General features: G+C 43.8%; 2 protein-coding genes, 10 non-coding genes and 3 pseudogenes across 13 annotated transcripts; 3 read left to right on the top strand and 12 right to left on the bottom strand.

Moving 5' to 3' along the window:
* Window positions 1-8,167: 8,167 nt before the first annotated feature.
* LOC148668092 (5S ribosomal RNA) lies at window positions 8,168-8,286 on the bottom strand. The gene has a single exon (XR_015938745.1). It is a non-coding gene; the product is annotated as a 5S ribosomal RNA (ribosomal RNA).
* Window positions 8,287-8,820: 534 nt separating this feature from the next.
* Window positions 8,821-8,939, bottom strand: LOC148668093 (5S ribosomal RNA). Its single transcript, XR_015939100.1, has one exon. It is a non-coding gene; the product is annotated as a 5S ribosomal RNA (ribosomal RNA).
* A 537-nt stretch (window positions 8,940-9,476) lies between these two features.
* Window positions 9,477-9,595, bottom strand: LOC148668094 (5S ribosomal RNA). Its single transcript, XR_015937232.1, has one exon. It is a non-coding gene; the product is annotated as a 5S ribosomal RNA (ribosomal RNA).
* A 537-nt stretch (window positions 9,596-10,132) lies between these two features.
* On the bottom strand, window positions 10,133-10,251 carry LOC148668095 (5S ribosomal RNA). The gene has a single exon (XR_015937512.1). It is a non-coding gene; the product is annotated as a 5S ribosomal RNA (ribosomal RNA).
* A 24,845-nt stretch (window positions 10,252-35,096) lies between these two features.
* Window positions 35,097-44,896, top strand: LOC148668096 (uncharacterized). 2 transcript variants are annotated; one of them, XM_088632461.1, is made up of 2 exons: window positions 35,097-35,723; window positions 42,700-44,896. In XM_088632461.1, exons 1-2 carry the CDS (start codon window positions 35,336-35,338, stop codon window positions 44,034-44,036), a joined length of 1,725 nt encoding a protein of 574 aa, XP_088488587.1. In that variant the 5' UTR covers window positions 35,097-35,335; the 3' UTR covers window positions 44,037-44,896. The 2 variants fall into 2 exon arrangements, with proteins under 2 accessions (XP_088488587.1, XP_088488588.1); XM_088632462.1 differs by lacking the exon at window positions 35,097-35,723 and having other exon boundaries at window positions 42,791-42,929; window positions 43,057-44,896.
* An 8,020-nt stretch (window positions 44,897-52,916) lies between these two features.
* Window positions 52,917-52,974, bottom strand: LOC148668097 (U7 small nuclear RNA). Its single transcript, XR_015938909.1, has one exon. It is a non-coding gene; the product is annotated as a U7 small nuclear RNA (small nuclear RNA).
* A 6,884-nt stretch (window positions 52,975-59,858) lies between these two features.
* On the bottom strand, window positions 59,859-59,931 carry trnaf-gaa (transfer RNA phenylalanine (anticodon GAA)). The gene has a single exon. It is a non-coding gene; the product is annotated as a tRNA-Phe (tRNA).
* Window positions 59,932-73,390: 13,459 nt separating this feature from the next.
* On the bottom strand, window positions 73,391-73,509 carry LOC148668099 (5S ribosomal RNA). Its single transcript, XR_015938746.1, has one exon. It is a non-coding gene; the product is annotated as a 5S ribosomal RNA (ribosomal RNA).
* A 534-nt stretch (window positions 73,510-74,043) lies between these two features.
* Window positions 74,044-74,162, bottom strand: LOC148668100 (5S ribosomal RNA; annotated as a pseudogene).
* Window positions 74,163-74,699: 537 nt separating this feature from the next.
* LOC148668101 (5S ribosomal RNA) lies at window positions 74,700-74,817 on the bottom strand (annotated as a pseudogene).
* A 1,504-nt stretch (window positions 74,818-76,321) lies between these two features.
* LOC148668102 (U1 spliceosomal RNA) lies at window positions 76,322-76,486 on the top strand. Its single transcript, XR_015938617.1, has one exon. It is a non-coding gene; the product is annotated as a U1 spliceosomal RNA (small nuclear RNA).
* A 199-nt stretch (window positions 76,487-76,685) lies between these two features.
* Window positions 76,686-76,804, bottom strand: LOC148668103 (5S ribosomal RNA; annotated as a pseudogene).
* Window positions 76,805-79,136: 2,332 nt separating this feature from the next.
* Window positions 79,137-79,307, bottom strand: LOC148668104 (U1 spliceosomal RNA). The gene has a single exon (XR_015937353.1). It is a non-coding gene; the product is annotated as a U1 spliceosomal RNA (small nuclear RNA).
* Window positions 79,308-88,860: 9,553 nt separating this feature from the next.
* Window positions 88,861-88,932, top strand: trnat-cgu (transfer RNA threonine (anticodon CGU)). The gene has a single exon. It is a non-coding gene; the product is annotated as a tRNA-Thr (tRNA).
* A 4,263-nt stretch (window positions 88,933-93,195) lies between these two features.
* LOC148668106 (uncharacterized) lies at window positions 93,196-96,270 on the bottom strand. The gene is made up of 7 exons (XM_088632483.1): window positions 95,241-96,270; window positions 94,883-95,017; window positions 94,630-94,764; window positions 94,315-94,380; window positions 93,751-93,842; window positions 93,503-93,629; window positions 93,196-93,408 (listed from the first exon to the last, which is right to left on the bottom strand). Exons 1-7 carry the CDS (start codon window positions 96,201-96,203, stop codon window positions 93,211-93,213), a joined length of 1,716 nt encoding a protein of 571 aa, XP_088488609.1. The 5' UTR covers window positions 96,204-96,270; the 3' UTR covers window positions 93,196-93,210.
* Window positions 96,271-128,125: the final 31,855 nt, after the last annotated feature.

Here is a 128,125-nt window from a genome sequence, read left to right on the forward strand (position 1 = left end):
GAGTAAGCCTGTCTCTCAATAATAATAATACAGTGTGGGATCTCCTGTCCCAGCCTGAGGAACAGTGAGCCTGTCTCTCAATAATAATACAGTATGTGATCTCCTGTCCCAGCCTGGGGAACAGTGAGCCAGACTCTCAATAATATTAATAATAATAATAATAATACAGTGTGATTAACTGTCCCAGCCTGAGATACAGACAGTGAGCCTGTCTCTAAATAATAATATAGTGTGTGACCACCTTCTGTGGTCTGTTTCAAATCCGCCCGCGATGAGACACCGAGGAGAAATGAAGAGCCCCAGTCGTGCTAGAAAATCACCCGGGAAAGTGACTTTCAATGTAGGAAAAAAAAGTCGTTAGTAACAGACATAATATGTTTGTTTTGTTTTTTTAATCGCTGCGATGTGTGACTAAGCTCATACGACTAAGAGTTGCTCTCTTTGTCTAGATCTGGTAACCTGCTCGTCGCTGGTGGGCCAGATCGTGTCCCCCGTCTCTACACTGGGGCATTAAGACCCACACAGACCGCAGGGTGAGTGCCCCCTGCTGGCCCCACTGAGAGGTCGTATCCCACCTCCTCCGCTCTCTGAGAAAAGCAGTATCTTCAGGCCCTGACATCCCACCCCTGCCACTCTCTGCGTAAATAAGTATTGTCAGGCCCTGACATCCCACCCCTGCCACTCCCTGCGTAAAGAAGTGTCGTATGGCTCTGACATCACACCCCCACCACTCTCTGCGGAAAGCACTGTCGTATAGCCCTGACACCCAACCCTCCACTCTCTGCATTAAGCACTGTCGTATAGCCCTGACACCCACCCCTCCACTCTTTGAATAAAGCAGTGTCGTCAGGGCCTGACATCCCACTCCCACCACTCTCTGTGTAAAGTAGTGTCATATGGCCCTGACACCAATCCCTCCACTCTCTGCATAAAGCAGTGTTTTATGGCCCTGAAACCCTCCCCTCCACTCTCTACATGAAGCAGTGTTGTCAAGCCCTGACATCACACCCCCACCACTCTCTGTGTAAAGCACTGCTGTATGGCCCTGACATCACACCCCCACCACTCTCTGCGGAAAGCACTGTCATATAGCCCTGACACCCACCCCTCCATTTTTTGCATAAAGCAGTGTCGTCAAGCCCTGCCACTCTCTGCGTAAAGAAGTGTCGTATGGCCCTGACATCCCATCCCCACCACTAACTGTGTAAAGTAGTATCGTCAGGCCCTGACATCCCACCCCTGCCACTCCCTGCTTAAAGAAATGTCGTATAGCCCTGACATCCCACCCCTCCACTCTCTGCATAAAGCAGTGTCGTCAAGCCCTGACATCCCACCCCCACCACTCTCTGTGTAAAGCAGTGTCATATGGCCCTGACATCCTAGCCCCGCCACTCTCTGTGTAAAGCAGTGTCATATGGCCCTGACATCCCACCCCCACCACTCTCTGTGTAAAGCACTGTCCTATGGCCCTGACATCACACCCCCACCACTCTCTGCGGAAAGCACTGTCGTATAGCCTTGACACCCACCTCTCCACTCTCTGTGTAAAGCAGTGTCATCTAGCCCTGACATCCCACCCCCTCCACTCTATGAATAAAGAAGTGTCGTATGGCCCTGACACCCACCCCTCCATTCTCTGCATAAAGCAGTGTCGTCAGGCCCTGACATCCCACCCCTCCACTCTCTGCGTAATGCGGTATCGTCAGGCCTTGATATCCAACCCCCGCCACTCTCTGCGTAAAGCAGACATGTTACAGACATTTACAACAAAGACATATTATAAAATATTGACATATACTGTAGGCGGCTGGAGCATTATTGGGAGACAGACTCACTGTTCCTCAGGCTGTGACAGGAGATCACATACTGGGCTGCCAGATCAACTCTAGTTCCCTCCTCCCTCTCCCAGTAGGATTGGGAGCCGTTGTGATTCTGGCAGGTGTGGGAACTCTGGGATTAGATTTCTGAATTTCGGGAAGAATGTTTCTCTAATCCCAGAGTATCTGTCACAGTGCAGTAGGAAGTGCACCTCTGTCTCTATTTCTCCCCGCTGGCAGTGGGAGCACAGCCTGTCCTCTCTGGGCAGCCAGGTCTGCCTGTGTCGCCCAGTTTCTATGGCCAAGTTGTGGTCACTGAGCCTGTACTTCGTCAGGGTCTGTTTCTGTTTGTTATTTTTTATTTTGGTCAAATATTCAGCTAGTGTGTATTGTCTGTTTAAGGTTCTGTAGCATTCCAGTTTATGTTGTATTTGTGTGTGTGTGTCCCAATGTGTGAGATATTGCTGTTTGATCTGTGCTGTGATGTGGTTGAGTCTGGGTAGTCAGTGCTGTCCTGAGGCTGGTTAGTGTCGGTGTCACTCACTGCGAGTGTGATCTCAGCAGAGTCTCTGTACTCTTGGGACACTTGACTCACCTGTCTCTCTCTTTCTCTCCCTGTGCTGTCCCTCTCCTGCCCCCTCTCTCCCTCCTCGGACTCCAGCTGGAGGAGGTCCAATCACCACCTCCTGTGAGACAGAAGAAAAAGAAGGTGGGTAATGCTCTGATCCTCTCTTTACTCCTGTCCAGTGTCCAGTCAGTGTGTCTGTATGAACCCCTCTCTCTCTCAGTGTAGTGTTCATGTACTGGAGTGTCCAGTCAGTGTGTCTGTATGAACCTCTCTCTCTCTCAGTGCAGTGTTCATGTACTGGAGTGTCCAGTCAGTGTGTGTGTATGAACCCCTCTCTCTCTCAGTGCAGTGTTCATGTCCTGGAGTGTCCAGTCAGTGTGTCTGTATCAACCCTTTTCTCCCAGTGCAGTGTTCATGTACTGGAGTGTCCAGTCCGACTCTTAATGTGACTCTCCTGTCTCTGCTTCAGAAGCGCTGGTGCGTCTTTTTAAACTCTCTGAGCTGCGTGTCGGTGGAGACAGATGATCAGGACGAGCCGATGGAGGCGGCGGAGACCGTGGGTCAGGAGAGGAAGAGCGAGGGAGAGGAGGAGCAGGCTGCCGGGAAGGACAAGAAGAGGAAGAGGAGGTGCAGGAGAGCAGACAGGGGGGCGCCGCCCGGTCGTGTCTGTGATTCAAGGAGGAGTCTCCTCTTGCTGTTGATGTCATGGTGACGTCTGTGTCTGTGTCCCTCACACCTGCAATAACAATATTCTTTCCAGGTTCCTTTCCTGGTTCTGTGCCTGCTAAGATCTGGACTGGACTGGACTGAATTGGACTGGACCGGAGCTGAGGGACCCAGACGACTGGACAGGAGCTGAGGGACACCAGACTGTGCTGGACCGAAGCTGAGGGACCCCAGTCTGGACTGAAGCTGAGGGACCCCAGACTGTGCTGGACCGAAGCTGAGGGACCCCAGTCTATGCTGGACCGAAGCTGAGGGACCCCAGACTGTGCTGGACCGAAGCTGAGGGACCCCAGACTGGACCGAAGCTGAGGGACCCCAGTCTGTGCTGGACTGAAGCTGAGGGACCCCAGACTGTGCTGGACCGATGCTGAGGGACCCCAGACTGCACTGGACTGAAGCTGAGGGGCCCCAGACTGGACTGAAGCTGAGGGGCCCCAGACTGGTCTGGACTGAAGCTGAGGGACCCCAGACTGGACTGATGACCTTTTGTTAAGCATCAATAAACATTTTTTTAAAAAATCCCCCCCCCCTAAGGTTGCTGCTGGGAGAGGTGTGAGTGGGGCCAGCAGGGGGCGCTCTCACCCTGCAGTATGTGTGGGTCCTGATGCCCCAGTATAGTGACGGGGGACACTGGACTGTAAACAGGCGCCGTCCTTAGGATGAGACGTAAAACCGAGGTCCTGACTCTCTGTGCTCGTTAACAATCCCGGGGTGTTTCTGGAGAAGAGTAGGGGTGTTATCCCAGTGTCCTGGCCTGATTCCCCCCCTGGTCTTGACCCATCATGGCCTCCGTATCACCCCCCTCTCTGAACTGGCTCCATCCCTCTGCTCTCCTCCCCACTGAGAGCTGCTGTGTGCTGAGCGGACTGGAGCATCATCCAGGTAGGGGCTGCACACTGGGGGGGCTGGAGGGGATCCCCCTGACCTGGGATGAGCTCTGAGTGGAGAGTCCAGACTTATTAATTATTATTATTATTCGTGCTGCACTGGGCTTCAGTCCTGGCAGTGAGAGGGGGACTCTGTGATCAGTACAGATACTTATGACTGTCTAATAATACACGATACATGGGAAAACAGGGTAGCGCTGTAGTCCCTTCGAAACGTTTTGAACTGCCTGAAGAAGTTTTCACAACCCGGACTCGTGAAGGTACAGGTCTTCTCCCTTCGTCCGGAGTAAGGTGAGAGGTCACCCCCTTGGGGCGCAGTATCCCCGATGCACCCCCCCACCACCACCCAAAACGACACACACTTCTGTGACGATTGGGAGACCCAGGTTCGACCAGCCCCTGCGGTGGAGGAAACGACCCGCTGGAGAGAACACGCAGACTCCACACAGAAGGGTCACCTCGGCATTTATTCCAACAGCAAAACAACACCAGAGAGAAACGGTCTCCGAAAGATAAGCGCACACCGGGAAAAACACGACGGGGTCATTACAAATGGGAATAGGAGTTCTTTTTTTCTTTTCCGGACGTTGTATCGTGTCCTGGTGATTTCTCCCGTTTCGAACGGAGTTTAATGTCGCGTTTCTACTTTATTAGAGAGAGGCACTGAACTTTGGGGAACGTGACATCCACCCAGTATTACTAGTAGGTTGATAAATATAAATGTTCTTTTTCCCCCCGTATGATACCTCGCGAAATATAACGATGGCCAACTCCTTAAGTCGAAATTTAAACCCTTCTCACGCTACAAGACAGTCCGTCAACATCGCCGCGGCCCGAAGCGCGACCTTCGGTATGATGTTGGCCGAAGGGGGTGGGGTAAGTACGTCACAGCCGGGGGAAGCCCCTATCACGTGAGAGGGGTGCGGCGGGCGACGAGCCCTCGGGGGCGAAGAGAAGTTGATTTGCGTGGGGTGTGGAAACACTACACGACCGGGCAAGCGAGCCGTTTTTTTTTTTTGTTTTGTTTTTTCCAGAACATCAGAACAACCGCAGAGATGACCATCGATCCACCTCTGGACGTTTCCTTTTTTGTCCTCTTTGGCCCCCAAAATAAAAAAAAACTGGGATCCATCGTGGCGTTGCCAAATTAAAACGTCAACCACTTTTCGGGCTTTCGTACTGTCCATGATGAAACCGTCATGGTTGTGTAAGCATACGTTACGTCACAGACAGGAGGCGCTCGGACATGAGGAGTGTTGTTACGTTTTTGAAATGGCACGTCAGACAAGATCTCTGACAAGATCTCCGAAAAACCCAAACCTGTAAGATTCAATTTCAATTCAGTTTTTTTATATAGCGCCTTTCACAACAAGAATGCCCCAAGGCCCCGAACAAAGGAGTTGTTCCACACCCCCGCCACCCTCTGTGTACAGTAGAGCCCCCTGTACTGACTGGAGGAGCTCACCCAGCTGTGTCTGGAGAGAAGCCGGGGTATCGGCTTCAACCACAGGGCTGGGCGGCTTGTTCCTCACCCCCACCCCCTTCTGTGTACAGAAGAGCCTCCTGTCCTGACTCCAGTAGGAAATGTCACCTGGAGGCAACACACCGGCTTCTTTTAACAGATCACCTCGGGAATCGGGAACAACGGAGCTGTGTGCGGCCGTCTGTACGGAGGAGTTCAGCGCGGGGGGGCTCCGGGCTCGGGTCTGGACCCGGGGGGACTGTCTGTGTGGAGTCTGCATGTTCTCCCTGTGTTCTCCGGGTCCAAAGACAGGCTTTTGGGCTAATTGGCTTCTGGGAAAACTGGCCCTGGTGTGTGTGTGTCCTGTGATGGAGTGCTGTCCTGTCCAGGGTGTGTGAGTGAGTGTGTGTTTGTTTGTCATGTGATGGACTGGTTCCTGTCCAGGGTGTGGCTTCTGGGAAAACTGGCCCTGGTGTGTGTGTGTCCTGTGATGGAGTGCTGTCCTGTCCAGGGTGTGTGAGTGAGTGTGTGTTTGTCATGTGATGGACTGGTTCCTGTCCTGGGTGTGAGTGAGTGTGTGTGTCTGAGTGTCCTGTGAGGGACTGGTGTACTATCCAGGTTGTGTGTGTGTGTCCTGTGAAGGACTGGTGTCCTGTTCAGGGTGTGTGAGTGTGTGTGTGTGTGTCCTGTGAGTGACTGGTGTCCTGTCCAGGGTGTGTGAGTGTGTGTGTGTCCTGTGATGGACTGGTGTCCTATCTAGGGTGTGTGTATGTCCTGTGATGGACTGGTGTCCTGTCCAGGGTGTGTGAGTGAGTGTGTGTGTGTCCTGTGATGGACTGGTGTCCTGTCCAGGGTGTGTGAGTGTGTGTGTCTGTGTGTCCTGTGATGGACAGATGGTACCAAGCCTGGACACCCATGAGACACTGGCTTCCTCAGAAGACTCTCACGGAGGGCACACTGTCCCTAACCCGGGTCCAGAAGAAACTACAGCGATCTATAATTCCTGCGCCTCGGAAGGGTTTATGACGTCTATGTCCGGCGCCCGCGCCCGTGGACCGGCGGTTTGGCGTCGCGCTCCGCAGCTCGAGCTTCGGTGCGAGGCAGGGCGGGAGGGAGTCGATGTGGCCTCGGCGCCATCTTTGCTGGTGAGTCAATTGTGACCGTTGCGGTACAATAAACCATCAATAAACCTTTTCCCACCCCGTCCAGTATTTCTATCGCGGCCCACGTCCCTTACAATCGACAAACTATAAATAAAACAGTAGCCCTTCGCAACATTACACGCCATTTTTTTATTTTAAACGTCCGCAAGTGAATTTTATTTGAGGTCCCTCAGAATTGTGACAGAAATGTCAGTGAACCACAATAAAAAACGAAACTTTTTTTTAAAGGCGGTTAATGGATTTTCTGAGTAACCGTGTAGCGACTAACGTAAGGAAAAAAAGTTGTCTTTCCCTACGAAGACGTTTTGGTACAGGACTTTCTTTAAATATCAGTTGTGCATAGCGTTTTACAAAAAGTTGATGATGGTCTTGGAGATAATTGCAAAGGAAAATTGAGATAACTACCAAAACTTTACGTGTGAAACGACAGGACAGAACTTTGAACCCACAAAGAAACAAAGGTATGAAATATTGCCTCGTCATGGGGGGTTGATAATTGTAGTAAGTGTTCCTAATTTTCGTAAAGAAATGTATATTATGGGAGACACACGTGAGATTTAGTGTATATACGTTTCATATTGTGCATATATACGGGGTTAAAAAGTGGAATGAGTATGATTATAAACTCGTGTGTCCTATAATCAGATAATTTTTGAACAAGCTTTGATTCGACAGGTGAAAAACAACATCAGATCCTTTTTTTTTATATATTCACACGTCTGAATATCAGCTTCTCCCCTCTGGCCAACATTTCAGGGCTCCCAGGTGTAGATCCCAAATTGAAATATTAATTTGTTACCCAGTTAAACAGTTAATAGAAGTGAGTGACCAGGGTAAATAAAGGTGGGTCAGTGTAAACTGTTTATTCTGGACCAGACTTCATCATGTGTGATATGTCATGACTTCTTATATTAAGTTTTATCTTTATATTTAGTTCTACATGTGTAATAGATGCGATGTGTGTCCATAAAAAGGTTTCTCCAGGGGAAAATCAAGTTGGTTTTAAAACCGTGTTTCCTTTTTAGGGTACGTTTGCATTCCAAGTGTGGGGTTTTTGCCTTTTTATCATATTTTGGATGTGAATCCGTGGTATTTTTGCTGAGACAAGTTGCCTTTCTTATACGCGGAGGGATCTGCTCGTGAGATGTCCGCTTGGTCCATTTCTGAGCTCAGTATAAGGTGTAGAAAGCATGACTGTCATCATAACCCAGGTGTGGAATAATGTTGTGACTATTGCTTCAGCAAAAACATGCTGATTGCATGTTTCTAGATGGGTATAACAGAGATCTCAACTACTGAGGGGCCTTATTAATAAAGTCTCCACAGCCGAAGCGCTGTGTCTCTTTTCAGCTGGCGATAAACCTTTCCTCGATCCTGTGCGGACTTGTAAAACTGTTGCTGATCAGAATAAAAAACGCTCACGCTAATACACAAGCACCCGTGTCTCGCCAAAGCTGACAAATAAACAGACGGACAAGCCGCACTGCACGTGTGAACAGGGGAATGAGCGAGCGAGCGGGGATAGGGCGTCTCCTGCGCTTAAAAGCTTACAGCACCTGGTATTCCCAGGCGGTCTCCCATCCAAGTACTAACCAGGCCCATCCCTGTTTAGCTTCCGAGATCAGACGAGATCAGGTGTGCTCAAGGGGGTGTGGCCGTAAGCGAGAGCAAGGCTCGCTGGCACCCTTCTTATTGAGAGGACAACTCCGTCACCTCTTTTACAACGCTGCTTTTTTTGCCTTGCGTTTTTCTCTTCCCACGTTCTCTCTCTTCACTGCCTTCGTCCCCGCTCTATTTCACTTCAGCCTTTCACTCTTGCTTCCTTCCAATGAGGGCGGAGCTGCGGGAGAAAGGGCGCTATAGAGGATCGCTGTGGAGAGCTGCTGCTGTGCCTTGACATCTGAGCTCTGTGGAAAACGATCTCAATACAATTCTGAAAAACGCGACTCTCCGAACGCCAGCCGAACAAGTCTCCACAGCCGAAGCGCTGTGTCTCTTTTCAGCTGGCGATAAACCTTTCCTCGATCCTTTGCAGACTTGTTAAACTGTTCATGATCAGAATAAAAAACGCTCACGCTAATACACAAGCACCCGTGTCTCGCCAAAGCTGACAAATAAACAGACGGACAAGCCGCACTGCACGTGTGAACAGGGGAATGAGCGAGCGAGCGGGGATAGGGCGCCTCCTGCGCTTAAAAGCTTACAGCACCTGGTATTCCCAGGCGGTCTCCCATCCAAGTACTAACCAGGCCCATCCCTGTTTAGCTTCCGAGATCAGATGAGATCAGGCGTGCTCAAGGGGGTGTGGCCGTAAGCGAGAGCAAGGCTCGCTGGCACCCTTCTTATTGAGAGGACAGCTCCGTCACCTCTTTTACGACGCTGCTTTTTTTCCCTTGCGTTTTTCTCTTCTTCCCACGTTCTCTCTCTTCACTGCCTTCGTCCCCGCTCTATTTCACTTCAGCCTTTCACTCTTGCTTCCTTCCAATGAGGACGGAGCTGCGGGAGAAAGGGCGCTATAGAGGATCGCTGTGGAGAGCTGCTGCTGTGCTTTGACATCTGAGCTCTGTGGAAAACGATCTCAATACAATTCTGAAAAACGCGACTCTCCGAACGCCAGCTGAACAAGTCTCCACAGCGGAAGAGCTGTGTCTCTTTTCAGCTGGCGATAAACCTTTCCTCGATCCTTTGCGGACTTGTAAAACTGTTCCTGATCAGAATAAAAAACGCTCACGCTAATACACAAGCACCCGTGTCTCGCCAAAGCTGACAAATAAACAGACGGACAAGCCGCACTGCACGTGTGAACAGGGGAATGAGCGAGCGAGCGGGGATAGGGCGCCTCCTGCGCTTAAAGGCTTACAGCACCTGGTATTCCCAGGCGGTCTCCCATCCAAGTACTAACCAGGCCCATCCCTGTTTAGCTTCCGAGATCAGACGAGATCAGGCGTGCCCAAGGGGGTGTGGCCGTAAGCGAGAGCAAGGCTCGCTGGCACCCTTCTTATTGAGAGGACAGCTCCGTCACCTCTTTTACGACGCTGCTTTTTTTCCCTTGCGTTTTTCTCTTCTTCCCACGTTCTCTCTCTTCACTGCCTTCGTCCCCGCTCTATTTCACTTCAGCCTTTCACTCTTGCTTCCTTCCAATGAGGACGGAGCTGCGGGAGAAAGGGCGCTATAGAGGATCGCTGTGGAGAGCTGCTGCTGTGCTTTGACATCTGAGCTCTGTGGAAAACGATCTCAATACAATTCTGAAAAACGCGACTCTCCGAACGCCAGCCGATCAAGTCTCCACAGCCGAAGCGCTGTGTCTCTTTTCAGCTGGCGATAAACCTTTCCTCGATCCTTTGCGGACTTGTTAAACTGTTCATGATCAGAATAAAAAACGCTCACGCTAATACACAAGCACCCGTGTCTCGCCAAAGCTGACAAATAAACAGACGGACAAGCCGCACTGCACGTGTGAACAGGGGAATGAGCGAGCGAGCGGGGATAGGGCGCCTCCTGCGCTTAAAAGCTTACAGCACCTGGTATTCCCAGGCGGTCTCCCATCCAAGTACTAACCAGGCCCATCCCTGTTTAGCTTCCGAGATCAGACGAGATCAGGCGTGCTCAAGGGGGTGTGGCCGTAAGCGAGAGCAAGGCTCGCTGGCACCCTTCTTATTGAGAGGACAGCTCCGTCACCTCTTTTACGACGCTGCTTTTTTTCCCTTGCGTTTTTCTCTTCTTCCCACGTTCTCTCTCTTCACTGCCTTCGTCCCCGCTCTATTTCACTTCAGCCTTTCACTCTTGCTTCCTTCCAATGAGGACGGAGCTGCGGGAGAAAGGGCGCTATAGAGGATCGCTGTGGAGAGCTGCTGCTGTGCTTTGACACCTGAGCTCTGTGGAAAACGATCTCAATACAATTCTGAAAAACGCGACTCCCAGAACGCCAGCTGAACAAGTCTTGAAGTGGAAATCTAATAAGTAAATTGATTCTTAAAATGTAGAGAGCTTTGCAAAAAGTATATTGGTGCTTTAAGTTAATATATTTCAAGGATGTAAATGCTGTGCTACAGTACGTGCAGAATTTTAGAAAACAGTGCATCAACAAAGTACACTGTTTAGGTTACTTTAGAAGACAATGTACCAAAACAATATATGCTGTCTGGGTCATTAGAATTAGCTGAAAGTAACTGATTAGCTTTGAATAACAAATCTTATTGCTTCTTCTTTCGCTTTTTGATGTAATCTGTTTTCTCTTAGGGAAAGGGGAACTTTTAGAAGGGACAAAGTGCTGAACTTTTTTACAGCGCAACGTCTTATAAAAACCCTGTACTGCTTGTAACAAATTGAGTCTCTGGTTGCACTTTGTGAAGTGGCAGCAGGGCTTGCAATATTGAAATAAAGACCTTACTCAGGTGAGAACTTTCTCTTGTGGCTTCCTTGATAGTTCCATGACAATTTGAGGGCTCGTCCGGGATCAGAAACCTAAACGCGAACGGCTGCTGAAACTCCATCCGTCCCTGACAATTTTAGCAAAATTGGACGAACCTCGGAGGATAAATTGTTTATCCTTCCAGAGACGCGTCTGGAGAATTGGCAGCTGTCTGACGCCAGTAAGTGATCCTTAAAAATTAATAGTTTGAGAAGCGAGCCACAGGGGTGTTCTCACGCGGGTTTGATGAGTCTGGGACTCATATAAAGAACTTATCTTAACACAGACGTGTGGTTTTTGCTCTGCGGAGTAGTTGATGTGATAAGGTTCTAAGTAAGGCACCGATCGGTAAAAATGGGAAATTAAAATTCAAAGATGAAAATGGGACCGAGCAGTCCAGCAAAAGTATATGTACGACAAATTCAGAGAAACAATTATAGCCTGGGTTAGAGTAAAAAAAATGTTTTATGTTCATGAACTATAAAGCTAGGGTAATAGGTGTACGGGAACTTGCACATAATTTATATATGATAATTAGGGGCCCATAACTATATAGGATCTTTGTAAGTGAATCAGAATGGACAGAGGAAAGTTGAATTAGGAAAAAGAAGTTTCCTGAAGAAGGGGAAACTTAGAAGAGAAGGAGAAGAAAGGAAAGAAAGTGAATTGGAATACTTACGTAATGGAAAGAGGAATCACAGAAATAATGGGAAGCTTCAAAAAAGACTAGTCTTGAAACTAAAGAACAGCAAGCTGCAGCTAAAGTCATGGCCATGCCTTCTAAAAAGAAAAAGTCTCCACCGAAACTAGAAAGCGGTCCGGAGCCAAAGCCTTTTCACTTGTTCGTGAAATGCCAATGTGCACTTTTACAGGTCCAGAAGGAACTCCAGCATATGTACATTGACGTTGGTCTCCTAGTGAATTATTTGTATTAGTTAAGTCTTTTCCTAAATTGCCTGATGACCGTAAAGAATTTCGAAGAAAGCCAAGCCTTGTTCTTGATTGTCTTAAGCCTAATTACAGTGACATAACCTTGTTGCTAGATCATATTGTTCCTAAAGGTTTACAACGTCCTCTAAAAAGGAGGAGGCAGATTGGCGGATACGTGACCCAAATGATGAAGAAGTATCCATCTAAATTAATCCACACGGACATGGAGAGGAAAAGTTAGGCGTCCGCTTCTAAAAAGAGGTAAGGACTCCTCTTTTCTAAAAAGTCCCTTGTCCTCTCCATGTTGCTGTGGTGCTGAAGCAAGTACAACAGAAAAATGAGTTAATGGTGTATGTGTTTTTAGATGCCTGTTTTGTGAAGGTGGGGTAGAAAAGGAGGGATTGCTGAAGGAATAGCGTCTCGCCCTGCCCGTGCGAAACAATCCAGGTGTTGCATCCTGGTACACGACTGCAATACGGCTGAAGGTAGTAACTAGAACTGTACTCGCAGAAGAGCCGAAAATGGTAACTCGATTCAACTGTGTGTTTAAAGCCAGGATTTGGAACCTGGTCCGTGTTCCCGAATTGTGATAGTTCGTCAGTTTGTCTCGACTGGGGGGGTTCCGCGGGGCGCGTGGGAGACGTGAAAATGGTTTGGTGTGAAGAAAAAAAAAAGTTTGATTAATCCAAAGTGAAACTTAAAAGAAATATGTCAGACGGAATTTAGGCTGAACAGGAATGTAGAAAAGTGTATGAACATTTGGATAAAAATAAACAATATTTAGAGGAATATTTGAGAATTCAACAGAATGTTATAGATGAGACGCAAAAATCTCTGATGGAAAAGCTAAAAGCAATGGCTGAACGAAACGAAGTTATATATGCAGAAAAAGAAACAGCAAAAGAAGAAATAGAATGCCTTAAGAGAGAATCTGGGAGAAGGGTGGGAATTAGTGTGGAGATTTTTGAAAGAGCATTACCCACCGAAAACTGATTAGAGAAAAGTAACAGCATGTCAGCAGAAGGAAGTGAGGATGTTTCAGATTTTACAGAAAGGTTTATAGCTTTATGGATAGTATACTCGGGGTTAGCCGATGAGAAGGAAGTGAATGAAGATACTTCCACAGTAATAAAACAAATTTACTTGAGTGGGTTAAAACCTGATGTTGCCAAGAATGTACAACTATGCTTTCCTGATATTACGGACAGCGGAGACAGATTTGATTTAATAACTCGCGAAGCATGCATGCAGAAGTGCGAGCGCTGCAAACGGGAGGTAAAAAGACTCCCAAGGAGGAGAAAAGGGAGCCGCCAGTTTGTCGAAATTATTGTGCGACTTTAATGTTATACCGAGATATAAAACCCCAAAGACAAAACTACTAATAAGCTGGTGTGCAGTTACTAAAAAAAAGGTGTTTTTTGGAGAAATTGTAAGAAAGAGGCTTGATTTCACAATTAAAGAACATGTCAGAAGCTGAAACGAGAGCCGTGCTTGAACTAACAGTTTTAATCTAGTAAACCCCTCTGTAGCCTTCCTAAATTTATCTCAGGATTTAAATAAAAGTGAAATAATCTTAACTGTAACCAGAAACTGGGGGACACAGGAGCACAGCTGTCCTGTTTTTAAACTAAAACAGCATAAAGATGTGATATAAAGTTTTCTAACGGGTAACAGGAGGCTACAGGAGAAGGGGTGCAAGGGTTGTGTTTAAAGCAAATATAAGCTGTCACAGTCTGCTTGGGAAAAGATGTACAGTTTCAACTACTGATGTGGGTGGGGGACACCCCAGACCTATTTTAGGCCCAAACTGCAGCATTTTATAAGGAATTACTGCATGAAATAGCATTTATGTAAACTAACTCAATAGTTATGTGATATTGTGATTGTTTTACCTAATTAGGGAATCCATAAGGCCGGGCTTCTCCAAGTATTGGATCTAAAGAGGAAAAAAAGGAGTATAAAACCAACTACATGATAAAGCCAGGGTGAATGCCTTCTCAGAACGAGCTTATCCAGTGACGTATTGGTTTAAGGGGGGTAGTGCAGTCTAAAGACAAAATTGCCTTGACCCCTGCAGCAGAAACCGTTTTTGATGTTTTGAAACAAGCTTTCTTGCAGACACTGGCCCTGGACTGTATTCCCTCAGACGGATCATCTGTATGTAATCTGTCTGTAAGTGAAAGAAATGGGTTGTGAGCCGTTGTGCTGGTGCAGGAGCATGGAGATAGGCATCGTCTGGTAGGTTATTATTATTCAGGACCCCTTGATGCGGTGGCCAAGGGGCCGTGTTTATGTGTTGTGCAGGCTACCTGCCTGGCTGTATAAACTGTGAATAATCTGGTGTAGAACTAGCAGACCGAATGAAACTATTTAATTGAAACTTGTAAATATGCTAAATGGAAAATTGTAGCAATTTATATAGACTGTATATATACATTTGGTGTATGCCACAATTTTGGATGGCAGTGAAGGAATAGGGATTTCCCCAACATGGCAGGGACTCCAGTCAAGAATGCTGGGTTTGTCTCTGAACTGTTAGAAGCTTTGCAGCTACTGACTGAAGTAGCTCTGGTAAAGTTTAAATCACATAATAAAGAAATGTTTCCAGTAACTCGAGGGAACAACTTTGCAGATGTAGCTGTCAGGTGCACAGTCCTGGTACAACAGGAGTCTGAGACCCCTGTGAGACCTCTGTTGGTGAAAAGGGGACAGCTACAGGATATTCAGGCTGAGGCCTTTAAAGCAGAGAAAAGGACATGGTTAGAAAAGAGTGTGGTGCTGCCAGCACACTGGATGCTCTGCATGCCCTCACATCCTAATGCCCTTTGTAGCTCGACTAATGCACTCTGTCGGACACCTGGGTGTGAGTCAAATGGTGTGCCGGTTACCCAAACCTGGGTGGGGACCGTGTTCGAAGCAGTAGCCACTTATGTGGTATCTCAATGTGATGCTTATCAAAGGAACTCAACTACAGTTCAGGTGCAGGTGCTACAGCTCAAAAGGCCTGCTCCTGAGAAACCTTTCATGCAGTAGCAAATGTTTACAACCTTGGCTCTTATAATCTGTTTTCCCAGTGGGTTGCTGTCACTGCCTCTGTGTCTACCAAACACTTGATGATGGAGATAAGCCCTTGGTGGGCACTGCCCTACCGCATGTATTATGATCAAGAGACAGGCTGTGGCTGGATTATTCGGGGTGAGATGGACTGAGATCACCCTCAGTCTGCTGGAACAGTGGAATGAAGGAACAGAAAAGATTGACTAGACATCAGACTGATGGAACGCCATGGGATGCGGGCTGGATCAAACAGAACTGTGTCATAGAGCCTGTTTGATATCATCACAGGCCAATCAACGAAACTTCCTGGAGGGATGAATTTGGCTAATGGATTGTTGAATTTGCTAATTCTCTATTGTAGTATTGTAGGTTGTTAATTGAAGTGGTGCACGGGGCTGGTGAACAGGTGCTGGACGCTTGGAGACCTCCAGTAGAGGGAAGACACGATCTGATACCTGGCGAGTGGGTGTGGGTGAGGAAGATATACCCTGCCAGATGTTGCAACCCTGCTGGGAAGGACCATATCAAGTGCAACTGACTACCGACTCTGCCATCTGAGTGACAGGATGAGATCACTGGATCTACGCATTGTGCTGACACCGAACCACTGCACCAGAGACTGAGTGAACATTATTATATTGTCACTGTTTCTGTGTTTGTTGAGCTTCCTGAGGGGGGGTGACACTGTACCTGTTAAGTGTAAGGAGCTTTACTTTGATAAATGGGGATATGGAATCAATACTTTATCAGTCAGCCACAAATAATAATCAGAGCTCCTGTTGGGATTGTATTGCTATAAAAGATGCTCATGGGAGTAATCCCCTTTGATAGAGGTGATTATTTAGGTTTATTGGCATGGGTAAATAGCCCTGCTTTTAGTCTGAGTGTAACTCAGATGTATTAGAATGGAAATAACTGTATGCTCCTCGCTATAATCACAGTTTTAGGCCATTCTCTATTAGGGTGATAGACAGCTGTTTAGGTGAGCAAAGACTAAACAGTACTTGTATTCTAGACAATTATTAGCAAATTAATGACTTAGCAAAGCACATCTATGATGAAGAAAAATATATATCATAATTATAATCCAGATGATTGGGGCATTGGTGCATGGCTACAGTCTGTGCTAGGAACCTGGAGAGGGTCTCTGGTTCAATACATATTTGTGTGTCTGGTATTATTCGTTATAATCATACTGTTAATATCCTGCTTGAAAAACATGTGGACTAAAGCTGCTGCTTCTGTGCTAATTGTACGCCCTGAAGGGATCATGAAGGTCAAAAAATGATTTCATGGGAAAGGTTCTCTTATCTAGAGGCAGAACCTGATGGGTAGAACAATATAGTTTTAAGGGGGGGTTACCCTTGGGAGTGATTCCCCTAGATGCACATTATTATTATGATTTGTTTGTTCATAATAAGATGTTTTGCAGGAACGGGCCAATGAGAAATTTTACAACTTCAGCTAGAATTGTTCTGCAAAATGGCACAGCTGAGGCAGTGGAACAATGTGTAGATTTTTCTAAGAGTTATTACTCTTCTGGTGAAAGACTTCAGGAAAAAGAAGTGGTGTTCACTCAGGTGGAGGGGGCCGTACCACGGCTGCTGACCACTGCGACTGCTGTGAAAGTCACGGAAAGGGTGCCCTGAATTCATGCTTCCCACTGTAAAAAGGTCACAAACGAACTGAGCAAAGCGCAGGAGTGATGTCTCCACAGGGATAGATGGGGATCACATGCTTGGGACTGATGTGCCCAGCCTTTTTCCTTTTTATGTGGAAGCCTGTCACCACCCAGAAAGAGGAAGAATCTAAATGCGAAGCCTCTTTGTATACAAACTGGCTGAATGAAACTGATAATGAGGGGGATATGAGTAATTTGTGGTATAAACTTATAAATCATACTGTAAAGTTAAAGAAATTTAATGCATCTTGTTATGTATGTGCTTTAATGCCTCATTCTACAGCCTCACCCCTTTCTCTCCTGGTTAGAATCACTGTTTGGGCCAGGGGGAATGTTTTTCTTTAAGTTACTAACACCGATTATAGTAGCTGTGATACTTGTCTTCCTGTTTTTGTGTTGCTGTACGACATATATTTTTCCAATGCTTTGAAATATGGTAATGAATATGTTTGCGCATCAGTATGTTCTGATAAGAACGCAAGAATCCGAAGTATGGGAGCCTCCCGGGAGTCCATATTGTAACGCCCTCGCCTGGTGGTGAGGAGGAAGCGCCCCTAGGCGCTCGTAGTACCGCTGGGCATGCTGGGAGTGGTAGCCGGGGAGAGTCTGAGGGTCAGCACGATGACCAGCGGCTGACCCTACCTGTGTAAATAATGTCCTAGTAATTCTAGTGCCCTGTGTAGTCCTGTAAAAGTATAGTGTGTTGTTAGGTAATTACCACCCTACATATGTGTACGTGTTCCGTCAGTCTCCTCATGTGTGTGTAGATCCTGTGTTTGGTTTTGTGTTAATGCTTGTTTGTTAATCGCGTCTTCACTCGTCCTTTGTTCTGAAAAGAACCTGCAAATGCTACAGTATTTACTTTATAAACACCAGTATTGACACTTTGATCAGTATATTTATTATTAGTAGCCAGTCTTATAAATTTACAATTTAGATTAAGTCTGGTAACAGTTTTACAGTTAATTTAAATCATCAGACCACTAATGGAACTGAGAGCTGGGTGGAAATAAAACCAGGATACACATTTTAACCTCCAGGATCAGGAGTCTGATCCTCCTGCCTTCTTTACTCTGAAGATTCGTGTAAAACTCTTAAAAGCACTTATTTCAGGGACTCGTGCTTGTCCTCTACTGCTCCACACGGGTACGCTTTGTAACGCAATAATCTGCGATGTAAACTTTTTTTTTCTGTTTAATGAATTTTATTCCTAGGTTTGTCGCTCTCCTTCTCCAACTGTGATGATTCGCTTCTCTTCACAGTCCGGTGTGTTTTTTTTTGGGGGGGGAGATTTTATATCTGTAAGAAAAGCCCCCCGGGCTCCGGACAGGAGTCTCCTCCAGCTCTGCTTTGTCAGAAAGAGCGCTGTGACGTCACAGAGAGCAGCCAGAGCGCCGGGATCAAAGAGCGAGACCGCGGGAGACGCGCGGAGGGAACGGAGGAGAATTATTAGATAGATAGATACTTTATTGATCCCGTGAGGGAAATTGCAGTGCAACAGCAGCTTAACACACACAACACAGCATTGATCACTTATGTATCGACAACCAATTTATTCAACTGAAGGACCATAGAATAATCGATTAACTTCACTGATTGGTGAGTACTGATTCTTTTCTTGACCCTGTTTAAATATCTAGAAAACAGTCAATAAAGACTGTATCGATCAATTACCATAGTGCGTTTAGTGTTAACAATGTTCAATCCAAAATTAAACAATGATTATTCATATTATTATTTAGGTAACACTATCCTAGAGCTATAAAATTATATTCCAAGTTGATAAATGTATGTAAGTAAAAGTTTAAATGCATTTTTTCCAGTGTTTATAGTCATAAGTATGGTAACCACGGCAACAGCCGGCACGTCACTGTATGTGTCTAGGTGTCTCGCATTCGTCACAGAGAGTGTATGTGACGTCACGGGCAGCAACTAATGCTACTACTAGTGTATTCATTTTAACATTAGTGAGAGTACAACTGGTAGTTTTAATGGTAGTGTTCATAACAAAGTGTGAGTGTTAATAACAAAGCGCTTGTTTGTTAATCGCGTCTCCACTCGTCCTTTGTTCTGAAAAGAACCTGTAAATGCTACAATATTCTTTACTCAGCAGCTTATTAAAAACAGCTCCCGTGATGTTCAAACCGATTTTTTACACAGAACACTGACACAGCTTTGCGTTCTGAATCTCTTTTTCTCGTGCGTTTATTTAATGTGGCACAATGCACTGGGATAAGGGTATTCTGTTCACAAACCAATTGCATTTAAACCACAGCACCCACAATGCTGCAAGTAAGTGTTTTGCACACTAAGCAGAGAGCGATGTCTTCCTCGTTAGTATAGTGGCGAGTATCCCCACCTGTCACGCGGGAGACCGGGGTACATCAGGACGGCCACAACGCAAAGTACTGACCCCTATACGACCACGGCGAGTTACCGATACACACGTGACAGGGCGGAAAAGGCTGTGCTCTCTTCGTGTGACATAATTCGGAAAAGTCCTGATGTTGCATTTCAACTGAGCCCCAGTATACATCGACCCTTCGACACTCTGAGTGACAACTCTCTTGCGTGTTTTCTCATATTTATGTAGTTTGCTTGCATGATGCCCAGAACAGCGGGGTTGTGTGCTCCCATATGGTCTAGCGGTTAGGATTCCTGGTTTTCACCCAGGCGGCCCGGGTTGAAAACTCCATACTCCCGGTATGGGAATGTGTCAGTTTTGCCTCCTGCTTTCCAAAAGATCAGCACCATACGAAGGAGCCGCATTAAAACCACTCGAATGTGCAAAACGCGCGAGAAGAGGGGGAGCTTGTTTCCAACCGAAGACTTCTCGCATGTGAGACGAGCTGATCATCGCTGCAGGAGGAGGGAGGGTTACTCTGGTAGACAGGGCTGACCTTCGGCAATAGGATTTATACTCTCCAAGATGATATTTGCACTTTCTGGAGAGGCGATTTTCTCCACTTCAGTAGCCCGATTTTGTCGATTGCGTGGAGAGGGATGTAGAATGTGGCGCCGCCTTTCCTGCTCCGTCCATGACAGGCGTGCTGGTCTCTGGAGAGAGAGCACGGTCAATCAGCGCACTCCAATAAAGGCACTGGAAGCAGCTGAATCGCATTGACTAAGCTCAGCACTGGGCCGCTGGGCTGGAAGGCGACGCGTGCTGTGATTCCTTTACGGAGCAGAAATAACAACCGAGGAGCTGTGAGATCATTTCAGCATTTAGCAGCAATTCAGCATTTCGAAAACACAAACGACCAACTCGGAATGACTTGCTTTTGACGCTTTTCAAAGCGTTCTTTGTGCACGACAACTGTGCCGCCTAGCAGATACAAATGGGTTGTACAACTTTGAACTAGCAAATGGAAGAGGGCTAAGCCTTCTCTTTTAGCCCAGGTTCGATCTGTCTCCCAGAATCACCAGGGCGCACGCACACACACACACACCCGTGCCGTTGAAGTGCTCTGCTTCATTTCTAAGGGCAACTCAACATTCACTCCTACCCCGAGTGCAGAAAAGACAGCGTCCGCAGCAACAACAGCTCAGGTCTCTGCACAGGAGCTAAGCTGCCCCCATCTCCTCTGCTCTGCGGCTCCTGCGGAGTGGAGTCCTGTCTGGAGCCGTGTTTGCAGGCGGCGGCTCCCCACACTCTGTCTGTGCGTCGTGTCCAAGAGCTCCTGGGAGGAAGAGAGAGCCCTCCCACTCGGGGGCTTTTCCACGGTCTGTGTGAGGAGGGGCGGGTGTGTCCAGTAGCTTATCGAGCGGAAGCCTGGGGCGGCGGAGAGCTGTGATCATGCAGACCTTGAGGTGTCACCTCTTTGTCTGCTTTCCCGCCCCCCCTCCGCCCAAGCTCTGCTCCAAAGTAGCCCGGCAACCCCTCACACCTGCACGTGTCACAACCTAAGGTGTGGTCATGAGACACCCATGGGGTGTCGTTCTGTTCTTGCTAATTGTTTCCTGCCCGTCGCAGGCAGGAGTCCATGCGAGGAAGATGCGCTGGACAGAGCTCAGAGGGCGCAGCTGGGTGGCTTTCCTTCTGAGTGACGTTCCTGCAACACTCTCCCGCTCCTCTTGGTGCGCTCATGCCGCAACACAGGAAGGCTGGAGCAGGTGGCTGTGGGCTCTGCACACCGCCGAAATAGCTCAGTTGGGAGAGCGTTCGACTGAAGATCTAAAGGTCCCTGGTTTGATCCTGGGTTTCGGCATTTTGTTTCATCGCGCCCTTTGTTCCTCTCTCCAGCACCCCCTGCCTAAAGTGACGCTTCCCTTTCTCAGCCCGAAACGCAAGCGAGACACCAGCAGCGGTCCCTGCAGGTTTCCGTAGTGTAGCGGCTATCACGTTCGCCTAACCCGCGAAATGTTCCCGGTTTGAGACCGGGTGGAAACAGCCTCGTTTTGCACGCTCCTGTACTTCACAGAGGTCTTGAGCGACCGGTCATTTGTTCCCAATGTGTTTCCGGTGCCTTCATGCACTCTTGTACCAAACGCACGTTCCTTCTGTACGCGGAGCCGATCATTTGCAATTGGGCTGTGCCGACAGACCAGGACGAGCTCTGTCGGCTCAAAAGCAGCGCAGGACCTGCAAGAACAACAGAAAGATTAGCATCCAGCGGGGGCTTCTTAGTGAGCCCAAGATCTCATCAAGAATCGGCTCCAGCAACAGGGCTGGGCGCATTGTTCCATTCTCCGACCACTCTCGGTGTAAAGAAGTCCCTCCTGGTCTCTGCTTGAATTGCACTTTCCTGCGTTTGCTTTGGTGTAACTGGCTTCGCCTGCATGGGCGAATGTGAAGAAGATCCTTAGTAAGTCATTGAAGAAAACCTAGAAGAGCTTGGAGTGGCCTCTGTCCTCGCTCAGCACTGACGTTCGGATGTCCTGAGACCCGCCTAGCACCAGGGCGCCCCACGTCCGCTCCCTGAGGGCACAGGTTTCTATACGGCATTCCTGAACTCTTTCACTAATGAGCCTGGGCCTTTTTCCCGTCTCGCCGCTACGCATATGGGTCTTTTTCCGCCCTCCTGCTCCCCACGGTTAGGCCCCTTGGACGTCCGTGACAAGAAGGCCTCAATGCAGGAGAGGATAGCACTCAGCTCTGTACTCTCTCTTCCCTCCTCATCAACTACACTTTCCATGACAGACTTGGAGCCTACCACTTTCCTGAAAAAGAAGCGAGTACACTTCTCATTTTCTTCCAAGAACTGCACTCAGCTTCTTAACAGCACTCCCCGACTACTTTCTTCGGCTATGCTCCGGATGTCCTTTTTTAAAAGGGTGATATCCTCAAGCACATCGAAGCCACCGTGCAGCATCGTGTAGAGACGCTGCAGCTGCCTCTGTTTCCTGGCTAGCACTCCTCTCCGTCTGGCAGCAGCCTTCCTTCCCTCAGCCATGAAAAAGGCCTTTGTCCTCACCTTCACCTCCTCCCACCACTCTCCTACTGACCCGTACAGACACTGCAAGGACAGCCACTACCCCCTCGTTTTCTAGCAGCTTTGTGTTGAGTTTCCAGAGGCCTGGGCCAAAGACAGTTCCGCCCTGGAGTTCCACTCTACACCCTAAAGCCTGATGATCTGAGAAGAAGACAGGCTGAAGAGTGACCCCAACAACTTTCACTCTCTCTGAGACAAAGCAATAGTCAATTCTGGAGCTGCTATTCCTCCCTGACCATGTATATCCTGCTGTTGTGGGATATATACATCTATATGTGTCTGAGAGTTTAAAGTCTTGAACTAAGTTTTGCAGGGGCAGTGAGCTGGAATCCAATTTTATCGGAGAGCTAGACTGCCTGTCTGTGTGCTCTAAGATACAATTAAAATCCCCTCCCACTATCACGTCTGTGCTACATAACAATAGGGGAGAGAGTGCCTTGAGTAGCTCCACCCTCCCACGTCACTAGGACAATACACATTGATTAGCCGCAGGTTAACGGTCCCCCATTCCACATCCACACACAGCAACCTGCCATCTATGACCCTCTGAATACTTTTCAGTTTGAATGCCCGTCCTTTGAAAAGAATGGCCACGCCAGAGGCTCTGTTGTTATTGTCCCCTGACCAAACAGAAGGCCCTTTATCCCACCTATCTTCAAAGCTTTTATACCTCTCTTGATAGGCTAAAGCACACTCCTGCAATATCAACACATCTCCTTCTCTCTGCTGGAGGTAATCAAAGACAGACTGGCATTTAACTCTGTCATTGATACCTCTGGTGTTAAGAGAAATTATGTTTAGAGCCGTATTACATAAGAAAGTGGAACCAGTCTTTACAAAACACATTTCTCTTCTGTCTCACCTGTTACCTTCTTCTTTTCTTTTTCTTCTTACCAATTTCCTGCCAGCCATCCTCTGAATGAGCCTTCATCAGGGTGGCAGCAGTAAAAGCGTTCACGGAGTCCATTTCAAGGAAGGGGGTAGAGGGAGGGGTGGAGGGGTTCCAGCTCTCCCCATCACCATGCTCTCCTTCCTCCTCGCTCAGGGAGAAAACAGTCATTTTTCCTTTTCCTCAAGTCCAGCTCCTGGGAGCACTGACGGGAAAGGGGTGCAGCCGATGCACCAGTCTCCTCTTCCCCCTCACCCACCAGCCGCTGCAGATCCTCCGTGATGGACTGGATGGAGGAGAGGAGGACATCTGTAGCACTTGCAGAGTCTGAGAAAAGCAGCTCCGCTGAATCCTGGGTATCCTCGCTGGACCCGCTCCACCGGGGGGCCCCACACTGGCCCTCGTTCTGAGGAGCAGGAGTGGGGGAGGGGTCCTCGCTGTTCTTTGGGGTTTTCAAACCCTCATGCTTGTCTGGAGCAGTCTGCGGTTGTGGGGGCGTAGTGGATTTCTCTTCCACCGGCCCCGGAGCACAGCAGGACTGATCCTGGCTGGAGGCTGAGAGTCTTTGTCCAACAAGGGTTCTTTGTTTTACTTGTTGTTTGCTTTGGATTTTCGGGCCGGTTTGGCTGAAACAAGCACTGCCTCATCCTTTCTCATTTTGAGTTTATTGGCGTAGGCGTGAGGGCAGTTCTTAAAAACGTGTCCTTTCGAGCCACATAAATTGCACTTTGGCAGCATTGAACAGTCAGAGGCTAAATGTCCCTGTTTGCCACAGGTCTTGCAGCATTTATCAATGCAGGACGATGCCAGGTGTCCCACAGCACCGACACACCTTTGGTTGTCCCACATAAAAAACATAGCCATTGCAGGCGCCCAGCCGGATTGTAGAGGGCAGGTGCCTTAAGCCTCCATTTACATTGTCCGGTAGCAAGCGAACCTTGGATTTCCTTGCTCCTGTTTTTATACCGTCAACATCTCTAACCTCAGTTCCATGGTGGACGGTGCAGTACTGGTTAAGCCAGGTGTGAATGTCCTCCGTCCTTGCCAGATCCGAGAACATAACAACATGCACCATTTTCCTCTCTCTCTGTGTCAGAGGCTGCAAGTTGATCTTCTCAAGGGCAGGCACTTTCCCTCTTTTTGCCTCAAACACATCCACACATTGTTCAAACAGAGAATAGGTGTGGCGTGACGTCACACAAAAACAACCTCAAATGCTTTCTGACCTGGGAAAGCGAAGATGAAATCCAAGTGCCAAGGTTCAAAGCCAAGTTCCTTCTGCAACACTTTTCTGCTGAACTGCATGCAATCCATGAAGAGGTCATCCAAAAGCTCAAAACGCACAACATTCTTGCGGGATCCAAAAGTTGTCATTTCGTAAACTGCAAAACAAACACTGCTTCCACAAAACAAGAAAACAATCCAACTACTCCACCTACAGGATGATTAAGGTATCACCCCTGCCAGGTAAGTATAAGTTGTATAAGGCCCTGCAAGCGGCCAGCACCCACAGCACAAAGCGCGCAGCCTAGGCCAGCTCCTCGCCCCGCACGCCACTGCCTCCTGCTGGGCCCACTCTTTCACACACTCACACGCCACACTAACACTCAAAAGGGTGGGCAAAACGAGAAAACGAGCGCGCCGTTTCCTACACACCTGCAGTCGCCAATGCGCATTCGCAGCATGTCCCGGGATGCAATTCGGCCTCATTTGCATAACACCAGACCGGCAGATTCGCTACGCAAGCTCGCGTCGTGCGCCTGCCACAAACCGAACAAACACCGGAGCCTTTTCAGCAATTTCCAAAAAACGGGCCTGCTCGCCTGCCCACAAGGCTCCGTCTCTTTCCCGCTCTCCAGAGCCTGCTGCCTTCTGTGCTGTTCTCTCGGCAGCGCTGCAGCGCACACAACTCCTGCAGCGCAGGGAGAAAGTTTCCACACTCCGCCGCAGGGAAGGCTCGCTCCGTGCGCACACGTCCTTTCAATGCCAGTTCAACAAGTGCTCCGCATTAGCAGCGTAGGGGCTCCGGTGTGTCGCACCTCACCTCACCTCGACATACGACATACGACACTTCTTTACGCAGAGAGTGGCGGGAGTGGGATGTCAGGGCCATATGACACTGCTTTACACAGAGAGTGGCGGGGTTGGGATGTCAGGGCCATATGACACTGTTTTACACAGAGAGTGGAGGAGTGGGTGTCAGGGCTATACGACAGTGCTTTACGCAGGGAGTGGCAGGGGTAGGATGTCAGGGCCTGACGATACTGCTTTACGCAGATAGTGGCGGGGGTGGGATGTCAGGGCCATATGAAAGTGCTTTACGCAGAGAGTGGAGGGGCTGGAATGTCAGGGCTTGACGTCACTGCTTTAAGCACAGAGTGGACGGGTGGGTGTCAGGGCCATACGACACTTCTTAACGCAGAGAGTGGCGGGGGTGGGATGTCAGGGCCAAACGACATTGCTTTACACAGCGAGTGGTGGGGGTGGGATGTCAGGGCCTGAAGGTACTGCTTTACGCAGATAGTGGCGAGGGTGGGATGTCAGGGCTTGACGACAATACTTTATGCAGAGTGTGGAGGGGTGGGTGTCAGGGCCATACGACACTTCTTTACGTAGAGAGTGGCGGGGGTGTGATGTCTGGGCCTGACGATACTTCTTTACGCAGAGAGCGGTGGATGTGGGATGTCATGGTTATACGACAGTGCTTTCCACTGAGAGTGGTGGAGGTGGGATGTCATGGCCATAAGACACTGCTTTATGCAGAGAGTTGAGGGACTGATGTCAGGGCCATATGACAGTGCTCCACTCAGGCCTCTGCTTGAATTTGTACTCTCTCTCCCTACCTCTACCTCTCCCTCTCCCTACCTCTCTCCCTACCTCTCCCTTTTCCCCTCCCTACCTCTACCTCTCCCTCTCTGTGGGGCCAGCAGGGGGTGCTCACCCTGCGGTCTGTGTGGGTCCTATTGCCCCAGTATAGTGATGGGGGACACGATCTGGCCCACCAGCGACGAGCAGGTTACCAGATCTAGACAAAGTGGGCAACTCTTAGTAGTATGAGCTTAGTCACACATCGCAGCGATTAAAAAAACAAAACAACCATATTATGTCCGTTACTAACGACTTTTTTTTCCTACATTGAAAGTCTCTTTCCCGGGTGATTTTCTAGCGCAACTGGGGCTCTTCATTTCTCCTCGGTGTCTCATTGCGGGCTGATTTGAAACAGACCACAGAACCTGCCGCTGCAGTGCTCTCGGTTAGGGGCTCTCATCCTGCATCACCAATCTTCCACAGGAGGGACGGAGCTGGATTTCTGTCTGGAAAATAAACTCCAGAGTGAAAGAGAGAGAGCAGAGAGGGGTAGGGAGAGGTAGAGCGGTAGAGAGGTAGAGAGAGGGAGGGAGGTGGAGGGCGAGGGATAAGGAGAGAGGTGGAGAGAGAGGGGGTTAAGGAGAGAGGGAGAGGTAGGGAGAGAGGTAGAGAGAGGGAGAGGTAGAGGTAGGGAGAGAGAGGGAGGAGGAGTACAAATTCAAGAAGGAGAAAATCCACAACACAACACAGGCGTCGGCATGCGTCGGCTACAAAAGGAACAAGTAAAATGTTTCTTCCGGGCTGAAAAGAGAAGGAAGGAAAACACACCGTTGCGGCGCTACGACACGAAGACGCCGAGCCAGTTGAGCTCAGCAAACCCAACCTGTTCTCACAAGTTGCTTGCGCTTCAGGCGAAATTAAAGCTGCTGAGATAAATCAGGAAAGTGGTAACTATTAGGACTGCTCACTGTTCCTCAGGCTGGGACAGGAGAGCACACACTGTATTATTATTATTGAGAGACAGGCTCACTGTCTGTTCCTCAGGCTGGGACAGAGGATCACACACTGTATTATTATTATTTAGAGACAGGCTCTCTTAATAATATTATATTACTAACAGATAGGCTGACTGTCTGTTCCTCAGACTGGGACAGGAGATCACACACTGAATTATTATTATTGAGAGACAAGCTTACTCTCTGTTCCTCAGGCTGAGACAGGACATCACATACTGTATTATTATTGATTGACAGGCTTATTGTTCCTCAGGCTGGGACAGGAGATAACACACTGTATTATTATTATTTAGAGACGGGCTCACTGTCTGTTCCTCTGGCTGGGACAGGGGATCACACACAGTATTATTTTTATTGAGAGACAGGCTCACTGTTCATCAGGCTGGGACAGAGGATCACACACTGTATTATTATTGAGAGACAGGCTCACTCTCTGTTCCTCAGGCTGGGACAGGAGATCGCACACTGTATTATTATTATTGACAGATAGGCTAACTGTCTGTTCCTCAGACTGGGACAGGAGATCACACACTGTATTACTATTATTGACAGATAGGCTCACTGTGTCTTCGGTTGGGCTTGAACAGGAGATCGCACACTGGATTATTATTATTGAGAGACAGGCTCACTGTATGTTCCCCAGGCTGGGTCAGGAGATCACAATGTATTATTATTATTGAGAGACAGTCTCAGTCTGTGTGTCTGTTCCTCAGGCTGGAGCAGGAGATCACATACTGTATTATTATTATTGATTGACAGGCACACTGTTCCTCAGGCTGGGACAGGAGATCGCACCCTGTATTATTATTATTGACAGATAGGCACACTGTGTCGTCGTTTGGGCTGGGACAGGAGATCACACACTGTATTATTATTACTGAGAGAGAGGCTCACTGTCTGTTCCTCATGCTGGGACAGGAGATCACACACTGTATTATTATTATTGAGAGACAGGCTCACTGTCTGTTCCTGAGGCTGGGACAGGAGATCACATACTGTATTATTAGTATTTAGAGACAGGCTCACGGTCTTTTCCCCAGGTCTGTGTCTTCTAGGATATAATGCCAGCGAACTCTTGTTTTTATGTCCACTATAACTACGCTGGGCAAACGTTCTGAGGTCAAATTCTTCCAGCACGGGGGTACCTTTAAAGCGGAGACGACGGCACCGACATTTTATGGCGTGCCTTCTCTTTAAAGCCCTGGCCAAATATGAAGACAATAAATAATTTCCTAAGATACGCGATTAAAAAATAAATAAATAAATAAAAATTTGAATCTCCTGCGGAACACATTCCATAAGAATCAGCGGTTTTACAGTATATATCGCCTTTAAAGGTGGATTCTCAAAATGCTTTACGGGATAAAAACAACCAGAACAGCAGCAACAACAATATTGTATTTCGTTGCACTTTGAAAACCAAGTAATAACTTAACTATACAGTACGTGCAAACGTTTCATATGTTGCTGTCGTGAATGCCTGCGTACCCATAAGTATCTTATTTGCCTTGAGTCTGTCTACAGTATATCTGTCCCACTACCCCCCTCTCTCCCTCAATTCAATTCAAGGTGTTTTATTTGCATGACAGATGGGTTCAAGCAGTGTTGGGTATGTATATTGTAACGCTTACTGCCGACAGGCACTGTGTAAGACCCGGCGTACCAGAGCAGCGCACCGAGGAAGCGTTTGCATTTATAACTTAGTTTTTAAAATTAGTCAAGCAATATGAACTCCCGGAGTGCTGGCTGTGACGAATTAAACCGGTCTCACAGGTATTCAAAGTAGGAAGTACAGTGTTAAGTGGTAGTTGGGCTACTCCCTAAATTGAATCGCTTTAAGGAAAAGCATTTTCAGAGAGCAATCACGCTGTGTTTATGTAGAAAAAGCGATTAGGTTTATGAGCAATCTAATTACCTATTCGCTTAAAACGCTATATAAAATAAAGTTTATTTAGAGATGAATGATCAGTGTCGCAGTTTAAATAATGGGAGTCAGGAAACTAACACACAGCGCCACCGGATTTAATAACACAATAAAAACGCTATAAAATAATGTGACTAGGCACAGAAAAAGTTTACAGCACAGTACAATAAATCCTGACCATGACTTTAGAAGCATAAATTACCTTACACTCAATTTAAACACAAGCTGTCTTTCTGTACGAACCTCTAAGCTGGTTCATACAGAAAATGTAGAAATGCATTAGCCTGATTATGATTAAAAAACACATAATTAAACACGCGTTTGCGATTTAAATCAGAACACGATTTAAATCAATATAAATGTTTATATTGTAACGCATACTGTCCAGCCTCCATTTCTCTATAAAAATGTACTCTGTTGCACACACACACACACACTAGAAGCAGGAACCGCTGTCAGAAGGGAAGATATGTTCAAAATATCGCAAATATCGATCATGTTGCGATATTTTGAAATATAAAAGTCAATTGATTGTCCATAATATCGCTTACCTATTTTTTCGAAGAAATGTTTGTTAAAACAAAAGCCCAGCACCAGCTAGATTCGAACACACAACCTGCCAGTTGGTAGTCATACGCCTAGACCAGTAGGCTACAAGACAGCTTGCATGAACAGGCAGGCGAAACAGCCCTACACAGCCCTGTCGCAGTACACGGATATAATCATACCGTTATTAAATTCTTTAGATACGCGATTCCATATTATATTCCCTTTTAATCAAATTCTAAAAGTATGCTTGTTGACTCTGGTATCACGTTAGTTAAAGACTTCGAAGCTTACAATGTTTAGGGAGAAATGGAATACTGGTGTGTATTTTTTTCTTTAAAGTACCAAGACCAGCTATAAACTGTATGTTTATGTTCCAAAATTAATATTGTTTATGGCCTTCACACGCGTTACAGTATGCTCCTATTCTTTTTATGCTCAGCTACTAAGATTTCCTTTCAGTGGTAAAATTCAATATCTACAACGGGCACAGTAAAGACGTTTACAGTAAATCTTTCTACGACAGACCAACGGACCACGAGTGCCCCTGTAGGTCAACCAATCACGCACCGCGGTACCCCGTGTCATCTTACCTGCGGTACGTGTCTGTACCGCTCACTTTGAATGGCTGCATCTGTAGTTTGCTTGCATGATGCCGGGAACAGCGTGGTTGTTCGCTGAAATATGGTCTAGCGGTTATGATTCCTGGTTTTCAGCCAGGCGGCCCGGGTTCGACATCTGGTATGAGAACGTGTCGTTTTTGCCTCCTGCTTTCCAAAAGATCAGCACCGTGTACGAAGGAGCCGCATTAAAACTACTCGAACGTGCAAAACGTGCGAGAAGAGGGGGCGCTTGTTTCCAACCGAAACTTCTCGCGTGTGAGACGAGTTGATCATCGCTGTGGGAGGGTTACTCTGGTAGACAGGGCTGACCTTCAGCAACAGGATTTATAGTCTCCAAGATGATATTTGCACTTTCTGGAGAGGCGATTTTCTCCACTTCAGTAGCCCGATTTCGTCGATTGCGTGGAGAGGGCTGTAGAATGTGGCGCCGCCTTTCCTGCTCCATCCATGACAGGCGTGCTGGTCTCTGGAGAGAGAGCACGGTCCATCAGCGCACTCCAATAAAGGCACTGGAAGCAGCTGAATCGCATTGGCGAAGCTCAGCGCTGGGCCGCTGGGCACGTCTTACCACCGTTTCCGTACTGTAGTGGTTATCACGTTCGCCTCACACGCAAAAGGTCTCCGGTTCGAAACCGGGCAGAAACAGATTTCTTTTGTCGCCACGCACAAAAGGGGATTGGGGATTCGCCTAGCGCTGTGATCGAACAGACCCACTCACCTCTTAGTGTGGCGGAATCTGCACAGTGCATGTCGCAGCGCATCCTGCTTTCACTTCAATGCGCGTCCTGATGTACCCCGGTCTCCCGCGTGACAGGTGGGGACAGGTGACAGGTCCTATACTAACGAGGAAGACATCGCTCTCTCCGACCCCCGGCATCATGTCCCGACCCACCGTGCTGGAAGCCGACGCGTGCTTTGATTCCTTTACGGAGCAGAAATGACAACCGAGGAGCCGAGAGATCATTTCAGCATTTCGCGTCTGAACGGAAAACACAGACGACCAACTCGGAATGACTTGCCTTTGACGCTTATCAAAGCGTTCTTTGTGCATCGAACAGACCCACTCACCTCTTATTGTGGCGGGATCTGCACAGTGCATGTCGCAGCGCTTCCTGCTTTCACTTCAATGTGCTTCCTGATGTCGAGTCGTGTGCCGTGCGGAGGCTCTGAAAGCGCGAGCAATGAAAAGGTGCACGGCGCTGTGGAAAGAAACACAGAGAAGTGAAAGCAAAAGGAGGTAGAAAGCTCCTGACAGCCGCTTCCTCTTCCCCCCCTTGCATTTTTCCCGTCTTGTTTTGCTAGCTGACAACGGCATGAAGAGGAAAACGGAGAAACCGTTTTTTATTTGAACAACAAAAATAAATATTATACAAAAAAGAGCACATGTGACGTATCAATAACATCGTCAGGGGCACGTGCTATAATCCAACTACACGTTCTGAAAATTCTACTGTCCAGACAAATGTACATGCTAATCTACAGGGTTCTTTTCTGCACTGAGCTGCTCATTTGAAATCCAGAAGGCAACACAGCCGCGCTCCTATACCAAGAGCCAAACCTGGACCGCCTGGGTAAAAAAACAGGAAACCTAAGCACTTATCCATAGTGACAGCTTTTGAAAAGGAGCTCTAATATTCACAAATACGAAGACAAGGTTTAAAATACTCCATAGGTTTAAAATTCAGGAATATGAATGGTCAATTGTTTACAATTGGAGCTTTTATGTTTCGCATGATTTAGTGACTTTTTTTACAACATGTAGAAAAAAACAGCACACCTAAATGACAAAGCCTTAGAACTACAGAGAAAAACAAATTGCGTTTAAAGTAAGTTTAAAGGCTCGAGATAACAGTGCAATATAAACGCAAATGTTTGTCGTCTTTGTGGCGCTTACTTTTTGTTGCTTTATCGAATTTCATGCAGTTTATTTCTGACATAAGACATAACAAGCTTGTGTATTTATGAAAAAAAAGCAGGGCAACAATTTACGTTAAATGCACATATAGTAAATGTATTTTCTCATATAATGGTGTGTTTTTTTGTCTAAAAATCGTTCATGAATGGTTTAACAGACACTTTGCATGATTAAAAAAATATATTTATGAATCTTAATGTTTTATACAATAACGTTTTATTGTGAACATCGGCCCTGTTTATCAATATCACCAGTACAGTTCTGGATTTTATTCTGCCTTCCTACGCACATATGAATTTCCTTTCACTCAACAGCTCGCATGTGTGGTACTGTAGCTTATTAGCGCCAGGGAGAAAAAGAACGTCGTTGGCTTTTAAATGATGAACCATTTGCGTTTATACAAAATGACAAAACGTTGTCGCTGACATTTGGACATACTCTGTTTAAACACCTGTTGTTTTCTCTAATATTGGCTCCTGTGCTTCGGACCATTTGTGAGAGGAGAAGACACTGAAAAAGTCGTGAGAAAGTGGATTTTACACCTGCGCCAGTGCTGTAGTGGTATCATACAGACGCCCATACAAATCCATCACAAGCTGGAAGCTCTGGAAGGCAACATAAAAGATTGCTCTGTCCGTTGGTGGATGAGGTATGCTCGTTTTTTTCAATGTAAAATGTAATGTACAAAGATCAAATTTGATTCAAAATCCACGAGAGGAAGGGAAGATATCACTTAAAAAAATAAGAACTGAATATTTGGATCCGGGACCTCATACTTATCAAATTATTAAAATAATACTTATTAAAATATCAGATTGTGTTTCTGCAACATTTCGTGCACAGGACGCCGTATTTAACAATAAAAAAACAGTCACAACGAGGGCTTTACACGCAGTCCGGGGTATTTTCCCCTTTTATATTTTTGCCACTTTATATCGAACCTGTTACACTCCCAAAAGTGCAGAGTAGCTTGTAAATAAAAATGTACAATTCACCGCTGGTATAAACAGATGTGGGCCTTGTTTGCCTTTGTAAGCATTTGTTTAAAAAATAAGTTCACAATACGTTAAAAACACAAAAAAACACAAATTTAATCATATAACGATACAAACTCAATACCAAATCATTATGCCAATTAAGTACCTATCCTTTGAAAACAGAGAACACCTTTATATCTACAAAAAAAAAAAAACGTGACATTTGTGTATACTTTTGAATTACAATGCAGGCAGAGTAGTCCTCTGAATTCAAAGATCAGATTTTGGCCAAAACAAGACAATCAGACGGGAGTTGAATTCGGAACAAGAGCCTCTGCTTCGTGGTTTATTGAGCTTTTGATCAACGTCTGAGTTAAAAAAAATTGCTATTTCAACTCTTTGATTGAAGTACACAAGAAACACATTCCTCCAAGCCAGAGTCAAACCAGCAACCTAAGGATTCTTCATTATTGCCACTACTGTCCTCTGCTCTATCAACTGAGCTATCTGTTTCTGGCACATACTGCCCAATGTTGTGCAATGTTTTGGGTGATTTAAATCACAGTTCGACATCAAGTTTTCAACTCGTTTCCTTAGTCTTGTTTACCTTGAATTTAAGCCACGAATCAGGTTTCTACAGTATGAGCTTCTGGAGATATTACAAAATGTTTGATGGGGCATCAATCATTCCAGGCGGATATTGACTCCTTTTTTTCTCGAGGGATCATATTAAACATTTCATTAGGATCGAGAGGAGGATCGCCATGAGACACAAAACAGTTTCTTTCTGTCTTTCTTAGAAAGTAGCATTTGTGCTACATTAATAATATTTTCGTGGAAATATAGAAGTTGTAATTTTTAAAACTTATATTTGAATCAAAATGTGGTTTTGAGTTAAATATTAGCGTGTTCATGGAATTAGTTTGTGTTTGTCATTACTATATATATATTGCCATGTTACCAGAATTTGTAGCTGAAGTTTAATACTTGTGTTTTTTATGATGATTAGCCATTTGTTTATTACAATATTGTATAAAATGCATAATTTGAACTATATATTTTTCAGGGGTGAATAATTGTATATTCTCAGAATAAATTTCTAGACCAAATCATTGGCTTGATTTACTAGTTTCTACAACTATGAGACCTATCTTTGATGTATAATAGACCTTTAACTATATAGGTATAATAGTCCTCTAAATGTTTCCGTATAATAAAACTCCAACCATTTATGTATAATGGACATACTGTATAATCAGAGATGTGTAATTGACGTATAATGATATACGTATATTAAAATTTCATTCTAGACCAATTACGGACCACATTTATACATCTAAGGTATGTGTTTAATCAATGTACTGTACATCAGGAAAATAAAGCATATGCTCAGTAGAGGGGTTGTCATATTTTGTCTGTTAATCAAACATAAACAACAATTATGGACAACCATTTTTTGCCAAGGTTGTGAATATTATAATGCCTTTAAAGTCACGTTTAAACTTTCTGTAAAATTAAAAAAAAATACACAGAAATACAAGCGGGCACTGATTTGTGTTCAGGATACTCAAATGTAACAAATCCTGCTCTGGAAATTGTCTCTTCTCCCCTTGTGAGCCACAATCCCACCAAAAGGTCTCTGTGTGTCTCTGTTTGGGAGATGTCAAGATGCTGAGCCTGTGCTGTGCTTCAGTGGCAGGTGTAGAAGACACGCTGTTGTACACGGAATGCAAATTGAGCTCCTTGGACATGAAAACTGACAGATGGTTAAACCTTCTCTCAATAAACAGGAGATCCTGTGTCCGAAGTCCTGAGGTGTCTTTCTTCCTGTCTTGTCATACAGAATGTATCATTAAGGACGACCACATATGGCTTGATTTTGTTAAATGCAAGTATTTATTTCCTTTCTTGGAACCACTTGTTTTTCGAGAATTTCTAACAATTTGTGAAATATGAAATAGAAATCTTGCTTATAAGTGCAGAAGAAATACTGCCAGTTGGCAAGAGAACGACACCATTTTTTTTTCTTTAACCAAAAACCTGCATAGGGAGATAAAAATCCAATTGAAAAAATCCACTTGAGAAGTTTTCGTTGGGGAAGATGGTTGTGGAAGGGCAAAAAAATCGCAGGTGATTCACTCCTCTTGACTAGGTGGGGCTAGGAAGTGCAGAGTTTATATCCGGCTGAAGAAACTCCTCTTTCTCAGCTCCGCTTCTCTATTGTTTTGAAGTTGCGGCCGCGCTAACGAATGAAGTCATTATACTACGCGACCCTGCATGTACTTCAACTACGTGTGGGTGACTGAATAATTTTCTTTAGATAACGAAAGTTGTTGTTTTTCTTTAAAATAACTTCAGGTTCTGAATACGTAACGTCTTGTCGACTGTGTTTATGCTTGAACAGAGCACAGCCCTGACAACAGGATCTGTGAAGAATAAAAAATAAGTTGTTCTGTTTAAACTTCGGAAGTCAGTCTTTGTTTGTGACCGACTCTGAAGAAGGATGGCGGAGTGCTTGTTAAATCTGCAAACCCAGCTTGACTCTTTCATGCACGTTTTGCTCAAATCGATCGTGTATGAAGTGTCAGAAGTTTTTGGAAACAGGATGTCTGACTCCGAGAACGAGTTTCAAGACAAACTCCGCAATATCTCCCAGATCCTGGTGAGACGGGCCGTGTTTAAAATCACACAGTGTGTGGAGGACAGTGTCGGGAGTGAAATGGCGCAACTGAAGAAGGAAAACGAGAGCTTGAAGTGGAGATTGAAGCTGTGGGAGAAGGAGTCGGGAGCAGAAGGATATCAGGGACCGACAGATCATGTTGGATACACGCTTCCCTGTGAAGTGACTGCAGGAATAAAAGAAGAAATGGACACGAAACTAGAGCTGTCAGGTCAGTGTGGTGACTTGTATGTAGTCGGGATCTGTGCGAGTTTAAAAACAGTGTCTTTAACTTCCTCACTGGTGAGAGTATAGTGGAGAGATACAGAGTGAAGTGGGAAAGACTTGTGTGTTGTAGCAACGGGATTTTTTACTGGAAACTAAACTGTTTTGTCTGGTTACGGTAATAAACACCTCGTTCAGATTCAGCAATTGTTTCACTGAATCAGTGAATAAATACAACGTCATTAGGAAAGAAAACGTATAGATATTGATTTTACGTCGTATTGGCTTTTTATATATTTACTGATGAATGTGTATATAACAATAATTTTAATCGGTTTAAGTATTTCAGTCCTCCGGTCCTCCTCTTCTCAATGCAGTCTTAATCTTAATGTACTGTAGTGTCCAGTCGGTCAGTGAGTCTGCATTAACCCCTCTCTCTCAGTGCTGTGTTATTGTACTACAGTGTCCAGTCATTGTGTCTGTATTAACCCCTCTCTCTCTCAGTGCAATGTTAGTGTACTTTAGTGTCCAGTCAGTGTGTCTCTATTAACCTCTCAGTGTCAGTGCAGTGTTAAATGTAGTGTGCAGCGTTATGTGTAATGTTGTTGTGATATTATTCCAGTAGACTCGCATTTTATACAGCAGTTTCGGTCCTGACAAAGCCTGTATATCCAAAATTGCATATAATCAGAACACCATCCTTAAATGGAGCGGAGGGGCGGAGCAGTGGCTATGTGGCTAAGGATCTGCGCCTGTGGCTGGAAGGTCGCAGGTTCAAATCCTGCGGCTGGCAGAGGAATCCTACTCCATTGGGCCCCTGAGTAAGGCCCTTAACCCTAACTGCTCCAGAGGTGCTATACAATGGCTGACCCTGCGTTCTGACCCCAAGCCTCTCTCCCTATCTGCTTGTCTCATGGAGAACAAGCTAGTGTATGTGAAAAGATAAATTCCTAATGCAAGAAATTGTATAGGGCTAATAAAGTAATCTTATCTTATCTTAAACAACTCATCTGTCACTGTACTAGCATGTCCATGTATATAGTGTAAATTACAATAAAAACAGTGATACAATTTAACTTTTCTTGTCTTGCTTTTTTTCCCTCTTTGTACTTATATTGATGTTCATGCTGCATGATAACTAGTGACTAGTTCCCAAAGAGCAGCTCAGCTGCGTGCTGTTAAGACTTGAATTTTTGGGGATTCCCACATCTTTATTTATAGTATTTGATTTTTTTTTCACAGCTGACTGGCTATACATGAATTTGTGTAAAAATACGTAACGTAAAATATGAGTCTGCTGTATTTTAAATCCTTTTTCAAGTTATGTGTTCAGAGATGAAGTGTGTTTGAATCTGTGATGTATATCAAGTTCTGAAAATGAGTTTTGAAAAGTTAATTTACTTACTACTGTTGTGTCATACAAATGACAAAGTTCAGGTGTCAGTGAAGCAGAAGTCTCTTTATTTCATATGCATATGGAAGTCTGGCTTCCAACCACCGGACTTAAAAATAAGTAGCTAAAGATGTTCTTTTATACCTTTAAACAAACAAGTTACTATGACGCATTCTAAACAAATGATGAGACAGCAACACATGCCGATTAATTATATCTAAGTTGCAGACTAGACAACAGTTAGTTCTTTTCACATTCTGGGCGTACAGCCAGCTTACCAAATACATGCCCTTTACCTTACTGACCAAGAACAGGCAGCATCTTTAAATATTTGGGCACAAAGCTAACTTCAAGACACTAGACTGCATAGTTTGCAAAATACAAAAAAATACAAAAACAAAAAAATGATATTATCATCTCACTTCCCAGGTCTCTCCCTTATCTCTTCACTGCTAAATAACGTCTTTGCTATCTGAAATTTAAATTTTAAGCTAGTACTTTTTGTGTGGATATTACTTCCTTTTGAGCACTACTCGAAGCTCGTGTTAAAACTCAGGGTTCAATACTTGACCCTTTACTTTTCAGCATTTACATGTGTCCACTTGGTCAGCTTTTAAGGTCACATGGCCTCAACTGTCATTTCTATGCTGATGATTTTCACCTAGACGTCCATACCAAACCTGACACTGATGTGGCTTTCTCTATTTTATCGAATTGCATCTCCGACAGAAAAAACCTATGTGACTCAGAATTTCCTTCATCTTAACTGTGACAAGACTAGAGTCATGCTTATTGGCACCACCCACAAACTTTGTAAAACCAATGCTCTAGACCTATCCGTAGATAGTTCTGTACTTGAGCTTCAGTCTAAATTGAAAACCCGAAGATATTTAACTCAGACCTGACATTGGACCCATATGTGCAGCATATTGTCAAAACATCTTCCTTTCACATACTATACAGCCACCTTTGAAGGTTTTATATACAGATGCAGCCATTCAAAACGCGTGAGGTACACCATGGTACAACATGGTGGGCGTGTTGCATCAAAACACGGTATGATGCAGTGTAACGTGTCATATGACGTCATATCGGAAAGTATCCGGAATCACCTTGTAAAACTGCCAGGAGGAGCTATTAAAGGTTAACTCTCATGTACAGCATTTGAGCTTTTAAATTTAAACTGTGTATTACAGCATGTTAATCATCAGTCATTAAAAAGTTAGTATATTTTTTGAATGCAAGATTGTTCAGTTGGGCAAAAGTACACAACACAACCTTTATCATAAATATTTTAATTATGCAGAAATATTTTATACATCAAAGCCTTTACCGAAGATATCACTAATAGTATTAATGAATGACCTTGGATAAGCTGTAAACTCAAAGTATTACGCTGGTCCACATTATTTGTAACCGTCATTTTAAATGAAAATACTTATAATTTTTCATCGACAAAAAGTAACACCACAGCATTTCGTTGATCTAACTAACAAGAATGGGACATTAGCTAGACAATATGATAAAGGAATAAATGACTTTTTTGGTTTATTTCTTTAGCACATTTATTTGAACATTTCCATCGATTGTACAAGCACTGAAAAACTGCCAAATCCCTAGTTCGTCGGGCATTTTCTTTTACTATAACAGACATAAAAACTCCCTTGCTTTTAACAGAGCGTTTCATAATTTCTAACAACGAAAATGATTTAAACTGCGACACTTTTATATCAAGAGCTCAAAATATCACAAGGATCCTCAAGAGATCAACAAAGACAACAGAAAAAGATATGTGTATCAGATACTGTACATGAGAATCCAAGCTTTTTTTATCTACGCTAAGACGTAGTCTTTAAAATTTCTTCATCACACAGTGAAGTCAAAATTCCGGGATGTGCGTATATTAGAAAACATAGGACTTCTTCGAATGTGTGTCAGGCAATCAGACTTTGGGACCAGAATGATCAGTTTTATTAAATGTCTTTTTGATACAATCAGACAAATGCAACATAAATTGTTATCTTTGTCTTTTAAGTATCTTAATAAACTATCAGCATAGCTTTCTCCCCGTTTAGATTTATTTTTCTTGGGATTTTGGGATCAAACGTGGGAAGATTAGATTGTAATCATTTTTATTTTTTAAATACATTTTAGGAAAGTGTAATCTATACTAAAAAGCTGTATTTATTTTAATGATTCCCTCTCGCACTCCAAAACATACTGGTAGGTTAATTGGCTTATGGGAAAACTGGCCCTGGTTATGTGTGTTTGTGTCTGTCTGTCCTGTGATGGACTTGCGCTATGTCCAGGGTGTATTCTGCCTTGTGTCCGTTGCTTACTGGGATAGGCTCCAAATCCTCTGTACTGGATAAAGAGATTAGAAAATGGATGGAAGTAAAGGCACTGTGTGGATGGAACTATACACAGTGTTAGAAACCCACTGTGAGATGGCAGCATCTCACTGAGGCTAAATTATTTTATAGGGCTGGCTTAAGGAAACAGCCTTTCCACCTCTCTTGCACATCAATAGCCATACCTAGTTAGTTATTTCAACAAATCTTAAGATGCTGGCTCTGTGGATCCGCATCAGCTATGTTTGTCCATTCCTTCAATTCATGTGCATCCAACACACAGTTCAATGCTAGCAACTACACAAAATCTAAAATACAATCCTCATTTCAGTATCTATGTAAACATACAGTCTGTTAACTTCATCATCTTCATCAAAAGTATGCCTAACCCCATCAGGTTGTGTTCTTGTTATCAGTGTATTCCTCAACTTTCCTCAAATTATCTTTTTCCTACCAACATCTCTAGTCTTATATCCTGCAATAACTCAGCCAACACTTAACCCCTCAAAAGCTGCATGTGTTAATTTCTTTAAATCACAAATATCATATGTAAATACTGGCCATGTAATACTCTGCATGGTGGAATAATAGTTTATTTTAAAGGGAACTAGAGAAACTAGGAACTAGAGAAATCAAGAAAGCCATTTCTTTCTAGAATTAATAAATGCACATCCTGTTCACTGGGGAAATTAAATCCACACTTTAATATGCATCTTTAATATGTTCAGAATTTGACAGCGAGAATCCTGATCGGGATGCATTACGCCTGTCCTTGCACTGGCTTCCTATCAGGTTTCGAGTCAACTTCAAAATCCTCATCCTCATTCAGTACCTATCTGGCTTATTATCTGTCTACTCCCCACCTTTGTCCGTCTGACTCTGGTCTTCTAGCTGTCCTCAAGAACATCTACATTCTGTGGGTGACAGGACCTTCTCTAGCTGCACCCCAGAGCTCTGGATTTGTATCCCCAGTGATATCAGTCACCTACCCTGAGTGCATTTAAATCTAACCTCAAAACCTTTTTCAGAAGAATTAGTGTCTGTATCTGCTTCATTTTCTAATTGTGGTAGCACTTCTAACTGCTTGTCTTTCTTTTATGTATTTACTTTGTAATCTGTGGTCCTTATAACTGTTTTTACATCTACTGTATTGCTTTATTGCTTTGTCACTCTTCTCATTCGCTCTTTGCTAAATGACTTTTCATTCTAATCTGATCAATCTAACTGCTTATTTTCTGTGCTTTCTCTATCCTGTTAGATTTACAATTATTCTGAAATTTTTCTTCTTGAAATGACTCATTTTTAAATACCTTTTTTCACTGTTAATATCTTGCAGCAACTATGCGACAAAATATACACTTAGCTCAACCTGACAGTTCATCCTGCTACCAACATTGAATAAAAAAATCTTTAGATTTCTATATTTGTCTTTATCTAGTGGTTTCATTAGTGACACAGGCTAAACTTTCTTGGAAAAATGTATTTTATGTGTTGCGAAAAACTGACTTGCTTTAACAAAATATATTTACAGATCCTTTCGCCTGGCAATCTACCTGAATGCCCAACTATCTGTGAAGCCCTCCATGAAACCATGTTTGCTATTAATTCATTTGGATCTCACTGACAGAATTGCTGTTTTTTATGCGTGCTAAGTTTCTGATTCCTCACTCTGTTTCATGTGTAGAGATGGATAAGACTTTATTGATCCCAAAGGGAAATGGACGTACATGTTCATGAACATGTTTGCATGTTCTTTTGTAATATACACTTTTTGTGATTTTTTTGTATATCTAAGCAAGTGTTCCTGCATCCCTCTTCTGCACTATGTATAGTCATGGCTTTTTTCTGTTTGCTTATTTCAAAGTAACACCTGCTCCATTTCTAAAACTTTTTGCTCTTGTGCATTTTTGTATTTTTTACACCTCTAGCACTTTAACGTCCTGAATTTATATTTGCCTTAATTTGTAGGACGAATTTTAGTTTTAGCCTTAAAAAGCTTCAGTTTTCACTATCTTTTGTTTCTTGTCCTTCAACTGTTATTATTGATCATCGAAGTATTGTACTTGACATGACTTGATTCACCCTTTCCTGAACATCTGTGAGTGGCAGAGATAGTGCTGTCTCTGGTGCGATCTTTTGCAGCTGACATTTCACTGTTTTAAACGAATAAGAAATTAGATTGCTCATAAATCACTTATTCTAAATAAACACAGCGTAATTGCTCTCTGAAAATGTTTTCTTGTTCGTTTTGGAGACCTTGATCGAAACTGATTTTAGATATCAGAAAGGATTTATTTTCTCTGTGTATTTCTGTGTACGTATTTCCTACATTGCTTTGTCGAGATTTTAACTTTATATTTAGGCTCAGATTTCAACTATAAATCTCACACTAATTACTAGCGGTAAATACTGATGTTTTGCTCCCTCTTACCACAAAAATCTATATGTATTGTATCTGGGATGACCTAATTTTTGTACGTGTACCTACTGTGATTCGGAAACGGAACGGTTAAAGATGGCGACAAGTCAGGCACCCAGAGGGAGGGGGAGAGGGGGTGCGTCTTCCTGCCTCCATAACTAAAATGCCAAATAGGAGTGGCTTAAGCGATGTACACAGTCATGTAACTGACAGTTTGAGGTAGCCTATCGTATAGATTTCGCTTTGTTGCTGATAGATTAAGCTTTCGAAACTCAGCCCCAAATTCATGTGACTGATTTTTCACCCTGTTTCATTGGTTAAACGCAATGATCACATGCACCACCATGGTAACTTGGATGTGTAGTTTTTAATTCAGTTTGAATTATAACTGTACGTACTGTCTTCATATTTGGCAAGGGCTTTAAAGAGAGGGCGCGCCAAAAATATTCGATGCCGTCGTCCTGGAAGAATTTGACCTCAGAACGTTTGACTAGCCTACTGTATGTTCCTAAATTAATATCATTTATGACCTTCTATCTATATACCTTCTTCTGCTCCTCTTCTTTTTATGCTCAGCTACTTAAATTTCCCTTTAGCGGTAAAATTTCCTATAAATATTCAATACTAAGCGGATTAAAATGTGCACAGTAAAGAAATTAAATGATTAAATCTTTTCACTACCGACTAATGCACCATGAGTGCCCGTCGGTACCGTGCATTTTGAATGTCTGCATCTGTATAATAAAGTTTATTATTATTATTATTATTATTATTATTATTATTATAATAAAGGTCTTGTCTTCTTGTCCTGTGTTTTCAGGCTCAGAGGCCAGTGTTCTCCCTGATGCTGGGGAAAGGGCTCCTCTTGAACAGCAGCACAGTGAGGAGGAGGAGTGGAGCTCCAGTCTGATGCAGGAGACAGAGATCACTGCTGCAGAAGGGAAAGAGACACTCAGTGAGCAGCACACAGAGAGCAGACAGAGTGTGGAGGATCTGGACTCTGTGCCCATGATGAAGACGGAGCCTGAGAGTGGGACACCTGGACTCTTAGTATGTGATGCTTTTACAGAGAAGATTAATAATCAGGACACGAACAATATGTCACAAGGTTGTAATGAACTTTACTGTGTCTCTGTACAAGAGCTCAAAGAAGAACTGAGTGAGTTTAATCTTACAGATAAGGACATGGAGCCCCAGTTGATTGACCCCGCAGAGCTGAAGAAGGAGCCCCAGGTGATTCAGACTGCTGAGCTGCACACTGAAGGACACGATGGAGAAAACAAATCTCAGTTTCAGAACAGAGAGCAAAATCATTCCATGAAGGATTTGCAGAATAAGAAACCCCAGCATGATCAGACAATGAGGAAGAATCACTCAAAGCCTTGCTCAGATGGAGTGGACAAACTGCCATTACAACACAGGGATGAGCAGCCTTTTTGTCAGTCTAGAATTTCAAAAAACCTTCGCTCAGGAGAGAAATCTTTCACTTGCCGTCAGTGTGGGAAGAGTTTTAGTCAGTCACACAACTTAAAAAGACACCAGGGTATTCACACAGGAGAGAGACCATTCAGCTGCAATCAGTGTGAGAAGAGTTTTAGAGACTCAAGTGCCTTAATAGTCCACCAGCGCATTCACACAGGAGAGAGACCATTCAGCTGCAGTCAGTGTGGGAAGAGTTTTAGTCAGTCAAGAACCTTAATAGTCCACCAGGGCATTCACACAGGAGATAAATTATTCAGCTGCTGTCAGTGTGGGAAGCGTTTTAGTCAGTCACACTACTTAAAAAGACACCAGCGTATTCACACAGGAGAGAGACCATTCAGTTGCAGTCAGTGTGGGAAGAGTTTTAGAGTCTCAAGTGCCTTATTAGCCCACAATCGCACTCACACTGGAGAGAGACTGTTCAGCTGCAGTCAGTGTGGGAAGAGTTTTAGTAAATCAAGTAACTTAAGAGCCCACCAGCGCACTCACACAGGAGAGAAACCATTCAGCTGCAGTCAGTGTGGGAAGAGTTTTAGTCAATCACATGACTTAAAAAGGCACCAGCTTGTTCACACAGGAGAGAGACCGTTCAGCTGCAGTCAGTGTGGGAAATGTTTTAGTCTTTCAAGTAACTTAAGAGCCCATCAGCGCATTCACACAGGAGAGAGGCAATAGAAAACACTAGGGAGGAGATCACACACCTATCTACATCAGTGGAACTGCAGTGGAGAGGGTCAGCAGTTTCAAGATCCTGGGAGTTAACATCTCAGAGGACTTAACCTGGACCCACCACACTAAAACCATGGTCAAAACAGCACGGCAGCGCCTATTCTTTCTCCGTAGGCTAAAGAGGTTTGGCATGCCATCACATATCCAGGCCAACGTCTACAGGTGCACTATTGAGAGCATCCTGACTGGTTGCATCACTGCCTGGTATGGGAACTGCTCCGCCCGGGATCGCAAAGTACTGCAGAGGGTGGTGAAGTCAGCACAGCTCATCACCGGCTGTGAGCTACAAAACATCCAGGATATCTACTCAGCTAGATGTCTGAAGAAGGCCAGGTCCGTTCTCAAGGACCGCAGTCATCGCAGTCACAAACTATTTTCCCTCCTACCATCTGGTTAACGGTACCAAAGTATTCGGTCCAAGTCCAACAGACTACGGAACAGCTTCTACCTCCAGGCAATCAGACTGCTAAATAGCCAACCTCCAGCTCCTTTAGCAAATCACCTGTAATGGCTACATGGACACACAGTTTTCACTGTATTCAGCATAACTGCACTACTTGTATATATTGCATACACCATGGACACATAGCAGCTCTACTCATATTGAGTTTTATTAAATTTCTATTACATCTGTTATTATGTAACCTTATTTTCATAATCTCAATTTTGTGATTTTTGTGTTTTTGTGATTTCTGTGATTCTTGTGATTTTTGTGAGCTTGCAGAAAAGACATTTCATTGCCAGCAACTACTGCTGCATGCTCTGTTGTTGTGCATTTGATAAATAAACTTTGAAAATAAATTGTTGCAGTCAGCGTGGGAAGAGTTTTAGTGACTGAATCACCTTAAGACACCACCAGCGCATAAGATAAGATCACTTTCTCACATTAGGATTTTGTCTTCTCACAACACTCTCACTATGAGGCCCACAGATAGGAAGAGAAGCTAGGGGTCAGCATCTCTGGTGTAGTTGTGGTTAAGGGCCTTGCTCAGGGGCCCACCAGCATAGGATTTCTCTGCCAGCTGTGGGATTTGAACCAGCAACTTTCCACCCACAGATATACATCCTTAGCTACAGAGCCACTGCACCTAATCACACCAGAGAGGGACCTTCCAGCTGCAGTCAGTGTGGAAAGGGTTTTATCCAGTCAGGTGACTTAAAAATACACCGCTTTAGTCACCACTTTAGTTTTTGATTTAATCATAGTCTTAGTCAAGTCAACTGAAATGTCTATTAGTTGAAGTAGGTAACTGCGTCAGCATGTGACATCTGTTAAAGGTTCCTCAGCTGACACTTTGCGTTTTCTTCTCTTTTCAGCATGGAACAAACCTGTACTTGTTCCTAAAATGTCTATTAGTTACTTTGTAGTCACCCACTTTTGATTTAGTCTAGTCAACTAAATGTTGACTATAATTACTCTTACTTATGGTTGATTAGAACAGAATTGGTTCTAGTCATGCAGTTTACTTTATGTGTATAATAACATGTATAAAGATTTACATGTTAGGATGAGCGATTATATGAGCGATTACATTATAATAATAATAAACTTTATTTTATATAGCGCCTTTAAAGGTGGCTTCTCAAAGCGCTTTACAGGATGACAATAACAATAAATAAGAAGACTACAACAATAAATAAGAAAATTTCACAAGACAGGACACAATTATAATTACAACAATACAACAATAACAATAGAGGAGACCGTGGAAGATGGTATTAAGAAGAGCAGAGGGGTGAAGAATGGAACCAGTTAAGTAAAGGCTTTTCTGAAAAGGAGGGTTTTGAGTCTGGATTTGAAGGAGTTTAGAGAAGGTGACTCTCTAATATCCTTGGGCAAGGAGTTCCAGAGCTTGGGGGCATAGCAGGAGAAGGCCCTGTCGCCCATACAATGTAGACGGGCTTGGGGGACAGTAAGGAGGGCAGAATTTGAAGAGCGGAGGTTGCGAGGTGGGGAGTAGGGCGATAAAAGTTCAGACAGGTATTGAGGTGCCAAGCCATGTAAAGCCTTGTAGGTGAGCATGAGGATTTTAAAGTCTACGCGGAATTTGACCGGAAGCCAGTGCAAGGACTCCAGGATAGGAGTAATGTGAACACTTGCACTAGATCTGGTCAGGATTCTGGCTGCTGAATTTTGGACATACTGCAGCTTGTTCAGAGTAGATTTATATACCCCAGGGAGCAGAGCATTGCAGTAGTCAATTCGAGAGAATACAAATATGTTGATCAGCTTTTCAGCCACAGTTAATGATAGCATAGGGCGTAGTCTTGCGATATTTCTAAGGTGAAAAAAAGATGTTTTGACAGTATGCTGTACATGTGGGTCGAATGTTAAGCCAGAATCGAATATAACCCCAAGGTTTTTCAATTTTGATTGGAGCTCAAGTACAGAGCCATCTACAGACAGGGTTACAGGACTGGCTTTACGAAGTTGATGGGAGGTACCAATAAGCATGACTTCAGTCTTGTCACAGTTAAGATGAAGGAAGTTTTGAGTCATCCAAATTTTTATGTCAGAGATGCAATTAGATAGAATAGAGACAGCCACATCAGTGTCGGGTTTGGTATGGATGTATATTTGAGTATCGTCAGCGTAAAAATGAAAGCTGAGGCCATGTGATCTTAAAAGCTGACCAAGTGGGAACATGTAAATGCTGAAGAGCAAGGGGCCCAGTATTGAGCCCTGAGGGACACCAGACTTGACAAGACCAATTTCAGACCTGTACCCATTGAGAGAGACAAAGTGACAGCGATCAGTGAGGTAAGACTTAAACCATTTGAGGGCAGTGTCAGAGACTCCAAACACAGTCTCGAGACGAGAAAGCAAGATGTTATGGTCAACAGTGTCAAAGGCAGCACTGAGATCAAGAAGGATGAGTATGGAAAGAGAACCAGAATCAGAAGCTATTAGGAGATCGTTGGTGACTTTGACTAGGGCGGTTTCTGTGCTGTGAAGTTGACGGAAGCCAGATTGGAGGGGTTCGAAAAGGTTGTTTGTCATGAGGTGGTTATGTAACTGAAGTGTGACAGCACGTTCTAGAATTTTAGAGAGAAAGGGTAAGTTGGAGATGGGGCGAAAGTTGTTAAGATTGTCGAGAGCCATGTTAGGCTTCTTTGGCACTGGGGTAATAGCAGCAGTTTTGAGGACCGTTGGTACAATGCCGGTGCTCAAGGATTCATGTATTATATTGAGGACAATGGGACAGAGAGAAGAGAAACAGGACTGGAATAAAGTGGTGGGAATGGGATCTAAAATAGATGTGGTGGGTTTCATGCGCGTAACTAGTTTGTTTAGGGATGCTGAGTCAAGAAGAGAGAAGCTGGAGAGACGGGAACCAGAGAAGTTGGATGAGGAGGGAGGAGGTGTGGAAATTATATCCGTAGTGGAGAGAATGTGATGCCGGATGTTGTCAATCTTAGAACTAAAGAAATCTAAGAATGTGTTGCAAAGTTGTGATGAGGCAGGTAATGTGGTGGGGCAGTTTGGCTTGAGCAGTCTGTTGATGGTGGAGAAAAGATGTCTGGGATTGTTTTGGTGATTTTCAATGATGTGAGAGAAGTAGGTGGATCTAGCAGACTCTATAGTAACCTTATAATCAGATAAGTAATCTCTCCAGGCCTGATAATGTACATTTAGGCCGGAAAGACGCCACCTACGCTCAAGTTTGCGAGAGGCTGCCTTCATGAAACGCAGATGGTCATTGTACCAGGGGGCAGGGCGAGAGAAGGAGATGGTTCGAGTTTTTAAAGGAGCAAAGGTGTCGAGGGTAGATAAAAGAGCATTGTCAAGTAACTGTATTTTGTCCTCTAGAGGGTCAGAGGAAGAGAAACAGGATAAGGAGGACAAAACAGAATTTGCAAACCTTGGCTGATCAATTGATCGCCAGTTGCGGAAATTTACAGAGCGTGAGGGGGAAGTGTTAGAAACAGGTAATTCCAGATTGAAGAGAATGGCTAAGTGGTCAGAGAGGCCTAGATCAAGGGAAGAGCAGTGGGAGACAAAGGAGTCATTTGCAATAATTAGATCTAAGGTGTGTCCTTTGTTATGTGTAGGGGTACAAACAAACTGAGCAAGGTCAAAGCATCCCAAAAGAGAAAGGAAGTCTTTAGCCAGACTGGAGGAAGTTGAATCAATGTGTATATTAAAGTCCCCTAGAATAAGGATCCTTTTAAATGTAAGGGATAAGAATGAGAGAAAATCAGCAAACTCACCTAAGAAGACTCCACTGGGTTTGGGTGGTCTGTAAACTGTGGCAATAATAGTAGATTGGGGGATAGAAACATTTAAAACAAGACACTCAAAAGAAGAGGGAGGAGTTATAGCTATAGGACTTAGACTGTAAAAAAGGTTGTAAATAACAATGATGCCCCCGCCTCTGCCTGAAAGACATTAGGATGAGCGATCCCTCCTCAGCAAAGGGCTCAGTTTTGTACCAGTTCCAAGGAAGCTGGACATCCTCCAGACCAATGTCGACCTTAACCGCTTTTACCGCAGGATCCGTCTCAGAGCACATTTTGCCGACAATTCCTCTTCACAGGCAGCTGATAACAACCCGGTTATTGATGTCATTAACAACATTAATCCCAAACAGAGCTGTTGGACTCCCTCCTCTGGCCGTTTTCCACCAGTTGATTATTTCATCAACCAATGCACTAATCAAGCTCCCAAGGCACTCTCTATACCCAGTAAACATAGGTCTAACCTCACCCAAGGAGAAAATCAGGCGCTCCAGTCTCTCCGCAACAGGGATGATATCGTCATCAAACCAGCGGACAAAGGAGGTGCTGTTGTGGTGTGGCATAAGGATCTGTATGTCTTTGAAGCCTAAACAACTAACTGACACTAACTGACACTTCTGCCTACCTCCCTCTCCAACAGGACCCTACCACTGACTACCAAAAGGAAGTGGTATCCACCATTTCCCTTCTTATCAGCGGTAACGAGCTCCCCCAGGAGGCGAACCGGCTCATCATGGAACATCCACAGGTATTTCAATTTTACCTCCTCCCCAAAATCCACAAACCGGACACCCCTGGACGGCCCATCGTATCAGCATGTAACTGTCCAACTACTTACATCTCAGCCTTTCTCGACAGCCTCATGAGACCGCTGGTTGAAGATCTTCCCTCATACATCAAAGACACCAACCACGCGCTCCAACTTTTCAATGATTTCCAATTTCAGGGTACCAAATGCCACATTTTTACCATGGACATCACATCTCTGTACACCGTCATTCCCCATAATGATGGCCTTACAGCCCTCAAGCACACGCTGGACAAACGCACAGTGCTTGATCCACCCACCCGCACCCTGGTACGCCTTGCAGAATTGGTCCTCACACTGAACGCATTCTCTTTCAATAATCTTTATTACAAAAAGGTCAGTGGAGTTGCCATGGGCACCAGAATGGGACCCAGCTATGCCAACATTTTTGTCGGCTGGGTAGAAGAACGCTTCTTCGCTTCCTACACTGGCTATGTCCCTGACTTCTATAAACGATATATTGATGACTGCGTTGGTGCCGCCACATGCTCCAATGATCAGCTTGAGTTCTTCCTGCACCATTTCACCAACTTCCACCCGTCCCTCAAATATACGGTTAACATATCTTCCACCACTCTTCCGTTTCTAGACATCCACTTGTCTATCAACTACCCCCGTAGACATCCACTTGTCTACCAACTGTCCACTCGAAGCCCTCGAAATGTACTCATTTTTCATCAACAGAGAATACCCCAGCAGTGTGATTGACAGGGCCCTTGCCCGAGCCAAAAACACCCCCCGGACCATCAACCTGATCAGGAACTCTCGCCGTAACAACCGCATTCCTTTCGTGCTTCCTTACCACCCTAACACACTTCCTATCCCCAGGACCATTAACCACAACTTTTCCATCCTACAGAATGATCCCTCCATTGGGGCCCTCTTTTCTGATCGCCCTATCATCTCATATCCGCCGACCACCTAATCTGCGTAACCTCCTTGTTCACAGCTCCCTTGACCGCCCTCAACAACCATCCACACCAGGCACTTTCCGTTGCAACAGAGCTCGCTGTATCACTTGCAAGTACACAGCCACCACCACACGCATTCAAGGCCCCTCAGGACAAATACGGATCACCCAGACAGCATCTTGTACCTCCAGCAACCTTATTTACTGTATCTCTTGCAGTAAATGCCCAGCCATCTACATTGGAGAAACAGGAAGGAGACTCGGAGACCGCTTCAGAGAACACGTCAGGGCTGTGAAGATTAAAGATCTCTCCAAGCCCATTGTTTCTCATTTCACCTCTGACGGCCACGACCACTCTAATCTCTCCGTCTGTGTTCTCAAAGACGGTTTTCCGAACTCATACATCAGAAAGACCACCGAAACTAAAATTATTCTGCAGCTAGGATCACACATTCTCCCTTCCCTTAACGACAGACTACTGTTCTTTTAAATTTTCTCCATTCATTGGAAGTTTCATTTCACACCTCTCTGCACCCATTCTGACTTCACACCTCTTGATTGGCCTCTCTTTCTGTCCCCTGCTCCCGCCTCTCACTCCTCCTCCCTCCCAACCTTTGTTCTCCCGCTACTTTACCTTTGCCTACTGCCCTGTCTCTCTCACACCTGAAGAAGGCTCCACGGCCGAAACATTGTGTTCTCTTTCTTCTTTTTTTCAGCATGGAATAAACCTATAACCTGGTCCTTTTTTAATCAAAATAATATTAAGACCTGTATGTATTCAAATAGTATTATCATTATTTATACTTACGCATCAAAAGATGATTGCTGAGAAAAACATGACAGTATTTAACCTAAATGGCAAACAACAAATATCAGCAATGCATTGTGGTATATAACCAGAAAAGATGCTGTGTTAGATGTGTTTTCAATTTCAATTATATATGCATTTATTAACGTTGTCAATATTATTACGGTTGCAATTTAACCATGGTGAGAATCCCTGCCTGTCATACAAGAGAGTGGGGTTTGATTCCCGACAGGGAGCTAAGGAGCTTTTTCTATGACCTGTTTACAATTTAAACTGTAGTGTGAGACACCTTTCTTCCACAGAAATCTATTTTTTTTAAAGGAGATGAATTGGTTATAACAACACAACTCCTTGGCTACATGGGAATTTTGTTTTTTTGACAGTAGGGTCATTTGCAAAATTAAACAAGGAATTGATTCACTCCTGTGGAATACTGTATAAAATGGAAGACAGGTTTGATATGGAAACAACTACACACATTTTAGTTTTTTTTCCAATTGTACTCCCATCAAAGTGACATAAGAAAAGTCATTGTCAGAAGTGGGATATGAAAACAAGCCACCAGGGGAGACGGCTGTAATAACGTCACCAGAAATATATTGAAAACAAATGGGCTGTCACTAAGGAAATTCATAGAGAAATACAGGTCCCACCATAAAACACCATAAGGAGTGCAAAACATGTTAAGTTATTTCTGTACTTCATCAGTGTCGGTAAAAGAGGGACTCAAGGACACAAAGACTCTAGTTTGGGATTCAGGCTGAGAAAGGGAAGTGTGACTTTGGACACAGGGCATTGCAGAGAGGAACAAATGGCGCAACGAAACAAAATGCCAAAACCCCAGATTGAACCAGGGACCTTTAGAGCATCAGTCTAAGGCTTTCTCAGCTGAGCTATTTCAACCTCTGTGTACGATCCAACCTCTGCTGTCTGCAGTAGCCTCCCAAAGTTCCAGCATGAGTGCACGAAGAGGAGTGGTAGAGTGTTACTGCAATGTCATTCAGAAGGGTAGTGATCCAGCTCAGCTCTCTGAGGTTTGGTAGATACATCTTCTTCATGAGTAATGTAGGATCAACGTCTTCAGGCTGGAGGAAGGGCTTGCATTTTGGCAGTAGTAACTGACTGAGTAGTGACTTCTAGGACCTGGTCTTATCAGGTTGCTTTGCCACGTTTGTCAGTTCTGCTGAAAAGACCTGTCTCTAGGAAATTTAGGAAGCAGAAGAATGACTATGTGAAAGGTGACATGATCTGCTGGCTGTTTGATGTGATCATGAATGACACAGGAAATTCGAATTCTTGCAATAAAACAAAACAAGATCCATAAAACACTGGTGGGAGTGCAAAATGTGAGAAGATAAAAAGACACCTGTTTCTGCCCAATTTCAAACAGGGGATCTTGCACATGTGTGATGAACGTGATAATCACAATATTACAGAAATGACAGCAGCATTGAACATGGCGAGACGTAAAAGATTGTTAATTCCCTTCAAATACTCACAGTGTGTTTATTCTGCTGTATTAATTTACTGTGCTCATCCGGCAGTAACAAACCTGTTATCTACACACTGCTCCCAGGTGACTCCACATTCTACAGCTCTCTAGCAAAAGAGGAAGTCAGACTACAGAAATGGAGAAAATCTCCTCTTCAGAATGTGGAAATATATTCCTGAGAGAAGTCGTTTCTTGAAGTTCAACACTCTCTGCAAGTCACCCATTCCCACCTTGCGCAGTGCAGTGGTTATCACATTCTCTTAACACACCAAAGGGTTTCAGTTTGAAAGCGGGCGAAAACAAGTGATCACTTTTTGCACATTTGTCACTGCTGAGGTTGCTTTATGGGTCTATTTTCTATACTGTGCTGATCAATTGGAAATCAAATGGCAAAAAAGACCCATTCCCACACCTAAGGTCAAATATTAGGAATCAAAACTGCTCGATTGTATGGAAGCACACAGCTTTATTAAGATGTCCAAGTGCAAGATCTTTTTATTCATAGAAGACCCTATTTATGTTATATGAGAAATATTAATATTAATACAGAATCTTTTTTCACCAAATAAATGGGCTTCCTGACTTCAGAAAGCCTTCTAGACAAATACTAAAAGAGCAAAAATTCCATTTGGTCAAAGAAATGAAAACACATACCCTACCAAACCGTGAGTACAGGCCATTCAGGGTGATAATACAGAAACATTTATAATTCAACAAATAAAACCTGTCAACTGGTAATCACCACTTATCATAAAAAATAAGTAGCAATACACAGTAGGGGACTCTTGAGTGCAAGTTAAATCCATGCAAGAAGGGGGTTTAGTGTTGTATTTCCAAATCAGATATGCAAATGAGAGATCTGGCCCAGCCAATCTCAAAGCTCCCTTGGTCTGGAATGGAGCTGCTCCCCTCTTCTAGTTATTCACACTGGAGTTAGGTTACATATTAGCACATTTCATCTAACAGTTGCTCCAGAAACAAAAACGTAAACAAATGACCTGGAATGTGACCACACCTATTAGAATGTAGTTCAACAGATAACTTGTAAACCTTGTCATAAGATTTTTTTTGTTCTACAAAATATACTTTATTCCGCAAAAAAAACATCTCAAAAGGAACATCTCACACATATTAACACTCCATGTAATAAAAAACAAGGGCGGAACGGAGATTGATTGTCCGTTATCAATCTTTGCAAGTGGGGGCGAATTTGCGCAATTAACAGAGTCCCTCCAAACCTAGCACTTGCTATTGTCCTTTAATCCCTGTATAGGGCCCAAAGTCCTTTCCAGCGCTCCCTCGCCGTGGGGAAACCCCATTTGGCGACTAGGCGCTTCGTCCTCCTCCTGAGGTCTGATGGGCTCCCGCAGCGCCCGACAGAGGTTGCAGTAGAAGATGCAGTCGAGTTTCATGGGGAAATGTGGGACATCTCGACCCCCTTCCTCGACCGGCTGACACATCCGTGATGTACTCATACTTGCCGCCCCAGACGAAGCCGAAGTTCATCCCTTGCAGCACTCGTCTGAGTCTGGCCGGCAGCGTGTACACCACCGCCAGGTAAACCAAAGCCGGCAGGATGTCTGCTTTCAACACCATCACTTTCCCTGTGTAGGACAGCGACCGCGTTTTCCACAGACCCAGCTTCGCGTTCACCTTGGCGATCCTCTTGGTCTAGTTGTTGGTCTCGTTGTCCTGGCTCTGGAAGGAAACCCCCAGTATTTTGAGGGGCTCCGTGCAGAGCACGAGACCCTCCGGCGCCGTCGTCCTGTACTTCCAGGGCCCGAAGAACTTCAGTTTGCTCTTTCGGCGGTTGAGTTTCGACCCCGAGGCTCTGGAGTATTGCTCCATGACCTGCAGGGCCCTCCTCAACCCCCTGTCCGACCTCAGGAACAGCGTCGTGTCGTCGGCGTACTGGGAGATCTTCTGAGTTTCCCCCGCGCCTCCCGGTATCTCCAGGGTCCCGTCACACCGTCTCTGCTAAGGGCTCTTGAAGAGCAGGGAGATGATGCCCTCCCTCATGGTGTCTCCGAGTTTCACCCAGCGGAAAATCTCCTGCGCCACTTCCACCAGATCTGCCGCCAGGGTGTCCCAGAAGCAGGTGTAGAATTCCTTGGGGATTCCGTCCGGCCCCGGCACCTTGCCATTCTCCATGGACAAGAGCGCCGCCTTCAGCTCCTCGGCCGCGATCGGACCCTCCAAGTCCTCCCTCGCCTCCTCAGGTACTCGTGCCTTCAGCTCCTCCAGAAAAGCATCGCCTGCCTCCACCTCCGTCTGCTTTTCTGAAAAGAGCTCCGTGTAGAAAGCTGTGGCCGCTTCTACCTTGTCGCTCTCGTCCAGCACTTCCTCTCCATCTCCCCGTCTCAGGCCGTGGATCACCCTCTTTTTCTGGGCTCCTCGGACCTGATTGAGTTTGCGGAGCCTCTCCTTCAGGTCCCATGCCCGGGCTGAATTGAAGGCTCCTCCCCCGTTAGCCGAGCTGTACTCCTCCTCTAGTTGTCTCTGGAGTCGTGCAGCTTCCTTCCTCTCCCTGGCCGCCTTCCGTCTGCAGTACGTCTGCGCCAGGGTTCGGGTCCTGTCTTTCACTGACTCCCACCATTCCACCACGGAGCTGTAGCTGTCTCTCAGATCGCCCCAGCTCGCGTAGTCTTTCCGGAACAGTGCCCTGAAGTCGTCTTCCTCCAGTATCTCCCGGTTCAGCTTCCAGTACCCACGACCGAATGCCGGCAGGCTGGTGTTAGCCACCACCGTCAAGCGCTCGTGGTCGGAATACCACGCCGGGGACACCGTCGCCGACTCCAGGGAGCAGGTCGTGTGCAGGAAGATGTAGTCCAGGCGGCTGCACACTCCCCGGGAGTTTTTCCAGGTTGTTCCGGCGTCGTTAGGGCGACACCGTCTGAAGCCGTCTACTAGGGAGAACTGCTTAAGTAGCGATTCCAGCTCTGCCAAGCTAGCGTCACTCCCCTTCTCCCGGTCGACGTTGAAGTCCCCGCCAAGCACCACCTGTCTGTTGGTGGTGCAGCAGCTGGCCAGGTCAGCAAACACTTCCTTCAGGATAGAGGGTTCTGTTGGAGCATAGACGTTAATTGCTCTCAACTTCTGCCCCCTCCAGTCGATGTGTGCGACCAGGATCCGGCCCTGCACCACCGGGAAGGAGGAAACCAGCGTCATCTCTGGGTTTCCGAGGAGGATTCCCACTCCGGAAGAGTGGACCCCTCCTACACTCCAGCATGATTCTCCCTTCATCCATTCCCTGGTGAATGTCAGCTTGTCGCTTTCATCCTTCAGGTGGACCTCCTGTAAGAAACAAACTGAGAGGCCAGATCATGAAAGACTCCCCGTCTTTTCAACGGGTCTATTAGCCCTCTCACGTTAGTTGTTAGAAAGGTAAGTTTCACAATCATGATTAAACAAGTGAAAGTTGAACCTCCTCTCTTTGTGCTTACAGTGGAAAACTTGGGAGTCTACATCTGGGCACTGTTTAGCCTAGATGTAGCTCCTCTTGTCTGGGTCCTGGGGGGAATATGCTGGGCTCCCTCCAGGTCTCGCTGGGGACTGAAAGGTAAACATGCTGGACAGGTCCAGCCCTACCATCAGTCCCGGCTCCAGGGCGGCTTCAAAGTAATCCTCGTCTTCCTCGAGGATACTCTCCGCCACCGCTTTGGGAAGGCTTTTTTCTTCCCTTTCTCCAGGAGTTTCGGGGACCTCCAGTTGCTCCTGGGCCTCGGGGGAAGGGGGCTCCACTTCCTGGGCTGCCTCTTCCTGTTGTTCCTCGGCCTCGGGGGAGGGGGTTCCGACATCCTGGGCTGCCTCTTCCTGTTGTCCCTGGGCCTCGGGGGAGGGGGTTACCTCTTCCTGGGCTTCCTCCTCCTGTTGTCCGTGGGACTCGGGGGAGGGGGGTTCTGTTTCCTGGGCTGTCACTTCCTGTCGTCTTTGGGCCTTGGGGGGGAGGGTTTCCATTTCCTGGGCTGCCTCCTCCGGTTGTTACTGGGCCTCGGGGGAAGAAAGTTCCGTTTCCTCTAGGACGAGGAAACGGTTCTCCCTTACCACTCTTTTCTTTTGTCCTTCCGAAGGTGGATCCGCCCTGCATCTCTTCTCCCGCTTTCTCTTTCCCTTCTTGCTGGGAGTTATTAGGGCCCTTTCTCCGGTCGGCCATTTTGTCCGTCGTCCTGGCAGCCATCTTGTGGCACTGGTGCAGCTGGGGGTGTGGCCTCTGCAGTTTCGGTTCTCTGCGGGGGAGGTGCGGGTTCTTTGTTCTCACCTCTCTCCCTTTGTCTTGAGACCGGTTTCTGCCCGCCGGCTTCCACCACCTGCGCAAATGAAGGTTTGCTTACCTTGCATTGGTGAAGGAGGTGCCCCTCTTTGTTACAGTTGTGACATCTGACGATGTCACACGTGTTCTCCTTGTGGCATCCTGGGGTAGTAAAGGTACCCCCTTTCGGCTCCGATGTTGAAGCGGGCCGGGGGGTGCTGGAAACCGTCGACGACCTCTGGGTCCTCTTTCAGGAGGACTCGGTACTGGCGTTTGCCATACCAGACGCCGCAACTGTCCCTGATCTCCGTCGGTTTGCCCACCACAGTTACATACCTCCCTAGGTACGCTGTTACCAGTTCCATTGGTTCATAGGGGTTGTATGTGAGGACTGTGATGGTCCTCTGGTTTGTCTTCCTCATAGGCTCCGGCCTGAAATCAGAGAAACCGGGGTGCTTACCTTTTTCTCTGATCATTTTCGTTGCCTTTTCATATGAGGCGTCCGTGGCCATGTAGGTCTCCATGTATCTCTCTGCCTTGTTGTCTTGCAGGCAGTAGAGATCTCCGGCCACCAACTGCAGGATCCCTCTCAGGAAGGTAATGAAAAAGGATTTCGCAGTTGGCATCGTCTCTGTTTTCTTGGTCCAGTGGAACCGGATCAGTGTCTTCTTGTCTGCCATCTGGAAAGGAGAAAAAAGAAAAAAGGAGAGAAAGAGAGAGAGCAAGGTCCTGTGGAGAGGAGGGTTTAGCTGCTAAAGGAGCAGCGAGGGAGCCCTGGCCTTTGTCCTTGTGGGCAAAGCCCAGCTAGGTGCAGGCGCAGGAGGAGAGAGAGAGAGGGAGCGGATAATGCTTCCGAGTCTCCAGGAAGAAACTAAGAACTGCGGGCAGGCCACGAGTACCTACTCCCCGCCAAGAGGCCAAGGAGGCAGAGAGAGAGAGAAGAAGCGGATAGCGCTTCCGAGTCTCGAGGAAGAAAGCAAGCACTGCGGGCAGGCCACGAGTACCTACTCCCAGCCAAGAGGCCAAGGAGGCGGAGCAAGAGAAAGGGGGAGGGGAGAGGAGAGAGCAGAGAGAGAGAACGTTGCTGCCGGATCCCACCCAGCTCAGCTGCTGCTTGGCCTTAACCCCCTAGGCTCAACCTAGGGCGATACCAGCTCAAGCACTCTTCAGGATCTTCGATCGCCTTCTAGAACTTTGGAAAGACAGGAACTGCGGGCATGCCACTTGAACTTGATCTTAGCCAAAAGGCCGATAAAATTGGATTCCAGCTCACTGGCCCTGCAAAACTTAGTTCAAGACTTTAAACTCTCAGACACATATAGATGTATATATCCCACAACAGCAGGATATACATGGTCAGGGAGGAATAGCAGCTCCAGAACTGACTATTGCTTTGCCTCAGAGAGAGTGAAAGTTGTTGGGGTCACTCTTCAGCCTGTCTTCTTCTCAGATCATCAAGCTTTAGGGTGTAGAGTGGAACTCCAGGGCGGGACTTTCTTTGGCCCAGGCCTCTGGAAACTCAACACAAAGCTGCTAGAGAATGACGGGGTAGTATCCTGCTACAAGGAGAAACTATCACAGTGGCTGTCCTTGCAGTGTCTGTATGGGTCAGTAGGAGGATGGTGGGAGGAGGTGAAGGTGAGGACGAGGGTCTTTTTCATGGCTGAGGGAAGGAAGGCTGCCAGACGGAGAGGAGTGTTAGCCAGGAAACAGAGGCAGCTGCAGCGTCTCTACACGATGCTGCACAGTGGCTTCGATGTGCTCGAGGATATCACCCTTTTAAAAAAGGATGTCTGGAGCATAGCGGAAGAAAGTAGTCGAGGAGTGCTGTTAAGAAGCTGAGTGCAGTTCTTGGAAGAAAATGAGAAGTGTACTCGCTTCTTTTTCAGGAAAGTGGTAGGCTCCAAGTCTGTCATGGAAAGTGTAGTTGATGAGGAGGGAAGAGAGAGTACAGAGCTGAGTGCTATCCTCTCCTGCATTGAGGCCTTCTTGTCACGGACGTCCAAGGGGCCTAACCGTAGGTAGCAGGAGGGCGGAAAAAGACCCATATGCGTAGCGGCGAGACGGGAAAAAGGCCCAGGCTCATTAGTGCAAATAGTTCAGGAATGCCGTATAGAAACCTGTGCCCTCAGGGAGCGGATGTGGGGCGCCCTGGTGCTAGGCGGGTCTCAGGACATCCAAACGTCAGTGCTGAGCGAGGACAGAGTGCAAGACCCGGAAATATTTAGCCAAAGGGAAAGAGAGGGACAGGAAAGACAGCAGACCAGAAACAAGGGACAGGACAGAGAAGGACCGCCCTCTGGCTGCATAGGGCGTGACACTTCTACACAAGACTGTACAGCTCTACAGAGGTAAAGGATGAAGAAATTCATTTTTTTACCTCAAAGCTAGAAAACATTTTGACTGAAGAAGATAGGGAAGTACTTGAGGAGGATTTGACAGTAGAAGAGCTGAGAGGCTATTTAGAGCTTACAGAAGGGGAAAACTCCGGGTACTGACAGGCTCCCTAGAGGGGCGTCTGCTTTTACTACTTGCATGAATGAAGGCAAAAAAAAGCCAATCGATGTGAACGAACGGCGCTTTACAGAGGAGTACTGCCTGACTGGATCGTTGATGAACGACAGAGGCCACTCCGACCTCTTCTCGGTTTTCTTCAGTGACTTACTAAGGATCTTCTTCACATTCACCCATGCAGGGGAAGCCAGTTACACCAAAGCAAACGAAGGAAAGTGCATTTCAAGCAGAGACCAGGAGGGACTTGTTTACACTGAGAGTGGTCGGAGAATGGAACAATGCGCCCAGCACTGTTGCTGGAGCCGATTCTTGATGAGATCTTGGGCTCACTAAGAGGCCCCCGCTGGATGCTAATCTTTCTGTTGTTCTTGCAGGTCCTGCGCTGCTTTTGAGCCGACAGAGCTCGTCCTGGTCTGTCGGCACAGCCCAATTGCAAATGATCGGCTCCGCGTACAGAAGGAACGTGCGTTTGGTACAAGAGTGCATGAAGGCACCGGAAACACATTGGGAACAAATGACCGGTCGCTCAAGACCTCTGTGAAGTACAGGAGCGTGCAAAACAAGGCTGTTTCCACCCGGTCTCGAACCGGGGACCTTGCGCATGTTAGGCGAACGTGATAGCCGCTACACTACGGAAACCTGCAGGGACCGCTGCTGGTGTCTCGCTTGCGTTTCGGGCTGAGAAAGGGACGCGTCACTTTAGGAAGGGGGTGCTGGAGAGAGGAACAAAGGGCGTGATGAAACAAAATGCCGAAACCCGGGATCGAACCAGGGACCTTTAGATCTTCAGTCTAACGCTCTCCCAACTGAGCTATTTCGGCGGTGCGCAGAGCCCACAGCCACCTGCTCCAGCCTTCCTGTGTTGCGGCATGAGCGCACCAAGAGGAGCGGGAGAGTGTTGCAGGAACGTCACTCAGAAGGAAAGCCACCCAGGTGCGCCCTCTGAGCTCTGTCCAGCGCATCTTCCTCGCATGGACTCCTGCCTGTGACGGGTAGGAAACAATTAGCAAGAAAGGAACGACACCCCATGGGTGTCTCATGACCACACCTTAGGTTGTGACACGTGCAGGTGTGAGGGGTTGCCGGGCTACTTTGGAGCAGAGCTCGGGAGGAGGGGGGGCGGGAAAGCAGACAAAGAGGTGACACCTCAAGGTCTGCACGATCACAGCTCTCCGCCGCCCCAGGCGTCCGCTCGATAAGCTACTGGACACACCCGCCCCTCCTCACACAGACCGTGGAAAAGCCCCCGAGTGGGAGGGCTCTCTCTTCCTCCCAGGAGCTCTTGGACACGACGCACAGACATAGCGCGGGGAGCTGCCGCCTGCAAACACGGCTCCAGGCAGGACTCCACTCCGCAGGAGCCGCAGAGCAGGGGAGATGGGGGCAGCTTAGCTCCTGTGCAGAGACCTGAGCTGTTGTTGCTGCGGACGCTGTCTTTTCTGCACTCGGGGTAGGAGTGAATGTTGAGTTGCCCTTAGAAATGAAGCAGAGCACTTCAACGGCACGGGTGTGTGTGTGTGCGCCCTGGTGATTCTGGGAGACAGATCGAACCTGGGCTAAAAGAGAGGGGGCTTAGCCCTCTTCCATTTGCTAGTTCAAAGTTGTACAACCCATTTGTATCTGCTAGGCGGCGCAGTCGTCGTCCACAAAGAAGACTTTGAAAAGCGTCAAAGGCAAGTCATTCCGAGTTGGTCGTTTGTGTTTTCCGTTCAGACGCGAAATGCTGAAATGATCTCTCGGCTCCTCGGTTGTCATTTCTGCTCCGTAAAGGAATCACAGCACACGTCGTCTTCCAGCACGGTGGGTCGGGACACGATACCGGGGGTTGGAGAGAGCGATGTCTTCCTCGTTAGTATAGGACCTGTCACGCGGACCTGTCACCTGTCCCCACCTGTCACGCGGAAGACCGGGGTACATCAGGACGCGCATTGAAGTGAAAGCAGGATGCGCTGTGACATGCACTGTGCAGATCCCGCCACACTAAGAGGTGAGTGGGTCTGTTCGATCACAGTGCTAGGCGAATCCCCAATCCCCTTTTGTGCGTGGCGACAAAAGAAGTCTGTTTCCGCCCGATTTCGAACCAGGGACCTTTCGCGTGTGAGGCGAACGTGATAACCACTACACTACGGAAACGGTGGTAAGAAGTGCCCAGCGGCCCAGCACTGAGCTTTGTCAATGCGATTCAGCTGATTCCAGTGCCTTTATTGGAGTGCGCTGATGGACCGTGCTCTCTCTCCAGAGACCAGCACGCCTGTCATGGACGGAGCAGGAAAGGAGGCGCCACATTCTACAGCCCTCTCCACGCAATCGACGAAATCGGGCTACTGAAGTGGAGAAAATCGCCTCTCCAGAAAGTGCAAATATCATCTTGTATAAAACTTATTGCCGAAGGTCAGCCCTGTCTACCAGAGTAACCCTCCCACCTCCTGCAGCGATGATCAGCTCGTCTCACACGCGAGAAGTTTCGGCTGGAAACAAGCGCCCCCTCTTCTCGCACGTTTTGCACGTTCGAGTAGTTTTAATGCGGCTCCTTCGTACACGGTGCTGATCTTTTGGAAAGCAGGATTCAAAACTGACACGTTCCCATACCGGGAGTTGAACCCAGGCCACCTGGGTGAAAACCAGGAATCCTAACCGATCGACCATAAGGGAGCGCACAACCCCGCTGTTCCGGGCATCATGCAAGCAAACTACATAAATATGAGAAAACACGCAAGAGGTGTCACTCAGAGTGTCGAAGGGTCGATGTATACTGGGGCTCAGTTGAAATGCAACGTCAGGACTTTTCCGAATTATGTCACACGAGGAGAGCACAGCCTTTTCCGCCCTGCCACGTGTGTCTCGGTATCTCGCCGTGATCGTATAGTGCTCAGTACTTTGCGTTGTGGCCGCAACAACCCCGGTTCGAGTCGGTAGAATAGGGGCGTTTGCTTTTACTACATGCACAAATGAAGGCAAAAAAAAGCCAATCGATGTGAACGAACGGCGCTTTACAGAGGAGTACTGCCTGACTGGATCGTTGATGAACGACGGAGGCCACTCGACCTCTTCTCGGTTTTCTTCAATGACTTACTAAGGATCTTCTTCACATTCGCCCATGCAGGGGAAGCCAGTTACACCAAAGCAAATGCAGGAAAGTGCAATTCAAGCAGAGACCAGGAGGGACTTGTTTACACCGAGAGTTGTCGGAGAATGGAACAATGCGCCCAGCCCTGTTGCTGGAGCCGATTCTTGATGAGATCTTGGGCTCACTAAGAAGCCCCCGCTGGATGCTAATCTTTCTGTTGTTCTTGCAGGTCCTGCGCTGTTTTTGAGCCGACAGAGCTCGTCCTGGTCTGTCGGCACAGCCCAATTGCAAATGATCGGCTCCGCGTACAGAAGGAACGTGCGTTTGGTACAAGAGTGCATGAAGGCACCGGAAATACATTGGGAACAAATGACCGGTCACTCAAGACCTCTGTGAAGTACAGGAGCGTGCAAAAAGAGGCTGTTCCCGTCCGGTTTCGAACCGGGGATTTTTCCGCATGTGAGGCAAACGTGATAACCGCTGCACTATGGAAACAGTGAGAAAAGGGACGCCCCGGCAGTGAGTATTCAACCTTATTGCATTACTGCTCCCAACCAGTTGATATCAATTTAATTCCTAAGGGTTATGTACTTGTTTTGAGTATCTCATGTAGAAGTTGTAAACAAGTTCAATTACGAAATGGTCTAAATGAATGATATACCGAACTTATGTCCTCTTGATATGTGTAACTCTTTGTAACTGAATGAATTTATATCTTTTGTATTCTGATAACCCATACGATAAGATCTGTTAGGTTTGCATGCATATTCTATATATTAACAAATGTATCCTCGTGTATTTGTACCTGTGTGTGCGTTGTTTGAGTTATGTCGCATGGTTGGATTCTAAGACCATTAAAAGAATCAATTTTGTGATTTACTGCCACAAAAATAATTGTCCCAGTAAATGCCCAAACCCCTACAGAACTGGTGCCTCGTGAGAGAACACTACAACAGTGTGTGATATCCTGTCCCAGCCTGTGGAGCAGACAGCGAGCCTGTCTCTTAATAATAATACAGTGTGTGATTCCCTGCCCCAGCCAGAGGAACAGACAGTGAGCCTGTCTCTCAATAATAATACAGTGTGTGATCTCCTGTCCCAGCCTGGGAAACAGTGAGTCAGCCTCTCAATAATTATAATACAGTGTGATCTACTGTCCCAGCCTGAGGAACACACAGTGAGCCTGTATCTAAATAATAATAATACAGTGCGTGATCTCCTGTACTAGCCTGAGGAATAGACAGCGAGCCTGTCTCTCAATAATGATAACCTAGTGTGGAATGTCCTGTCCCAGTCTGAAGGACAAACAGTGAGCATGTCCCTCAGTAATAATAGAACAGTGTGTGATCTCCAGTCCCAGCAGGAGGAACAGACAGTGAGTCTGTATCTCAATAATAATAATACAGTGTGTGATCTCCTGTCCAAGCCTGGCAAACACTGAGGCTGTCTCTCAATACTAATAATACAGTGTGTGATATCCTGCCCCAGCCTGAGGAACAGACAGTGAGTCTGTCTCTCAATAATAATAATACAGTGTGTGATTTCCTGTCCCAGCCTGGGGAACAGTGAACCAGATACTCAATAATAATAATACAGTGTTATCTCCTGTCTCAGCCTGAGGAACAGACAGTGAGCCTGTCTCTCAATAATAATAATACAGAGTATGACCTCCTGTCCCAGCCTGGGGAACAGTGAGCTTGTCTCTCAATAATAATAATACAGTGTGTCATTTCCTGTCCCAGCCTGAGGAACAGTGAGCTTGTCTCTCAATAATAATAATAATACAGTTTGAACTCCTGTCCCAGCCTGAGGAACAGTGAGCCTGTCTCTCAATAATAAAAATACAATGTGTGATCTCCTGTCCCAGCCTGGGGAACACTGAGGCTTTCTCTCAATACTAATAATACAGTGTGTGATATCCTACCCTAGCCTGAGGAACAGACAGTGAGCCTGTCTCTCAATAATAATAATAGAGTGTGTGATTTCCTGTCCCAGCCTGAGGAAAAGACTGTGAGCCTCTCTCAATAATAATAATCCAGTGTGTGATCTCCTGTTCAAGCCCAAGCGAAGACAGAGTGAGCCTATCTGTCAATAATAGTAATTCAGTGTGTGATCTCCTGTCCCAGCCTGAGAAACAAACAATGAGCCTGTCTCTCAATAATAATAATACAGCGTGTGATCTCCTGTCCCAGCCTGAGGAACAGACAGTGAGCCTGCCTCTCAATAACAAGCCAATGTGTGATCTCCTGTCCCAGCCTGAGGAACAGAGAGTGAGCCTGTCTCTCAATAATAATACAGTGTGTGATCCTCTGTCCCAGCCTGAGGAACAGACAGTGAGCCTGTCTCTCAATAATAATAATACAATGTGTGATCTCCTGTCCCATTCTGAGGAACAGACAGTCAGCCTATCTGTCAATAATAATAATACAATATGTGATGTCCTGTCTCAGCCTGTGGAACAGAGAGTAAGCCTGTCTCTCAATAATAATAATACAGTGTGTGATCTCCTGTCCCAGCCTGGGGAACAGTGAGCCAGACTCTCAGTAATAATAATACAGTGTGATCTACTGTCCAGGCATGAGGAACAGTGAGCCTGTCTCTCAATAATAATAATACAGTATGTGACCAACTGTCCCAGACTGAGGAAATGACAGTGAGTCTGTCTCTCAATAATAATAATACAGTGTGAATTCCTGTCTCAGCTTGTGGAACATACAGTGAGCCTGTCTCTCTATAATAATAATATAATGTATGACCTCCTGTCCCAGCCTGGGGAATATACAGTGAGCCTGTCTCACTATAATAATAATACAGTGTCTGATCTCCTGTCCCAGCCTGAGGAACAATAAGCCTGTCAATCAATAATAATACAGTATGTGATGTCCTGTCTCCACCTGAGGAACAGAGAGTAAGCCTGTCTCTCAATAATAATAATTCAGTGTGGGATCTCCTGTCCCAGTCTGATGAACAGACAGTGAGCCTCTCTCTCAATAATTATAATACAGTGTGTGATCTCCTGTCCCAGCCTGAGGAACAAACAGTGAGCCTGTCTCAAAATAATAATAATACAGTGTGGGATCTCCTGTCCCAGCCTGGGGAACAGTGTGCCAGACTCTCAATAATATTAATAATAATAATACAATGTGATCTACTGTCCCAGATTGAGGAACAGACAGTGAGCTTCTCTCAATAATAATACAGTGTGTGACCATCTGTCCCAGACCGAGGAAAAGACAGTGAGTCTGTCTCTAAATAATTATAATAATACAGTGTGGGATCTCCTGTCCCAGCCTGGGGAACAGACAGTGAGCCTGTCTCTCAATAATAATAATACAGTGTGTGATCTCCTGTCCCAGACTGAGGAACAGACAGTGAGACTGTCTCTCAATAATTATAATAATACTGTGTGAGCTCCTGACCCAGCCTGGGGAACATACAGTGAGCCTGTCTCTCAATAATAATAATACAGTGTGTGATCCTCTGTCCCAGCCTGAGGAACAGACAGTGAGCTTGTCTCTCAATAATAATAATACAGTGTGTGATCTCCTGTCCCAGCCTGAGGAACAGTGAGCCTGTCAATCAATAATAATACAGTATGTGATGTCCTGTCTCAGCTTGAGGAACAGAGAGTAAGCCTGTCTCTCAATAATAATAATACAGTGTGATCTACTGTCCCAGCCTGAGGTACAGACAGTGAGTATGTCTCTCAATAATAATATAGTGTGTGACCACCTTCTGTGGTCTGTTTCAAATCCGCCCGCGATGAGACACCGAGGAGAAACGAAGAGCCCCAGTCGCGCTAGAAAATCACCCGGGAAAGAGACTTTCAATGTAGGAAAAAAAAGTCGTTAGTAACAGACATAATATGTTTGTTTTGTTTTTTTAATCGCTGCGATGTGTGACTAAGCTCATACGACTAAGAGTTGCCCCCTTTGTCTAGATCTGGTAACCTGCTCGTCGCTGGTGGGCCAGATCGTGTCCCCCGTCACTACACTGGGGCATTAAGACCCTCACAGACCGCAGGGTGAGTGCCCCCTGCTGGCCCCACTGAGAGGTCGAATCCCACCTCCTCCGCTCTCTGCGAAAAGCAGTATCTTCAGGCCCTGACATCCCACCCCTGCCACTCTGTGCGTAAATAAGTATCGTCAGGCCCTGACATCCCACCCCTGCCACTCCCTGCGTAAAGAAGTGTCGTATGGCCCTGACATCACACCCCCACCACTCTCTGCGGAAAGCACTGTCGTATAGCCCTGACACCCAACCCTCCACTCTCTGCATTAAGCACTGTCGTATAGCCCTGACACCCACCCCTCCACTCTTTGAATAAAGCAGTGTCGTCAGGCCCTGACATCCCACCCCCGCCACTGTCTACGTAAAGTAGTATCGTCAGGGCCTGACATCCCACTCCCGCCACTCTCTGTGTAAAGTAGTGTCATATGGCCCTGACACCAATCCCTCCACTCTCTGCATAAAGCACTGCCGTATAACCCTGACACCCTCCCCTCCACACTCTGCGTTAAGCTGTGTTGTCAGGCCCTGATATCCCACCCCCGCCACTCTCTGTGTAAAGCAGTGTCATATGGCCCTGACATCACACCCCCACCACTCTCTGTAGAGCACTGCTGTATGGCCCTGACATCACACCCCCACCACTCTCTGCGGAAAGCACTGTCATATAGCCCTGACACCCACCCCTCCATTTTTTGCATAAAGCAGTGTCGTCAAGCCCTGCCACTCTCTGCGTAAAGAAGTGTCGTATGGCCCTGACATCCCACCCCTGCCACTCCCTGCGTATAGAAGTGTCGTATGGCCCTGACATCACACCCTCACCACTCTCTGCCGAAAGCACTGTCATATAGCCCTGACATCCCACCCCTCCACTCTCTGCATAAAGCAGTGTCGTCAAGCCCTGACATCCCACCCCCGTCACTCTCTGTGTAAAGCAGTGTCATATGGCCCTGACATCCCACCCCCACCACTCTCTGTGTAAAGCACTGTCGTATGGCCCTGACATCACACCCCCACCACTCTCTGCGGAAAGCACTGTCGTATAGCCTTGACACCCACCTCTCCACTCTCTGTGTAAAGCAGTGTCATCTAGCCCTGACATCCCACCCCCTCCACTCTCTGAATAAAGAAGTGTCGTATGGCCCTGACACCCACCCCTCCACTCTCTGCGTAATGCGGTATCGTCAGGCCTTGACATCCAACCCCCGCCACTCTCTGCGTAAAGCAGACATGTTACAGACATTTACAACAAAGACATATTATAAAATATTGACAAATACTGTAGGCGGCTGGAGCATTATTGGGAGACAGACTCACTGTTCCTCAGGCTGTGACAGGAGATCACATACTGGGCTGCCAGATCAACTGAGTTCCCTCCTCCCTCTCCCAGTAGGATTGGGACCCGTTGTGATTCTGGCAGGTGTGGGAACTCTGGGATTAGATTCCTGAATTTCGGGAAGAATGTTTCTCTAATCCCAGAGTATCTGTCACAGTGCAGTAGGAAGTGCATCTCTGTCTCTATTTCTCCCCGCTGGCAGTGGGAGCATAGCCTGTCCTCTCTGGGCAGCCAGGTCTGCCTGTGTCGCCCAGTTTCTATGGCCAGGTTGTGGTCACTGAGCCTGTACTTCGTCAGGGTCTGTTTCTGTTTGTTATTTTTTATTTTGGTCAAATATTCAGCTAGTGTGTATTGTCTGTTTAAGGTTCTGTAGCATTCCAGTTTATGTTGTGTTTGTGTGTGTGTGTCCCAGTGTGTGAGATATTGCTGTTTGATCTGTGCTGTGATGTGCTTGAGTCTGGGTTGTGGTGCTCTAGCAGTGCTGTCCTGAGGCTGGTTAGTGTCGGTGTCACTCACTGCGAGTGTGATTTCAGCAGAGTCTCTGTACTCTTGGGACACTTGACTCACCTGTCTCTCTCTTTCTCTCCCTGTGCTGTCCCTCTCCTGCCCCCTCTCTCCCTCCTCGGACTCCAGCTGGAGGAGGTCCAATCACCACCTCCTGTGAGACAGAAGAAAAATAAGGTGGGTAATGCTCTGATCCTCTCTTTACTGCTGTCCAGTGTCCAGTCAGTGTCCAGTCAGTGTGTCTGTATGAACCCCTCTCTCTCTCAGTGCAGTGTTCATGTACGGGAGTGTCCAGTCCGACTCTTAACGTGACTCTCCTGTCTCTGCTTCAGAAGCGCTGGTGCGTCTTTTTAAACTCCCTGAGCTGCGTGTCAGTGGAGACAGAAGATCAGGACGAGCCGATGGAGGCGGCGGAGACCGTGGGTCAGGAGAGGAAGAGCGAGGGAGAGGAGGAGCAGGCTGCCGGGAAGGACAAGAAGAGGAAGAGGAGGTGCAGGTGAGCAGACAGGGGGGCGCCGCCCGGTCGTGTCTGTGATTCAAGGAGGAGTCTCCTCTTGCTGTTTGATGTCATGATGACGTCTGTGTCTGTGTCCCTCACACCTGCAATAACAATATTCTTTCCAGGTTCCTTTCCTGGTTCTGTGCCAGCTAAGATCTGGACTGGACTAGACTGGACTGGACTGGAGCTGAGGGACGCCAGACTGGACTGCACTGAAGCTGAGGGGCCCCAGACTGGACTGGACAGGAGCTGAGGGACACCAGACTGGACTGGACTGGAGCCTAGGGACACCAGACTGGACTGGACCGGAGCTGAGAGACACCAGACTGGACTGCACCGGAGCTGAGAAACACCAGACTGGACTGGACTGGAGCTGAGGGGCCCCAGACTGGACTGGACTGGAGCTGAGGGACCCCAGACTGTGCTGGACCGAAGCTGAGGGACCCCAGTCTGGACTGAAGCTGAGGGACCCCAGTCTGTGCTGGACCGAAGCTGAGGGACCCCAGTCTGGACTGCACTGGAGCTGAGGGACACCAGGTTGGACTGGAGCTGAGGGGCCCCAGACTGGACTGGACTGAAGCTGAGGGGCCCCATTCTGGACTGGACTGAAGCTGAGGGACCCCAGACCCCGGTCTGGACTGAAGCTTGTAATTTTTGTTCTTTTGTTAAGCATCAATAAAAAATTTAAAAAAAAATCTGTTTAGCTTTTGGTTTTTTCCCTCCCCCCCCCCCCCAAAGTTGCTGCTGGGAGAGGTGTGAGTGGGGCCAGCAGGGGGCGCTCTCACCCTGCGGTCTGTGTGGGTCCTGATGCCCCAGTATAGTGACGGGGGACACTGGACTGTAAACAGGCGCAGTCCTTCGGATGAGACGTCAAACCAAGGTCCTGACTCTCTGTGCTCGTTAACAATCCCGGGGTGTTTCTGGAGAAGAGTAGGGGTGTTACCCAGTGTCCTGTGGCCCAGTGTCCTGGCCTGATTCCCACCCTGGTCTTGACCCATCATGGCCTCCTTATCACCCCCCTCTCTGAACTGGCTCCATCCCTCTGCTCTCCTCCCCACTGAGAGCTGCTGTGTGCTGAGCGGACTGGAGCATCATCCAGGTAGGGGCTGCACACTGGGGGGGCTGGAGGGGATCCCCCTGACCTGGGAGGAGCTCTGAGTGGAGAGTCCAGACTTATTAATTATTATTATTATTCGTGCTGCACTGGTCTTCAGTCCTGGCAGTGAGAGGGGGACTCTGTGATCAGTACAGATACTTATGACTGTCTAATAATACACGATACAAATGGAAAACAGGGTAGCGCTGTAGTCCCTTCAAAACGTTTTGAACTGCCAGAAGAAGTTTTCACAACCCGGACTCGTGAAGGTACAGGTCTTCTACCTTTGTCCGGAGTAAGGTGAGAGGTCACCCCCTCGGGGCGCAGTATCCCCGATGCACCCCCCCACCACCACCCAAAACGACACACACTTCTGTGACGATTGGGAGACCCCGGTTCGACCAGCCCCTGCGGTGGAGGAAACGACCCGCTTGAGAGAATACGCAGACTCCACACAGAAGGGTCACCTCGGCATTTATTCCAACAGCAAAACAACACCAGAGAGAAACGGTCTCCGAAAGATAAGCGCACACCGGGAAAAACACGATGGGGTCATTACAAATGGGAATAGGAGTTCTTTTTTTTAATGTCGCGTTTCTACTTTATTAGAGAGAGGCACTGAACTTTGGGGAACGTGACATCCACCCAGTATTACTAGTAGGTTGATAAATATAAATGTTCTTTTTCCCCCCGTATGATACCTCGCGAAATATAACGATGGCCAACTCCTTAAGTTGAAATTTAAACCCTTCTCACGCTACAAGACAGTCCGTCAACATCGCCGCGGCCCGAAGCGCGACCTTCGGTATGACGTTGGCCGAAGGGGGTGGGGTAAGTACGTCACAGCCGGGGGAAGCCCCTATCACGTGAGAGGGGTGCGGCGGGCGACGAGCCCCAGGGGGCGAAGAGAAGTTGATTTGCGTGGGGTGTGGAAACACTACACGACCGGGCAAGCGAGCCGTTTTTTTTTTTGTTTTGTTTTTTCCAGAACATCAGAACAACCGCAGAGATGACCATCGATCCACCTCCAGACGTTTCCTTTTTTGTCCTCTTTGGCCCCCAAAATAAAAAAAAAACTGGGATCCATCGTGGCGTTGCCAAATTAAAACGTCAACCACTTTTCGGGCTTTCGTGCTGTCCATGATGAAACCGTCATGGTTGTGTAAGCATACGTTACGTCACAGACCGGCGGCGCTCGGACGTGAGGAGTGTCGTTACGTTTTTGAAACGGGCATGTCAGACAAGCTCTCTGACAAGATCTCCGAAAAACCCAAACCTGTAAGATTCAATTTCAATTCAGTTTTTTTATATAGCGCCTTTCACAACAAGAATGCCCCAAGGCCCCGAACAAAGGAGTTGTTCCCCACCCCCACCCCCTTCTGTGTACAGAAGAGCCTCCTGTCCTGACTCCAGTAGGAAATGTCACCTGGAGGCAACACACCGGCTTCTTTTAACAGATCACCTCGGGAATCGGGAACAACGGAGCTGTGTGCGGACGTCTGTACGGAGGGGTTCAGCGCGGGGGGGCTCCGGGCTCGGGTCTGGACCCGGGGGGGGGGACTGTCTGTGTGGAGTCTGCATGTTCTCCCTGTGTTCTTCGGGTCCAAAGACAGGCTTTTGGGCTAATTGGCTTCTGGGAAAACTGGCCCTGGTGTGTGTGTGTCCTGTGATGGAGTGGTGTCCTGTCCAGGGTGTGTGAGTGAGTGTGTGTTTGTCATGTGATGGACTGGTTCCTGTCCAGGTTGTGTGAGTGTGTGTGTCTGAGTGTCCTGTGAGGGACTGGTGTCCTATCCAGGTTGTGTGTGTGTGTCCTGTGAGGGACTGGTGTCCTGTCCAGGGTGTGTGAGTGTGTGTGTGTCCTGTGATGGACTGGTGTCCTATCTAGGGTGTGTGTATGTCCTGTGATGGACTGGTGTCCTGTCCAGGGTGTGTGAGTGAGTGTGTGTGTCTGTGTGTCCTGTGATGGACAGATGGTACCAAGCCTGGACACCCATGAGACACTGGCTTCCTCAGAAGACTCTCACGGAGGGCACACTGTCCCTAACCCGGGTCCAGAAGAAACTACCGTGATCTATAATTCCTGCGCCTCGGAAGGGTTTATGACGTCTATGTCCGGCGCCCGCGCCCGTGGCCTCGGCGCCATCTTTGCTGGTGAGTCAATTGTGACCGTTGCGGTACAACAAACCATCAATCAAGCTTTTCCCACCCCGTCCACTATTTCTGTCGCGGCCCACGTCCCTTACAATCGACAAACTATAAAAAAAACAGTAGCCCTTCGCAACATTACACGCCATTTTTTTATTTTAAACGTCCGCTAGATACGCAGGTGGCTCGATACCTGTCTTATCCTACCGGCAAGTGAATTTTATTTGGGGTCCCTCAGAATTGTGACAGAAATGTCAGTGAACCACAATAAAAAACGAAACTTTTTTTTAAAGGCGGTGAATGGATTTTTTGAGTAACCGTGTAGCGACTAACGTAAGGAAAAAAAAGTTGTCTTTCCCTACGAAGACGTTTTGGTACAGGACTTTCTTTAAATATCAGTTGTCCATAGCGTTTTACAAAAAGTTGATGATGATCTTGGAGATAATTGCAAAGGAAAATTGAGATAACTACCAAAACATTACGTGTGAAACGACAGGACAGAACTTTGAACCCACAAAGAAACAAAGGTATGAAATATTGCCTCGTCATGGGGGGTTGATAATTGTAGTAAGTGTTCCTAATTTTCGTAAAGAAATGTATATTATGGGAGTCACACGTGAGATTTAGTGTATATACGTTTCATATTGTGCATATATACGGGGTTAAAAAGTGGAATGAGTATGATTATAAACTCGTGTGTCCTATAATCAGATAATTTTTGAACAAGCTTTGATTAGACAGGTGAAAAACAACATCAGATCCTTTTTTTTAATATATTCTCACGTCTGAATATCAGCTTCTCCCCTCTGGCCAACATTTCAGGGCTCCCAGGTGTAGATCCCAAATTGAAACAAATATTAATTTGTTACCCAGTTAAACAGTTAATAGAAGTGAGTGACCAGGGTAAATAAAGGTGGGTCAGTGTAAACTGTTTATTCTGGACCAGACTTCGTCATGTGTGATATGTCATGACTTCTTATATTAAGTTTTATCTTTATATTTAGTTCTACATGTGTAATAGATGCGATGTGTGTCCATAAAAAGGTTTCTCCAGGGGAAAATCAAGTTCGTTTTAAAACCGTGTTTCCTTTTTAGGGTACGTTTGCATTCCAAGTGTGGGGTTTTTGCCTTTTTATCATATTTTGGATGTGAATCCGTGGTATTTTTGCTGAGACAAGTTGCCTTTCTTATACGCGGAGGGATCTGCTCGTGAGATGTCCGCTTGGTCCATTTCTGAGCTCAGTATAAGGTGTAGAAAGCATGACTGTCATCATAACCCGCATCTCACCCAGGTGTGGAATAATGTTGTGACTATTGCTTCAGCAATAACATGCTGATTGCATGTTTCTAGATGGGTATAACAGAGATCTCAACTACTGAGGGGCCTTATTAATAAAGTCTCCACAGCCGAAGCGCTGTGTCTCTTTTCAGCTGGCGATAAACCTTTCCTCGATCCTGTGCGGACTTGTAAAACTGTTGCTGATCAGAATAAAAAACGCTCACGCTAATACACAAGCACCCGTGTCTCGCCAAAGCTGACAAATAAACAGACGGACAAGCCGCACTGCACGTGTGAACAGGGGAATGAGCGAGCGAGCGGGGATAGGGCGTCTCCTGCGCTTAAAAGCTTACAGCACCTGGTATTCCCAGGCGGTCTCCCATCCAAGTACTAACCAGGCCCATCCCTGTTTAGCTTCCGAGATCAGACGAGATCAGGTGTGCTCAAGGGGGTGTGGCCGTAAGCGAGAGCAAGGCTCGCTGGCACCCTTCTTATTGAGAGGACAACTCCGTCACCTCTTTTACAACGCTGCTTTTTTTGCCTTGCGTTTTTCTCTTCCCACGTTCTCTCTCTTCACTGCCTTCGTCCCCGCTCTATTTCACTTCAGCCTTTCACTCTTGCTTCCTTCCAATGAGGACGGAGCTGCGGGAGAAAGGGCGCTATAGAGGATCGCTGTGGAGAGCTGCTGCTGTGCTTTGACATCTGAGCTCTGTGGAAAACGATCTCAATACAATTCTGAAAAATGCGATTCCCCGAACGCCAGCCGAACAAGTCTCCACAGCCGCAGCGCTGTGTCTCTTTTCAGCTGGCGATAAACCTTTCCTCGATCCTTTGCGGAGTTGTTAAAGTGTTCATGATCAGAATAAAAAACGCTCACGCTAATACACAAGCACCCGTGTCTCGCCAAAGCTGACAAATAAACAGACAGACAAGCCACACTGCACGTGTGAACAGGGGAATGAGCGAGCGAGCGGGGATAGGGCGCCTCCTGCGCTTAAAAGCTTACAGCACCTGGTATTCCCAGGCGGTCTCCCATCCAAGTACTAACCAGGCCCATGCCTGTTTATCTTCCGAGATCAGATGAGATCAGGCGTGCTCAAGGGGGTGTGGCCATAAGCAAGAGCAAGGCTCGCTGGCACCCTTCTTATTGAGAGGACAGCTCCGTCACCTCTTTTACGACGCTGCTTTTTTTCCCTTGCGTTTTTCTCTTCTTCCCACGTTCTCTCTCTTCACTGCCTTCGTCCCCGCTCTATTTCACTTCAGCCTTTCACTCTTGCTTCCTTCCAATGAGGACGGAGCTGCGGGAGAAAGGGCGCTATAGAGGATCGCTGTGGAGAGCTGCTGCTGTGCTTTGACATCTGAGCTCTGTGGAAAATGATCTCAATACAATTCTGAAAAACGCGACTCTCCGAACGCCAGCCGAACAAGTCTCCACAGCCGAAGCGCTGTGTCTCTTTTCAGCTGGCGATAAACCTTTCCTCGATCCTTTGCGGACTTGTAAAACTGTTCCTGATCAGAATAAAAAACGCTCACGCTAATACACAAGCACCCGTGTCTCGCCAAAGCTGACAAATAAACAGACGGACAAGCCGCACTGCACGTGTGAACAAGGGAATGAGCGAGCGAGCGGGGATAGGGCGCCTCCTGCGCTTAAAAGCTTACAGCACCTGGTATTCCCAGGCGGTCTCCATCCAAGTACTAACCAGGCCCATCCCTGTTTAGCTTCCGAGATCAGACGAGATCAGGCGTGCTCAAGGGGGTGTGGCCGTAAGCGAGAGCAAGGCTCGCTGGCACCCTTCTTATTGAGAGGACAGCTCCGTCACCTCTTTTACGACGCTGCTTTTTTTCCCTTGCGTTTTTCTCTTCTTCCCACGTTCTCTCTCTTCACTGCCTTCGTCCCCGCTCTATTTCACTTCAGCCTTTCACTCTTGCTTCCTTCCAATGAGGACGGAGCTGCGGGAGAAAGGGCGCTATAGAGGATCGCTGTGGAGAGCTGCTGCTGTGCTTTGACATCTGAGCTCTGTGGAAAACGATCTCAATACAATTCTGAAAAAGGCGACTCTCCGAACGCCAGCCGAACAAGTCTCCACAGCCGAAGCGCTGTGTCTCTTTTCAGCTAGCGATAAACCTTTCCTCGATCCTTTGCGGACTTGTAAAACTGTTCCTGATCAGAATAAAAAACGCTCACGCTAATACACAAGCACCCGTGTCTCGCCAAAGCTGACAAATAAACAGACGGACAAGCCGCACTGCACGTGTGAACAGGGGAATGAGCGAGCGAGCGGGGATAGGGCGCCTCCTGCGCTTAAAAGCTTTCTGAATTCTGAGTACGTACGGGATCCTCGGCCTTGCGCTTATAACAAAGTCCAAGTCCCTTTGCAGACAACAGCAGTTGTCACATGATTGTCTCTGCGGATGTGCGACAATGGCCAAGGAGAGCCCCGATCTGAGCTTGCGCTCACTTTTTGACCAAGACACAGATGTGTGCTGATTGGTTGAGAGTTTGGCGGGCATTGGAGACCCACGTGGTATTACCACGCCCTGCCAGTCCCTGATTGGTTGATCAAGGTGAGATATGAGTCACTTACTCTTGACACTTAGGAATGCAGTCCAGATGTCCATTTGGCACTTCCTAGACAGATAGGCGCCAATGGATGACCATTGATCATGATAGCCAGGCTTAGCTAAGTGCATCCCCATCTGGGAGCTGTCCCTTATCAAAAGAAAACATCTTAAATCAGCCTGCATGAATACTTTCTCTGTGGCTGCACCACAGAGATGAAAGGTGAGATGGGGCCTCATTTAGGACAGCATACCACCGCTTAATTCTGTCTTATTAACAAGCATTGCCACTACAACGGCATCTCTCCTGTCAAACTTCCTCCTGACTGTTTGACAGGATCTGGGCCGTGGTGAACAGTGGGAAAGACGCCCTGTGGAGAGTGAGGAACATGGGGCTGTTCAAAGGCATCGAGGTCCCAGTCAAGGCAGCAGGTAGCCTGGCCCTTTTCATCACCCGAGAGAACTATTACCTCAGAGATCTGTGGAGAGAAAGGAGGGAGGAAGCAGAAAATCTGTGGGAAATAGAGAGCATAGGTCAATATCTCAAGAAACTGTGAAAAACATTATCATGTTTAAGTAAAGAATGTGATTTACACCAGAAAAAAAGAAATTGTTGCTATGTAACTGGTACCGTGTCAAAATGTAATGAGATGTGATCATATATACTGTTTTAAGTATGTATATTAATGTAAAGCTTTCTAATTTGTGATGTCCTGTATTTTTTTGTGAAAAGAAAATAAAGTTCTTAAAAAATCGATTCACCCAGGGCGAGGCTCGGCCATTGCACTCCGGCTGTGCTGACACCTGCGAATTCCCCAAATGTGGGAATCTCGACTGCATTATTTCTGGTAGTGGGGGACTGCGTTCGCGCTCTCCCCTGATGTGCTTGGTCCAATATCGGATACGGAAGAGTTACGACACCACGTGCTGCGATAGGATCCCAGTTCGAAAGGAGTCGATGCCACTGCTGGTTCCCGGTTTCTTTTAGTTAGAGGTCCGGAGAAACATTTCAAGCTGGTTACACTACTCCTTCCGGACATTCATTCCATTTTCTGACCCCTGCTGGCCGAGAGAGCAAAAGCTTGCAGCACCTGGTATTCCCAGGAAGTCTCCCATCCAAGCATTAACCAGGCCCAACCCTGCTTAGCTTCCAAGATCAGACGAGATTGGGCACATTCAGGGTGGTGTGGCCACAAGCGAAAGCCGTGGCGCCTAACTTGCTACTTGAAGCTGTGTGTGGCTGGGGCTCTGTGCCCCCCGAGTTGGACTGAAGGATCGTTCGTGTGCAACTCTTTGGAAAGGAGCCTCTTTCCAAATTGCATTGCGTACCTGGATGTTGGCAAATGTGTTCCCTTGTGTTGGCTTGTCCTGCACTGGAGGAGAACAAACAAACTGCACGGAGGAGCACAAGGCAAGTCTTCACAAGACAAAAACCTCCAGTGCACAGCACTCTGAAAACATTTCTGGGCTGTCGCGTGTTTATTTCAGCACATAAAGCACACCAGTCCAACACGTCGGCCGGGCGCGCGGCGCCTCCGCCCTCTTGTGGCTTGCGGCGTCAGAGCAAGAGGCTCCTTCTCGCTGCCTTTCCGCTGTGTTGCAGAGCCCCGAGAGGGAACCTGGAGCGCACACTTTGTGGGGGGCGCTCTGCCCCCGGTCTCTTGCGCGAGTACTAAATCTCACGGCGCCAGCCAGCGGCCAGGAGACAAATACAATATCGCGGGACAGGGGGGCCTCGTCATTGATTGTTACATATGAGACGGGGATTAGGAGGAGACCCCGACTGATTGGTAAAGGGGAACACTAAAAGACCGACAAATGACTCGTTCCCACCGGAGCTGAATGTACCTGCATGTGTCGTGTCGTCTACTTCCCCCGCCCCGCTGTGTTTGCTGTATTGTCTTTGAAGCCGGCCCCCGAGACGAGACGGGCTGTTCCTGTGCCCCAATTAACACTTTACAGGTGCCATTCCCCGGCATTGTGGCCATTGTCGGTGGTCACACGCGATAAGATGAGGTGGAGAAGAGCGGGGCATGCCCAGCGCGAGACATTCAAGGAGGGGGCTGTGCGAGGTAAGGTGCGACACGCCGGAGCCCCGACGCTGCTAATGCGGAGCACTTGTTGAACTGGCATTGAAAGGACGTGTGCGCACGGAGCGAGCCTTCCCTGCGGCGGAGCGTGGAAACTTTCTCCCCGCGCTACAGGAGTTGTGTGCGCTGCAGCGGTGCCGAGAGAACAGCACAGAAGACAGCAGGCTCTGGAGAGCGGGTAAGAGATGGAGCCTTGTGGGCAGGCGAGCAGGCCCGTTTTTTGGAAATTGCTGAAAAGGCTCCGGTGTTTGTTCGGTGTATGGCAGGTGCACGACGCGAGCTTGCGTAGCGATCTGCCGGTCTGGTGTTATGCAAATGAGGCCAAATTGCGTCCCGGGAAATGCTGCGAATGTGCATTGGTGACTGCAGATGTGTAGGAAACGGCGCGCTCGTTTTCTCGTTTTGCCCACCCAAATTGAGCACGGATACAATAGAGGTACAGCCATTCACTGTTTGACATGTGTGCACTGGAGGTTTTTGTCTTGTGAAGACTTGCCTTGTGCTCCTCCGAGCAGTTTGTTTGTTCTCCTCCAGTGCGGGACAAGCCAACACAAGGGAGCACATTCGCCAACATCCAGGTACGCAATGCAATTTGGAAAGCAGCTCCTTTCCAAAGAGTTGCACACGAACGATACTTCAGTCAAGCTAGGGGGGCACGGAACCCCAGCCACACACAGCTTCAAGTAGCGAGTCAGGTGCTATTACTTTCGCCTGCGGCCACACTACCCTGAACGTGTCTGATCTCTGAAGCTAAGTAGGGTCAGGCCTGGTTAGTACTTGCATGGGAGACTGCCTGGGAATACCAGGTGCTGCAAGCTTTTGCTCTCTCGGCCAGCAGGGGTCACCGTTGGTGCCTTAGGCTTTGGGAAGAAAACCTGGAGGATGGAAAGGAGATCTATAGCCTCATTTCTAGAGATGTTTTGTTGCTATGGCATGAGTGTGACCCATATAAAAAAAAACCCATTTGTAAAACGAATATCGAATCTGCCTCTAAATCTGCAAATGAAGATGAGTCGATAAACCACTTGTTTTTCGTATAACTATACATATATTCATTTATTACTGATTTCATTAATTGAGCAGGGATACAATAGAGGTACAGCCATTCACTGTTTGACATGTCTGCTCTGGTACAGAACCTAGCAATCAGAAAACGGGTGAAACTGTCTTGAGAATTAGCATACAGTACCGAGGCCCCCATGACCAAATAAAGGCTAACTTGATAATCAGCCTAAATAATGCAGACTACAGCAAAACGACTGACTTTGAAAAGGGAATGAATGTCCGGAAGGAGTAGTGCAACGAGCTTGAAATGCTTCTCCGGACCTCTAACTAAAAGAAACCGAGAACCAGCAGTGGAATCGACTCCCTTCGAACTGGGATCGTATCGCACCTCATGGTGTCGTAACTCTTCCGTATCCGATATTGGACCAAGCACATCAGGGGAGAGCGCGAACGCAGTCCCCCACTACCAGAAATTATGCAGTCGAGATTCCCACATTTGGGGAATTCGCAGGGGTCAGCACAGCCGGAGTGCAATGGCCGAGCCTCGCCCTGGGTGAACCGATTTCGATTTTTATGAACTTTATTTTCTTTTCACAAAAAAAATACAGGACATCACAAATTAGAAAGCTTTACATTAATATACATACTTAAAACAGTATATATGATCACATCTCATTACATTTTGACACGGTACCAGTTAAATAGCAACAATTTCTTTTTTTCTGGTTCAAATCACATTCTTTACTTAAACATGATAATGTTTTTCACAGTTTCTTGAGATATTGACCTATGCTCTCTATTTCCCACAGATTTTCTGCTTCGTAGCTTCGTAGCAATATCTGGGACAGACTTCCCCCCTGAGGGTAGCGGCCTGTACATTATTTCCCTTCTGAGTCTTTCCTGCTTCCCACCCCATAGAAATTGAAACATCAATCTCCTCAGCGCCGCCGCAACACGGTGTTGGATTGGGAAGGTAGAAGCCAGAAAATTCAAGACAGGCAAGAGCTCGGCTTTGATGACCAGCACCTTCCCTGTCATGGTGAGGTCTCGGTCCTTCCATTGCATCAGTTTTTTGTTTAAGATTGGCAAATTGTTCTGCCAATTTACTGTTCCTATCTCTTCTCCAAAATACACCCCCAGGACCTTAATTCTCTTCTCTTGCAGCCTGAGATCATGTCCTTCTTTTGGCTCCCTCAAGTTCTGATAAAAAATCTCACTCTTAGATTTGTTAATTTTTGCAGAGGAAGCCAAAGAGAACTGATCACAACACTGCAGTGCTCTGCTAATTGAGGCATTGTCAGAGAGGAGGAGGGTGACGTCATCCATGTATAGAGACGTCTTTACCTCCGTTTCTTTCACAGCGCCGTGCACCTTTTCATTGCTCTCGCTTTCAGAGCCTCCGCACGGCACACGAAAAAAAATCAATATCAGGACGCGCATTGAAGTGAAAGCAGGAAACATGCACTGTGCAGATCCCTCCACATTAAGAGGTGAGTGGGTCTGTTTGATGCACAAAGAATGCTTTGAAAAGCGTCAAAAGCAAGTCATTCCAAGTTGGTCGTTTGTGTTTTCCATTCACATGCGAAATGCTGAAATGATCTCTCGGCTCCTCGGTTTTCATTTCTGCTCCATAAAGGAATCACAGCACGCGTCGGCTTCCAGCATGGTGGGTCGGGATATGATGCCGGGGGTCGGAGAGAGCGATGTCTTCCTCGTTAGTATAGTGGTGATTATCCCCACCTGTCACGCGGGAGACCGGGGTACATCAGGACGCGCATTGAAGTGAAAGCAGGAAGCGCTGCGACATGCACTGTGCACACTAAGAGGTGAGTGGGTCTGTTCATTGGTGTATTGGAGTAATTTTTTTTACAGCAGCTGCATCCGGAAAATTGTGCTTTTTACTTTTTATTTGTACAACAAAAATACATACAATACAAACAAGAGCACATATAACGTATCAAGAAAATCGCCAGGGGTTCATGCTATAATACAATTACATTTTATGAAACACGATTGCACAAGGTAAATAAGAAAAGGTCCGCACACCCAGTGGGCAGTGATTCGTCGAATATACTATATATCACATCTTTGAAAAAATAAAACATTTCCCTGGGTCAGAGATTAAATAAAACTTCACTCGCACCAAACAAATTTATATTTCTAAATATCACAACATGATCGAATTTAAGTCATTTTAATAACAATGAATAGTCACCTATGCATTGCAATATAAACATTTATATTGATTTAAATCGCGTTTAAATCGCCTTTATTTAAAACCCATAAATAAAGCTGATAGTGTTTAGACTTTTAATTATTTAAAACTGTATTATAGCAGCACAATGCACAATGCAACGTAAATCGCTATCTTTGTCTTCTGCGTAATAATGTTCACCTCTCTGTCCAGCAAATTAACAATAGTAATAATAATGAACTTTATTGTATATGGCGCCTTTAAAGGTGGCTCCTCAAAGCGCTTTACAGGATAAAAACATTAACAACTGTTAGGCTGGGCAAACGATTTTTTTTTAAAGAAATACAAAATGAGATATAATGATGTGTTCCGGCTTAGACATTAACGAAGAGCATAACAAAGGTCATAAAGGTCATAAACTATATTAATTTTGGAACATCAACATATTATGTAAACTGTATGTTGCTGTTATTGGTATTTTAAAGAAAAAATACTGTAAAATCCTGGGTTCGGTACAATGATTCAGGCATTCATGTGAAGGACAACAGAGCTTTCACTGGCTCAAAAAGACAAAAAGAATAACGGACACAGCGCGAGCCTGCATTCTCTCCTCAGCCGTCCACACCACACTTTTCCCTGGGTCAGATTTTAAATAAAACTTCACTTGCACCAAACAAATTACCACACACTGAACACTGAACATGTTAACCCAAATATGTCTCACAATACTTTTATGGTACATTACTTTGCTAAAATGTATTTAAAAATAAAAACGATTACAAACGCCAGCAGAGAGAGAGACACACACACAGTTCTTCATTGTCAAAAAGTAATTGTTTTTTACTTTTTCAGCACCCAGACAAACGCAAACGCGTTATTAATGAAATGTTTTTATTCATTCTTAATCAAACTCACAAGTTGTCATCTGCTGTTGAAGCTCTGTGAGACTAGACTCACACATGGCTAGACTTGACTCGGCTCTGGCTTTCCCATCTATACCGATGCACTGCAAGTACAACCCCCCTCTCTGCGGGAGTGCTGGCTGTGACGAATTAAACCTGTTTCACAGGTATTTTCAAAGTAGAAGGGGGCGAGATTTCCAGCAAAAGACACCTCCCCCCCTTCAAAACCCAGTAAGTACAGTACTTACTAGTTAAGAAAGCTAGGCTCCTCAATGAAATCGCTTTAACATGCTAATGCATTGGTGTATTGGAGTAAGTAAAAAGACAAGGGACATTCTTCCTCCCCCTACATTCTCAGAGTAGAATAGAATTTTCATTTGACAAAACAAGGCTCGCCAGATAATGTGAATCGAAACCTGTTTTTCTAGCTTTTAAAGTCGTGCAATGTGTAAGCAGGAACACATCATTATTTCTTACATATGAAAAATACATAATATAGCTCCCAAACAAACACAAACGTGTTTTTAATAAAATGCTTTTGTTCACTCATAATCTGACAATTTCAGGAAGACTAAGGAAGGACTAAGGAAATTGTCATCTGTTGTTGAAGCTCTGTGAGCTCGGTGACTTTGAGACCACTTGTTATCCCAGGTTGTTTGAATCGCCACAATTCAGATAGAGAAAAAAGAGCTGACTGACAAGATTTAAGATGTGGCTGTCAATGTTGGATTAAAAAAAACACGTTGCCCGATGTTAGTTGCATTGATTGAAAAATAATTTTAGTTCGAGAGACTGGATAAGTAATTCAAGTGTTTTTTTTTAACTTCCTGAAAAACAAGTAATAAAACTAAATTCAATTTAAAGGTCTTTATTAACATGACAGATGGGTGCAATCAGTGTTGGGTATTTACTTTGTAATCTGTATTGCTTGGTGATGCCACTTTTAAAGGTGATATATAAAATCAAGGCTTTAACTTGCTTTAACTCTGCAAGTCTGAGTTCTTGTGTCCGTCCTATCTGAGACCGAAAGTATTACAATATGTATCTTTATAGCAGGTGGTGTACAGCTTTTTAGTATAGATTACACTTTTCTAAAATGTATTTAAAAAATAAAAACGATTACAATCTAATCTTTCCACGTTTGATCCCAAGATCCCAAGAAAAATAAATCTAAACGGGGAGAAAGCTATGCTGAAAGTTTATTAAGATACTTAGAAGACTACACAGCCCAATTTATGTTGCATTTGTCTGATTGTGAGGCGAAACAGCCCTACACAGCCCTGTCGCAGTACACAAATATAATCATATCGTTATTAATTTCTTTAGATACGCAATTCCATATTATATTAGCAGAAAAGCTTAAAACTGCCACTATTTCACATGTTAGTTAAAGACTTCGATGCTTAAAATGTTTAGGGAGAAATCGAATTTTCTTTAAAGTACTGATTCCTGGAATCTGACTGGCTGACAGCCTTCTGAAGTAGTTCCATAATATCTGGTATACGGAAAAGAAAGTGTTGAGAAAAAAAGCCTGGATTCTCATGTATCTGATACAAGTATCTTTTAATACAGTCTTTGATGTGCTCTTGAGGATCCTTGTGATATTTTGAGCCCTGGTTGAATGATAAGTGTTGCAGTTTAAATAATTTTCGTAGTTAGAAATTATGAAACGCTCTGTTAAAAGCAAGGGAGTTTTTATGTCCGTTGCAGTAAAAGAAAATGCCTGACAAAGTAGGGCTTGGACAGATTCCAAGTGCTTGTACAAATGTGCTTAAGAAATTATCCACGAAATGCTGTGGTGTTTGTCAAAGAAAAAACTAAAAGTATTTTCGTTTAAAATGACGGTTAGAAAGAATGTGGACCAGCGTAATACTTTGAGTTTACAGCTTGTCCAAAGTCATTCATTATTAATACTATTAGTAATATCTTCGGTAAAGGCTTTGATGCATAAATATTTCTGATAAAGGTAGGTTGTGTACTTTTGTCCAACTTTTGTCCAAGCTCAAATGCTGTACATGAGAGGTTCCAGCATGACCTCAAATGACGCGATACACTGCGTGATACTGCATGATACTGCGTTTTAATGTGACACGCCCACCAGGGTATACCACGAAATACCCCACCCATTTTGAATGGCTTCATCTGTGTATACGTCGCTGCGACGTATTATCAACATCTAATTGCAACCGTAAAATCGACAACATTAATAAACGCATATATAACGTCGAAAACACATCTAACACAGTGCCTGAGGCTTTTTACTGTATATATCGTGGGTGCTGCAACTAGGAGTATACAGCCATCTGCACAGTGTACGAAGTAAATTATTTACGTAGTAATTAATTAATTTACTATATTTATTACTGTATTTTCTATATTTATTACTATATGTACTATATTTATTTTAAATAAATTAATGTTTGGCCATTGACAAAGTACAACTATTTTTTTATTACAAGTTAAGTAAATCCTTTTGCCCAAAACTGAAGGGGCGACACTCCTCCCTCCCCCCGTGACACCAGGCCTGTCCCCATCCTATTCCATAATGTCATTATATATAATACCTTACAACAGTGACCGTTTCCTTACTAACTGCATGCGTTAAAATTGCACATCAGCTCATAGTAGGGGGCACATAGCTGCGATGTATTATCAATGTTAAATTTCAACCATAATATCGACAACATTAATAAACGCATACGTTGTGGTATATTTTCCGGTTATATACCACAATGCATTGCTAGTATTCGTTGGTCACCATTTTGGACACGTTTTTCAATCGTAGAAGAAATCCGCAAATATCTCAGCAATCCTCTTTTGACGAGTAAGTATAAATAATAATAATAATACTATCTGAATACATACAGATCTTACTTAATATTATTTTGATTAAAATAGTACGTTAATAAGCAAAAAATGGCACATAAAAATAGTGTGAAGGGGAAGATGACACAAAATCGTTTTGCCGTTTCTCTAATTATTCTTATTCTATGTTGTACTTTCAAACTTTGGGTACTCTTTAATTAGGACAGACTTTATTGCTCAACTGCTATGATGCAAGCCAAATTTTATACGTTTATTATAGCTTTGAGCTTAGTTAACCTTAATGGTTCATTTTTGAGATTATACTAAAGAAGATATTAATCATCATTTATTTGGGAAGTAATATTATATAATTTTCTCCTAGCTGCAGTGCTGAAGTCCCACCCTACCTTTAAAGAAATAAAGGAACACACAATGTGTTACTTGAAGAATGCATATGCAAGGCAGGGGGCCAGGAGATCTGGACACTGAAAATAATAGGTTTCTGGTTCTAACTGTTAGGACAATTAGACAGGGTTTGCAAATGGTAGACAAAAATCGTCTTAACTTTCATTGTAATATTTTTTTTCTTGGAAATATAGAAGTTGTACATTTTAAAATCTGTATTGTAATGTATAATAGGCCTCTACCCATATACGTATAATAGTCCTCTAAAATTATCCGTATAATAGACTTCTAACCATATACGTATAATAGACCTCTAAAGTTATCCGTATAATAGACCTCTAACCATATACGTATAATAGTCCTCTAAAGTTATCCTGAACTCCAATCATATATGTATAATAGTGCTCTAAATTTATCCGTATAATAGAACTCCAACCATTTATGTATAATGAACACCTTATCATAGACGTATAACAATAGACATATATTAGAATTTCATTCTAGACGAATTGCGGACCACATTTAGACGTCTAAGGTATCCGTTTAATAGACGTATATTATACATCTTTTGCCCACTGGGCCGTCGTCCATGTGACTGGATATAAAAATAACTGATTCATTTTTAACCGGTCTCTGGAAGCTTAGATGTGACTATTTTTCCTTCCTTATTTCTTCATTCCCATGAATTTACTCTGTATTAGGGGAAACGCGAAAGTGGGAAACTGCAGACATTCTTCGTGAGTGGTGGATTGTGGTCAGTGAGCATCTGCACATCTCTAAGTCAGTTCCACAAGCTGTTTTGTTGGGGATGTAGCTCAATGGTAGAGTGCATGCTTTGCATGTATGAGGTCCTGTGTTCAATCCTGGCATCTCCAAGTGTTTCATATTACTGTGCTCACATCGCAATCTTCTGTTGTGTGAGAACTCCTTGTCTGTGTTTATAGACAGCTAGGTTTACACAATTAAATTTAGACACACTCGAAGTGCTACAGTGTTCTCTCCTGTTTTAAATGTAACTCCAAAACATTTTGTTCTGTTCTTCACACTTGTCATGGCTTTTGCAGAAAACACCCTTTGAATTTCTTGAGAGATCATTCAGCGAGTGAGTCCTTCCTCTGGACTCCGCACTAAGCTGAAAGCTGCACAAACTCCTCATTGCATGTCCTGTACTCTTACAAGCGCTCTCGTGTAGATGTGGAGCACAGTTATAAGGACACTTTGAACTTTTTCCGTTTGAAACGGAAAATACAAATGATCATGAAAAGTATTGATCGTATAAAATATCCCTGGTACAACTCGAGAAAGAACTGAAGGACTACACAACAACTTTTGATGATTACAAGTTACTTTAAGAAATACAACCATCCGCACCTGGGCTTGGATCCTGAACGCTTAAGTTGAAAGAGCAAAAGCGAAGGATGACCTGTAAACTCTCTTCATTGTCTTAAAGTTTATAAAATAAAACAATATCTTACTTTCTTAATAATTTCTTACTGTTTATAGACGATTTATTGAATTTTTGCAAAATCTCATTTACAAACTTTTTTCTGTTAAATTGTTATTCACATACTCGAATGTAGATAAACGTTATTGTCTTCCGGGTGTGTGCCCATTTCTCAAAAAAAATATTTGTTAGTCTGTTGGGAGGCTGCACAAGGTGTTTAGAGATAGAACATCTAAAAGACAGGCTTTCTAAGCTTAACATCAAGGCAGTTTTCTCAACAGAAATGCTCTTTGGCACTTTCAGCTTTACGTTGGGAACATTGCCGAGATCACTTCTGAGCCAATGCACGTGATAGTGTGCCGGCAAGTACATTTAATATTGGCTGTGTTAGCGAGCTGCTTTTCCCTTTGAAACTTTTACTTCTTCATGCTGAATCATTGGCAGGGGTAAAGCTAATTAAATCTTTTCGCATAGCGCTCTATCAGAAAATACTTTCTCCTTGGTCAAAACGGGCACAGAAAGTTTAATAAGGGCAGCCTGTTTTGCACCGTCTAAATAACCGACAGTATGCGAATAAGCTTTTTAATAACAGTATTTACAATATAACCCATGTTCAAAAATGCTTTTAGCTTCTTTTAGTCTAAGAAACAGGGGTGTTTTAGCGGATTGTGGTCTTCAATTAGTAAACGCTGAAGTGTTTCCCCGCTTGTGAACAGATCTGGCTCCATTTAAACAGAATCCTGCTCAGCTCCTGCTTTCACTGCAACTTTTGAATTGAGCCCAAAGCAATAAGCAAGCTGAATTATCAAAGCTCATTAGGTACTAGAGATCATGGTATGTTATCAGGTAAATGCAGTCCCATGTATCCTCCGTAATTTCGAGTAAATACCAAAACACACCATCCACGACCCACAGCGGGAATAAGCAGGACTTGGTTGTTCAGAGCGTGAGGCAACTATCGCCAAGAGGGGGGTTTGATCCTCGCTCTCGCTACTATTTGAAATGCCAAAGACGCGTAATAGAGATTTTTGCAGATGTTTTTTTATGCTCCACTATACATTACAATAATGAAAACAAATCAATTAGAAATATGCAATACAACGTCGGTTCCCGAAAATAAAATCTGTTTTACACAGACATCATTGCTTTTGAGATAATCCAAATTGTGAAGACAACTGCGCCCTAGCTCTGGAAAATATTACTCAAAGGTTGGAAAGTACAACACGTTTGTACGTTTGACGTTTACAACATGTAACATGGCACTTCTCCAGCAAAGCAACTCAGGTTGGTGAACTACTGATGTATTCAATACACCTCCATTCATCCATCACTTGTCAGGATGGTTGAGTGTTCTAAAGCACCATTCAAAGCGCTTTACAGGTAATGGGGACTCCCCTCCACCACCACCAAAGCACCATGATCAAAGACTTGTGTTTTTCTAGCTCTCACAGGTATTCTTGTCTCCAGATCGAGGTGTGGGTTCAAATCCCACTCCTACCAGTTACTTGCCAGGATGGTTGAGTGTTCTAACGCACCCTGATTAAGGACTTCTGTTTTTCTAGCTCTCATGGGTATTCTTGTCTCTAGATCGAGGTTTTGGTTCAAATCCCACTCCTACCAGCTACTCTTTTTCCCTGTTACATTTTCCCATCTTGATGTGCTTGCTGACAATGACAGGAGGAGGAAAATGGAGAAACTGCTTAGCAGACACATGATGGGCAGGAAGATTCATGAACTATTAGATGTGATTAGCAGAAAGTCAACTATAAATAGACTTTGTGCATTAAGAACTGTTTGTGTTGCCTGTAATCTAGGTAAGATTTTCGGTAAGGTATGCATTCAAATGTGAAAGACTATAATAATATAAAACCAGGAGAAGACTTATTAAAACATACTGTTTTCCTTGCGGTTTCTAATGTATTTTATTAAATGGGGGCTTTGTGAAATCAACGTTTAGCCTCTTGGAATGCAGTCACTCTCCCCGGTCTAAATACCATTATGTAAAATTAGGAAGCAGCAGTATTTTGATAAAGTGCGGTGTTCCTTTATCACAGTAACACAACAGTAAACAGTAAACGCTCAGGTGTTTATAATTACTCGGGAGCAGATCACCCTCAATCTAGAAAAAACCTTTCACAGCAATATTTGAATCGAGCCCCATAGCGTTAAGAAAGCTAAATTACACAAAGCTCATATGACATTGGGAGTCACTGTACCCTATCACGTCCTGCTTGCACTGTCCTACTAAAAGATTAGAGGGATCAGAAAGGACACAAACAACCCATGAATCAACGATTTTGAACTTAAGGGTCGCAAGCTCTACCGACTGCGCCTCTTGTTCCTCTATTACAACAGTAAAATTACTAGGGTTGATTCAACATATAGTAAGCTGACCCCACTCCCAGCGACGGCACGGTGGCCAAGTGGTAAGGCGTCGGTCTCGTAAACCGAAGATCGCGGGTCCGAATCCCGTCTGTGCCTCTTTCATTCACCGCCACGTTCCTTTATCTAAGTCTACAAGTAACATGGAAACGTCTCCTCTTGTTACTCTTTCTGTGGAAGCGCACAGTTTCCTGTTAAAGCCAGAACGTATTGCGGAAGTCTAATATATGAAATTTGTTAAGAACTTGATTGTCTTTTCACAGAGAAAAACGAGAAAACCTTTTTTTCAGAAGTGGGATTCGAACAAAAAATAGCAGCCATTGCAGTATTAACGCTTTTGGAGCATGTATTACATTGTAAATAATCTTATTTAAATAAGTTTAAATTCGCACACTGTTATTTAGACAGCGCAAACCTGTCTGACCTCATACAACTTTCTGTGCCCGCTGAGTAGATCTTAAAGCAGCTGCAGCCAAAGTACCCGTAATGGCAACACAGTGCTTTGAGTTCGGCTTTTCTTATTTCTTCTGCAGAACCACCGGCATCGGAATATACTGATCCGCATAAGAAGCGCTTTCGGCTTTGATGGTTTTTATTGAGCGCTGCTCTTAACTTTACATTTGCTCAGGCTAGTTTTCCCCATGAAAAAAATACATTTCCCAAATTACACGATTTCACTTTTTTTCCTATCAACAAGTAGAAATAAATAAAACATATAATGCAATATAAGAGCCACAGACAGGATGCCTGGTGGTCTAAGGCGTTGCATTGAGGTCGCAGTTTCCCCTGGAGACGTTTGTTCAAATCGTACTTCCGACAAAGAGCCTCTCTCGTTAGAGTAGAAACGACAGAATCTCTAACTAGAAAACATTTCCACAACATCTTGCATTTCACGAGTTTAATGTTATTTGTCTTAGTGGCTGTTTCGGTGAATGTTGGCTCTCTTTTCTTGCAGGGTGACGGCAAACTTCTTCAGAGAGGGAGTCTCCAACGCACGGCTTTTCTTTATCAGGACCGAAGGTAACAGAGACAGACTTCAAACTCAAATGAATTACTTCTTGAGCATTTATGACCGGTAAAAAGCTGAGAGCAGAAGAAAACGTCATTGGAAATGAAGAAATGTCTGCTGACAGTAATCAGAGCTCACGCTCAACTGCGGACAACCGCTCCTTGTTAGTACACCGGGGTAAAGTTAGCTTGAAGTTCGAAAACGATTTTGGCACGCCCGTAGCGTTTTCACGAAATCTCTTAGAGTTACAAAAACACTTGCTTTGTGTATAAAATACATTGTGGATGCTTTCTCAGCCTTTACTTTTTCGTTTTTATGACATTTTTTTGACCAAGCACGAATATGCTTTTGACCATATCTCCGCAATGGAAGCACAGAACGCCTTCAAACCAAAAGCATTTTAAAGACCACGACTTGTGGATATTTCCACAGCCTTTACATCAATCTATCGGTGAGCTAATTATCTTTTTTTAAACCTCCGGTTTTTCATCGATGCGTAATTACGCACGAACTGGAACCCGGGGGACCGCTGTGTGCACACGTTCACAAAGCGAGAAATACTGTTCAATACGGCTTCATGCGAAAAACCCGTATATGACCATAGGAAGCAGAACAGCGCGGTCTCCAATTACCCAGACTGTAAGCACGGGAATAAAGCTTTGTCTGATTTCTGAAACCCTTCCTTTACGTCCTGTTTTCATTCAGGTAAGGGTCAACTATATTGAAAATACTACTGACAGCAGGAAGATTAAAATATTCTTTACTCAGCATCTTATTAAAAACAGCTCCCATGATGTTCAAACCGATTTTTTACACAGAACACTGACACAGCTTTGCATTCTGAATCTCTTTTTCTCATGCTTTTATTTAATATGGCACAATGCACTGGGATAGGGGTATTCTGTTCACAAACCAATAGCATTTAAACCACAGCACCCACAATGCTGCAAGTGTTTTGCACACTAAGCAGGTCCTCTGACTTTTCCCAGCTTTATTTTGGGTTGTGGAACCTTTCTTTATATTTTTTAGGATTTTCTGAAGATAACACTACAGGTGGGATGGGTGGGTTGTCTTCATGGCTCAATAGCATTTCAAATACAGCACCCACACTGCTGAAACCAAGTGTTTTACACACCAGACAGGCCCCCGAACCTCATACAACCTTACTGTGGCTGTGGCCCCTGTCTTTATTTTGTAATGAGTTTCTGAAGATAACACTACAGGTAATACACTGGGACAGGTGGGTCGTCTTCATGGCTCAATAGCATTTCAAATACAGCACCCACTCTGCTGAAACTAAGTGGTTTACACACCAGACAGGCCCCCAAACCTCATACAACCTTACTGTGGCTGTGGCCCCTGTCTTTATTTTGTAATGAGTTTCTGAAGATAACACTACAGGTAATACACTGGGACAGGTGGGTCGTCTTCATGGCTCAATAGCATTTCAAATACAGCACCCACTCTGCTGAAACCAAGTGTTTTACACACCAGACAGGCCCCCAAACCTCATACAACCTTACTGTAGCTGTGGCCCCTTTCTTTAATTTTTTATGATTTTCTGAAGATTACACTACAGGTAATACACTGGGACGGGTGGGTCGTCTTCATGGCTCAATAGCATTTCAAATACAGCACCCACTCTGCTGAAACCAAGTGTTTTACACACCAGACAGGCCCCCAAACCTCATACAACCTTACTGTAGCTGTGGCCCCTTTATTTAATTTTTTATGATTTTCTGAAGATTACACTACAGGTAATACACTGGGACGGGTGGGTCGTCTTCATGGCTCAATAGCATTTCAAATACAGCACCCACTCTGCTGAAACCAAGTGTTTTACACACCAGACAGGCCCCCAAACCTCATACAACCTTACTGTAGCTGTGGCCCCTTTCTTTAATTTTTTATGATTTTCTGAAGATTACACTACAGGTAATACACTGGGACGGGTGGGTCGTCTTCATGGCTCAATAGCATTTCAAATACAGCACCCACTCTGCTGAAACCAAGTGTTTTACACACCAGACAGACCCCCGAACCTCATACAACCTTACTGTGGCTGTGGCCCCTGTCTTTATTTTGTAATGAGTTTCTGAAGATAACACTACAGGTTATACACTGGGACAGGTGGGTCGTCTTCATGGCTCAATAGCATTTCAAATACAGCACCCACTCTGCTGAAACCAAGTGTTTTACACACCAGACAGGCCCCCAAACCTCATACAACCTTACTGTAGCTGTGGCCCCTTTCTTTAATTTTTTATGATTTTCTGAAGATTACACTACAGGTAATACACTGGGACGGGTGGGTCGTCTTCATGGCTCAATAGCATTTCAAATACAGCACCCACTCTGCTGAAACCAAGTGTTTTACACACCAGACAGGCCCCCAAACCTCATACAACCTTACTGTAGCTGTGGCCCCTTTCTTTAATTTTTTATGATTTTCTGAAGATTACACTACAGGTAATACACTGGGACGGGTGGGTCGTCTTCATGGCTCAATAGCATTTCAAATACAGCACCCACTCTGCTGAAACCAAGTGTTTTACACACCAGACAGGCCCCCAAACCTCATACAACCTTACTGTGGCTGTGGCCCCTGTCTTTATTTTGTAATGAGTTTCTGAAGATAACACTACAGGTAATACACTGGGACAGGTGGGTCGTCTTCATGGCTCAATAGCATTTCAAATACAGCACCCACACTGCTGAAACCAAGTGTTTTACACACCAGACAGGCCCCCGAACCTCATACAACCTTACTGTGGCTGTGGCCCCTGTCTTTATTTTTTAATGAGTTTCTGAAGATAACACTACAGGTAATACACTGGGACAGGTGGGTCGTCTTCATGGCTCAATAGCATTTCAAATACAGCACCCACTCTGCTGAAACCAAGTGTTTTACACACCAGACAGGCCCCCGAACCTCATACAACCTTACTGTGGCTGTGGCCCCTGTCTTTATTTTGTAATGAGTTTCTGAAGAAACTGAAGAAACGTATGCACTTTCCTGATTAGGTGTTCTACTGCTTCTTAAACCGCACATTGTCATGTCTCAGAATACTCCTGTCAACACCTGTTACCCTTTTTTGCGTCAGCGTGTGTTGCTATGATTTTAAGGGGGCACATGATAACACAGCTATCATGTTTCAGTTTGCTTTGCTTCACTATGGGCAATTTAGACCCACACTTTTCCCAGACAATGGTTGTGTCAACCACGACGAAGGCCAAAGTGTCATTGAATTTTAACTGTGTGAAATGTGATTTAATTAACTTTTCATCACTGTGTTATATAGTACAAAAAGAATACCCAAATGAGTTCTGCATATAAATAAATTGAGAATCTTTTTCATCCAGACTTGTTACAGAGAGAGAACATGCTTCAGGAAAATAATATACACCAAGAAACGTAGGCAATGAGGATCAAATGGTACAATACCTGAAGCCTCAAGAATTCTGATTGACAGGTCTTCCCGCAACTTTCTCATTTCTTTGGCACTGCTGTTTATTTCGATATATGTTGGAATATCCGGGAAATTGTTAATGATGTCTGCGCCCATCTAACAGACAAAAGTTTGTTTCAATTATTTCCCTAAAAATCTCTCATACAATAGTTTTAAGTCCAAAATTTCGGCGTGGAAAGGTTATGCTGACCTGCATCACAAAGACCCCACAGCTTGAGGCATCTGCTTGCCTGGTGTGACCAATCACGCTTGGGTGCCAGTTGATATTCAACCAGTCTTCTTTTCCTAGGACATTCCTTCGCATCTTAAAAAAGTCCCTGTGAATCAAAACAATAGGTTATTGATAAATGAGGAAATATTTGTCATGCTGAACTTGAACCTGAAATGTATGTGTGCCCCTGCAGAATTTCACCACGAAACTAATGCTTGATTTCTTACCTGAACCTTTTTGCCGCTGCAGTGGAGTCTCCCATCTCATCACTCCCCATAGGGTCGACCACAAAGACTTTCTGGGATGGAGCATACAGATACTGCAAGAAACAAAGGGCCCATCATCAGACATGAAGTTGCATTTAATGTGGGGCCAGACACACAGGCAGTTTCAGGAGTTTTATGTTGTTTAAACAAAGGTTTTTAATATTTGAATATTTTATATATATAATATTTATATTTATATATTATTTAACATTTAATATTTTGCAAACCTCGGCAAAGACAGTCAGGAAATGACCTAACAGTACTTTTTTTCCTACATGACACTTTGACTTGTTTGGTTGTCTGTTCATTACACAGCAGTATTCACAATAATAATTTAGGAAAAGTGCACTGTCACCATTGCCTTGGACACTCACTATCAATGTCCACCTTTTTTAACAGGAGAGGAACACATACATTGTGACTTTGTAATTTTTTTAGATGCAACAAGGATAATCACTTGAACTGTAATGGTTCCAGGTGTAATTATAAACCTACGCTGTTTTGGATTACCTGCACCACACTTACCAACAATTTCCAGTGGACACCAGTGTTAAAAAAGCTAATAATGGCTTCATAGTTTTCAAAGTTGACCTGTAATGAAAAGAATGACAAGATTAGCACAACAGGCTGCCTCACATGGATGGTGTGCTACCTTTGAATTTTGATTTCTGACTATAAAGGTAGTTTCTTTAGGCAGCACCATGGGCACAGTTGTGACCTGTTTTGATTGCTTGTAGCTCTCCTTGTTTCTCTATTGATAAAACAATCATCAGTTAGTGAAAAACCATGTTTGCCCCCTCACTAATGTAATCCATCAACATTTGTGTTTGATGTCCTTACCTTGGACAAACGTTGTCTAGCCATGCGCTCTCTATTCCCACTCATGATTACACCAGTTGTGTAGTGGTTCATTAGGAAAACCTTCTTCCCCAAGTCCATGGATTCTTTCGCTACTTGAAAGTAACACTCAATGGTCTTATGGAAAAAGCAAACACAATTGAAGAAGATGTGATTTCACGCACTCACACACATTTGATTACACAAAAGCTCAGAAACCTTAACAAATGCATGCAATCAAACACTTTCATCTTACCTCGCCTATGAGCCACTCATCTGGTTTCAGAGACACAAACTCCGAGTGTCTGAGAATATATGTGTCTGCACTGTGCATGGATGGCAAAACTGCAACCACTAATTCACTCGGATTGATGTTCCAAAGGGCGTGTACCTAAAAAAGATTTACCAAGCCAAAAGCATACACAAGAGATCACTGGACCTAACATAATGAAAATTGAGATTACACACCACAAGTATAACACAAGTATGTCAACAAGTATAACAAGTTAGAGAGAAACGACAAAGAACACCTACAGTAGTAGAAGATGACATTCATAAGCTCTGAAAAAGAAGTGAATGTCCACACAGAGAAATATTTGAAATACAAATCCTACCTTCTTTTTGAAATCTGTTTTCTCTTTTATAAGTTTTGAGATGGGGCGTGCATCACAGTGTGGTGTGATCACTTCAGCCATGCCCACGGCAGCTTGCTTGGGTGACACTTTCCTTTCTTCTTTGTGCTGCCATTCTTTATATTCTGTGGTTCCTGCTTTCCCCTGCTGTACTTGCAGGCCGTTGCTGTCATCTGGCGATTTTTCATTTGTTTCAATATTTCTATTGCTAACTTTTTTTTCCTGTGTTCTCATTTTTTTGGGGATTGGAATTTTCTGTGGTGCGCTGTAGAATTTATTTTTTGTTTCTTTGCCTACACCTGGTGCTCTCTTTGCCCATTGTTCCTGTGCATGTTCATGACGTGTCTTAGTGGTGATCAATGGAGCCGTCAAAACCTTTTTGGGGAGAGCATTTTGGATTATATGTTCTCTGTACCGGCCTTGGAGGGATTGTCTCATTATCATAATAAACTCTGCTGGCCTCAGTTTCCTCCTGTGCTGAAGTATTGAATGCTTGACAATGCCAAACCAGGTCTCAACATGACAATTAGTGGCTCTTGTTTGTGCTACCTCTGACATTGATATGTCTTTTTTGCTGTCTGAAGCATATCTTGCCAGGTCACCCAACAAAATTCCACTCCACAGTGGAAATAGTGCCATGTATCTTTGCAACAGAAATCTTATTATGTCTTCACAGAAATAGGGGTTCACATTGTGTTGTGTCCCATAGTCATCATGTCCTTGAGCTGATATGCTGTCTTCATAAATACCTTTGAACTCCACAGCGAAAGGAGAGCGGCCCAGGCTGCCTCTCATTTTTGGGTACAGTACCTCATCTGTGTCTTTGACTTCTGCTTCCTTTTCCATCTGGTCTGGTGTGGTTGTTTGAGAAATGTAAGCGTTAAGGAGGCAGACACTAGATTGGACTTCATTTGTGAACCTCCTGCTTGAGAGTACAATACACATGTGTTTGAAAACATTTCTGGCGACACTCAAAGTTGTGCTGTTTTGCAGGATGGCAAAGGAAAATGTTGCAAAGCCTCGCAGTCCTTTGTCTGTTGTTTTTTTACTAATTGCTTGAGAGACAGCCTTTATGACATGGGCAGAGCAAAGGTGCAGAACAGTGAACATCTGAAGTTCTGTGTACTTAAGTTTGCCTTGGCAGACTTTCATTGCACGATTTAAGTATGCATGGATGGTGTCCCCATTGAAGGCAAAAAGAACACTGTGAATCAGGGCCCAGCTGTAGTCAGTTTCTACATGCTGCACTCTCTTGGTAGTACATGTTGAGATGTCAAACATGAATTTCCGTAGCCAACGTTCTATACTGACAATGGTGTGGTCAGTTGTCAACATTTCAGACACTGGTAATGGAGGCTTTCTTTTTCCACCTCCAGGTAACGTAAGACTGTAGTACAAAATTCTTTTGTTCTCCGATGGAATTTTTCTGACTACCCCTCCTGTTGCATCCAGGTAAAGGCTGACTTTCTCCTTCATCTTTAGATGGGCAATAAGAATTCGCATACTCTGTTCTGTGTAAAGATAGGCAGCAAATGTGTCTAACTGCAAAATCTGTATATATCCTGGGAAATGGACAATGTCGAAGTCGCATGCTTTCATATATTTTTGTGCCATATGTAATTCAAACACTGGATCATAGTGAATGCGTTTACTGTTCCTGAACTCTGATGAAATGACTTTCAGGACATTCTGTGTTAGTGGTTTAGATAAATTGCCTGCTGCAATTTCAGCAAGCGGTGTTCTGCTCAGGTTCCTGTAGTACACATTGCTGATTCCTTTTGTGAGGGCACGGGCAATCTTTCGACGATAAGGCTGACGTGCTTGTCGAAATTTTGTTTCCCTTTTACTGTGCTGTATTTGCCCTGCTCGTACAACATCAATTGTGATGTCATCATTGCCCATTGGTTTGTGTCTTGTTGTCATAATGTATTTTACATTGCAGGACCTGAAGGTACAGACTGCTTTTATCATCAGAAAGTTTTTTTTTTTTCTGCTGTTCTCTTTCCTGATGTATTGGTATTTGAAGGCTATTGGGCAACAAGGATTTATCTTCCTGAACTCGTTATATAAGATCTGGGTCCATGGTCGTCTTAGTTTAGATGTACCTTTTAGAGGTGCTATTTTTCTCCATTGTTCAGCCTTTAAACATACTTGGAAAGTTTTAGGCACAGACATAATCTTTCTTAATCCCCTTTTATCCTGAGGTGATGTCCCAGATGAGCTTGCCCCCTGGGAATATTCACTGTGCTCTTCAGGCTTTTTTTCTGATTCTACACAGATTTTTTCTCCCTCTAACATGTCACCACTGTCTGTGCTGCTGTGTGCTGCCCATGCATCTTCTGTATCTTCTGATGAACTTCTGAGCTCTGTGTTGCCTTCCAAACTATGTCCCTCACTTTGACTTGAAATATTGACTATAGATTGTGTACTGTCATCTGGTTTGGAATCCCTACCAATACTCTCCTCTTTCTGCGCCCTAAGCACTTTGGTTCTTAGTTGTTTTCTATCTTCATGCCAAATCACTGATAACCATTTCTTGTTGCTGGGGCATTCCTCTCCAAGGAGTCTGTTTGACAGTGTTGACCACATACTGTCATTCCACCTAATTTTTTTTTCGAGTTTAGAAAACTTCAGAAATTCGTTGATCACATTCCCTACTCCACCAGCCCTTGACCACAGGTCTGGCCTTCTACTCCTCTGTCCTCCTTTAACATGTGACATTGCCAGCAATCTGAAAAATAGAGAACATATCTGAATGGACTGGAAACATAATTGAAATTCAATGCCCAATGGATGTTAATAGTGTAGGAGCGCAACAGATGTACAAGTCCATTAAATGGTTTTAGTTCTGTGTTTAATTTTACGGGCCCTATATTTTGATATAGCATCAATCACAAAACAGCATTCTGTCACTGTCACAACCACCAGCTAGCGGAGAATAACTCACAAAAGAACTAACCACTACCAGCAGCGGGTTAATTATAACAAGCACCGCCGCACGTGTTAATCCATCAGCACACACTCTACTGTGCGGCAAGCAGCACAATTTTAACCATCCAAACCCTCGGTATTGAGTCTTCTCTTTGAGAGCTCTACCTCGCGTTTACTCTAAATCTCGCTTACTGGTTACTGATCTCCCTTTTGCCTCTCGACCTTGGGCCTTGCCTTCTGTTTCGGATTGTTTGCTTCTCTCTGTACTTCCTGGATTTTGATCTACCTTTCGCCGATCGACTATGATCTTGCCTGACGTTTCGGATTGTTCTCTTGTCTCAATAACTACTTGCTCCTGCGTCTGCACAGGATCTGCATACCTTTTCACTGAGGATTCCTGGCAGCCACCACATAAAAAAAAACTAGAAAAGAAGTATGTGTTTCTTTTAAAAAAATGTTTTTAAAGAAGTCAACATATCTGGGTTGTGTTTGCAAGATTTTTAAAAATTGCAAAGTTTTTGTGGGTATGATTGTAAAAAATCAAATCATAACTGAAGAAGGCTCCATGGTCAAAACATTGTGTTTTCTTTCTTCTCTTTTCAGCATGGAATAAATCTGATTACTGTATTGACCATATACATTTTCTTGCATTAGGACTTCATATTCTGCATACCTCAGCTTGCTCTCCATGAGACACACAGACAGGGAGAAAAGCTGGGAGTCAGAGCACAGGGTCTGCCATTGTACAGCACCCCTGGAGCAGCTGGGATTAAAGGCCTTACTCAGGGGCTCAACAGAGTAGGATTCCTCTGTCAACCATGGGATGTGAACCAGCAACCTTCCAGCCACCGGTGCAGATCCTGAGCCACAGAGCCACTCCTCCGCCTATTGTGCCAATTCTTTAAAATTTGTCCAAAAAGATGCAATTTTGAAAAAAAAAAACTGTTGTAAATAACATCAGTGGCTATTGAAAAGTACATAGAAAAAAAGAGACAAGTTAATAAACTTGGAATGACTACTTACAGCTCTGGAAAGATCGAAGATAGTGTTTCAGGTTGTTGTCCTTTAATTGATCCTCAACCAAAACAGAAATCCTCAACAGTCGAACAAGTCCATGTGATGAAAACCCTTATGCTCTTTAAATGGTTTTTAATGGATTGTGCATCTGTACTAAATTTTTTTCCACTCATAAGCTTTTGGATGAGAGATTCTGACCACTGTATAAGATCAGAAGCAACAGAAAAAACAGGCCTCTTTTCTGCTTATTTAACACACTCCTAATGCAAACAACACATTATGAATACAATGGAAAGGTTGCACCCAATGGGATCAAGCAGCTTAAAACATATGTTCTGGGGACAGGAAAGTTGTTATAGAGATAAATGGTATTCATGAAACAAATTATGTAGCAAAAAACTTTGCCAAAAGTCACAACCCATTTAACATATGTCTGACAGGTTAAATGAGTTTGATATCTCTTAGGTTTGAAATGCACTCCAACGGCTGTATGATGCAAGCTCAAGAGTCAAAAGAACAGTAGTGAACTACAGTTCTTACAATTATAACAAGCAGCCGTGTGCTCTTGTGAATGATCTACATCATACACCCTTACAGACTTGGAAGTTTGCACAGTTTGTAGTCTTTCTAATTCAAAATTGGTTAAGTGTGAAATAGACGGAATGGTTTAAATAACCAGACAAAACAAATAGTAACAAACATTCCTTACCTTGGTCTTACATGGCACAGTTTGTTTATTTCAGGCTTTACTTTTTACTTTTAAATCCCTTCTAAACGAAACATGTCCCATAACTCCCTATGTACAGGGTGAGGCCTATTTATAATTTAACTTAATCTTTAAGTTGTTAATTCCTTACAGGAGCAAGCAGCTTGGAGCATGCGTTCTCAGCACTCCACGTGCCACATAGAGAAAGGAAAACTTTTTAATGGTGTTCATGTACATTACAGCTACATGAGTTAAGCTTTTGAAGGCTGATTTGTAGAGAGGTAAAAACAAATTAAACTGGTTCATGACAGTTCAAGAGAAAATTTTTATATTAAACTCTCTCTCAGATATCAGAGTATGCCAGTTTGACTGCTGTAAAAGTATTAAAAAAATAACAATACCTCTTGGTTATATTATATTGCGAAACCCAAGTGTAACTAATATTTAACAAGTAATAGTTTAATTCCATGCTGAAAAGAGAAGAAAGAAAACAAAGTTTCGGCCATGGAGCCTTCTTCAACTGTAACCCTTGAAGAAGGCTCCACAGCCAAAATGTTGTGTTTTCTTTCTTCTCTTTTCAGCATGGAATTAAACTATTACTTGATCCTTTGCAGCCTACACCTGCTGACACAGCTAGCCATCTGAACTAATATTCAACAGGTTCCACTCACATAGAGATTCAAAAATGCTTTATTATCATGACTGTTAAATCACAGAGTTGCCAAGGCCAATACAACATCCAAAAACATCCACAAAGAAAATACAACATAAGCAGATATTCTGCTACAGATTATTGTCTATGTGGCATTCTAGTTTGTGTTATGTTTGTGTACTCCTGTGGTTTTATAAGTGATTTTTCTAGTTTTTTTCTGTGCTGTGGTAGATTTAGAAGTGTGTTATTTTTGTTGTGCTATACTTCCTCCTCTGTATGCAATTGCATTTGACCTCAAGTACAGGCATCAAAGCTATTATCAAACTTTGGTTTTGATCTTAACATCATCAGAGGGGTTACTGATTTCTGAACAGACTTAGAGTGTGAAAGTCAACAATGTATTATCCAACAACAGGTATTGTTTTACTGGTTCCCCCAAGGATGCATATTGTCTCCGTTACTCTTTGTCCTGTAAGCAAACACCCTCAAGAGCTCTCACCACTCCAGACACTTAATAAAATTTGCAGACGACTCTGTCATTGTTTGTCTGCTGCAAGTAAATGAGTGTAGCTATGGACATGTCAGATGAGTATGATAGGAGGTGTGAAGAAAACTTCCTGAAGACAAATGTGTCCAACATCAAAGAAATGATAACAGGTTTCTGGAAAAAACCCATACCCCCACCCAAACCTAAAGGGGGAGAGAATTAGCTGAGGTGGTAGGAAAAAAAAATAGTAGTTGTGAAATGTTCTGAACCCTAAGTGAAATTTCAAAACAACTTAAAAAAACAGGTCCAATGTGGACATGATCCTCACAAAAGGACAAAATTGTCTTTATTATAAAGGCAACTTAAGCATTGTAATGTTAATGATTCATTGTTGATCTTCTCCTATCGGTCCTTCCTCAATTTGTTTTAATTTTCACTCTGATGTGTGGTTTGGAAATTTCAAGAACCAACTGGGTTGTCTTGTGAAATTATGTCCGTCTATTGTTCACTTGTTCTGCGTACAGCAAAATACATCTGTAACGAATCTTCACACCCCTTGTCTAACTAGTTCCAAGTTCCAACCAACTACAAAACCAATAGATTAAAATTCTGATTCATAGCTGCAGCCATTTCCTTACTTCATACTTGATTTCTGGGCTATTTTTTATATGCATGTTATTGGTAATTTATGTATGTTATTGTTATTGTAGACAGTAGTTAGTACATCACATTCAAACACTTTAAAAAACAACCTTAGGCCTTCAAGGCTTGAAAATATAGAGCTCTAAAATATTGGAATTATTTGAAGACAATATCAGGAGTGCAAGTGGCAGGAAAGAGATGAGCACAACATGTATTCTTATATTATTTAGTATGTTGTTTAAGAATAAAATAAACTGTGGGAAGACTGCAATAACAGCAATAGTACAATAAAAGATGAGAATAACAGTGGAAAAAAAATTACAGGATTACTAAAAAATAAGGAACTTAAAATGCAATCCAACATCAGACAATACTGATAACAGGGAAGAAAGTGCAAGAGACTCAACAGCTGAGGAGAAGGGGAAAATATCACATTGAGATAAATAAGGAAAAATGGGTCACAGGAAAAAATTAAATCAAAGAGCAAAAGGGAAAAACATGGAAAAGCCAGCAGAAATTCTAGCACCAGCACAAAAATAAGGGGACAAAACAGAAAGAATACAAAACAACTGAACAAAGGAACAAGACATGGAAGAAAAGAAAGCCCATGCATTCATGAACCTACACCAAAGAAAAGATAAAAATAGCTTATCTCCACAAAGAGTTAAAACCCATCGTAACCATAAATACTGTAGGGAAAAAAAGTCCCTAGAAAAGCTGTGTCCTGTTTTCTCTGGTTATCTCACCTTTTGGAAAGGGTGATTGTATGCAAAACATTAATGCTAAAACCTGTTTACATATACTGTATCTACCTTCCTGCCTGGGCAGATGGCAGATCCACCACATTCACTTCTGTCACACCTACCCTTGTAATCCATTACCATGAAAAACTCAAATCAGCCCAGGTCTGGAAACAATGCAAAAGGAGACATACTGTATGGAGAGAGGACCCAGAATCCCCCCTGTAGTAGACTGCTACTGGGCAAGGGGTCACAAAAATAGAAAACCAACCTATTCCTTTTTTAAAAAAACCCTAGAAGCAGGCACACAGGCGAGCTCAATTTCTAACAACACATAAGCAAAAGAGGCATCTATAAGGGCAGGTGACTGGAGATCTCAATAAGAGTCAACACAAACACAAATGATACAAAAACCAACACAGTCTTCCTAAAATAATTTATGTAAGTATTTTCAAACCGCTTATACTTTCTGAGTACGCTAAAAAAAATCAGTTGTGGACTGTACCTCTTACCCCACATTGAAAGTTTGTATATTTGTTATTTGTTCAAAATAGAGCCTATTGCTTTTTAGAAATCAAAGACACAGGTCACTATTTTTCTGTTCATTTAAAGTGTGTTGAGTGTGGTCAGATATGTGCCAGCTTCATATGAAGTCGATCTGACTTCTATTCAGGACACTGTATTTGGCAAGCTGCCAGTAATAGGGTATTGAAGATACTGGTGAATAGCTAGCCCAGGTTACTGTTCACACAAATGCTCCGGCAGTTGTTAGGGTCAGGTGATCAGTCCTGGATTCCAGGCCAAAGGAAAACATCCGTACTTCAGGATGGGGTTGAGTATTTTAAACTAGGCTCATCACTAGGCTCATGCAGTTATGTCACATGATGTGGCTGTTTACCCTGTCTACGCCACAGGCCTTTTGTAGTTTAAGGGTATGGAGTTAGTATACTTGCTCCAGCTTTGTGTTTGGGAAATCCAAGGGATATTGGTTGTTTTTTATAGACAATTCAACAATGTTCTGTTTTTAAGACTTTGTACCATACACCGATCCTCCCCGGAGACCCAAGTGATTCTGGTTTAGGTAAGCCAAGGGTCAATGATCTTCACGTTACCAGGGGGACAGTGGGTGGACAAGTCTCCCCTAAACAATGTATCTTGTCAGATTATGATGTCAGTCCGTTTAATAATGTTGTTGAACTCCCTTCAGCCCAAATACAGAGGAGCCCAGGCCCAGAATGTTACACATACTGACAGAGAGTGATCTCATTATGTGTGTCATGATGGTGCTGTCTGGCTGTCCTGCTGGTCTGGATGAGGGGTGCGTAGTGTGGTGCAGGTACTTGTCCCATCCTGCTCTTGGTCCAGGTTGGAGGGTTGCACCGATTCTGAGTCTTGTTAGCTGGTATGGATTGGTTTGGGGGTGTTGATACCAGAGTGGTCCAAGAGGGGGGTGCAGATGTCTCGGGGGCATTCTTGATTTTCTATGACTTCACGTTGATTCTGTTGGTTCTGAGTGTCTTGGTTACATACGCTTGTGTGTATAGATGAAAAAGCTATTGAAGAGCACCTCATTCATATCGGTGGAAGTTCCCATGTTCAAAAAATACTAAAAAGAGAATTAAAGTTTCACACAACAAAGCATGACTGTGAAAGGTCAGGAGGCCTGCCTTGTGTGCACAACACTTGATTACAGTCAAAAAATCATGAAGCCATGAAGACGACCCACCTGTCCCAGTGTATTACCTGTAGTGTAATCTTCAGAAAATCATAAAAAATTAAAGAAAGGGGCCACAGCCACAGCAAGGTTGTACAAGGTTTAGGGGCCTGTCTGGTGTGTAAAACACTTGGTTTCAGCAGTGTGGATGCTGTATTTGAAATGCTATTGAGCCATGAAGACGACCCACCTGTCCCAGTGTATTACCTGTAGTGTAATCTTCAGAAAATCATAAAAAATAAAAGAAAGGGGCCACAGCCACAGTAAGGTTGTATGAGGTTTGGGGGCCTGTCTGGTGTGTAAAACACTTGGTTTCAGCAGTGTGGGTGCTGTATTTGAAATGCTAGTGAGCCATGAAGACGACCCACCTGTCCCAGTGTATTACCTGTAGTGTAATCTTCAGAAAAACATAAAAAATTAAAGAAAGGGGCCACAGCCACAGCAAGGTTGTACGAGGTTCGGGGGCCTGTCTGGTGTGTAAAACACTTGGTTTCAGCAGAGTGGGTGCTGTATTTGAAATGCTATTGAGCCATGAAGACGACCCACCCGTCCCAGTGTATTACCTGTAGTGTTATCTTCAGAAACTCATTACAAAATAAAGAAAGGGGCCACAGCCACAGTAAGGTTGTATGAGGTTTGGGGGCCTGTCTGGTGTGTAAAACACTTGGTTTCAGCAGAGTGGGTGCTGTATTTGAAATGCTATTGAGCCATGAAGACGACCCACCCGTCCCAGTGTATTACCTGTAGTGTTATCTTCAGAAACTCATCACAAAATAAAGAAAGGGGCCACAGCCACAGTAAGGTTGTATGAGGTTTGGGGGCCTGTCTGGTGTGTAAAACACTTGGTTTCAGCAGAGTGGGTGCTGTATTTGAAATGCTATTGAGCCATGAAGACGACCCACCCGTCCCAGTGTATTACCTGTAGTGTTATCTTCAGAAACTCATTACAAAATAAAGAAAGGGGCCACAGCCACAGTAAGGTTGTATGAGGTTTGGGGGCCTGTCTGGTGTGTAAAACACTTGGTTTCAGCAGAGTGGGTGCTGTATTTGAAATGCTATTGAGCCATGAAGACGACCCACCCGTCCCAGTGTATTACCTGTAGTGTTATCTTCAGAAACTCATTACAAAATAAAGAAAGGGGCCACAGCCACAGTAAGGTTGTATGAGGTTTGGGGGCCTGTCTGGTGTGTAAAACACTTGGTTTCAGCAGAGTGGGTGCTGTATTTGAAATGCTATTGAGCCATGAAGACGACCCACCCGTCCCAGTGTATTACCTGTAGTGTTATCTTCAGAAACTCATTACAAAATAAAGAAAGGGGCCACAGCCACAGTAAGGTTGTATGAGGTTCGGGGGCCTGTCTGGTGTCTAAAACACTTGGTTTCAGCAGTGTGGGTGCTGTATTTGAAATGCTATTGAGCCATGAAGACAACCCACCCATCCCACCTGTAGTGTTATCTTCAGAAAATCATAAAAAAATAAAGGTTCCATAACCCAAAACAAAGCTGGGAATAGTCAGATGACCTGCTTAGTGTGCAAAACACTTACCTGCAGCATTGTGGGTGCTGTGGTTTAAATGCTATTGGTTTGTGAACAGAATACCCCTATCCCAGTGCATTGTGCCACATTAAATAAAAGCAAGAGAAAAAGAGATTCAGAACACAAAGCTGTGTCAGTGTTCTGTGTAAAAAATCGGTTTGAACATCATGGGAGCTGTTTTTAATAAGCTGCTGAGTAAAGAATATTTTAATCTTCCTGCTGTCAGTAGTATTTTCAATATAGTTGACCCTTACCTGAATGAAAACAGGGCGTAAAGGAAGGGTTTCAGAAATCAAACAAAGCTTTATTCCCGTGCTTACAGTCTGGGTAATGGGAGACTGCGCTGTTCTGCTTCCTATGGTCATATACGGGTTTTTCGCATGAAGCCGTATTGAACAGTATTTCTCGCGTTGTGAACGTGTGCACACAGCGGTCCCCCGGGTTCCAGTTCGTGCGTAATTACGCATCGATGAAAAACCGGAGGTTTTAAAAAAGATAATTAGCTCACTGATAGTTTGATGTAAAGGGTGTGGAAATATCCACAAGTCGTGGTCTTTAAAATGCATTTGGTTTGACGGCGTTCTGTGCTTCCATCGCGAAGATATGGACAAAAGAATATTCGTGCTTGGTCAAAAAAATGTCATAAAAACGACAAAGTAAAGGCTGAGAAAGCATCCACAATGTATTTTATACACAAAACAAGCATTCTCGCAACTCTAAGAGGTTTCGTGAAAGCGCTACAGGCGTGCCAAAATCGTTTTCGAACTTCGAGCTAACTTTACCCCGGTTGTTAGTACAGTGTTGAGTACCCCCGCTTGTCGCGCGGAAGACCGGGGTAAGTTTCGGTGACAGGGTGCTGGTTTAATTTTTTAACAACCTGACTTCAGTTAAAAACTGTGTACTATTTACTAAGTTTCAGACTACTTATTGCGGTAGAATATGGAGATCATATCTAGCTCTGAGCTCAACTGCAACAAGAAGTCGTGCTTAACAAAGTCAGAGCCCATCTGAACGTGTGCTCAGTGTAGTGCCCAGGACTCAGGAGCATTGTTGTGGTTCTAATTAGCACGAACTGCAGGGGCTCTGAATCAAAGCATTTCAATTTATCTGTTCAGTAAATTAAAATGCAAGACACCTTAAAATGGGATTATTACTTTGTCTCTGTCCCGTTTGTATATAATCGAATGTTTAAAAGATACCAGTAAGGACACACAACTACTAATGGGATACTTATTGGAAATAATCCCAAAACAAGCACGTGCGGCAGCTGGTAAACCCCTGTAATAATATTTGCAGTGACAAAACACTTTGAAGATTTGCAATCTATTTAAATATGGATTTACTAAATTTCAGTTCTCCGGCATAACTGAACTCTCACTGTCGCATACTAAAGGCTTTACATGCATTAGCTGTGATACAGATTCTAATAAACACAGAATTAAATTTAGTTTTGTTCCTCATGGTGATCCTCTTGTAGATCCAAATGAAATGTTTAATATGATCCCCCAAGAAAAAAAAGGAGTCCATTTCCGAATAATTGATACCCCATCAAACATTTTTTAATATCCCTGCAAGTTTATACAGAGAATGCTGGTTCGCGGCTTAAATTCAAATTAAAAAAAAGGAAACGAGTTGGAAACTATGTCAATCTGGGATTTAAATCACCCAGAACATTTCACTACATTGGGGAGTATGTGACAGAGAGCAGCTCCTGACATCCTGACATCCCTTTGATAGATCAGTTAGTAAAGTGGAGGACTGTAGTGGGTAATAGCAGAGAATCCTTAGGTTGCTGGTTCAATTCCGGCTCAAAGGATGGCACCTTTTGTGTACTTTGTTTAATCAAAGAGTTAAAATAGTGAATCTGTTTCATTCATGCGTTGAACAAAAGCTCAATAAACGACGAAGCAGAGGCTCCTGTTCTGAATTCACCTCAAGTCTGATTGTCTTGTTTTGGTCAAGATCTGATCTTTGAATTAAGGGACTACACTGTCTGCTTTTTAATTAAAAATACATACAAATGTCAAGTTTTTTGTAGATATAAAGGTGTTCTCTGTTTTCAAAGGATAGCTACTTAATTGGCTTTATGATTTGGTATTGATTTTGTATTGTTGTATTATTAAGTTTGTGCTTTCTGTGTTTTTATCGTATTGTGAACTACTTTTTTAAACAAATGCTTACAAAGGCAGACACGGCACACATCTGTTTATACCAGCGGTGAATTGTACATTTTTATTAAGTACAATCTACTGTGCACTTTTGGGAGTATAACAGGTTCGATATAAAGTGGCAAAAATATAAAGGGGAAAAATACCCCAGACTGCGTGTAAAGGCTTCGTTGTGACTGTTGTTTTATTTTTAGATAAAGATGGCGTACTGTGCACAAAATGTTGCAGAAACACAATCTGATATTTTAATAACTATTATTTTAATAATTTGATAAGTATGAGGTCCCGGATCCAAATCTTCAGTCCTGATATTTTTAAAAATGATATCTTCCCTTCCTCTCGTGGAAGTCACACGATGTGAACAATTGTTTTTTTTTTCACGTTGCGATCCAAAGAGCCTCAGATGCACAGTCTAACAGTAACCAAACCAGGATGGATTCTGCTGGGAGCCGGACTGAGCTCATTCTCACTCCCTGTGCTGAAAACAGAATTATCTCTTCTCCGAACATCGTCTACAGCTGCTAGATACTGTTCTGTGTCCTACTGCTCCAGCAATTCCTTTGACCAAAGACAGATCACTTGTGCGCTTTTAACCTTCTTGCAGCTACAGGCGAGACTGAAGCTGGAGATGTGAAGGCACCCGCTGGTGCATGTTCTCCAAATTTCACAATCGCGACAGACTTCTCTTTTTTTTAAAAAGTAGATATAGCCCTGAAAAAAGCATTAGCTTTATCAGTTTTTACATTATTCAAACATGATATTTTTATTGCATTTTACATAATAATAATAATAATTATAATTATTATTGTTTAAACTTATATAGCGCTTTTCTGGACACTCCACTCAAAGCCCTTTACAGGTAATGGGGACTCCCCTCCACCACCACCAATGTGTAGCCCCACCTGGATGATGCAACTGCAGCCATAGTGCGCCAGAACGCTCACCACACATCAGCTATTAGTGGGGAGGAGAGCAGAGGGATGAAGTCAGTTCAGAGATGGGGATTATTAGGAGGCCATGACTGGTAAGGGTCAATGGGAAATTTGGCCAGGATGCCGGGGTTACACCCCTACTCTTTCAAGAGACGACCTGGGATTTTTAATGACCAAAGAGTCAGGACCTCGGTTTTACGTCTCAGCCGAAGGACGGCACCTGTTTACAGTTTAGTGTCCCCGTCATAATACTGGGGCATTAGAACCAACACAGACCCGCCCAGTGACAGAAACCAGACAGTATCGTGTGTCGGGCTCGGCTGCGAGCAGGACAATGACGTCACGGGGACAAAGTAGAGAAAATCAAAACGGTTCTATAAAAGACCTGTGTCAGCTGTCGGTTCGCAGTCTGGACTCTAAATCCACCGATCCGATTTCAAATCTCTCTAACACCTGAGCTACGGCTTCTTTCGAGTAGTTATTCAGGAGAACATTATGTTAATCATATAGATGAAGCGTTTAATATATTCAGGTGGGTAGCTAAGTCAGCATTCGTATCTGCAAAGGAACAAGTAATACTGTAGGTTTATTCCACGCTGAAAAGAGAAGAGAGAAAACAAACCTGAAGAAGGTTTCACAGCTATGTTTTCTCTCTTCTCTTTTCAGCATGGAATAAACCTATTCCCAGTGGGCAGTGATTCATCGAATATACGTATATATATATATCGTCGAATATGCGTATATTCATGGTGAAATACGGCTATACGTATATATACGTCGCCGCGACGTATAATCAATGTCGAATTGCAACTGTAAAATCGACGACATTAATAAACGCATATATAATGTTGAAAACACATCTAACACAGTGCCTGAGGCTTTTTACTGTATATATCGTGTGTGCCGAAACTAGGAGTATACGGCACTCTGCACAGTGTACGAAGTAAATTATTTTTGCAGTAATTAATTAATTTATTATATTTATTACTATATTTAGTATACACGTGTAAATAAATTAATTACTGCGAAAATAATTTACTTCGTACACTGTGCAGAGTGCTGTATACTCCTAGTTTTAAAACTGACAAAAATGTAGAAAACACGTTTCTCACTTAGAAATTTAAGATGGGGCTGGGGTATTACTAGTAGCGGCACTGAACTCACCATGGTGCAATTCATTTACGTGACGGGCTAGTGGTTTAATGGATAACGCGTCTTATTTCGGTTTACAAGATTATCGATTCGACTTCTTCCGGGGTTGTGTGATTTAAATCAGGCTCCTCAGAAATAGATGTCCGGTATGTAAATGAACTGCACCTGAAAGCAAACGTTGGGTCTGGGTTCCTTTCTTTCCTGCATGAAATAGCAAATCATTACAAAAAAAGACACCAACTAATGTCCAATAGCGTTAGTCATTTAAGTAAACATGAATATACTGTAAGGTCTTGGTACATAGGAGTGGATTTCAACCACAATTAAAAAAGGGCGAATTATAATTACAGGCTTCAGACACGTTTTCATACAAAAGTGACCAAACACTCCCTAACTTTCAGGTTTGCTTGAACCTGTAACAAAAACATGGTCTGAAACTTCCATTCTCTGATGTTACTGTCTCTAAAGTCGGACATGATGTTACGCAGATGGGCAGTTTTCTCTCGTCGTGTTCAAGATTATTCGCTGCATAAGCTCCTTATTGCGTGTTCTGTACTGCTCTGTTATTTTGTTCAGATTACCTAAGTGGTGTACAGATAAAACTCAACCGCGTGGTGTAATTTCCGGGTTCGGCACCAGCAGCACCTGCAAACACATCAGCTGACCTCAACATGAAGTTGTGAGTTCAACTCAGTTGTGAGTTGAACTCACAACTTTCTGATCTGAAGTTAGACATGCTACCATTGCGCCACGAGGTCACACATTAATTCCCCCAAAGAGAAAAATCAGCGTCCCTGAAAAATATTTTTTTCATTCTCTTCCGTGAGGAGCGCCGCTCTTCAAAAGAGGGTCTCTTCTTCCCAGACCACAGATTATTCTTTCTGCCCGTCTCTCTCACAGAGAGCAGACACACCGTCTCCACTGATGTGTTTACTACATCTATAGATCTGACCCCCTACAGCCCCTTTATACAGCCCCGATATTCGATATTCCCCGATAAAGAACAAAAAATATTCCTGGATAGGATATTTACCACCAGCCTCGTGAACATCTCATCTTGACCTCTTCCAGGAGGAGCACAATTAACACAGAATCCTCTCTCCATTTAGCAAATAACACAAAACACTGTTTACCTGTCAAGACAGAAAACCAGGCTGCTCCAGGTGAGGCTTAAACTCACAACCTCGGCATGACTCCACTGATGATGTCATTTTACATGGCCTGAACCAGGAAAGAGTTTGGAAGTCAAGAAGTTATGGTGTTGTTTTAATACTTGCCTACTCATTTAATTTTTCGGTCAAATCTTTTATTTGCGAGTTCTTTCAATTGATGTTAATCCTTGTCCCGATGCACGATTCTGGGCCATGGTGCATCTTGAATAATGTTCTTATAGGCTTCAGTTTGGAAAAGTGCGCTCTTCAGAAGCTACCGAAACCGGTAATTGTTATGTAACACTTAATGCAAAAGCAACGTTCGGGTTTGAAAAAGAATATTACTTGCTATGAATACAAACACTGCTACAGGAGGCGTGATAGGGCTATTTTAACTTAGATCATCAATTAATCTTACATTTCTTCTCCATCTATATCAACAGTGTAATCGCTACTGAGCGCTAAAGGCAGGTCCTGGCAATACAATCTTCTTTAGAAAACATTTTAAAAACTATTTCCACTACCATCTGTAAAGTAAAAGATACCGATTGCACACAACTAATAAAATATTTTTTCCAGGGACGTTGTAGCTAGATGCAAATTACAATCGAAAATGCATCAGCTTTAAAATTTTCTTTTGGATCCAGAGGACGATCAGCATGAGCCATCAAAGAGCCTGTAGCTACAAGAAGGTTAAAAGCACACAAGTGATCTGTCTTTGGTCAAAGGAATTGCCGGAGCAGTAGGACGCAGAGCAATATCTAGCAGCTGTAGACGATGTTCGGAGAAGAGATAATTCTGTTTTCAGCACAGGGAGTGAGAATGAGCTCAGTCTGGCCTCCAGCAGAATCCATTCTGGTTTGGTTTCTGTCAGATTGTGTGTCTGAGGCTCTTTGGATCGCAACGTGAAAAAAAAAGAACAAAAAACATTTGCTCACATCTTGTGATTTCCAAGAGAGGAAGAGAAGATATCACTTAATATAACAAAAATCAGAACTGAAGATTTGGATCCTGGACCTCATACTTGTCAAATGATTAAAATAATAATTATGAAAATATCAGGTTGTGTTTCTGCAACATATCGTGCACAGTACGCCATTTTTTTCTAAAAATACAGTAGATTGTACTTAATAAAAATGTACAATTCACCGATGGTATAAACAGATGTGTGCTGTGTTTGCCTTTGTAAGCATTTGTTTAAAAAAGTAGTTCACAATACGATGGAAAACACAGAAAGCACAAACTTAATAATATAACGATACAAAATCAATACCAAATCATAAAGCCAATTAAGTACCTATCCTTTGAAAACAGTGACATTTGTATCTACTTTTGAATTACAAATCAGACAGAGTAGTCCCTTAATTCAAAGATCAGATCTTGGCCTAAACAAGACAATCAGATGTTAGCTGAATTCGGAACAAGAGCCTCTGCTTCATCGTTTATTGAGCTTTTGATCAACGTCTGAGTGAAAAAGATTCGCTATTTTAACTCTTTGATTAAAGTTCACAAAAAGCACCTTCCTTCCAGCTGGAGTCAAAACAGCGACTTAAGGATTCCTTACTGTTCCCACTACAGTTTTCCGCTCTACCCACTGAGCTGTCAAACGGATCTAAAGAACTCCACTCTGGCACATACTACCCAAAGTACTGAAATATTCTGGGTGATTAAATTCCAGTTCGACATCAAGTTTCCAACTTGTTTCCTTAGTCTTGGTTACCTTGAATTTAAGCCACAAACCAGGATTCTACTTTATAAACTTCCGGGGATGTTACAAAATGTTTGATGGGGCATCAATCATTACAGGCGGAAATTCACTCCTTTTTTTTTCTTGAGGCATCATATTAAACATTTCATTTGGATCGAGAAGAGGATCACCATGAGAAACAGAACAAACTGTTTGATTCCGTCTTTATTGGGGAGCTGTATCACAGCTAATGCATGTAAAGCCTTCAGTATGCGATAGTGAGAGTTCAGTTATGCCAGGGAGTGGGAGTGAAGAGAACTGAACTGAAATTTAGTAAATTCATATTTAAATAGAGTGCAAATCATCAAAGTGTTCTGTCACTTAAAACTTATTACAACACTACCAAGAGTGGGGATTGAACCCACGTGGACACTGTGCCCTGTCACAGAAACATACCCCGGTCTCCCACACAACAAGCAGGGGTACTCAGCACTATACTAACGAGGAGCGCTTGTCCAGTGCGCTGTTTACAGTCAGCAGTCATTTCCTCTTTTCCAAAGACATTTTCGCCTGCTCTCAGTAATTAATGTCGGTTTGAAGTCTGTTCCTTTTGTCTCCGCTCTTGACGAAGAGCAGCCTTACGTAGGAGACTCCCTTTCTCAAGACGTTTGCCATCACCCTGCAAGAGAGAAGAGCCATCAACCACCGAGGCAACCACTAAGACACTTAACATTAAACACATGAAATGTGAGATGTTTTCTACTTAGGGATGTTATCGTTTCTACTCTAACTTCTTTGTCAGAAGTGGGATTTGAACAAACATCTCTAGGGGAAACTACAACCTGAACGCAACGCCTTGGACCACCAGCCATCCTGCATGTGGCTCTTAAATGGAACGATATGTTTTATTTATTTCTACTTGATGATAAGGGAAAAAAAAGTTAAATGTAATTAAGGAAATGTCTTTTTTCATGGGGAAAACAAGCCTGAGCAAATGTAAAGTTTAGAGCAGCGCTCAATAAAAACTATCTGAAACAGGTAGCGCTTCTTATGCGGATCAGTATATTCCGATACCAGTGGTTCTGCAGAAGAAATAAGAAAAGCTGAACTCCAAGCACTGTGTTGCCATTACTGCTACTCTGGCTGAAGCTGCTTTAAGATCTACTCAGCGGGCACAGAATGTTGTATGAGGTCAGACTGGTTTGCAATGTCTAAATAACAGTATGCGAATTTAAGCTTATTTAAATAAGAGTATTTAGAACATAATACATGCTCCAAAAGCGTTAATCCTTCACTGGCTGCTATTTGAAACGCCTTCATAAATGACACGTAATAGAGATTTATGCAGCTAGATTTTATGCTTCACCATACATTGCAGTCAGGAAAATAAATCAATTTTCTTTAACACCTCTGGATAAAGTTCTTCTGTGGAGCAGGTTTCAGACCTCTGCATACAGCGCCCTTGATGTCATTTTATTTTTACAGCAGCAACCATCCTGAAAGTTTTTTAAAAATATTTCTTATTTGAACAACAAAAATACATATAATACAAAAAAGAGCACATATGACGTATCAACAACATCGTCAGGGGCACGTGCTATAATCCAATTACACTTTCTGAAAAATCTACTGTCCATGCAAATGTACATGCTAATCTACAGGGTTCTTTTCTGCACTGAGCTGCTCATTTGAAATCCAGAAGGCAACACAGACGCGCTCCTATACCAAGAGTCTTATCTGGACCACCTAGATAAAAAAACAGGAAACCTAAGCACTAATCTATACTGACAGCTTTTGAAAAGGAGCTCTGTAATATGCACAAATACAAAAACAAGGTATAAATACTCCATAGGTTTAAAATTCAGGAATATCAATGGTCAATTGTTTACAAGTGGAGTTTTTATGTTTCGTATGATTTAGCGACTTTTTTACAACATGTAAAAAAAACAGCACACCTAAATGACAAAGCCTTAGAGCTACAGAGAAAAACAAATTGCATTTAAAGTAATTTTAAAGGCTCGAGATAACATTGCACTATAAACGCAAATGTTTGTCTTCTTTGTCGCACTTACGTTTTGTTGCTTTAGCAAATTTCATGCAGTTTATTTCTGACACAAGACATAACAAGCTTGTGTATTTATGACAAAAAAGCAGGGAAACAATTTTCATTGACCTTGAAACTAAAATTGTTAAAAAGTAAGTTAAATGCACATATAGTAAATATATTTTCTCATATAACGGTGTGTTTTTTTTGTCTAAGAATCCTTCATGAATGGTTTAACAGACACTTTGCATGATTAAAACAAATATTTACGAATTTTTACGTTTTATACAATAAAGTTTTATTGTGAACATGAGCCCTGTTTATCGATATCACCAATACAGTTCTGGATTTTATTCTGCCTTCCTACGCACATATGAATTTTCTTTCACACAACAGCTCGCATGTGTGGTAGCGTATTTGCGCCAGTGAGAAAAAGAATGATGTTGGCTTTTAAATGATGAACCGTTAGCGTTTATACAAAATGACAAAACGTTGTCGCAGACATTGGGACATACTCTGTTTAAACACCTGTCGTTTTCTCTAATATTGGCTCCTGTGCTTCGGTCCATTTGAGAGAGGAGAAGACACTGAAAAAGTCCTGTGAAAGTCGTTTTTGCACCTGCGCCAGTGCTGTAGTGGTATCATACAGACGCCCATCCAAATCCATCACACGCTGGAAGCTCTGGAAGGCAACGTAAAATATTGCTCTGTCCGTTGGTGGATTAGGTATGCACGTTTTTTTTTTTCAATGTAAAATGCAATGTAAAAAGATCAAATTACATTCAAAATCGATTAATGTAAAAACCGATAAAGCTAATGTTTTTATCTAGTTATATATTTCTATATCTAGTTCTTCAAAGGTCTTTTTTAAAAAAAATGTTTATCGCGATTGTGAAAGTAAGAGAAGGTGTACCAGCGGTTGCCTTCATATCGCCAGCGTCGGTATCGTCTGTAGCTGCGAGAAAGTTAAAAGCGCACAAGTGATCTGTCTTTCGTCAAAATATTTGCTGGAGCAGCAGGACGCAGAGTACCATCCAGCAGCTGTAGATGGTGCTCGGGGAAGAGCCGATTCTCTTTTCAGCACAGGGAGTGAGAATGAGCTCAGTCCGACTCCCAACAGAATCCATTCTGGTTCGGTTACTGTCAGACTGTGCGTCTCAGGCTCTTTGGATCACAACGTAAAAAACAAAACAAAAAAATTGCTCACATCGTGTGATTTCCACTAGAGGAAGAGAAGATATCACCTTTAAAAAAATTAGAACTTAATATTTGGATCCGAGAGCACTTGGTGGTGGTAGAGGGGAGACCCCATTACCTGTAAAGCGCTTTGAGTGGAGTGTCCAGAAAAGCGCTATATAAGTGTAAGAAATTATTATTATTATTATTATTATTATAAATTATTAAAATATCAGATTGTGTTTCTGTAACATTTCGTGCACAGTACGCCATATTTAACAAGAGAACAACAGTCTCAACGAGGCCTTTACACACAGTCTGGGGTATTTTCCCCCTTTATATTTTTGCCACTTTATATCGAACCTACAGTATTATACTCCCAAAAGTGCACAGTAGATTTTACTTAAAAAAATGCACAATCCAGCGCTGGTATAAACAGATGTGTGCCATGTTTGCCTTTGTCAGCATTTGTTTCAAAAATAAGTTCACGATACGTTAAAAACACAAAAAGCACAAACTTAATAACACAACGATACAAAATCAAAACCAAATCATAAAGCCAATTAAGTACCTATCCTTTGAAAACAGAGAATACCTTTATATCTACAAAAAAACCGTGACATTTGTATCTACATTTGAATTACAAAGCAGACCAAGTAGTCGCTGAATTCAAAGTTCAGATCTTGGCCAAAACAAGAAAATCAGACGTGAGCCGTTTACTGAGCTTTTGATCAACGTCTGAGTGAAAAAGCCACTCTCTGGCACATACTGCCCAATGTAGCGTAATGTTTCGGGTGATCTAAATCCCAGTTCGACATCAAGTTTCCAACTCGTTTCCTTAGTCTTGTTTACCCACGAACCAGGATTCTACTGTATGAACTTCCGGGGATATTACAAAATGTTTGATGGGGCATCAATCATTCCAGGCGGAAATTGACTCTTTTTTTTTCTCGAGGGATCATATTAAACATTTCATTCATATCGAGAGGAGGATCACCATGAGACACAAAACAAACAGTTTAATTCTGTCTTTTTTAGAAAGTAGCGTTTGTGATACATTAATAATATTTTCGTGGAAATATAGAAGTTGTAAATTTTTAAATTTATATTTGAATCGAAATGTGGTTTTGAGTCAAATATTAGCGTGTTCATGTAATTAGTTTGTGTTTGTCATTACTATATATATATCGCCATGTTACTAGAATTTGTAACTAAAGTTTACTAGTTGTGTTTTTTTATGATGATTAGCCATTTGTTGATTACAATTTAAAAGGTATGGGTTTAATAGTCGTATATTCTACATCTTTTGCCCACTGGGATGTGCCAGTTTTATTTGAACAAAGCTAGATACACATTTTCTAATGCAGCCTTCATTACAAGACAGTTTATTTCTCGAAAGCGTGATATGTAAAAAAGGGAAAAACGAAAATATATGGATGACAATATTTCAAAGATGAAGATATTACTTTTGAGAAATTGTCATTTTATGTATCAAGACGCTTTTCAACCACTGGTTTTAGACCTTTGCTATGCTTCCTGAATCATTTTCAGTGTTATAAACTGGGTGTGGAGGTAGCGATCACTTTGAAGAGCAGTTGACAGGCTGGAGCTGTTCAGACTACTCGTTATTTCTCAAATGCTTCCATCTTTTTTCTTTCACGCTAGGACGCGAGTGTGTACATGTGTTTGGTTTTCATTTCACTGATTCTCATTGAAGATTTGGGAATTAACGACGAAAGAATCAGTTGCCTTGGAAAGCAGAAGCTTTGGTTCACAACGTTCTTGAAGACACGCCCATGTAGTGCAGCGTGTGATATTTGTACTATAAAAGACCAAGTGCTCAAAGTGACGTCTGCGTTTACCGTTTAGACTTTTCATCTCGGGCGCACTTTTAGAAAGCAAAGATAGAGCAGTTGTGTTGAATCAACTACAACAGCTGTTAGCAGAGTGGCGCAGCTGAAGCGTGCTGGGCCCATAACCCAGAGGTCGATGGATCGAAACCATGCTCTGCTATACACACCGTCAGTTTAATGAAGTGAATTAAAACTGATTTTTTTCTCTCGTGTGTGTGCAAACTTCACACTTACTGTATTCGTTAATCTTTACCAATAGCAGATGCCCAAATGTATCTTTGGTTGTTCTGAGATCCTTGATAGTTTCCTCAAATCCTTCCAATGAACATCTATATCAAAGCACACTGTACGAAGTTAATTGATTATATTTATTACTATATTTATTATACACGTGTAAATTAATTACTTTTTCGCAGTAATTAATTTATTATATTTATTACTATATTTATTATACACGTGTAAATTAATTACTGCGAAAATAATTTACTTCGTACACTGTGCAGAGTGCCGTATACTCCTAGTTGCGGCACACACGATACATACTGTAAAAAGCCTCAGGCACTGTGTTAGATGTGTTTTCGACGTTATATATGCGTTTATTAATGTCGTCGATTTTACGGTTGCAATTCGACGTTGATTATACGTCGAGGCGACGTATATATACGTATAGCCGTATTTTCGCCGTGAATATACGTATATTCGACGAATCAATGCCCACAGCTTGGCATACAAGGGTTTTGCTGAGGGGGTCTTGCCACCTGCCTGAAAAAAAACAGTAAAATGTTTGAGTGCCTATAGAGTTTCTATTTTTATTTTCTTGACAAAAGTTGATACCATTTCCTGGACACCCCGTCCCCCATCAGTGCGCGGTGCCCGGGGAAAAATCTTTAGGGGGGCGTCTGAAATTCTGAGGGGGGGTGATATTTCGGTTGAAACGGAGCTGTATGGTGCAGCTACCCAAATGAAATCTCGCAGCTATGCCATGATAAAAGATTACGACTAGCAATCTGGTATTTGCGATGAAGTTCAGTTTCACATTTTTCGTCACTCTCACGGTTTGTATTGCCTGGAGCGAAAAGTACCATAAGCGTTCATTTTTGCAGCTACATGGACGTTCTGAATCGTTAAGAAAAAAATGTTGTAAAACCAACAGAAAGCACAGACTGCTATAACTAGTCCTAGTTATATAACGATTTTAAGTATAATGATAAACTACTGCAAGGAATCGGTCCACCTGAGCAAACAGGATCGTAATGTTGACACTCAATAACGACACTGATATGTGCAGTTCCTGGACGGATAGCCCTCCTGCCCATCAAACAGACTGAGTGACTGTTCGTGTCATTTAGTGTTGTCTGACCATTGACAAAGTACAACTATTTTTTTAGGGTGCAAATTAAGTTAGGTAAATCTTTTTGCCCAAAACTGAAGGGGCGACATTTCTCCCTCCCCCCGTGATGCCAGGCCTGTCCCCATCCTATTCCATAATGTCATTATATATAATACCATACAACAGTGACCGATCCTTACTAACTGTATGCGTTATAATTGCACATCAGCTCATAGCAGGGGGCACATAGCCGCGATGTATTATCAATGTTAAATTCCAACCATAATATCGACAGCATTAATAAACGCATACGTTGAGAAAATATCGAACCCAGCATATTTTCCGGTTATATACCACAATGCATTGCTAGTATTCGTTGGTCACCATTTTGGACACGTTTTTCAAACGTAGAAGTATATCCGCAAATATCTCAGCAATCCTCTTTTGACGAGTAAGTATGAACAATAATAATACTATCTGAATACATACAGATCTTTCTTAATATTATTTTGATTAAAATAGAACGTGAATAAGCAGAAAATGGCACATAAAAATAGTGTGAATGGGGAAGATGACACAAAATCGTTTTGCCATTTCTCTATTCTTATTCTATGTTGTACTTTCAAACTTTGGGTACTCTTTGATTAGGACAGACTTTATTGCTCAACTGCTATGATGCAAGCCAAATTTTATACATTTATTTCAGCTTTGAGCTTAGTAAACCGTTCATTTTTTAGATTATACTAAAGAAGATATTAATCATCATTTATTTGGGAAGTAATATTATATAATTTTCTCCTAGCTGCGGTGCTGAAGTCCCACCCTACATCAACGGAAAAAGAAATAAAGGAACAAGTAATAGGTTTATTCCATGCTGAAAAAAAGCATGTGTTCTCTTTCTTCTTTTTTTCAGCATGGAATAAACCTATTACTTGTTCCTTTGCAGCCTACGCATGCTGACGCAGCTACCCACCTGAAGAAATAAAGGAGCACGCAATGTGTTACGTGAAGAATGTATATGCAAGGCAGGGGGCCAGGAGATCTGGACACTGAAAATAATAGGTTTTTGGTTCTAACTGTTAGGACAATTAGACAGGGTTTGCAAATAGTGGACAAAAATCGTCTTAACTTCCATTGTAATATTTTTTTTTCTTGGAAATATAGAAGTTGTACATTTTAAAATGTATATTTGAATCAAAATGTGGTTTTGAGTTAGTGTGTTAATGTAATTAGTTTTGTGTTTGTCATTACTATACTGTATATTGCCATGTTGCCAGAATTTGTAGCTGAAGTTTAAGACTAGTTGTGTTTTTTATGATTATTGCCCATATGTTGATTGTTGATTGATTGTATACAATGTATAATTTGAAATACATATGTTTCAGGTGTGAATGTGTATTTTCAGAATAAATTTCTAAACCTAATCATTGGCTTGGTTTACTTGTTTCTACACCTATAAAACCTATCTTTGATGTATAATAGACCTCTACCCATATACGTATAATAGACCTCTAATGTTATCCGTATAATAGACCTCTAACCATATACATATAATAGACCTCTAACCATATACGTATAATAGACGTCTAAAGTTATCCGTATAATAGACCTCTAACCATATACGTATAATAGACCTCTAAAGTTATACGTATAATAGACCTCTAACCATATACATATAATAGTCCTCTAAAGTTATCCGGAACTCCAACCATATATGTATAATTGTCCTCTAAATGTATCCGTATAATAGAACTCCAACCATTTATGTATAATGAACGTCTAAACATAGACGTATAATTGACGTATAACTTTAGACGTATATTAGAATTTCATTCTAGACGAATTGTAGACCACATTTAGACGTCTAAGGTATGCGTTTAATAGACGTATATTATATGTCTTTTGCCCACTGTGTTGGTTCACAACGATCTTGAAGACACGGCCATGTAGAGCACAGTGTGATATTTGTACTATAAAAGACCAAGTGCTCAAAGTGACGTCTGCGTTTACCTTTGAAACTTGCTTCAAAGTAAATCAAGACGTATGTCTGTCTCGCTGTGTGTGCTCTTATCTGTCCATCTCTCTCTCCTCTTCTCTCACTCTGTGCAGTCTGTGCAGAGTATCTGAAGGGGATGCAACACCACTTGGCAAAGAAGAAAAATTCTCAGAGGCAGAATAAAAAATCATTATTCTCTTCTCAGTCAGATTCACAGCTCAGACTCACACTCAGACAGAAGCTCAATGCTGTACTGCTCTCTATCCTCACAATCCAGAACCAGAAGATATTCAGACAATCAGTGCTGCTACATGAACAATATCAGACAGAACAGCCTGGACTCAAGTCACATTTCCCCCTTTTCCCCTTTCTCCCAGCCCTCTTAGAGACATAAAAGAGCTCCTGATTCTCCTCTCTGTGAACTGGGCTCAGGGGTCACTGATCTGGCAGCTGTGGGCTCTGTTCCAGGGCAGAAGCAAGAAACTTCAATAAACCCTTCCCAGGACTTCCAGCCCTTCAGTATTACTTTCTTTAATGTATATCAGCCTCCAAACATGTTTTTTAAGTGTTTTATAACACAAGTGAGTGTGGAATTATTTTTGTATTTATGTAATAAACACCAGTATTGACACTCTGATCAGTATATTGATTATTAGTAGCCAAAGGCCGATGGTCGTGACTAAAATAGTGACCAGTTTACCAGTCTGTAGCTCTGAGCAGTGGGACTCAGATCACACAGAAGAAGATCTGTCTGTGTGTGATTCCACACCAGCCCTGGGATTCAGCTGCTCTCACAAGTGTCTCACAGACAGTCTTATAAATGTACAATTAGGTGAAGTCTAGTTACAATTATAAAGTTAAGTGAAATCATCAGACTACCTATAGAAGTGAGAGCTTGGTGGAAATAAAACCAGTATACACCTCCAGGATCAGGAGTCTGATCCTCCTGGCTCTTTTACTCTGAAGATTCGTGTAAAACCCTTAAAAGCGCTTATTTCAGGGACTCGTGCTCGTTCTCTACTGCTCCACACGGGTACGCTTTGTAACGCATTAATCTGTGAAGTAAACTATTTTTTTTCTGTTTAATGATTTTCATTCCTCGGTTTGTCGCTCTCCTTCTCCAACTGTTATAAATCGCCTCTCTTCACAGCCCGGTTTAGTTTTTTGGAGATGTTATATTTGTATGAAAACCAGGAGTCTCCTCCAGCAGAGATGCACTACTTTTTAAAACTTTTTTTATTAAACGTATAGAATTTACAAATTTAACTACAACCAGAAGATTAAGAAACATGTACAAGAGAAAAAAACACAACAGAAAAAAAACATATAACCACCAGAGGTAATGAAGTAAATTATGTGATCAAATTGTATTTTTACATATATCATGTTTTCCTTGTTTTATTATTTCTCAGTTATTTATAGAATTTAAATAGTGTTTCAACATGCATGCGTTTCCTGTATAAAATAAAAATCAGCACTTACTTTTTTACAAAACAAAAAAAAACCGCTTTTCTTTTTGCAACATTTCGAGTACCTCTGGCATTCATGAAAAAGACACACAAAAGCAGCAGAGACGCGCTCTGCTCTGTCAGAATAAGCGCTGTGATGTCACAGACACCAGCCAGAGCACCGGGATCAGAGAGAGAAAGAGCGTGGGAGGCGCACGGAGCGCACGGAGAAGAACCGTAGAAAAATCGATTAACTTCACCGATTGGTGAGTACTGATTCTTTTCTTGACCCTGTTTAAGTATCTAGAGAACAGTTAATAAAGACTGTATCGACCAATTACCATAATGCGTTTAGGGTTAATAATGTTCAATCCGAAATTAAACAATGATTATTCATATTATTATTTAGGTAACTGTATCCTAGAGCTAGAAAATGATATTTCAAGTTCATAAATGTATGTAACAGTTTAAATGCATTTTTCCAGTGTTTATAAATCATAAGAATGGTAACCACGGCGACAGGCGGCTCGTCACTGCACGCGTCTAAGTGTCTCGCATTTGTCACAGAGAGCGGTGTGACTTCACGAGCAACGAGCAGCAACTAATACTAATATCAGTGTCTTCATGTTAATATTACTGAGATTACAACTGGTAGTTTTAATGCTAGTGTTCATGTGAGTATTAATGACAGTGGCACTACTGATTGTTTTAGTTTTAATGTTCATATTCATGTTAATATTAATTATAATTATAGTGTTACTGTTGTAGTATTAGTAGTATTTATATTTGTGTTATAGTGTATCTGTAGGTAAGTGAGTTTGTAGTATCTGTGCGGGTGCGTGTCTGGAAGTGTGTGGTGTCTGTGTGTGTGGGCTGTGTGTCTGTGAGTGTGTAGGTATGTGTCTGTGAGCTTGTTGTGTCTGTTAGTGTGTGAGCATGTGGGGTCTCTGAGTGTTTGGTGTCTATAAGTGTGTGTCTATGAGTATGCATAGTGTCTATTTGTTTCTGTGAATGCATGCCTGAGAATGTGTGTGTATGGTTTGTGTCCGTGAGTGTGTGGTGTTTGTCAGTGTGTAGTTTTATATTTGTAAGTGTATGTGTGGGCATGTCTGTCAGTGTGTGTAGTGTCTATGTGAGTATTAATGATGATAGCATTACTGATAGTTTTAGTTTTAATGCTAGTATTTATGTAATATTAGTGATACTTATAGTGTTAGTGTCAGAGTATTAACACTCATCATCATCATGTTAGTTTTCATGAGAGTATTACTGTTATTATAAGTATTATTAGTCTAGTAGTAGTTTTTGTCAGTGTTAGTAACAATGATAGTGTAAGTTTTGGTGATTGTGTTACTGTTGTAATATTAGCAGTATCTGCATTAGTGTTAGTTATAGTGTGTCTGTACCTAAGAGTGTATGTAGGTGTCTTTGTGCGTATATAGTGTCTATTTGTGTATCTGTGAGTCTGTGAGTGTATATATGTGAGTGTGTGAGTGTCTTATTGTGTGTATAAATGTGTGATGTGTCTGTGAGTGTAAATGTGTGTGAGAGTGTAGGTGTACAGTATATCTGTTAGTGTGTGTGAATGTGTGTGTAGGTGGGCTTGGGTTCCACTGATGTGTCTGACAGAAGTGACCCATCAACAGGTGTTGAGTTCCAGAGCCGCTTGCAAATAAAAACACTTTCTAGAGTCCAGGCCAACTTCCAGAGAGCTGTGAGTTTTCTGTTTTTATCAGTATTAGTAATAATGACAGAAGTAATTCCCACGCAAATGATTATTAACCAAGACAGACATCAGAAAATATCGCCTTTGCAATGATGTCACTCCTCTTCTTCATGAATTTTCTTTAATGACAGGACATTTCTCTGTCTGAGTGCCTGCTGCAAATAGTGTGACTAGCCATTTCTCTCCAATATTTTCTAGTTCAGTTATTTATCGCATATGAAATATTATTCTCATTAAGAATATTTTACCTGCAAAGTCACAGTGAAACTACTACAGCGAATGAACGTTTTTTGGGTGGAAAACGTTCAAAAGACTTAATGCTCCAGGGAAGGCTTGAACACACAACCTCATTATAACTCCACTGTGCACAGCTACATGCATACCACACACTGACCAACTGTGCTACTGGACTTCTGTAAGGCAGGCTCCTACACCGATTGTAAAACTGGCACAAACGTAGGGCGAAACACGGGGTTTTCGCTGTGGATACATCTCCACATGGGTGAAAGGGACAGTAAAATAGTAAGGTAAATAAAAGATACTGAAATATACAGTATGTGCTCACTGTAATGTAGGAAGAGGTGGTCAGACAAGCAAAACAGCTTTGTGGATAAGGTGAAGTGACATTGTTTTGTGTCAATTAGCCCACGAATTGTGCTTCATGTGCCTTAAGCTGTGCAATTTGTATGGTTGTTGAATGAGATTGGTTTCTTCACAAGCCCGGTCAATTGCCAGAGGAGAGCTTGCCGACACACTCCTTCATGAAGACTCTCTTTAAGATGATTACACCTTTCATTGTCAAGTCGCCTCCTTTGCATACAGTAGTAGCACCAACACTAAGAGAAAGGATGAGAAATGGCATTTATCAAATGATTGCAGTGTTTGTTTGAATGAGGATCCTTGTGTGCTGAACTGGCCTCTGGAGAAGTGTAGTGCAGTAAAGGAGAAGATTTGTGTGACTCAAGGCTGTAACGGAACAGAACAATACAATTACAATACTTTTATGAGAGTAAATAATACTGGTGCATCACAGTTCTTATAATGGTGAAAACAGGAGCAACTTCTCTACAGTTTTGACTGAAGTATTTAAACGGCAAGAAATAATATCACTATGCAATTAATTAATGCAATTGAGCTCCTCTAAATGTTCTAGTCTGATGAAACAATGTTTAGAATTAGGTGACAATATCAGAATTCATTCAAATACACAAGATTAATTTTCAGCAGCAAAAATACGCTCGAAAATATTTTACAAGAAAGAAACCTTACATTCACCTAAATCAACATTCACCCTCTACGTTAGCAGAGAACAGTAGGACAGTTAGTTAGTGTCACTGGACACTCTGTCACAGAGGCTGATCTCTTCAGACTTCAATGAGTCTTCCAACTTGTCATAGCTGTTGAAGAAGCACCTGTTGAATCTCAACCGAAATTTCCTGAGAAATCGTTCAGCGAGCGATTCCTCCCTCTGGACTCTGCACTGAGCTGAAAGCTGCGCGAATTCCTCACTGTATGTCCTGTACTGTTACATGCGCTCTTGTGTAGATTATCTACTTGGAGAAATGTGACAAGAACACATCAAACTTTTTCCATATGTGAAGGAAAATGCTAAAGAGCCTGAAAACTTTGAACATTTAGGTTTGCGTGCTTTATATACTGTATATTCTTTACTATACTTTACTTTCCATATTTAGGGTGGAGCAGTGGCTCTGTGGCTAAGGATCTGCGCCTGTGGTTGTAAGGTTGCTCTTTCAAATCCCTCTGCCAGCAGAGGAATCCTACTCCACTGGGCTCCTGAGCAAGGCCCTTAACCCCAACTGCTCCAGGGCACCATACAATGGCAGATCCTGTGCTCTGACCCCAGGCTCTCTCCTTATCTGTGTGTCTCATGGAGAGCAAGCTGGGGTATGCAAAAAGATCATTCCTAATGCAATAAATTGTAAAGGGTTAATAAAGTGATGTTATTATTATTATTCCTTACAGCAGAGCAAACAAATTGTTACAAAAAACACCAGCTAATGTCCACCAGCGGAATTAACATTAATATACTGTAAAGTGCTGTTACTTGGGAGTGTTAATCTACAGATAAATTAAACAAATGGCATTTATAGCTCTAAAGAGGTTGACATAGACGTCTGTAACAGATCTTTTCAGTTCATTGCTGTTCCTCTGACTTGGTGAGCCTTTGGAATTTTAAAAGCGCTTTGCTTGCCTCTCATGTGGTCTGTGTACCAGTCCATTAAGAGCCGCACTATCACTGTGTCGTGTGTGGTCCTACAGAACTACACAGCTATCTACTGGAGTCGTCTTCTGTCCATTGCAGTTGAGAACAGATTTAATACGGAGCTGCGCAGAAATTTTTGCGGCAAATATCGCTGCAGAACTAGCCCGTGCACAACAATGAAGAGAAAAAGAAATACCACAGGGTCGCCCATAAGAGGGAAAAATAGAAATCAATTGTTCAAACAATTACAACACTCGTCCTCTTACAGTGGTCTCATGTTATTTTTCTTGCCATAAGAACAGTGGGATTGTTCAACTGTATTGTTCCCCAAATGGTTGAATAATGATAATAATGATAATAATAGTGGTGGTAGCTGATCGTTCTTGTCCGTGGTCGAGTGACCTGTGTGAATACAGTATGTTGATTTATTCTCCTCAAGGCATCGCTTTAGCAATTCAAAGAGCGTGGGTTTTAACCCATTCAGTGCTTATTTCAACTAACGCCATGTTCCTTTTTCTAGGTCTTCAAATAGTTTACAATGTAGAGGTATCTTTAGTAATAAGAAAAAAGCTGCACCTCGGAGATCCATCTCACAAAAGCAGACTTCTTAAAGTGCACTTATGAGCTGTAGAACCTGAAGGAGTTCTCTCTCCTGGATATTAAACATGCAGATAATGAAATCAGTGATTTATGATTTCTGCAACCTTCCAATAAATACATCTAAGACATGTAACAATCCCATTGTGCAGCTTCAGTGGCACAGTTGGTCGGTGCATTGTCCTTATATAGCAGTACATAATGGAGTCATGCTGAGGTTGTGAGTTCAAGCCTGTGGCAGTTTTGCCTGTGATTTCAGCTGCAGAAACTTTCTGTTGGATTTAGGTTGGTTCTTCTGTTACTTTTTCTGCTCGATGGAGCTTTATTAATGCAGGCACACCTGCTTCCTCTGCATTTTATTTTATCGCTGCTCACAAACCAACATACTGCAGACACCTCTGATACTGTCACTGCTTGTGGGCCACGTGTTCCTGCTGTCAGCCTGCTATACCATGCTCATGCGCGTCTAGAAACATTACTGCTCTAGTACAGGAGCGAAAGACTAAACGAAATTGCACACACTTTGAAAAAATCACGTTTGACAAACCATAGGATGACAAGATTGGGATTCTTTGGTTGTTTGAGTACATACTGTAAATCAAAGACACTGCGTTCAGCATATTCACATCAGGCACTCGGACAGAGATAAACCCAGAGAAAGTCTTCTCACATTTTAATCTGTAACTGCAGGATTCAACAAATTGTTAATTATCTCAACTTCACTTACAATTTTTAAACAATTTACAAAGCCCACAGTGGATGACATTTGGTTCCGGCACACATCAGTTGCTTGGAATATCATTGTAATATTTAATTTGCTTTCCTGTCACACCAATTTATTAATAATGAAGTTAAGCAATACACGTTTGTTTAAAACATGTCATTTATTATTGATACAGTTTCATTCTGTCTTTATTAGGAGCTGTATCACAGCTAATGCATGTAAAGCCTTAAGT

The sequence above is a fragment of the Lepisosteus platostomus genome, chromosome 5 (genome assembly GCF_059453375.1).
Source record: "Lepisosteus platostomus isolate fLepPlt1 chromosome 5, fLepPlt1.hap1, whole genome shotgun sequence".
NCBI classification, from domain to species: Eukaryota; Metazoa; Chordata; class Actinopteri; order Semionotiformes; family Lepisosteidae; genus Lepisosteus; species Lepisosteus platostomus.

Bases quoted from the DNA above. Each gene is read 5' to 3' on its own strand.
- LOC148668106 (XM_088632483.1), bottom strand. From the start codon at position 96,203: ATGTGTATTGTACTCTCAAGCAGGAGGTTCACAAATGAAGTCCAATCT. The intron at 94,765-94,882 runs GTAAGATGAAAG...TTTTTCCATAAG, and splicing joins ATGAGTGGCTCATAGGCGAG to ACCATTGAGTGTTACTTTCA. The intron at 94,381-94,629 runs GTAAGGACATCA...TTTTCATTACAG, and splicing joins CTAGACAACGTTTGTCCAAG to GTCAACTTTGAAAACTATGA.
- LOC148668096 (XM_088632461.1), top strand. From the start codon at position 35,336: ATGGCGGAGTGCTTGTTAAATCTGCAAACCCAGCTTGACTCTTTCATG. The intron at 35,724-42,699 runs GTCAGTGTGGTG...CTGTGTTTTCAG, and splicing joins CACGAAACTAGAGCTGTCAG to GCTCAGAGGCCAGTGTTCTC.